The sequence below is a fragment of the Puntigrus tetrazona genome, chromosome 3 (genome assembly GCF_018831695.1).
Source record: "Puntigrus tetrazona isolate hp1 chromosome 3, ASM1883169v1, whole genome shotgun sequence".
Taxonomy (NCBI): Eukaryota; Metazoa; Chordata; class Actinopteri; order Cypriniformes; family Cyprinidae; genus Puntigrus; species Puntigrus tetrazona.
Window position 1 is genome coordinate 16,530,612 of NC_056701.1, and position 144,179 is coordinate 16,674,790.

Genomic DNA, 144,179 nt, shown 5'->3' on the forward strand with positions numbered 1-144,179 from the left:
CAATGAGGATGGAAGACAGCCACGCTCATTATCAGCAGAAACAAAAGTTCCTGGAACAAAAAGTCGTGTGAACTGTGTGGGAAACACTCCTTATTTTCCCGCCTTCTGCTGCGCGAGGCTTCTTTGATACACTCACGCTTTTATATCTTAATGAGCAATATGGTTTAATCCTCTTTCGACCTGTTGCATGCTTAGCAGTACCCTGCGCATTTCCACCTCCTCTTATGTTGCTGACAGACAGCGTGACCTCATTCTCTCCCACGATCATGGGAAGAAGGGTTTGCTTATTGTGCCTGTTTCTGGCTGTGATGGCTTTCTGCTTGCTGTGTCATTTCTTATGAAGAAGGTTGTTCAACTTAAAGAGATAGTTCACCCAAAATTCACCCACAATGCTGTCATTAGTCACTCTCATGTTGTTCCAAACCCATAAAACTTTCAACTTCAGAACAAAACAAAATCAAGATATTTTTGAAGAAACCCAAGAGTTTCACATTCTCTCATTAATGGCGATGGAGAGCGGAGAAAAGAATTACTGAATAAAGTTATTATTTTTGCTTCTTTGCGCACAAAGAAGTCTTCTTATATTCTAATAAAAATGTATACTTTGCTATGATTGATACAAAAAGTTTATTTGTCTACTTTCACCACATCAGGATGTGTGCAATTTTTTGTCTGCCATATGCCTTGCCGATTTATCAGTTTGACACTTCAGTTACTGAGCAGTACATAACCAAGAGACTTGGATGGGGTAGAGACAGCGTGGAAAAGGTCATCGAAGCCTCTTATCTTATGATTTTCAAACATCTTTAGCTTTTCATGAATTTTTGTTGGGGAAAAATATGGTGGTTTTCTATCTAATTTATTTTAAAATGTAATATTTTCAACACCACACTGTCTTCGGAGTCTCATAATCGTTGAGAAATAATTGTAATATGCTGATTTGCTGTTAAGGAAACATTTCTTATTATTATGAATGTCGAAAACAGTTGTGCTGCCTAATACCTTTGTGGAAACCATGATAGATTTTGATGAATTGAAAGTTCAAAAAGTACAGCATTCATTTGCAACCGATTTTTTTTTTTTATTTTTTATTTTTTGCAGAATTATCCCCACTCCCAATTATTACCAACTCAAAGCTTCAAAATTGTATTTTGACATATTGAATACAAAATAATTTTTTATTAATAAAAATCCAGCATGTTTTTAGTGGCAATAGTAGTGAAAGTGTTTTTTTGTATTCAGGGCTTTAAACAATTAATTGAAGTAAAAAGTGTGACATGCTGTTCTTTACCTTTTACTTTTAACTGCACATTATTTGCAAAGTACAGTACGTTTTGAAGTATGTGCATACCGTTTTGCCCTTCAAAACGAGATCAAGAAATCCGAGACTTTTGATGTAGTGCTGAGAATGGAGGACACACAGTGTAATTAATTTATCATTATCACTAGCAGTTTAATGTTTCTCTCTATGTTTAGTCTGGTATTAACAGCAACAAAGGCTATTCGAAGATTTATAATTGGCCTTGCTACCCTGAGAGAATGAGATAAAGTACAACCTTGTCGCATGTCGAACAAAGTCGACTTTGCCGTCCTTTAAATAGCACGTGCTCTAAAATACATATTTTTTCTATTAAGTGGGAGTCAGAAATATCTGCTCTCTTTGCTACCCTGTCTTTACTTGCTTACAGATCTGTCTCATTATCAACTCCCAGAATGAATATTACTGTCATTTGATTTGACCAGCTCCGTCTGAGGCCACAATTGACTGTTTTCCGTCCATCCAATCACCCGTGTCCAATTAAACGATATGTCTCAGGAAAGTTGGAGAACTTCTCAACTCCTTTCTTCTTAGGCGCTTTAAGCCAGTCAGTCTCTCTGAGCTGCAGTCACGCTCTGTAGACACCTGATTAATGCTCTCCATACCATGTCCGAGCAGCAGGGGAAGCTCACCGGACTCCACCTCCAAACACGGCTCCAGGAAGGACACAGGAGCTTAGGGGAGCAGAGCTTTGCAGCGACAGGCGGAAATAGAGCGATTGCATTTACTTTTATCATCGCACCCGATACGTCTGCAGACTACTACAGCAAAATAGCATAAGACCTCCCGTACAAGCGCTGTTCATTTATTCAGCATCCCTGATGTCCAAATGAAATTGGAGTCTATTGATTTTTACTTGCTTGGATCCCCCATTGCACAATTTTTTTTCATTCACTTAGACTGTAGGAGAGTGTTTGTAATACATATATTCCACCCACACTGGGGAGATGGAGATCCAGAGCAGGAGAAGAGGATGGTTTCAAATTAAATCCACAAATACAGTGAGCTGAAAAAAAAAAACGAGGTCGGTTTTATTCAGAAATCCCTTAAATTCAATTGCTCATTACTGCTACTGCAGTAGCTTTTTTCCAGCCCTCCAAGTTTCTTAAGCTTGTGAAAACGTTTGCCAGATGTTCTGTATTTACAATTAATTGAATATAATTTAAATTGGTTTAGCCTGTGCAGGATGATGATGCATCACCCAGTGTGGTGTTATCATATGTTATAGGTGTTATAATGTCATAGGTGTTATAGGAATATAAATGGAAACATTTGCTAATTTAGCTGTTATAAGGATTCTGCTAACAGTAAGTAGCTTTGCAACATGTCATCTGTCTGCTTGATATCTTCTAACACTTTATTTTTTGATGGGTCCCAGAACATACAACATACCGACTATCGGGAGCTTTGCAAGTATATGTCAACTTATTCTACTAATCCTAAACCTACCCTAACGGTGTGTTCTGAGAGTTAGTAGACATTTTAAATGAATGAGAATTAGTTGACATACTTACAAACTTAATTATTGTTAGTGGAATGTCTGGTAACACTTTATTTTACTGTTACACCTGTTGCTTATTGGCATGCGTATTAATGAAATATTAATGCTAATTAAGCACTTATCAATGCCTTATTCTACACGACCTTATTCTGCATCCCTAATCCTACCCAATACCTAAACGTAACTACCTTACGAACTATTAATAAAGAGCAAATTAACAATTTATTGAAGGAAAAGACATAGTTAATAGTTAACAAGTGTTACCTATTCTAAAGTGTTACCGGATGTCTAAAGTGGACTATTAAAATAAAGTTTATTTATCAATAGCTTTTTATGTAGTTTATGTAGTTTTTATTAATATTTATACATACATATCTAAAGTGTCATTCATGTAAAATAATAAATTAACTATTCAGTTTAATCACAAATACTGTTTGACAAGTAGGTTCCATAATTGAATAAGCGACGACAGACAAAGCAGAAACTCTGTGAACGAGATTCATCTGAAATGTAAATTTATATACAGGCACATGAATAATTACATGCAGTATTTAATATTTAATTGCTCATATTTTAATTGAAGGTTCAAATGAACTATGTCATAATAGCAACACTATGAATTCAACTTGCCAAGATATCCGAAATGTAATTCATGAAAATAAAGAGTAATAACCCTGTTAATTACAATGAGCATTACATTTAAAAACAACATGCCACATCTTACAGATCTTGCCCTGGATTTAATATTATCTAAGATTTTTCAGGTTTTTATAAGTGTTCATTGTGAATCCTGTCATCTTTGTTAAAAGCACTGGTATATTTTGTGGGATGTCCCTGCTGTCGCTGTTGCTCTATTGCATCGCTGTAGGTGAAGTGAAGCCTGTAGCCCTTCTGATTGGGGTGCTAATAAAATTCATTTATTCATACATCTGTGTGCATGATTTATTCACCCAGAATAACATTCATCCCTAATTTCATCATAATGCTCATCCAATAATTGCCATTACTATTTTTTTTAAATGCCATCAGTCTTGATTTCATGTCTCGTTTAGCAAAAGCAAGCAAAACACACACATACACCCACCTGGGTTGTGTATATGAGACACCCACATCCTCAAACCTGTTTAATTGGCCTCAGTGGTTAGTGTTAGTTAATTGATATGACTCATAAGTCCTCATGGACCTGTACTCCTCAATACCATTTTAATGACCTTTGAAAGTTTTGCTAGAAACAACTCATTAATTTTCATAGATGGAGATCAGGAAGTGTTAATGTAGTCATGTGTCACTGCATTATTTTAAAAATGCAGTGGTGGTGCTGTTTATTCAACGATGCGTTTAGACGAATAGAATGTGTTCTGCTCAAAACATCCAAAGGCATAGAATGCTAACCGCTTTGGACTCCTTCACCGTGGTCATAATAAGTTATTAATAACCTGCATAACTGCAGGGTGCTGCAGGGTTTATGCAATTTTGTAAAAAAGTATGAAAATCATGTTTATTTCTGAACACGACGAACATGTTTTTGTCAAAAGAACCACAGCGATGCTGACTTTGGTGTTGGTCGACAAAAGTGGTCATGATTGCAGCACTCAAAATCTACATGAGACCTTTGTGTCTCACCCCAACTTCCTGTTTGAATAGGAAACGCATTCACGCTGGAGAGAAAACCGCTCATCAAGCGTTTCATGTGGTCTTTATCCAGAACAACCGAAGAACACATGCATTATGTGAAAAGACAAGGAGGACGTTCCTAAGGACAGTCTGATTACAACATGCTTGATTTTAAGATGTCTGGAGGTCTGGCACTAACAAGCATCCAAGCAGCTGTCACTGTCTTTCTGTAGAGTTATCACAGCTTTTCACTGATCTAGGTCAAGGCTGCTGGCAGAACTACAAGAGAGACTGAGCCAAATTCTGCGTTTAAACAGAAAGAGCCTGATGATGAGTCCTAGTTTGTTTCATATGCCAGACGTTTTCTAGTTTTGCCATTTTGTGAGATGCCAGTGCGTCTGTGCTAATGAAAAGCAAAGCATCAAAGATGCCGTATGTGTAAACCGCTTGGCATTACAACGTTCACATTAAACCTCTTTTGAACAGAGATTAGTTTTATCATTAACTTCTGTTCATTTTAATGAGATTCCTCCGTTCCTTTACATTTCACTTTTTTGCGGTTTAATTCAATTAACTAAATCTTTTCAAATGTTAGCTTTTCATTTCATTTGCCAGCTCGGATGTGTCATTTGCTCCATCAAAAGAGCTCTAAGAGGATATACTGTAAGAAAAAAAGAAGCAGTGCAGCACTAATCAGACATCAGCAGAAATTTTACGTACAGAGGCCGCCCAAGGTCAGTCTCAGTCTCACAAATGTATTTTAGCATTTTTAAAATGTCATTATAGCAGTGCCCATCGCCCTTCAGTCCTTCATTCTGCAGGTTCAGCTCAGTGTTCCAGCATCCTGTCAAGGCTTCTGGAGTGCGAGCCATGTTTCTCCTGCCAAACGTCTGGGCTTGCCCTGGGCTCTTTCTCTTCCACTTTCCCTCAGTTCTTCTATTCCTTCAGAAAGCTCCAGTCTGTCTAGATTAAAGACGGTGTGAAATTGATGCTTGGATGCTTTCAAAGGGCTTCTGCTTTATCTTATTTTCCGTAAAGCCGCAAACCTCACTTTGCACCCTTATCAGTACTTTCCTGAGTAATCTTTGATGGCACTACCATATTTATTTTCTTTGACCTAAAATAGAATATCCAGTGTATCTTGAGATGTTGAGATTATCATCTTTTAAGACTTCAGCCTCATAGTGACGGAAAAAAAAAAAAAAAAAAAAATCAGTGTGCAAATAAACCATTGTCTTTTAAAAACATTAATTATATATATATATATATATATATATATATATATATATATATATATATATATATATATATATATATATATATATTATTTTTGGGCTTTGTTAATCTAAGCAGCAATAGGAGTTGTTAAATATGATGTTACAGTAAACTGAAATCACAATTATTTATTTATTTATTTTCTTTTAAAAAGGAGTAAGGAGTGCTACATTTATTAAATTACAATTTATGTTGTGTATGTATATATATATATATATATATATATATATATATATATATATATATATATATAATCCTTATCTGAGTAAATAGATCAAAATAATTTAAGCAATTATTCAATAATCCTTTTTATTGTTGTATTTTCTTTTAAACTTTTCCTTTATTCATTGACCGAAATTCTCTTGTCTCTTGTCAAATTGAGAAATTTATTTTAAAATGATAATAAATATTATTTCAAGAACGACAACAACAAAAAATCTCATATGAATCATGAAGCTTTACAGCATCATCATAGCACCATGAAGCTTTTATCTGCACTATGTTGTGAATCTAATAATGAGCCACCTTTGCATAATTCCCTCTACAATTTACTTTTAATTTGGTGTTTGCTTGCAATCATTAGACTAAGCTCAAAACACTCCACAGAGCATTCAAAACTGCCTCTTCATTACATGTTATTGACTCACGCTTACTTTTATGAAAAGCATCATGGGGGACTGCTGTACTGTATATCGATGTTATCATTCTATTCTGTACTAAAAAACGTTTACGCCACATTAAGCACAATTCATGTGCAATTCAGAACATTTACCCTATGTTCAACTTACATCATATTTACGAGTCCGTTTAATTAAAAAATTAAAGTCAGCACAATTACTTTGAGTTGTTTTGCTCCTTTTCACATCACTGACCAACCTCTGACAATGGCTCTACGAGTTACACGCTGCGAATTAAAATCATGTCCCAAAAGGTAAACGAAAACATTCCTTAATGCCGCATTCAAATTGCTACACCTCCTGATGTTAACAGCCTTTTCTAATGAAATGATTATTATTCAGATGCGCAGGGCCCTCCGCAATCATCTACTATGCGGAGTCATTAACATGAAAGTAGAAGCTGTGCATGCATGAGGTACATTCAATTAAAGACTTCAGGATGGAAGAATTGTCAGGATGAGCTCAGGTTTCAAAGTCTGTAAGAAGATTATCCAACAAGTGGCAAAGTTACAAAAACCTCTAACTCTGATGGACAGGGCAAATTAGACACCTGGTTATGCAAAGCCAGACTCAGATCTCATCTTTCTTCATGTACTGTATGCATCCGTGGGAAGATTCGACCTTCTGTCTATAATGTTTGTAGAAGAGGAGTGTAAGTATATCCATTCATTTTTACATTTTCAGATATGATTGTCATAGTTTGTTGTTTTATTATATTTTTGCATTTTTTTAACAAATGCTTTTTATCGAAACACAGGTTTTGTTTTTCATTTTTACGTTTAATATTTTTTAAAATATATTTAAAATATTTTATTACTATTTTAAAATGCAAAAAATGGGATACTAGCTCGTTTATCATTAAAATGCCACTTTTTAACTGCATCCTTGTGCAATTACTTCAGTTTATTGCGCATCTTCATTGTAGATTTTTGAAAGGAAAATTACCCAAAAATAAAACATTCTGTGATTAATTCCTTTCCCTCATATTCTTACCAACCCATAAGACTTTTGTTTATCTTCAGCACAAAAAATAACCCATTAACCTTCACCCCTAAAAGGAGGTAATAAAAAACTATTTAACTTAAAATTATCAAATAAATCTAATAACTAATCTAGTAAATAGCCTAAAGCCATTTTTTTCAAATTATGTTTTATATGAAACTGTTATTTTACAATAAAAACGTTGCTTTAACTTTATTAGCATCTGTCTCAGGTCCATTATATATAGTCGTATAATTATATGTATGCTATTTGATGTCTTTTACAGACATATATGGTCAACCATACAGTCAGGCATGATTTTGATAAAAAAAACATTTTGCATTGCTCATATATTTTACTATATTTCTGTTCAGTTTCATCCCTTCTTCCTTGATTGCTTGTCTGATCTGATGAGTAAGTGGCGGTGTTATTTCTTCTGTGTGGCTTACTGAAGTTAGACTGAAAACTGATTCAATAGCAAAGTAAGTTCAACCACGCAGAAGAGATGGGGTTAAGATATTTTTGATGAAATCAGAGAACTTTCTGACTCTCCTCAGACAGCAAGGGTACAACCACCTTCAAGCACCATATTATTAAAATAGTCCATGTGACTTCAGTGGGTCAACCTTAATTTTAATGAAGCTACGAGAATATTTTTTTATGCACAAAGAAAAGAATAATAATTACTTGATTCAACAATTTGCATCAATCTTCGATGCACGTTCACAAGAGTAGCACGCCGCATGTCTGCTTTGCTGCCGACGCAGGAGTGAGGATGACTTGCAAGTTTTTGCTCAGCCTTACTTATTTGAACCAGAATACAGATGATGAACTAAGAGAGATGGATGTTGTATGTCAGGACGGCGGCATGCGTTGACCGAAATATTATGTTTCCAAAAAATAAGAGAGTTTGAAACAACATGAAAAAAATTTATTTTTGGGGGGTTAACTATCTCTTTAACATGTGTTTGAGCATCAGTACTTACATTAGATCTTAACAATATATATAATTTTTATATTTTAAAACATTCAGTAGGCTTAGAATTATAGTAGTGTGATCCCTCTCTCTCTCTCTCTCTCTCTCTCTCTCTCTCTCTCTCTCTCTCTCTCTCTCTCTCTCTCTCTCTCTCTCTCTCTCTCTCTCTCTCTCTCTCTCTCTCTCTCTCTCTCTCTCTCTCTCTCTCTCTCTCTCTCTCTCTCTCTCTCTCTCTGGCTCTCTCTCTCTCTCTCTCTCTCTCTGCTTGGACTGTTGTCTTTTGGATGGCTTTCTTTAAGTAGCAGCCAAATCAGTTTTATCAGGAGGAAACAGAAGACTTTTGTTTTACCCAGGCTTTATCTAGTTCAGTGGATTTAACAGGATAGTTTAATTAAAAACAGTAAATATACTCACCCTTATGTTGTTCCACACTTTCTTTCTTCCGAGGAACACACATGGAAATATTACACAGATTAGTCACACTGCTATTTTCCATACACGTCCATAAGACATTTCTATTTTACAAGTCTAAATTCGCTGTGCCTGTGCGAATGTCGATTTTGCATTTGAAAAGTGCCCTATTTATGCCCCAGCTCTCTTTTAAAATGTACTTAATAAAATCGTTGCAATTCACAAAAGGATCTGCGCTGAAACGCGCACCCGTACAAAAACTTGTAATGATACTGAAATAATCAAGAATCTTACTAAAAATAAACTTCTGCCACTCACTGGATTCCTTCAAAATAGGCAGAGCTTTTCAACACAACCAGAAAGAGCTTTTTTATTTCTACATGCAATGGCATAAAGCAATCAAGCAAAAGATGGGAAAATATGAGTCTGCATGTTACGACCCCTATTATGTCCATTTTCTAGAAACGGTGTATTAGTTTTTCTGCTCACTCAAACTGGCATGTATTGAGCAGTTACAATGCATTGGGCAATCAGTGGTATTTGGCATCAGTGTCAAACATAGTGTTTGTTTTTGTGCCATATTTTAATATATAAGCCCAAATGAATTTCGACAGCTTACCTATCTGTTCTTTATCTTTTTTTTTTTATAGGAGTGCAACCTTCAAAACATCAGAGAGCTTTACTTTTGTTCTAAAGCACAGAGTAAACCTCATCTCATGCCAAATATTCTTGAGGCTTGTAAGAATATGGATAGATGTTTGTTTATCTCTAAAGGTGGCAGGAGGAACACCGTGAATCTGAACACTCACAGGCTCATTTGCATCTTCCAGCAGCTCTCTGGGGTTTTGTAAAGCTGGCTGCATCACCTCTTCACAAGCTTCTCCAGATGAGACAGATGAAGGCAGTACAAAGAACTATGGCTGCAACACAAGTGGTACCTCATATAATTCAGCAATAAAACAGCCATACAACTCGTGAGTCTCTTTTGAGTCCTACTCACCACCGTACATCCGATGATGGGGAGCAGAAGTGCTTGAACTGTCCACCGAACACGACTAGATTAAATACCTTTTGCAGCCTTTAGCCTTTGGTCAATGAAATTAAATCTGGGTTTAGAATTCCACAGAGACCTGCAGCAATAACAAGACCCTCCAGTGGGGAGAAGTTCTTTTGAATTATACGGTTATGACAGCCAGGTGAGGTGTGTGTGTTTTTTTTCCTGTATTGCATTACATACGTGTCAAATAGGATGACATCTGGGGGGAAAAAGAAAAAATATAACATCCTTCTTGCGTGAGCAGTAAAATCATTGATTTTTGAGGGATGTAGTGGTTTTTAAAAATGTTAGAGATGGAAAAGGTATGATTTATTTAATATTTTTGTATATACAGACACCTGTGTACAAAAGTGAACGTTGTTTCTTCTAAATTCCCATTGGTTTGTTTTTAAATTTGATTTTTAAGGAGTAAATTGGCAACGCAATGTTCAAATAGACCCAGGTTTAAATAAAAGTAAAAAATCATTAAATTAAGTTTTCATTATTCTTTTTACAAATTATTTTTTTAACCTTGTTTCTGCAACCTACGTCTGATGTGATTGACAGGCTGCACATTATTCTGGCTTGATGAAAAACATGAGATCTGCTGGGGTCTTTGGTTTAACATGCCATCAACAGCCCACAACTGTTAGCCTGTATTTGATTTTGGTCAAAGTGTAATTTCTTTTCTGAAATATATTTGATGTGGCTATTGAGCGATTCATTTTTGCTGAATGCAAAATAACTCAAACCTTGATGTCATTTTCACTGCTTGCTATCCATTTGCAGATGCCAGGATCTATCTGTCAAAAAGAAATGTGGGTTATTAGTGCAAGTATGAGCATTTGTGGAAGAAACCTCTGACCTTGAGATTAAAATGCCTGGAATCAAAGAAAAACAAAGAAAGAAATGCTAAATGCGCCCTGCTTCAGTCAGTCAGCATTCATTCATACTACAAAAGAATCTAGATATTTCTGTAATACCATACAGCATCTCGTAATACAAAGCTCTTTGGATTGATCTTAAATAAATCTGTCATTAATCAGTTTCTAAGATAGGACCTGTGAAATTTCACACATGATGGATATAATTATCGAATCCTCAATACTGTTTTAACAGCTCGTTTTCATTCAGTAACATTACAACAAATGTTTCCTTCGGTTTGTTATGGTGTCAAGAACCCTTAATTGAGTTAGTCAACTGAATCAAGTGTTCACAAACGCTGCTGTGCACTACTACAAATAGTCAGTGAAAACTAAGCCCATTTCAGGGTCTTTAAAATCAGAGTGAGGGCTCTTAAGCATAATAATTTAGTGTGATTAATTAAGTAAAAACAAATAAATAAATGCAATTAATCATGTCTGGCCTGTATGTAAATTCTTGCCTCACCAAACCTCACTTAGAGCAGGTAACGCTCTAAATATTTATTATACCAATCATGAAGATCTGTAAAGTTTGTTATGTATTATCAATCCTTCTGGTCAGTAAATAAATTAATCATACATGACATAGGTTGCTAAAATATTTGGAACATAACATTCTGTGTGAATGCTCTGGTGTGATGAACTGTGTTGTACTGTGGTCCATGCTTCAGGCTTGTAACATATTTTCAATGTTTTCATCTGCCACGATAATATATAGGGTGCCCATGCATCTTCTTTCTCTAAGACCTTTACATGTATTTGAACTGCTTTGAGTGTCTTTTGGAAATCCCACCTTTGCACATGCTACAATTTTATTATTATCTAACTTATTTTCAGTCAGTACCTTCAGCAAGTGGGAAAACAAAGCCAAATATATCTTTCTAAAATATCTTTAGGCCAATTAGAAAACCCGTCTAAGAAAAGAGGATGTATGGTCACCTTATAATAAAATGTCTTAATAAATAATATATTGAAATATAGTCATTGTATCACATAATTATTCATCTGATAATTTCAAATCAAGTGACACTCCTTGTAAACATTTATTAATTTTGTGAATATTTTGTAAAGCAGAGGACTCCAGAGTACTGTTATCATAAGGATCATGACAATATAGGTGCACCCTTTCCTTTATTTCACAGTACTTTGTCTGAAAGCAGGTAACATATTCTTAAGAAATACAAAATAACACTCATTGTGCTCTTGTTTGTATCTGATGCTCTCCGTTCACAGATTTCCCAACATTTCTAAGTTGAATGAGATACAGGAGTGCTACACTATGCAATATAAAAACATGTAGGTTACTTGCTAGATTACCTATAAACCTGACAGCTGTTGAAATCTACTGAAATGTATTGTCTTTTTAAAAAAATGACAACAGATGAAGACTTTTCAAAAACATCAACACTTAAAGAAAAAAGAAAAATACAGTTATACAGATATTTCCAGAAGATTAAGGCGGTTTAAATTAAAAAAAGAAGAAGAAGAAATTGGACAACCCAGTTACTTCCCGCATTTCTCTAAATAGCTGATGTACAAATCCAGTGGCAACAGTTCAGCTGGGTAATTTAGTTTTCTTACTCATCTCTCACCTTTCAGATCAGCAGTGATCATCATTACAGGGTCCGTGCAGTGGCATTCAACATTTACAAAAGCATTTTTACCCGCCGAACAGTAGAAAAGCCTAAAACAATACCCTTAGATTTATAAACATTTTTTTTCTGATTGATTAAATATTGTTGACAGAAATGCCAAATGCATGAAACTAAAAAGAACTCTGAATATCAAAACTCTGCATACAGCATGGAAAATGGGGATTATGTGTTTGTAAAAAAAAAAAAAACAACAACAACAAAAAATTGCAAAGAAACGGCAGCTGAAAAGGCTGCTTTATGTATGTAATACATTCATCCATAGGGCTGTTGGCTCGAGATGGTGGAAACATCTGCAGAAAAATGTGTGATGAGCTGCCACCCAAGCACTTTGGTTCACGATCAGATAACCCCTCACTACTATTAGGCATCGTAAGGTCAAAGCAGAAGTGTTTTGTGGAGCGCTTTACTGGTAAACAAATTATACATAAATGTGTATCAAAATGCTCTACTTATGTTTCATTTTCTTCCACTGCAATCATATATGCAGATGTTTCATCTACACCATCCCAACCATACCGATTCTCTTTGTGGTTATGATATACAAATGTAACATCATATCAGCCTTTGTGTAATATTGTGCGGTCTGATCAGTGGCATGGATTAAACAGAAAATTGGCAAAGCAGGGTAGCGTAAACTGTGGCCTAAAGGAAAATATGCCATTTCATTGACCAGTGCAATGTTTATCCATCAGGACGGTAAACATTCATTTAAGGACAGATAATATCACAGGAGCTAACTCCGAAATCCATGGTCTAAACCTGAATCATACACATTATAGATTTTTTCTCCATTTTTTTAACAGCAAACGTTGCAAATATAGAAACAGTATCTGTACATAGTTCATTTGTATTTAGAACAAACTCAAATATCGGGAGAAAAATGGTCCATAAATTACAGTGGTCCTGCAGAAGAAATACTAAGATTTCAGAAGATGTCTGTCACTGTTGGATTCTTTTTAGTCTCACAGTACACAACAGCAAATCCACTGTCACAGGACTTGGCCATGCGGTAATCAAATACTAAAAATCCATTTCAACATATATATATTTTATATTTGCAATATATTCTCCTCTTGTTGCTTTAAGTAACATCTTTTAATTTTGGTACACAAACCTTTTTCCCTAAGTTGAAATTCACTGTAGTGTAATATTTATCCATTAGAATGTGATTTTACTAGATTAAGGATTCATTCTGGTCCTGTTCATTGTGGTCCATCAAAAATGAAAAAGACACAGACAAAACACTTGAGTAGATTAAGATTTATGTTGAGCTGACACTCCCTTCCAATAATCTAGAATGTCATGCAGGTCTTCATCCTTAGCAAACTGCACTTTTTTCCTCAGAGCGTGGCCTGCGGCCATGTACTCCTCATCTTTGTGTCGCTTGCGATGGAGTTTAAAGCGCTCCCAGATGCTGTGCGACGGTTTGCAGTAGTACTCAGGACTAGAGGAGTAACTGAGATTGTGGTACTGGGGAGAGAGCTGCGAGTAAGCCAAGTCTCTGGCACGAGGCCGCGTCAGGGGCTCCAAAATGGAGGTTTTACGACTATCCGGCTCTTCCAACTCTTCGATTTGGTGGGCGTCGGGGTAGGAGTGCCGATGCTCACTATACTGTCGAATCTTCTCTGCCTCTGCCCTTAGTATCGCAGCAGCAGGCGTGATGGTCAGGATAGTCTCCCCTGTGGGTGAAGTCTTCTCTATGTACTTCGACTCTGACTTGTAGGATGCCTCTGAACGGTAAGGCCTTGGACTCCGCATTGGACCACCAGTGGCTGTACTTGGACGCTCCGGGGAGGCATCTGATGCATGATGTCTTTGTAAAGAGTGGTGGTAGCTGTCCTTGTACACAGGTGACAGGAATCCAGACTTGCTCTGAGGCTGCTCTGAGATCAATACTAACTGAGGTTCAGCTGTTGACACGGCACCAGATTTCACCCCTTGGAAGGAGGTGGACTCTGATTTCAGAGCATCTATACAATTGTTAATAATCTGGTTGACCTTGTCTACTTCCTTTGCGATTGTCGAGATCTCTGCAACTGAACCTTGGCTGTTGCCAGGCATGGACATCTCACATTCCCTTCGATCTGGGTGCTCCCCTGTTCTCACTTCCATGTAATTCCCTTTGGCCATCTTTGGAGTGTCGCTGATGTCTTGCAGTTTGTATTGCTCCATTTCACTGCCAGAAGGTAGATAGGGCATGCGAGTCATGCTCTCCCCAGCCATCATTTGCTTTTGAGACATCCTGGATATCGTCCCGCCTTCAAGCTCACCACCGTATTTAAGCTCAATTATGTTCTTCTTTAAGCTGCCTGCCTTTTTGTGCTTTTCATCTTGTTGTCTCTTTTTTCGCAAGCAGTAATACACAATCCCTAAAACAATTACCATACTGAATAGACATCCTAAGATAGTCATTATGTAGTGAGTAGCTTTTGCATTACTATTCTCTCGCTCTTTCTCATTCCTTGGCCCAGTGGATAGCGTCAGACAAGTATGATTGAAACGCAATGAGTTTCTTATGGAAGCCACACAGTAAGTGTAATCAGTGTGGGGTTTCAGGTTTTTCAGTTCAATGTCCTCCTTCTGTCGCTTCAGATTCTGTATATCGGTGAAGAAGCTGTTGTTGTACAGAACAAGGATGTACATCTTCTTGAAAGGGTAAGGGATCTGAACCGTGATTACTGCATTCGTGTGAGACACTAGCTTGAGTTTCATGATTGGTTTCACATCTAAGTCTATGTACGTGGGACTGGTGCTGGTCTCCTCCGGTTCAGTCCCTGAAGGACAGTCTTCCAGCCCACACGGCGTTGAGTCTGAAGGATAAGTGGTGGTCTCAGTAGGCACAGCGATGTACGGAGTCACATAGTCCTCCGTGCACACAGTGGACAGCATATGCAGAGCATTCCGGTAAGTGGGATTGTTCGGATTCTGGCTTAGGAGACTATAGCCTGAGACTCCTGTAGGAGAATCGCACACCATCCGTTCACTTGTCCTGTTGGGAAAGACCGAGAGCCACTTCACGAACCCCAAAAGCTCACAGGAGCAGTTGAAAGGGTTGGTGTAGAGTTCACAGGTGGTCAGCTTAGTCAGGCTGGTGAAGGTGGACCCATCCAGCACCTGAATGCGGTTCATGGAAAGATCAATATTTTCTATGTTTGGGCACTCCCAGAAGGCATTGGGTGTCACAGTCTCAATCAGGTTGGCCTGGAGGTAGAGGTACTGCAGCTTCCCCAAACCCCTGAGAATCCCTTCGGTTAAGTTACGCAACTTATTGAAACCCAACTGGAGAACCTGCAAGTTGAACTGGGCTGAAAAAGCCCCATCCTCAATGTAATTAATCTCATTCTTGGTCAGATTCAGGTATGTGAGGTTGGTAAAGCGGCTAAGGGCAGAGTAGTGGATGCTCTTGATCTTGTTCTCATTCAGTCGAAGGTCCACTATGGTGCTGTTGATGTGCTGAGGGATGGCCTCATAGGGTGGCTGGTTTTGGCTGCAAATGGCCAGCCATACAAAGCCCTTTTCACCCTCTATGAGCCAGCAATCCCCCCTCACTCCACCTAAGTGAGTCAGGTAGATTATGGCCAAAGACCAGAAGAAGGCACTCTTCACCATGCCTCCAATACTAGCTCCTGATGTCCTCCTGGAAGCCATGAGCAATGCCAGTTGGTAGCAGCTTGGGGTACCACTTGAGTTTTCAATAGGCTGGATGAAGCCTCACAGTATTTAAGTAGGGTAATAAACCCTATCCCTTTAGCCAAGGGACAAATAAAGTCCAATCTCTGGTCCAGAGAATTATTTCACATGAGTTGAGGGTTTCTGCACTGATATGTCAGCCCCTTATTAAATCCGCTGACCATAGCTTATGCATGTACAAGTTAAGTCTTCAATGGAAAAGTTTTCACACTAGTGGAGTGCTAGAGTTGGGTCTTAGTGTTTCACCAATTCAAAATGGCCTGTGCTTATTTCCCCAGGGTAAAGCATTGTTGATGGCTTTCATCCTCTTGTCTTTTCTTCTCTTCCACCATTTTAGTCTCATTTATAGGACCAGAGGTGCACCCTGAATAAGAAAAGAAAAAAGGAAGCATTGACTGACGCTCACAAAATCTTTAAATTAGAAAAGCAATATTCGAAACACAGTTCAACATGCAATGACAAGGTTCATACCATACAAGATGTATGCAATGTATGTGTGCATGCTCAAAGGAATAATTCAAATCGTTTCATTGTATTTATTTCCCTCATGTCTTACCTGTGGAAGGTAAAAGAATAACTTTGTTAGCTGACCATCAATTTATTTTGAACACAATTTTCCTTTCCTTCAGTTCCTTTGACATATTGCTATTATCGGAAACCATTGGCCAATTTCCACCTGACAGATAAAAGAAAACAAAAGTGTCCCTTTTCTCCCTCCATTAACTCTAAGACCACCAAAATGAGCAGAACCAATACATGGGGGATATACATGAAACAGATAACTTCGTCCTTTAAAATGTTCAAGTAAAAATAACCAGTACCTCTCGAGACCAGTTTATAAAATTCAAATGCATCCATTTTGCATAGTTTGGAAGAATTGCATCAAATCTTTAAGAATATACTCTACTTAGGTCAGGAAAAAATTCACCTGATCATTTACAACCGCAAAGCAATTTCATCATAAACATAATACCACCATTGATTCTATACTGTTCAATCTGTTTTGCCTTCAAAGTTTTATGCAAGCCTTTTCTTGATGCTCATTTATTTTTAAATGAATTACTCAGCTATGAAGCAGAAGTAAATCACATAGGAATAGTATTTCTTTGAAAGACACTGCCCTCACAGAGAGAAGGTATGTTCCCTGGGGTGGTAGAGACAAGAGGGAGCTTCAGTTCACAGTCATCCCTGGCAGGCTCCGAAACCACATTGAGACAGCTCTAAGCAATGTTGGCTGTATCACAAATCATTTTCTGAGTTAAGAGAGGATGGGAACTGGTTTGAAAGCAAAGGCTATTCTTTCCACTCCTTCTTCTAAACATGGACATAAAGGCAATTGCTATGTGTGTGTAAGTTTGTATTTTGCAATAACCAGAGTGCTATGAATTGTCTTTATTTCTCTTTACTACTAAAGTAAAGGAACAATACATTGTCCAGTAACTAAAAAATGCTTTGTCCTCTTTTGGTATCACTGCAATGTCAAGTAATGCACATATTACTGACATTATCCATCTAATATGAATAAAACTAGAAAAGAACACAACAATGCAGCACAAAATGAAAGTCATTCATTTTTGCCCTGTGTCTCCTTGAAGCTAGTGAAAGCTCCTAAAAGCCTCTTCACTAGATAGAGGAATTATGAGTAAAGACTTGCACAATATTGAATTCTTTACAGTCATTTCCGCTACACTAAAAACTCATTCTAATTGCCCTGTCTGAGTAGCCCACTATAAGACGTAACTTAGTAACTACTTGCCCTGTGTAAGCCAAGATGACTGGCAGAGAGGGAACACACAGATTTTACACAAGTGAATTATGCAAGGAGGCTTTCACTCAAGAGGAAAAAAACATTTCTCAAGTGCATAGATGGACATGGTTCATAAAGCTCTCTATGGAAGGCAGTGGATGAAAGATAGGATTTTACTGGGCTTTGCCTGGATTTCTTACAAGTGATGTATTAAATTGTCTAAGTCACTCTATGGTAAAAACCACAAACAACATGGGACGCACCCTATTAAATCTATTTTAATCATTATCCCTCAGCTAAATTCTAACACTATGTCTACGCTGGACACGACAAAGCGACAGTTGCAAACCATTTGCATTTTGTGTCAGTACGTTATAGATTGATAAGTGTACTGTTGGGGTTTTGTCACTTCACGCCACACTGTATTCCATGCTGATAGCATGACTGATTATAATTAAAATTCCATATTGACCTGTTAATAAATAGTTTTAGTAAGCTAAATTAACGTTACATAAAATGACAGAAAGAAGAAGAAATATTTCCAATAATTAGGAGTGTAACTCTGACCATGTAATTTTTTGTACCGATTGCTCTTCTTTCACTAAAGCTCAAGGTGCTATTTGGATCATCTCAAATCATGAAGGAAAACATAACTGTCCGATTTTTACAAATTTGTTGAGCTCACACAGCTTGATTGCTGCCGTCAATAAAGCAATATAATCAGATGCCAAATCAGAAATTCCTATTTATTTTTCAGTTAGATTTTTCACTGAAATAGTTTTGATAATATGTAATATTTATCTTTTATTTATTATTTTGTGTTATTTATTTATTCTCAATTCTAGAAAGCAAAATAAAAGAATCTTAATTTATGATCTCAGGCTTTTTTTATAGCAATCTGAAACAATGAAATGCACCATAAATCATATTTCCCATATACTGTTATTCACAAGTGTCATCACAGTCATCACATAATATCATCACAGTGGCTAGTGAGTGACATGTAAGAGTTGGACAATAAAACAGGCAATGTAGTTATTTATAGACATTCATGTGTACACATGACAAGTATGCCCCCATTTTCCCCTTGAGACTTCAAACTTGCAGGATTCTCTGTGACTGTCACTGAAAAATTACATTCATGTCAAACTACGAAACACTAAAGAGATTTGTTTTGATACATATTACCAGTTTTGTCAAAATGAGAAAGAGAATATTCATAATTGCAGGTACAAATAAAAATGGGAAAAATGCTAAATTGTAACATACAAAGCATAAACTTGTACATAAATTTCATAATAATATTTTATATACCATTGTAACAATTGCTGATATTATCGGTCAAATGACAAATTAATTGCTGTGGAACAATTTTCAATGACATGCAAATACTAATATATTAACTTCTAAAGCCACTATTTATTTAATCAACAGTTTACTTGTCTGCCCCAAAAAATTGCAAATATTGATAGACGGTTAATGAATCAGCAAGCATATGATGCGAGCAATTATGGTCCAGTTTGTTTTGTTTCTTTTTATTGGGAGTCAGCCCTAATTTTAATTTATGCCAGTGAACCGAAGCCAACGTAATCATATCCCATTTCTTTAACTGCCACTTTCCTGCCACACTGCAATCAACTTAGGCTCCTCGTGTGGTTCAAATTCAAAATTCTGGGATTTTCCCATGCAACCCCCATTACAGAGATTTGTGAATATATTTTCCCGGGGTTCGCATTCTTAGGTTTGTGAAAGGCAACCGGGCCACTGTAAAATAGTGTATTAACAGTCAGTAGGGTAACATAATTGGAAATTTAACAAAAAAACATAAGCCTTCCCCTTGAGAGCTCCTATTATTTGCTGAAGCTCAGCACTTCTACTCCGAGGCGGAAAAAAAGTGTGTTTCATAAGTACCATCCACCCGTCTGGCCTGCTCACGGCCCATATTTCTCTCCGGCGACTTATAGGACAGTGACAGGACAGGCAGGTGACGGGCTGATAGACAGCTTCATCATGCCACACTGCTTTCTGGATGGTTTAATCCTCGGGCAGTGCCGCTACCTGCTTTCAGCTGGTCTGTGCAAACAGATATCCTGCTGCCCAGAATGGCAGCTGCTGACACGAGAGCCCTCGGTGTCATGGACAGGTGCAGAGCAGGAACCTCAGCAGGTGGATGTATTCCATGGTGGATGGAGATCAGACTGACAGCTCAAGGTAACAGAAGCTACAGCACCGATCAATCGGATCCATCAACAGCACTTAAAGGTCAGAGGTCATCTTCTTAGTTAAATGACCTTTCTCGGCTTGGTTTGTCTTTTTTTCAGATCTGCGAGCTGGTATCTACGTTAATAAGACTGAAGTCAGACACTTAGGAGATTAATTACAGGAGAAGACAGATGTGCACTGACAAACCTTTAGCATAGGTTGTATGGTTTTGTATTTTTAAAAACAAAAGCGATATTCCACAAGGGTTATCTTTTTATTACTCAGTGAACCTTTGTACTTAGTACCTTTGTATTGCTTTGCAAAATAGCACACTAGGGGTTTAGACAAGCAGCAAAAATCTGTTTTGTTGTGTTAGACGCAAATATTTTTAGTTGTTTGTAGACTGAAGAGCACAAAGACATGAAATTAACAATTCACCAAATGAAACCATTTCTATTTATCTATATCTGTTTTTAAGTTAGTTTGGATTTCAAGATGTTTTTCGTCATTCAGTACAAAACGAAAATCTAAGATTGTAACATTGTCTGGAACTACACTATTTTGTTTTCTTTAAGTGACACTGTATACTAAGCACATATTGTATGAGTGAACAAATGCTTGCCTCTTTGCAATATGCTGACTTAAAGTACCATTTAAATATTTGGGGTATTAAAAGATTTTTTATGCTGACCAAGGCATTAATATAATAAAAATACACAAATAACAGCATAATTTTGACATATCATTACAATTAAAAATATTTGTTTATATACATAGTTTACATGTACTCCCGAGTTCATTGTTCAGATTTTAAAAACTGAAATTATTTATGTGCAGTAGGACCAGTGCCTTTTTTCTGCCACTGAATGTTTTGTTGTCTCCGGGTCAACTAGTTGTGAATCACATGGCTTGGTTATACATGGTAATAGCTGGAGGAAAAATTCTGTTCACAAACTCTTTCAACGCAGCTGCATTGCATTCGTTTTGTATAGTAAACTGTAACGGCTAAATTTATTTTTGGAATTACATAAAAAGTGAAAGTAAAGTGATCCCAGAGGGCACTACATTCGCGAAGCACAAACAAACTGCGGTTATCTGAGATGGTCTAAAGACCATTTAGAGACTCAACCCCCCTAAACTAATGAACAAGCATATAGATACTATGTAAATGTGCCATAGCTGTTTTTGTATTGTCAGTGACAACTCAAGCAACACATGTGGCAATTCCTACACTTGTTCCTCACCCACGTCATCTCGGTTGTGCAGACACTTTCCATCCACACGTTCTCTCTCAATGTAAAGCTTGTATAAACAGCAATGTATGTTGTACAGTATGTTGAATCATTCACACAAGGTAAACAATGACCCACCGACTAGTCATACAAGCCCTGAAGCAAAGTATTAATCTGAGAATTTGAGGGTTTTTTAATATAGGTTCGTGCATTAATGAAATAAACAGTCATAAAAGGTGTAAAAAATCATAACCTGCAAACAATTGTGTTTGAATAAATCCACTTTTGATCCATTTCAGAGAGTCAGTGAGAGTGAAATTTGGACAAGAGGAGAGAGATACAGAGTAGCCAGTGTTAACAGTTGTTTTGTCTGAATCTGAATGAGGCCTGAGGGAGGGATTATATGGAATTGTTATTCAGCGTCGGCTGGGTTTGCATTTGGAATTAACAACGGTTTACCAACAATGCACATTTCTATCCTAAACTCAAATATTATGCCAAGCATTACCGCCTCCCTACCCTGCAAATTTGTGCCCTCTCATCGGTCTGTTCTGCATGTTCATCCACACATATTAATGACTCTCGCTCTGCATATGCCATTAGTGGCTGCTGGCAGGCAGGGTTACAGAAATTCACTTTGTTTTCAGGGGTGCCTGAGGAGGAGCACGGACAGCCATGTGTTGAGAGCGGCTTGGCATGAGCAATTGGATGGATGTGAAATTGGTTGGACTGAAAAACCTGTCTGGATGTGGCCAGGGCCTCTCACATCAGTAATGGTGCTATGCAGTGACATGACCATAGTTTGAGTTGGAACAGTGTTTGATATGGATCCTGAGTCCCTCTGAACAGATGCTTCCCATACAAACAGGAAGAATGAGGCAACTGTGCTACAGGGGCTAGAATGCACTTACGGTCTTAAAGGCATAGTTCACCCAAAAAAAAAAAAAAACCCACCCGTGTGACCCTCACATGCTTTTTGCCATGGGGCAGAAATTATTTTTTAAAGATCTTCACACAAATGCACCATTCTCCCATATGATGTAATAGATTGTAATAAAAATTAAAAAAGTGTGGTCACACTTTATTTTAAGGTCCAGTTCTCACCATTTACAAATAGTTAACTGTGACTTTCACCTCATTAAACTCTGAATTTGCTGCTTATTAATACTTAGTAAGGTAGTTGTTAAATTTAGCTTAGGGATTAGGGATTCAGAATGTGGTGTTGCAGAATATGTGCTTTATAAGTACTAATAAGCAGTCAATATGTTAATAATAGACATGCTAATAAGAACTATTACTAAGATAATACTGAGGTCTCTATTTTAAGGTGGGTTAAACTTTATCTTAAGGTGTCCTTGTTACTTAAGTACTGAGTAATTAACTACATGTACTTACGATATGGTTAGAGGACTAGTGTTTGTCTTGAGATGTAATTATGCATAATTTATTGTTATAATAAGTACATGTGTAAAAGGACATAAAGTGTTACCCTTAAGTGCTGCGAGAAATGCTGAATAACAATAATTGAAATTTCGATTAGACAAAATTTTGATTAGGGAACACTATTCACTCTTTACTATTAACTAGTTGCTTATAAGCATCCATATGACTAGGATATTGTCTGTTTATTAGTACTTATTCTGCATGACCATATTGTGGATCCCTTCTTCCTTCTACCGAAACAGCCATCTTCCTAACTATACACACACACACACACACACACACACACACACACAGAGTATATATAGTGTACAGGTGGCATTACCAAAGATGACAAACTTTCTAACCCTTTTAAAATATTCTACATCACCCATGTAAGATACAGAATTCAGAATACTTTGAAGTAATGCTTATAAAATGCATCAAACTAAAGAAAACCCCATGGGCCGACTCTAGGAAAATGTGTCACATAAAAGGTTTTTGACTACATAAGTGAATCTGAATTCCTACAATTTCCAAATGTCAAAAGCACAATCACCAAAACCATCTAATCTTACCATTGGGAATTTAAAATGAGTGTCAAAAATAAGTTTGTGAACAAAAAAATTCTGCATCGATTACTCAGTATGCAGTCTGACTTTAAATTTAACCCACAATTACAGACAAACAATACCTGCCCAAACAAATAACACAAATTAGTTTTTAATAATGTTTGCATAACCTTTTTCATCCGGTTCTGCCAAAGCCTTTGGAATGAAGGCATTGTTGAAACTATAACAAACCTTCTTCGAAAAGAACAAGTTTGTCAGCAACCAGGATTTGCGTGACTCTGTTTAAAAGGCAGGGCACATGTGCAACCCACACTTCTAATCTCATCTGCCTAATTGACTCCAATTAGCATTTGGAGAAGCACAGAGGTTCACTTACTTTTTATCGTCCTGTCTTGTTAATGATCACACCTCGCCTTAAACAAAACAAAAACAACAACAACAAAAACTCTGTTCATTATTTAATTTAGTTCTGATTCTATTCTAATCCAGATTCTATAATTGTGCATTGATCACTCATTTTATGGAACATTGATATAGCTACATTTTATAAGCATCAATGCAATAATCTAGACATTTTAAGGGGTTCACAAACATTCTTGCCACCTTAAGCCAAACTCACAGTTATCAACATATAGATTTTTTTTTACCATAACCATTTTTCAACTGTAATTTGGGATATCTACAAAAAATAGACCAGTGGAGGGCTTACTCCAGAATATTGGAATGATCTTAAAGCAATGAAGTTCCTCCGTGGCTTGGTCTCCAACTGAGCATGAAAAGAGGACAGAGAGGGAAATTATAGTGGCACTTTCCTCTATCCTTTACAAAAACTTTACCTACCAAACTCAAATGTCCATGAAATGAATATGAGAAATCCATCAGGGCAAAATGTGAAGTGGGATGACTGATGACTTTAACAGGCATAAAAAACCAACTCCATCCTGCGGCCCATTCTCCGAAGTCTGTGACCTTTAAAGCAACAAAATGGCAGAGGCCAAAAGCGTGTATAACCTCAGCCAGCAGGATATGGAGGAAAGACTCCATTTAGGTAAATTCTGGATAAACCAATAGAGACTGGGCTCATTAATATAACATAGACACGTTGTTTGTCTGGCCTGACTCGTACCAGCTAAACTGATTTTACCACAAAGTGCCGGCATACATTACAGATGAGCTGCATAACTTGTTAGAGCAAACATGGAGTATGTTCACAATGGACACAGATGAAAATAAACACAATCTGCATAAGCCATCATTTATATTCACATTTAGTTCCTCATGTTTTTGCTTGCATTTGGCCCCAAGCTCCTTAAAAACATACTGAATCTCTTGCAAATATTAATATAAACGATTCCATTAACAACAAGGGGCATGTGTTGCTGAGGAAGACTACATTCCACACTTAAATGTGCTACATAAACAAATGGTAATAGTGTCTGTAGGGACCCATCCCAGCTCTGCTTTCTCCTCTGTCCATTCCTCATTAATAGCCTGAGTCTCCATGGTCCAGCGGAGGCCATGTGTGCTGTAGGCCAGAACAGTCAGGGTCTTCAAGCCAGACGGAGCCTCCTCTGGGAGTGCACAGCTGCTCTCTGGTCTGGGTGACATTTCGCTTTGGCGAGCATGCAGAGCGGTGATGGCTTTTTCTGTTGTTCTCTATGCACAACCTAATGAGACGGCTGTAGACAAACTCAAAAGGTTTTCACCACGCTTTAAGTAGTAATGAAATGTTCATTGTTCTGGCCATTTAAAATGCAACATTTCAGTAGCAAAGAAAATGACAAATGAGACATTTTTAATATCTCAGTTGTTTCTGCTAGACTGCAGAGAAATTAAAGGCAGGGAGTTTTGAGCCCTGCTTTCTCCTGAAAGACAACAGGAATGTGTCTCGCCCAGAGTTTCAGATGAAATCTTAATTTCACACACTGTCAAAGAAAAAAAAAAATCTGCAATCAAGTAGTATCTCATTAAATAATTCCTAAACTAAATGATCTGAGCTTTTATACTATATTCACATTTACGCTACTTTTCTAACGTTTGAGGGTTGGTAAGATTTTTAATGTTTGTGAAAAAGTCTCTTCTGCTCTGAACAATCTGAATTTGTTGCAGTCTAGAATTAAACTGCTCGTTTCATCTGCCCAGAGGAGAATGGCACACTTTTTCAGCACTATAAGCTGCTTTGACACATTCTGCGTTGTAAAAAGCGCTATGCAAATAATGTTGGCTTGACTTGAATTGACTTTCACCACTTAAAAAATGGTCCACGGTTTTCTGTAGTGTTTCAGTAGGAAATATCAGTTTTTCAGTACAAATGCTATAAAATGAGAACGTTGTCAAAAATAATGTCGTAAATACATGTTCTTCATCAATAAACATCTATTAGCTAAATTAAATCAACATTTGTTGTGACCATCCTTGTTCAAAGCAGCTCTAAGGTGCTGCGTATAGCTTTGCAGGTAGGTATTACACAATACCTACAACAATAAGTCCCACTTTATATTAGGTGGCTTTAGCTACTATATACTTACATTTAAATTAATAATGTTATACCATGCACTGTGTGTACATATACGTTGTTACGGTGTACTTATATTATTAAAATTACCTATATGTAGTTACACCTTTATAATTACACTTTTGACACATCCCTTACAACTTAACCCACCCTTAAACCTATCCATGTCACCAAACCTGTCCTTAATCTTACCCTTAAAAAAACATAGGAGTCTCCTCAGCTTTAAAAAAGCAACCTCTGAGACCATCTAGTCTGTTTGCCAGCATGTGCTCTGACTCTAAAATACTAATAATTGCAAGTGAAAACACCTTGAGAACATTTCCAAATTTTTATATCTGCATCATAAACTGAATTCTGCACATATAATTTAACTATTCAAAGGAGTGCTGGAGAATCCCATGCGAGTAGTGATGGCTGCTGGTGGAAATCCTGTTAGACTGAACAGAGCAGCTCTTCTACAGAGCCTCGGGGGTTCAACACTCTATGATGGGAACATCACTCTGAGCAAAGTGCAGTTGGTTGGACCTTCACGCCTCATAGAGGACACAGATACACTGACTACTATAACTATCTCAACACCCAAGACTCGTCAGCAGAACTGTCAGACTAAACCGCAGCAGCGGTGGGAAACGTTTACAATTTTAAAGGGGTCATGAAATGTCAAAATGTCCTTGATATTTACCAATATAAGAGGTTACACTATAAAACAGAGCAAGTTTGCTTAAAGCTAACTCTCCAGTTTAAAAGAGGAGTTTTCACCTTGTAAACTGTCTAATTTTTGTCATATGTTATATGGTGCAATGAAGGTGTTAATCACAGTGGTGGATATTTCATTACACTTCTGAAAGAGGTAAAGAATTTTAAAATGAAGTGTTTGTAACAGAGAGCCAAAATGAGGATGGAATTTGACAAATTTTACAAATTTGATTTTTTTGGACAGAAAAACCAGAAACATAACGAATTGATCTAAAAATGCATTTTATGAGGCTTTTAAGAGCTTGCTCAACATAATTCATAGTTTAAAATAAAGCAATGAACCCCAATATGTTGTGGTTAATAGGGAATCTATAACCCCCTAAGCTGATAAAATTCACTGTAAACCAACCATGGCTTCACAGGGCTTACTGCTTTTATAAAATAGTTATTCCACATATATGCAGTAAAGTTTCACAAAATAAAACAGAGCAAATTAAGTATAATGGCATTAATAAAAACATTATTGTCCTGCCAAAAAATTATTCTCCTCAGAAAAGGTTGTAGTTTTCAAAGTGAGCAACATACAAATGTAAACAAAGGTGTTTGTAGAGTAACTTACAGCAGCTATGAACTTCAACCAATCAGAATCAAGGACTGGAATTATCCACCTTTTTCTTGGCATGACCATTAGTAAACTCTGTGGGTATAGCTTCCAGTCTCATCCGCATTCAGCTATTTTTGGCATAGCATAACAGTTATATACAGTTTGTATTGTTGCTTGTTATTTAAAATTGGTATGTCTGGTCTCAAAAGTATGTACCTCACCCTCTTCCACACTGAAGAAAAAGGTGGATGATGTGCATGCCATTTTCCATTCTACTAATTTCAAATCCAAATTACAGTTCTATATGCTGTTTGGTAGCTTAAATTAATTAGTTCTTAATTGATTTTTGAATTCCGCACAAACTGAACCCACAGATCCTCCCCGTTGTTGCCCCCCTGCCTCTTTCATCTCTCTCCCGGCCTCTCCAATTACCCAAGTACCCCTTTTCCTCCTTGTCATCTCCCTCAAATTTTCAGCCCCACCCTCGTTTCCTTTCGTCTTCCTTCAGTGGCATTCTGAAGGTGTTTGAACCCCTCTGAGGCCGCCCCGCTATGATGTTCTCCGGCTGCTTATTTGATGTCATTTCGAATTCATACGTGTGTCACAGGAAAACATAAAAGAGTTGCACAGAAGGGGCTCAGAGGTGCTGAAACAATTCAGTTGTAATGAAGCCAGCTCTCGCGGGAGAGGAGGACATTCGACACATCGAACCCTCGAATTACTTTCGAGAGAGAGAGAGAATTATGAGAAGGTAGGAGTCGTGCTTCATTTGTATCAGATCGTATTAGCACTGTACGTTAATTACCGGAGAAGAACTGGCTGGAATTGAGTGTCAGTGGTCCTGCCCTGGCCAGACCTCTCCGTGTGAAGGGAGCTGGACTTTCTCTTATGACTGTGGAGATGCAATTTCAGGTCTGGCTTTCAGGTTCGCCCCAAACGGCTCAGTCAAGAGCACAGACTGCCTTGGGGCTCCGCACACTAATTATCTTTATCTAACGGTTCCTTGCTGATAAGTGAGCGTCATTGTGCCGATTCAGGGTACTTCGAATTCATTTGTTTGTGGGACAAAGCCTATTATTTCCTCATGCCCATTGGCATCGCCTACAAATATAAACTGAAGGTGAAACAGATGACCGGATGGCTCTCCCCATACGCCACACTTAAACGTGACCTTGCGAATTCTGTCAATTTCAGTTTCTTTCACAGGATCTGAATATTTAGATATGCTGTATTTAACAGCGACTTTATGGAAGCACATTAGTGCTAAAGTGCCTCAAGGACAAATCACCAGATATCGTCTGTTAGATGGATTTTAAAATGAGCTTGTTATGCAGAAAAGTAAAAAAAAAAGAATTACTATTTTTTTTTAATATGACTATTTAAGTTAAGTTATTTTACACATCAAATGTATATATTAATGAGAAAGAGATATATTCATTATCATTATTATGTTTCCCACTGTCTTTTCACTTTTCAAACTACACTCTATTACAATATAGGGAGAAAAAAGATACTAACCATACTTTCTATCAAATTTTCTATGCATATAGTGGAAAGATTTTATTTGCAAAAATACAATTATTTGTTAAGTTAGCGTGGTTTAAGTGTCAAAAAGTGTGAAAATTTTGACCAGCTTTTTTTGTGACACCTTTTCATTAAAAGAACAACTGCAATGTTCATGGCATTGGGTGCTGTATAATTGAAATTGTTTATTCAAGACTAAACGTATATTTTAAAACAAAGTCTGCCCTGTACACAACTGGCCTAAGTAAAATAAAGAAAACCTCTAGGGTTTAATTTAGAGCAAAAGAGGAATATTTGAATACTGAATTAATGAAATGCAGAGTTTTACAGTTTACTGCTAGAATGAATAGACAAGCAAGAGAAAAGGGAGGAAAGAATGGGATCAGAAAAATGACAGGGTCCATTTAGCCCTTCATCCTCACACCAGCACCAAGATTCATTAAAGGTGAAGAGTGTCATTTTATTAGCATACGATACTTTCTCCTAATTCGCTTAGTATGCAAAGACAACCGTATGTAAATCAACCGCGTGTAAAACCTGCGGCGCTATCGAAACACTGCTCTGTTTGTCTAACCATCATGATCAGCCCAGCAACAACATCTGCTCGACCAATGGCATGAGTCTGGAGAGACACCATTAGTTTGAGCAACCAATAGCAGATGGATGAATGTTTGCTTGCTTGAAAATATTCATTATTTTTGTAATGACATTTGGTGATGCTAATGGTGCAGAAATTATATACTTTAAGCAACACGGGAAGGTACAAAAATCATTGATGACCAGAATTTATCCAATACACCTTAAAATGCTTAAAATGCTAACACAGCTGAGAGAACAAAACCTTCAATGTCCAATATTTCCATCCCAGCAGGTAATTAAACTTAAGGATATGACAATAATCAGGTTGTAAAGCACCTGTTTCTCCATAGAAATGGTGTCAATCCATAACGGGGCTAATTTGATTCAGCACATGAAATGTGCATGATGGACGGAGGAATAAGACCTGCAGGTTTTAATGCAATTTTCCAGACCATCAACTTGTTCGCTCGGTGCTGTGGCCTTTGCGTGGAGCAGCTGCAGGCAGGAGGATGGGAGCTGACTCTTTTCCCACTGCTGACTCAGGATGTGGAAGCCTACAGCACATCATCAGCCAGCTCCGGTTCAAAAAATGGAGATGGAAAAAAGATGAGACACAGCTTGATGGGTTAATTTGTCCCTGTGTACCATCCGAGTGCTCTTTCATTTTTGTCATCCAATGAAAAAGGCATGGGCCATCGAAAAACATCAAATGGTCACGATTTACTTAAAGGGACGGTTCACTCAAAATTAAACTCATGAAAGCATTTTTTAGAAAAGTACAATGTGCAAAAAAGTATATGATAAGTGCACTGCACCAAATAAATCATTTATATCTATGTACAGAAAGTTATGGCCAACTAGCATAAAGTGGGATCATTTTTTTTATATTTGAGAATTTTATAATTCAGCAAATGATGTATTAAATTAATCAAAAACTGCTTTTCTTCAGCAGCAAATCAGCATATTAGAATGATTTGATGTAAAGGATCATGTGACACTAAAGACTAAAGTAATGAAAATTCAGCTTTACTATCACAGGAATAAATTACATAGAAGTTATTTTAAAGTTGTCTTTTTTCTCATGTTATTCATATATTTTTAAGATATAAAATACTTATGAGAATAACTACATAAAGTTTTAAAATGACATGAGGGTAAGTAATTGAAAGAATTGCATTTGAGAACAATCCCTTTAAAATGTCTGCTTTTTCCTGTCCTTTTCATTTTTTGTTTTTTATATTTATATATATATATATATATATATATATATATATATATATATATATATATATATATATATATATAGTATACATTTGTCTTTCTTTTACTGGTTTCTTGGGCAGTTTAAAAAAGATGAATGTACTCTGTTCTAAAGGATGATATGTGGTGGTTGCCAAACCATTGGATGCGCAGTAAATACGTGCAGTGCACAGTAAAGCGGTACAGCACAGAAATACTGGACACAATCACCATAAATATGGCCCCAAAAAGACTGAGACTGAATAAGCTCCGTAAGGAATCCCTTCTATGTAAACATGACACAGCAAAACAAAGCAAGGGCATTGTGCTGCTGCCATGGAAACCTCTTACAAAGGCTCATTATTACCAAGTGAACTCATAATGGGTTCTGGGCATAACATCTGGTTATTTGAAGCCGAACATATTGCTAGCATGCTCTTCACCCCCACAGAGATTAACCTCAAATCACCATCACGACAAATAACAGCATCAAACAGACATCGTGTTCATGAGAAAACGTGAGAAAATGTCATCGCAGGCTAGATGACAATAGAAATGCTGTATACAAGTGGCAATTTGGCTACTTCATTTGATGAGAATGAAACAAATTGACAGGAGAAAAAAAAGACTTTTGAGAATAAATAAAAGACACCATCATGAGCTATTGCCAAAAACTAGTGAGCTGACCCAATGGTTATTACAGGTTACTACAGATGGCTTCTTCATTTTAATATCATGGAACATCAAAATTGATTCATTTGGAATGCTCTTTTTTTTTTTCAAAAAATAAGTGATTGTTTTGATAGATGAGACCCTTACGCTTTGGCTGGAATCTGCAATTTGGACCTTTGGAACATTTTGCATAAAAACCTTCATTTCTTTTCCACTGTAGAAAGAAAGACATAAACATTCTGGTTGACATGAAGGTGAAAAAATGATCAGGATGTTTTTTTTTTTTTTATTCTGGAAGTGAACAAACCCTTTTCGTATAGAAAGTATATTTTTCCCCTACATCTATTTACTTGTCACTGAGCATGCATTCCAGTGCATTCTGGGATTGTATGCATAATATACATGCAGTGCTGCCTTAGGATCTGGCCAAAATGACTTATCTTATGTTGACTTATCTTATTTTTGGCAAAAGCGCAAATGGTTTATTTTCCTAAGCCAAATATGCAATTACCAGAATGTTCCAGACCAAAAGAAAGCATTTAGAAAAAGCTGACAGTCACTAAATCTGACTGAATTAGTACAGATCTTTTCTTCTCTGTATTCTGTTTTCTTGTGGAAAAGAAAGGGTACTTCATTATAGAAAACTGTTTTCTTTAGAGAACACATCCAATTCCATTAACAATTATTTACTTGTGACATCCAGTAATTCAATGAAAAATGTTCTTTGTCACATTATTCAAGGTGGTGCATCTATTAGAAAAAATACATCCCAAGCAACACCATTTTTTTTTTCATTTAGGCAGTCATGATCCTCTGCAGAGGACTTCCTGTTATCAGTTTGTAAGTGAGCTGTGGGATGTTGTACAACCTCACAGCCCTCTTCCCATCTGTCATGTCAACGTTAAATAGAGTTGACGGTTTCAGAGCTATGACTTGAAGAATCGAGGATGCATTAACATAAGAGCCCACAGGTAAACTAATTCATGACTTTAGATTTGAAATTCTGCAGTGCTCACCTTTTTTCCCCATGAAAGAATTCAAATATCAAATACATGAGCCATTTTTGGCAGCCTGACTTCCATCATGGAAATAGATGCACATTCAAGCAATATCAAGAGCAAGAGTGCTGTTTTGCCGAGCAATAAAATGGTGCCCAATGTTCAGAACAACAGCATGATTGTAAAAGTGAAATTTAGATTTAACTGAGATTTGGGCAACGGAAATAGCTCCAAAATCGAACAACTCTCATGTTCCTCTGGTCTGGAACGTTGCAAATTCAGATAATCAAACTCGAAGACCAGAACTAGCAGCTGGATCTGAGACAATATGGAAAAAAGAGAACGCCATCACTCTTGCTTATTGTTCCATTTAACTTTACTCGGTTCCATTTCCTTTCCGGTGGAAAGTAAAAGGCAGCTAAACAAGAGCTTGAAAATGCCAACACCTTGAGCACAATGTATGATCTATTTCACTTTAATTCAAGAAATAAGCGAAAAGACCGTTTCCCAGAGCACAGGAAATATGAATAGCAAATGACAGCAGCGAGTGGAGGAATGAGGCGAAAGCTTCGGGGAGGGGGTGGGGGGATGTTGGATGGAGAAATGGAATCAATCACGCAGAGAATTCGGCGGCAGCGAGGACATTGGGCCTGTCAGAATATTCCAGCTCCTGCGTGTGTGATCTATCCGCAGCGACGTAGTGACTGTGGAGTGGAGACCGGAATGGGAAATTGGATGGAGGTGGATAGAAACATTGAGAGCTGTCCTGCCAGATGGCTGTTTTGGAAAATAAGGTTGTTTTTTCCCTCTCGCTTTTTGAGATGAAATCATTTGACATGGCATAATTCGGGAGGGCAACGGCCCGAGAGGGAGAAGACATGGTGACTGAACGTCGAGAGATATGGAGCAGGAACAAGAACACTGTCCCACATGCACAGTGTTTGTTATGAAGCTCCTTGTAAAGATGATTTCAGCGTAGGTTAGGATTCAGGACATGTTACTGAACCTTATTGTCCTTAAAGTGCTGAGGAAGAAACAAGCAGTGACTAACACATTTTGATAACTACCGCACAAGAAACTTTTGAATTTGCATTTTTATTGCCGTTGCTTATTGATGTTTTTAAAATCAGACAGGCTGTGAGGAGGGGAAGGTCTTCAAAGCCGAGAGGAGCTGGATGAATACGGAATTTGCCGCGTTCATGCTATTCATTAAGTCCCAAATGTTTTTTGAAAAGTGCCGGCCACCGTCTTCCATCTGTAGGAAATCATCTTAGTAATGAACCATCAGTGGGCCCCTAACAGGGCACCTTGGCCAGCCCACCCCCTCCTCGCCTCCACCGCCCCGCAGCCATCCCCAGGTTCCCTCTTCCTGCAGAGGTGTGAGTCAGCCAGCCCCCCTCACAGACTGCAGCTGTTCCTCTGCCTCCTCGCTTCCCCGGGAGACCTCGGTCGCCGTTCCTGCCCAGCTGAGCTCACGCTATTACCTCCACAGGCACTTTGTCTACTCGCATAACTAACACGCTGCTCTCGCTCTCACGCGCTCTCGCATTACCAAACACCTAATGAAAGAGGCACGGAGAATCAAAGAACTGTTCGAAATGCCTGGTTTCTGAGCACTCGCAAAACAGTTCAGCTGCATTAAGCCACAGTCATGAAATCACTGGAGGCCGTTGAGTCTCGCTGTTGGTTGTTGGTGGGCTGATGGCTGCTAGTAAGTTTCTATTTGCCTGCTGAATCTTAAATATTTCGGAGGATTTTGGTGCCGTAACTTTTTCGGAAACCTGTAACCTTATTTCCTGGGATCTAAAGGGACGTAGTCAAAACTTTAGCTGTTTTACACAATTTTTGCACATTATTTATTCAGAAGTCACAAAAACCCTTAAAATATCACTGGAGGTCAATGGGTATTTTTGTTAGATGTTCCTTCTCAACTACAGAAACTTAAATAATTCAAGTTACAAGTTTCCAGCATGGACTCAGATGTCTGGACCCCACTGTAGTTAATTTTTAATAAAAGGAGATAAGATTGCAAAATTGCACTGGTTTACACAACTGTCACACAATATTCACTTAAAATTTAATTAAGAGCACTGAAATACAAACAAAAATTTGCAGAATCTTAATTAGCTCTTCTTTTTAATATGTATGTTTTCTAATTTAGACATTATTTAACTACTAAACTTTATTTAGACCATTTTAATATTTACTCATGTCACAATACCCCTGGAGAATTATTTCACTGGTCAGTGGTTCTTTTTGTTGTTGTGTGCTATAGGCATTTCTTCTCAAGTACAAAATCATAAATAATTCCACTTCATGCTACAGATTTTCAGGGTGGTCTCAGGCCTTTGCTTTCAAATACAGAATTGTAAACAATTCAATGTCTGGACCCTACTCTAGTTAATGTATATATAAACACTGGTTTTGTGCTACATAACATTTACTTAAAACACTCAGACAAAAGCATTGCATTTTGGAAACTCAAAAACTTTCTTTCTCTTCCATGTTCAAAGGAAAAATATTTTGTGTTCAAACTCCCAGAAAGTGACCTCAGATTCAACTTCAACCCAATTTGAGACTGAAGAGAAGGCAGATCTAAGATGTCTGTTCTAAATAGTTAGGATAAGGGTAATTTTGTGTTAACTTCATGTCAATTACAGTAAACTAATTTAATCTAAATCTAATTTTACTGCTCAGTGAAGAAGTTTAAGTTTCAAATCTTATGAGGGCAAATTATTTTGACATCTCTGTGAAAGATCAAATAAGCTTTTGTGACAAGTTCTTTGAAGTCTGTAAATAATTCTTGTGAGTATTCCTCAAAAGCGCTAGTTTGCGAAACTCTTTTCTTCGGAAACAGCAATTCGACTCAGAGATGACGAGGATTCCATATCAGCTGACAACATCTAATCAATCTTGACACTCTTACACTCCTACAGAAACACAGTTCATTGGGTCCTCACTGTGACTTCCTTTAAATGCTTAGTTGCAATAATTGAAAGTCCTCAGTAGAAATTCTCTAAATAAATGTAGGTTTCAGTTGATTATTTCTCATCTCATATTTATTTTTTTTCACCTTCAGAACATAAATGAAACGTTTTGCAATATGCTATCATTACTCTTGTCATTCAAAAAAGACAATATGAGTAGTAGTAATACGTTTTTGTTTGTTTTTTTTAATGAAATTATAAGATTCAGTGGTTAGGCAAAAATATAACTTCATAACTACTCATGTTTTTATATACTAGAGGTCCACTAATAGTCCATATTTTTAATACCTTATTCCAATATGAAATCTTGGATAAATAAATAAAATTTGACTTTATTACAATAATTATTTTACTAGAGCATCATTCATTCACGTGCAAACAACCATAATCCTGAAAAACAAAATGTGGAGGAAATGAATGCATGCGTAAATGAAGTATTTGTATGAAGCCCCTTTAGAATAAAGTGTAAAATTAAGTCAAAATCAGACTTTGTGCAATTAGACTTGACTGTAGACTTTATATTACTAGCTCTTTAAAAAGTATGATATTTCTGGTCCTGCTGATATATGGGTCTATCGTTTGGATATAGTACAATACAGATAAAATAGTATCAGCACAGAGACAGCAAAAATCTTTCAGGCCGACTTTTTTGTCAAAGTAGATGTTTTACATATTCAGCATTGCTGAGGACGAGCTATCTAATGCCAGTACTCTGTTCTGACAAACGCGAGAGAGAAAGTCCTTTCAAGGTATAAAGACAAGCTATGATGACGTGCCAAACAAGATGAAAGAGCAGGCCTTTAATGCCACTAGATGGCACTTTCCACACTTCACACAAAGCGTCCTTTTTCCTCACACCTCTCTATCTCATGTCATCACTGAGATCACTGTAGGCATTATACAGCCATTACTACTGCATCTCATGCCTGAGAGAGAGAGTACTCGACGGCAGAGACGCCAAAATGCATTCCATCTTCTAATCCACATCCGCAGAACGCAGCCTGCGAATCCATTCAACTAAAAACCTGTAGTGCCGTACCAAACCCTTTCAAGAGCACATAAAAAAGCATGCTACATGAATAAATGATAGTTTGACAAAGCATGTTTCCTCAGAGTGTAACATGAGTTTGATGTGGAGGCTGAGAGCTTGTTCAGTTATAAAGCAATTATGTTTCTAAGGCATTCTGCATAAATACACTTTACCTTTTCAACTATTTAGTCTTACTGGAACATCTTAAAGGGATATTTCACCCCAAAATGAAAATTCTGTCATCATTTATTCACCTTCATATGATTTAAAACCCATTGGACTTTCATTCGCCTTCAGAACACAAATGAAAAGAAAGGGGAAAAAAATTTCTATCATCGCTCTTCTCATTCCTTTGAAAGTCTAATAATAAAAAGTCTAGTAATAAATAATGCATTTCAAGCTCACATCATGTATGGAAGCGGTATCACATGCAACTCGGGCATCAAGCAAGTGCATTTGAGCTTCTGTTTACCACGTCTAAGCTCTGTATTTAAAATGTGCATTCAATAGTCTCTGTCTCTGGCACAATAGCGATAAGATTACCATAAGATTATATATATATATATATATATATATATATATATATATATATATATATATATATATATATATATATATATATATATATATATATATATATATATATATATATTAGTAAAAAAAGACAATGTTTTTTTCCTAAGCCTAAATATGTTGACTACATAGAATTACATAAATTGACTACATAAATTAATACTCTGTCTAGTCCCTCATGCCATAATTTTATGCATTTCTTTAAGATGAGATTCACAAAAGAAGAGGTTGCACTTTATTGTACAGTATGCGTGCTTACACTGCATAGACTTGTTTTTACTCTATATTTTGTAGAGAGTAACATTAGAGTTTAAGGTTAGTACCTAATTATTACCCACTTATTATAATCACTATAATAGGTACAGAGGATGCACATGTGAAGCAGAGCTGAAGAATAAAGTGCTACCGAAGAAGATTAAATGAATTATGAAATATATTGGGTTTTGTATATACAGTGAAAGTTAGTGGAATTCAATACAAAACTGACTGTCAATTCTTGTGCATAAACTAAATATTTTCTTTTTTCGTTCTGCGGATTAAGGTCAAACAGGTTTGGAGTGTCAGCAAACAGCAGATTTTCCATTCTTAGACGAACTGTGCCTTTAAGGCCACTTGACCTTTATAGTAACCTTTTTCACATCAACATGTTCTCCAAGTTTTAGACGGTAAGTTGAGTTGTTAAGTATGTCTGCCAAAGAAGTTACCTGGCCCTTTAAGGATTACATAGGATTATGGTGTGAATGGCTTAAGTCTGTCTACTTTGCCTCTTAGTGTTTGTACTCAAGTCTCAGCATGCAAGCAGTGACCAACAATACTGTCTGTACACAGGTGCAGACCTTATAAAAATCACCAGCTGATGCATTAAATTGAGTTTGTTTATTTTGTGAGTCAAAGCAATGTCTTATATACAACTTCACATCTAAATTACTAATAAAAAGCAATGGCAGATGGTCAGATATCCCTATTTAGAGGTGAGTGGCCTCAGGTTTAAACTGTTGTTGTGCTTACAGGCTAAGACAAGGTGTTCTCTTGAACTTTAAAACACCCCATTGTCAGATTACAGTATGTATCGGCATACTGGCCTCTAAATTTACAGCTATATTCTAGATGAAAGATGAAATTGAAACAGATTTCCTCCTCTCACTAAAACAGCATCTTGTGTGTGTAATACAGTGCTGCTGGCCAAAAAAAAAAAAAAAAAAACTTTTCTAATAAATATTTGATTAATTTTATATATAAAATTACATAATTAGATTTTTAATTTTATATCTTAAAAACTAAATTATTAAATACATAAACTATATTTAAAATATTAACTAAATAATATATGACACTATTTTAATGTGTAAATGGGGGGAAAGAAAGAATATTAAAAAAAATCTAATAATTTTATTGTAAAAGTACAGCACTGAAGGCTGTCCTAATTTCTTCATTTTCAAACTTTAAACCATCAAGCTTCTGTTTTGGTGGAAAACCACAGGGAGACCTTAACGCTTCTTTTTTGTTGACAACAGCCGGTTTATAAGCGCCTCTCATTACAAGTTTGAAAAGACGGTTAGCGTATGTTTCCTTCCCAAATGAACGTTATAATAAATCCAAACTCACAGCACATGCAGAGATGAGTTTGTGTGGATCATCATTTAATGTGAACTGAGCTGGTCTGAAAAAAAGAAAAGAAAAAGGTGCCGCACTTCACTTTGAAACCCGCAGTGCATATATTTATTTCATTAAATTGTATACTGTGTGATTTTACAATTGCAGACTAATTTACTGAGTTGTAAGTAAGCCAACAGAACACTGATCCTCATAAAAAGTATAAACATTGTGTTGCACTTTTAAAACATTGCTCAGTCCAGCACAGCAACAGTGACTCAACCAATGGCATAGTAGTTGGGGCGGGGCTACCTGTTTGATCAACCAATAGCAAGTGGTAGGTGTTTTCCGGAAAACATCCATGCAAAAAATCATTATTTTTGCAAATCTGCTTGCTCTCAAACTTACACATTCCCCTTTAAACACCTCTTTCATCTCGGCTTCCCTAAAAATGTTTGATTACCTCAGCTGTCAGCTCTCTTATTATACGATTATATGACTCTCTCCGAAAGCAGTGGCTGCAATCTGAGCTTATTTCCCTCTCTGAATGCTCTCCGTTCCAATGAAATCACAATATAAATACAGCCAAATATATACCTCAGATGCAGGTATACATCTACTGACAAACAAGATGCAATATTAATGTTATTTACAAAATTTGCTTGACTGAAAATATTCGAATTCATGACCTCTTGCACTTAAGGCAAGAAATATTGCTCAGAGGCACATCAGCTCATGCTCAGGTAGGGGGCTGATCCCCCTAACACTGAAATGCTACAACCGCCCTGTTTCACTCAATCACTTCACTGGCCAAGAAGTCAGAGAGCATTTGACGGTCACGCTGAGATGAATCCTGTTGTATAAGTCTTGATTTTGTCTGGAGTGAAAATGAAAAAGTAGGCCTAAAACAGATTTTTTTTTTTTTTTCATGTTTGATTAAATTGTATTTTTTTAACGACAGAATTCTATGGAGATAATAATTATACCCAACCCGGTCTCATAAAAATACGCACTTCTATACAACATGCCATTCACATACATTATTGCACATTATGCCACAGTTTCAAAGAGAAATGTCCACTGAGTGGCACTAAAGCACAGCTTCAATACATGAATCCTGGCACACGCATTGATATAGTTATATATTGTGGCGGTGCAGAATCCAAATATCTGTGGACTGTTGCTAAAAGTGAATGCTCTATTATATTGGATTTGCTGTACGGCATATTTCCAACTTTACACCTACCCGATAGGGTTAACAAATGCAAAACGGATACAAAAAACATGAGTTTTCAAATCTCTCAGCATCAATTTTATTTTAAAAAGTCATGCAATAACATGATATACTTTGAATAACTTTGTGACAATTATGCTTTATTACTTGACACTCTGTAAATGTGTGCGAAAAAGAATAAAAGACGTCAGAGTTTTACTGCTTCTAGTGTTTTTCTTTCAGAAACTGCAGTGACATGTATTTGTTGGTACGTACTTCATGCCGTTTATGCAAGTAGAATATACAATACCCATATCGAAATACCAAAATATTACATTAAATAAGAGAACATCAAACTTTAGAATGACATTAGATTCTGAGCTTTTTGTAGAATCCGGCAGGCACCGATTTCATACAGGGCTTGACAAGAGGACACAGATGAGAGCTCAGTGTCTATGGAAGAGCTCCATGTGCTCATCAGCATCGGCAGTGAGAGAAGTCACACTCTCTGTAATGAACATGTGACAGCTGCCTCTCAGCCTCGACTCACATTTATTTTCTTCATCATTACCTCTCTCGGCCCGAGTGAGCCCCGATTAACAAGCAAGCTCTAATTACTCTAATTATTAATAGAGCAGTAGAAGCAGCCATTTGACTCTTACATACGAATGATCACCATCTCATAAGATCTTTATTTATCCTGCCATGTAAGGGACAATGCAAAATATAGCTCTCATGTCACAGTGCAAGCTGGCCATTAGTGCTCATTTTGTTGTACATTGCTGTATAGTTGTATATTGGACAGTTATTCTCATAAGTTTAAACATTTTTTTATATAATGTAGTGTACTTTTTTTTATTGCTCTATATAAGCTAGTTAACAGATATTTATAGTACATATATTGTACAAGACAAATTAAAATGCGTTTACACTAATCATTCATTATCCACAAAAAAATTATCTCAGTATTCATTTAAATTGGAAACTTATATAATAACGATTAAATGACTTTTCACTCAATTTGATATTTTTAAATTTAGCCTTGGATGAACTGAATCCTTCAAAACAACTTAAATATGAAACTAGAAATTATTAAAATTACAGAATGAGAGTTATAACATTGAAAAAATTACAAATACATTGAAAAAATATTTAATTAAATGACATTGATTTAATAAAATCTACATATTAATTCCATGAATTCAAAATTATATAAAATGTAAAATAAAATATTATTTTAGGATTTTAGGATTTAGCAATTTGGAAATGCACCTTACGTACAAATGCAATTACTTAAGAAACCACATTGAGGCTTTATTTCTACTATTGTGATTTTGGCCAAATAGGTTAATTGGAAACACAGCAAAGTTCTGAGAAACCCAAAAAAAACAAGCTTATACATACAACAGTTTCCAACTGAAATAAACAGAGGCAGTAAAACTCCCACATATTTTTATTCCTTTTCACACAAAATATGATTTGCAGGTCCACAGTTTTGACTAATGAACCTATTTTTTGCATAATTATATTTTTTTATATATATGTGTATGTGTGTGTACATTATACACATATATACACTTAAGGAATATTATATTTTGAATTAAAAAAAAAAAATTCCATGCTGACTTAAAAAACTTCACCTATCCAGCTTCATATGAATGAGTTTTCAAATTTTGTTTTAAAATGGCATTTACTCGTCTACACCGGCATGCATACTATACGACCAAAAACGCATGTCACATGACTGTTCGTGTCCACTGGGTTTGCGTTCAAAAATGTAAACAGGACATTGTTAGCTAATCACGGGCAGGTGCAACAATGAACATGATGTTACGCCATCGTTTTTTGGTCCATTTTCACCGGAATGCAACTCCAGAGTTTTTAAACAAAAGTGACAGGCGTAACCGTAGCAAAAGTTATGTATTTAAAAATGCAGTCGCACTAGTGTAAATGTAACCTGAATCACCCTGTTTAGGTATGTCAGAGTGAATACTGTATGTTTTCTCTTCAATGACTGTTTGAAGCCTTTACAGCTTGTTGTGCATGAGTCCCCGGTTTGTAACCTAACAAGTAAAAACTTCTTAATATACCTACAGGCAATAATGAAACTCGGCAAAGGGTATTTAAAAGTAAAAGCACAACTGTAGGCAATGTGTTATCATCAGTATGGAGCACAGTTTATGGGGCTGTCTACTCGGCCATGTCATGCCTCCAGCTCATCCGCCGGCGCACTGTTCATTTGGACCATTTGGAAATGGCTGTTGCTGGGGAACCGGCCCACGTGAAAGCTCTGGGCTCTACAATGGATGACTTCCCTCTCCACAAAGTGTGTTATTAATTCCTGAATGCAATGCAGCGCGATATAAATAACAGCTTTGCTTTGTGATTAACTCCAAATTATGGCCATTTTTGAGAGGCCTTTGTTAAACCAAAAAAAGGCTGATCTCAGATCTACTACAGTAATCCATTCAAATAAGTCTGAGGATCAAGTCATTAGACGATTCAACAGTAAAGTGTGATGGAAACTCAGCTACTGGAGCAGTTTAACAGCTATGTCATGGCAGTTTTTCCCACGCAGGGAGAAATATAAGAAATACTTAAAAATCCTTTTAGACAATAATTAAGTTTACACATATGTGGACTTGCATGGTTGTGTTTTTTTTTTGATGGAGAGGTTTTGTTTTTCCTGGCACATGGAATTGTTTCCAGTGTGATTCAAACATTTCCAATAACTCCAGAGCATTAGTTGATCATTGTCGAAATTTCAGAGAAATAAAAAATGATAGACTGCAAGAAATATTAATGGCCAGTACTGCTTGTTGATAAAATGTTTCTCCTTCCTTTCTCTTTGTCAGGTGAAAAGGATTGATGCATCGAGTCACATAGTAAAAGATACATGAGTTTACTTTATAAAAGGCACCTCAAATAAATCAGAAGGTCATGGCCATGCCTCAGTGCCCTGTGTAAATACACATTTATGTGTGGCACACTCTAGCAGCGCTCACAGACAGTCGGTGTCAGAAGCATGTGAAACTGTGCGCTCTCTCACACTATACATTTAATGAAAGGTTCTTTATTGGCATCTTTGGTTCCATTTAGAAACTTTAACACTAGAACTCACTCATTTTGACAATTTTTGAATGTTTGAGAGTTTTGAATCTTTGTTGAGTGAAAATATAGCTATATAGCTATAATACCTTGATTTTCTTAAATGTTCTGTTTGGTTGTAGTTGTTTTGTATTCTATTTCTAAGCTAATTCCGGTTCGAAAAAATAGCCAGATGGACAACTCCAATTCGACAACTGCTGCCATTCAGTCTGACACAGTTCCAGGTATGTTAGGCTGAAGGAAGGAAATGTTCTTTTCTTGGAGATGGTCTTATATATGCTTGTCTATAATTTTCTGGATCTTTTGTTATCATTAATAGCCTACTTCAGTGTTATATCAAAATAACTATTATTATTGTTATTATAATTATTATTATTAGAGTGTAATGTTAAATGCATATAACAGTCCCATGGATCTTATTTTTTTAAATAATTATTCAAGCAACTTTTGGTAACATAGCCTTGACAATGCTTGTTTATTATTACCTATGCTATCATAACAGATTATGATTCCACTGGTGGCGGCATGGAATTGTTTTCGAGTGTGATTCAAACATTTCCAATAACTCCAGAGCATTAAATAAAGAACAATTTATAGAATTTTTAAGCTCAAATTTATTATATATATATATATAAAGATTTATGTGATCATTGTGTATATATAATATATATACATCTATTTTCTAATAAAATATTATATATATATATATATATTTATTATAGAAGGCATTAAAACAGATAAATTCACATCCAAACTTTCATTTTCAATAATCTACTGAGATGAGAAAATTTTGAAGTCCCAACTGAGAAGTTTTTTCGTGTGTTTTCATATGATTCCAGACAGACTGGTAGATTTGTGAATCACTGGGTGCTTTCAGATTCCTTGTGCAAACAAAATGTCTCCAGGTTATAATTATAACTATAGTTCCTTGAGGGAATGAGACACTGCGTCCAGAAACGCTATGAGAAGGCTATGGGAATGCCTCCTGCATGACCCCGCTCTGAATCTGCTGTAGAATCTGTCCAAAGGAAGGGCGTGACATCCTGGTCATGGTGCAGAAGTAGTGGGGACCTTTGCTGTGCTCGAGGGTACAAGAAAGCTTTCACCAGACCGGGCGCAAAGTCTAGATAGGATGGGTCACTGAAAGGGCCTGAAGGTCTCCTACTCTCTTCAGAGAAGTGATTGCTCGTAGGAACGCAGTGCTAATAGTGAGACCGCGATCAGAAATCTCTTCTATGGGCTTGAAAGGGGGTCTTGCCAGGTCCCATGTGGGGACACAAGATCGTACTGGCGGTTTCAACCTTACTAGGGGGTGTTTACCCACAGTCCTGCCATTGGGGGAAAAGCATACAGGCAAAGCCTCAGCCAGGTCTGTACCATAGTGTCCAGTCCCAGGAGAGCTGGAGGAGCTAGAGAGAACTAGAGAGGACATTGCACATTCAGATTCTTTGAAGAGGTCCACCTCAGCCGGATAAGAAGTTCTCTATATCTGCTCCACCACCTCAGGGTGATTCATCCATTCCCTGGGCCTCGTCCCCTGTCTCGACAGGGCGTTTGTTTCCACATTCAGGTGGCCTGAATATGAATTGCACTCAGCGAGAGGAGTTTGTCCTGAATCCACAGGAGGATCTGACATGCCAGTTTGAACAGCAGCCATGAACGCAGACCCCCTGGTGGTTGATATAAGAAATCACCGCTGTGTTGTCGGTGCGTACTAATACATTATGATTTCTCAGGTCTAGGATTAAGTGCTTCAATGCTTGAAACATGGCCAGCATCTCCAGACAATTGATGTGACATGTAAGATGATGACCGGTCCGGGCCACTCATGACCTCTCCCCAACTAATGAGGGACATATCCGTCGCTAGCATTACACAGCGACAAGGAGCCCCCGACACTTGGTACTGATTCAGAAACCAAGTTTTCCTCCACATATCTAAGGCTCACACACATCGTCGGGAGACCTTGATCATGCAAAGAGGATTACCCCTCGGGGAAAACCCCTTGGTTTTGAGTTACCACTGTAGGGGTCTCATGTACAGCTGGCCAGAGGATATCACACTGGACGCAGCTGCCATATCACACTGGACGCAGCTGCCATAAGACCCAGCAACTTCTGAAACTGCTTGACAGTGAGTCTCCGGCTTTCTCTCACTCTTTGGACTGAACTTCAGCTGTCTGACTGAGCGGTTCAATTGCCTGAGATCTAAAATGGGCTTCAGCCCTCCACTCCTCTTGGGAACTATGAAGTACTGGCTGTAGAACCCTGACTTCCTTTCGTGAGGAGGAACCACCTCGATGGCCTCCTTCCTCAAGAGAGTTACTACTTCTTGTTCCATCACCAGAGTCTGCTCGGTGCAATGCCGCTGAAACGCAGTGGAGAAAACTCAAACTGGATTCGATAACCTTTTTTTACAGTCCGCAGGACCCATTGAGACACATTTGGCAGTAGCTTCCACGCTGAAAAAATTTACTAAGGGAACCATCCTCTCGAGGCTGGCTTGTGGTGTTATTAGAGGCGATAGCACACTGCCCTGTGACAGCTCGCTGCCAGGAAGAGCCTGAGTTGACTGCTGATGAGACCCCCTCAGTGGTGGCGCAATCCACAGCTTCAAACCTTTTTTTGGAAGACGGGGTTGGGGGCAGTGTTGAGTGCACTGGGGAGAGACTGGCACTGAAGACTGTGGTGGATGCCGCTCTACCCCAGAGGGGTCTGCCCTCACAAGTCCTGTGCCACAAACTGACAGGACTTCTTAGACTGAGACCTCTTAGCTGCAAGTACGGATCACAAATCTAGCTTCGGCTTTGAGGTCCAGAAAAAGAATGCAGCTTAGAAACGCAGCCCCACTGCAGGGGAGCACAGTAAAAAGGCAATCTTCTTATGAGTCTCCTGATATGAGGAACTGGTACTCGTTGAGGGCTGCTCTGCCCAGCAACCCCCTGAGCTGGAAAGCGGTGGGGAACAAAGGAATTCCACTGCTTGCACACGTGTCCCAATGCGTCTGCCGACAGTCATAGTCTCAGCATTACGTTCCTGAACAGACTGAAGTCACGCAATCCAGCTCTTTGAGCAGGTGTGTCTAGCACACCTGTGACACATCTTGCACTGTGCAGACACATACTAGCATGACCCGCTACCAAGTACTCATGCCCCAAACTGTCAGTATACGACATAACGTCTTGGGATGCAAAGGCGGAGCCACGCTGGTTGACAGAGAGCTCGAGAGGGTTCAACCCGTGGCATTGCCTTACTCCTCATACCGGAGCGGTTGAGGGCTCTTGACAGAATAGAAAGATATAGGGATTATCAAACATCTTAAGCTCATCTATCAAATCCCTCTCCGATCCCCGCGAATGCAGCGACCGCTCCGCCTCGGCGGCAGCAAGACAAGCAACGCGGGGAACGCTGTTGAAGGCTCCTTCTCTCGAGCCTTCTGGGAGCAGAACAAGACACTCGCAGCGCGAACAGCGAGCTCTCTCGAGAACCGCCGCGCGCTCTGCTCCGAGGCAAGCCACGCAGAGCGCGTGTGTCTCTGGCAGTGATGATTAGCGTTTGCACAGAGATCGCACGACGCTTGCAAAGTAACTTGCCCTCGCCCTTTTGCCCTAGTCTTCAGCTTGTCATATCAAACTTAAATCGTGTGGGACAGACAACAATAAATAAGACTCACAATACATGAAATTAGACAGACAAACAAAGAGCGCGATCTGAATGACAGGAAGCTGACGCCGAGTTTGCCGCTCGTGCCTTTATGCTTTCCCGTTTGCTGACGTCACCCGCCCAGGACGTCACGCCCTTCCTTTGGACAGATTCTACAGCCGATTCAGAGCGCGGTCACGCAGGAGGCGTTCCCACAGCGTTCCTGAACGCAGTTCGAGTTCCCGAAAAGGAACTCACTGGATTGTTGCAAGTAATAACAAAATTAATTTTTAGAAATCTAATTTGATATTTCCAACTGACACACTACGACAAAAGGTAAAAATAACCGACATAAAAACCCTTTTTGGTGAAAATACTAGTGGCTAGTGTTTATATACTGAATACTGTTTTTTACAATCTGGTCTCATAAAAAAAATTTACCTCCACGCACTTTTTGTGCAACACTGTTTTAACGTGCCTTACTATACGTTTTGCCACAGTTTTAAAGAGAAATGTCCACGGTTCAATATGTTAATAAAGCATATTTTTGTTATGTTGATATAGTTATATATTGTGGCAGTTCAGAATTAAAATATCCATGGATTGTTGCTAAAAGTGAATGCTCTATCGTGTCGGAAATAGGCCCTACACCAAATCGAACCTTAAATCTACCCGACAGTGTAAAGAAATGCAAAACTGATAAAAATGCTTTCGTTGATGCAACCGTGCCATTTCAACTTCCTTTTACACAAACTGTTTTGTCGAACCATAGTTAGACGGGATTTGAACCGGAGCCTACCGTCTATGAAAACCTATAGACATGAAGCTGGATATGTGTCATGCTAACATTCAGAAGCATCAGTTTTTCAAATCTCCCAGCATATTAATATTGTTTTGAAGTCATAACATGATATTCTTCAAGTAATCAAAACTTTTTATTAAATTTGTGTCAAAAGTAATAAAAGGTGTCAAAGTTTTACTGCCTGTTATATGCACTTGTTGGTATGTATTTTGTTTCTTGCTAAAAAGTGCACCCAGTGGGGAAAACGTATACTGAATTTAATGTAGAAGCTTGGAGAAAAACGTTTGTTTATAGTTTATGGTGAATGCAGGTGTTCATGCATTAACCATGACATTGGATTATACAGTAGATATTTGAATCTTTGTTATACTGTAAAGTTCTGGTAACCACAGTGGTGAGTTAATTATGAAATTAAAAAGCAAACAAACACATTACAGTTCACCTTCTATCACAGGGGTTCTTTGAGAGACTAATTTCAAATGGGCTCTCTTGCAGCAGAGGAAGTTGAAATTGCATGCGAGCTGATAAGCTATCACGTCCGCCGCTAGTTTTGGAGATGCAATTGGCTTTTATTAATCCTCTCTGCTTTCAGCTAGCATTGCAGTGAGTTTTCTAAATGTAAGTCATTAGAGATGAACAATTGCTTTAAGCTGATGCAGCACGTCGTACCTCTTTTTCATGCCCCATATAGATGAAATGATTGTATGGCAGAGCTAATGGCCATGGCTGTGGGAGGGATGCCTCTTCTCAGCTGGAAATAAAAATGATGACATTTAGGAAATGCGACCGACTGATTTGTTGAGAAGAATAACATTAGCGGCGCAGCAGAAATATATTTACCTATTCCGGAGGAGATGTTAGGCTTCAGGGGTTTTGAAAAGTCACAAAACACGCAAACACTGATGAACTCTTTATGTTCCATGTAGCTCCACACCAAAAACAGTGTTGTGCATAGAAAGTAGAATGATCTGATGTGAAACAGTTTGGAGTTTCGCCTACTCGATGAGAAAGCGAGAGTGAGTGAGGCCCCAAGAGGCAAAGAAGAATATTCATGAATACTGGGGTTCAGAATTACTCAGGAGAAATGCATCTAGAGAGTTAGAAAGCTTCTGAGGAGATGTCTATTAAAGCAATAAGCCACAAGAGGCTGTGCGTTAGAATGATTTTACCACTGGGTGTTTTTGGGTATGATGTGAAGCCCCCTAGCCATGGTAAAAATCACTGTAGCATATGGCCTTGAGTGAATTTCTGCAGCAACAGCAATATGAAAAACAGCCATCAATGCTTGCTATGTGCTTAAATAATCCTCAAAATCTAAATAAATGATTTATCCCCCAAGCAATATAGTTCATTACAAGAACTGCAGGGTGTTCCAAGAAATGTAGCATGAGTAGTTTACATTTAGTTGTCTTTAAAAGCGAATGATTTGAATAATTTATTAAACTGATTCGTTCTAAAATGCTGATTTATTTAGGACAAAAAGGGTATTCAAATTATTAATTCAACTAATTTGTTAAAAAACAAAGATAAGTGAGTTATTGAATTATTTATTCAACCGACTCACTCAAAAACAATGAAACATTCAGGAACAAAACACCGCCACTGTGATTTTCTGGATGTTGAGCAAAAACAGACAAAGTGACTGGCTATATTGTGTCTAAAATTTTTATTTACTCAGTATTACCTATTTGTTTATTGAGCTGTTTTATATCACACAACCCTCCTTCTTACTCAAACATGGAAATGTTGTTTCTGTTTTGAAGGTCCATAGACAGACAAATAGATAGATAGATAGATAGATAGATAGATAGATAGATAGATAGATAGATAGATAGATAGATAGATAGATAACATTCTAAACAGTATTTCCTTTGTGCACATGGAATGGCAAGAAATAGATGTGAATACCTTTTGTTTAGGGATAAAAACATTATGCATCACCATATTCATGAAGGAGGAGGAGGCAGCCCAGTCTATGAGACATCAGTACAGCAGCCCACACATCGTTCAGGAGGTTGATGGTCGGCAGAGCTAATGTGTCCCAATGCCAGATAATATTGTTCAGTTTATATTGTTTATGGGTGTAGAATTCATAAATTATTGAATGCATGACCATATCATTAATTTTCACCGCTAGGCAATATTATGTATATTTGGAATCAACCCGGGGCTCTATAAACAAGATTCCAGACAGACAGAACATGTCGAATATCTGCCTCAGAAATTCCCTCTCACAAATGCCTTGCATTATAAGGGAAAACTGTCAGTCAAATCAAGCTGTCTGACTTAACAATGCAACCTCTGAAGGCTTTCTCCCATCAGACAGTCTGGTCCTCTGGGTTCTGAAGTATCCCACAAGTCTCACACAAAAAGCTGTCGATTGCATAGCAGGGTTTAAAATCTGTTCACTGGTGAAATACTCCTTCACCGTTTGATTTCAACTGATTATCACTTCGGAGTTTTTTTCCCTCTAATTTGCTAATGTGTAAAAACACAGAGAGAATTCACTAAATAGTTGCAATACTTAGTAATACTTAGCAATATTTCAGTGGAAAAACATGCACAACTTAACAGTTCAGATGTGCTGAAATAATTCTGATTATGACCTATAGACACTATATATATATATAGTATATGTATAGATATGTATAGTAACTACAAAAAATACATTTTAAAGAAAACTGATTGATGATATTTTAAATAATGTATTCTCCAGTCAGTTTCAAATGTCAGCCTTTAAATTGCAGGAGCAATCGAGCACACCAAAGACAGGCAAAGCAACAAATGGGTATAATTTAAGATTTATACAGAAAATATTCAGATGTAACCCCGTTTGTAATTAAAAAAAAAAATTAAGTATATATTTTCCAGATTTTGTCATCAAATGATCTAGCTGTGTTATGTTTTACTTATTAATTAAAAAAAAAAAAAAAAACACAGGCTGAGTCAAAATGACTTTTTGTGATAATCAGCATTACGCCACAAATGCTGTTGACTGAGCTAACTTGTACTGAACACAGAATATCCCTTCAAGTATTTGCATTGCTCTCATTCATTTACATGCTTAATGAATTGTCTCGCAGCCTAAGAAAGGATAAGCAGTATAGAGAAAGGATGGGTGTTAATGAATTGGTGCATATTTGGAGGATTGTCTGCTCTCAGTTCTTTCCCCTGTGAAGACAAGCACAGTAAAGCAGCATCTAATCTCTTTGGCATTGCCCCACTGACAGTCTGGGTTGCATCAGCCCGTGTGAACTAGAATGAATGCACCAAGACTCAACGGACAGATTCACGCAAGAAGTCAACACACGTGGCTGCTGCTGTCAGTGAATAGCCTCGGAGGCAAAACGGTGCAAGTGCATGGTGTCTAGAGGAATATCCATGAGAACTAAGCAAATTAAACTGCCTGGGCCATTCACTATGATCAAATATTAAAGCTCTTTCATATTTGCCACTTAATGTGATTTATAAGGACACATCAAAGGATCAGCCCGTTCTTACTAAAATTAAGTTGTCATAACGGTTTCTGAAGACGTCCACGTCATCAATCTCTAGACGAGGGCAGAGGCTGTCAGCTGTAGATCCAGACTGAAATGATAATTAAAGTGTAACTGACAATGACGATTAAAACATGAATGAAAATAGATCTGAGACTTTCAGCGTCCTCTATGTGGCTTTGGAACAGCATATCATTGCACTCGCTTATTTATTTATTTTTTTGGCCCTGAAAGGTCCGATGATCAAGCCTTTATCTTTTGGAAGAATCATTCATTTTTAAACAGCATGACACATTATATCCAGGTGTGTGAAATTAATTTTTCTTTTTGAAGCTTTTGACCAATCTTATTTGAAGTCATTATCATCGATTCTTCTACCTACATTTTTTTAGATAATTGTGCGCGTGTCAGTCTTAACGCGCTAATTTGGAATGATTAGCGTTATTAATTTCCATTTAGTTCCTTCCCTGTTTATTTTGCAATAATGAAGTTTCCAATTCCAGAGCAACTGAAGCATGAAGTACCACCAAAATATAAAGCAGTCAACACGATAAAACAGAACCGTTAGTCTCCAGACAGTCTTTCCAAAGCTGAACTAATTTTAACTTGACACAGCTTCTTAAAAACATGGAGCCGGTGGTCCTAGGCACTGAAAAACAGCATGATGTGCCCCAACGGCCATGTATGCATATAGGCAAACAATTAAAAATAGTCCAAGTACATATCCTATGTGAACAACCTTGAAATAAACAACAAACTCGGTTGCAAAGTTGATTGCTATGCACATACGTTGACTGAGAGGCTGATGTTTAGTGATACAGAAATAAAACAAACAGCAGACAGCCTCCAAATCACACTCACTTGAAGGTTTGTCAAGGCAAACACTGATTTATGCAATTAATTAGCTTGTTTACTCAGTACATTGTGCAGCTGATAGAACTAGAAGTGAAGCAGAAACTAACTAAAACCGTCTGTTATCACACTTCAAAAGTGGGTATACGTTCATTCAGCGTCTGAACGCTTCTTCAGATATGGGAGCGATAACTGAATGTGAAGTCTTAACGCTCACAGTGGTGATTTAAAAAGGGGCAGATCCAATCAGAGACGAGGACACTGGGGCTTTAGAGCAGCCTCTCTCCGTGCCACTATTCAGGTCATGGAGCCTTTCCAAAGAGGACTTACCCTGGTTAAACTGTCTAGTGATCGCATGCATGTCTGAGATCCACCGTCAGTAGCTGGCCTGTCCCTGTGGGAGAAAAGGAGAAACTAATTAGAAGCTCATTTTCCCATTCACATTTATACAAGAGAGACGTCACTTTGCACAACAGAATGTGTAAGAGCAATGACTTCGCCTTAGACATCAAAACAAAAACGCAAAAAAAGTGAGACGGACTTTCATTATGCGAAGCCATTTACTAACCTTTTTAAACTGACACGAAATAAATTAATAATAATAATCAAGCAGCCCTGAAAGTCCTAGCCTATTTATTAGAGCTACATCTTCTGACTCGCCTAAAAAGAAGCACTCGGAACAAATAATATTACATAGTGGCTCTTTTCAACGCTTTGACTTTTTTCATAATGAGTGGTTTACCCATGGATAATTCCTCTATTTATATCTTTCAATACTTCATGCCTTTGGAAATTAATATTCACTGCTCAAAAGATGCAATGATATGCTATGCAAATAAGATGACACTAATGAGTTAGCGATTATTAACACTCCATTAATTCAGTACGTCTTTTTCTGTGAGCTCCATGCACATCCACACAGAGTGCTAATGAATGTTCGACGCGGCAATGTAAAAATTCCAACAAAAAGACGAAAAGAAAAAACAGTCTACAGGGTTAAGGTTTGAGTTTTAGATTTCGGTTATTGCATTTGAACAGAACGATAAAGTAGCCTGAGCACAGTTTGAGTACAGCTTCAAGAAAGACAAGAGACGTTTTGCTAATATGCAAGTATGTAGCGTTAACTAAAACTGAAATTATTCAAAATCATTTTCAATAACCCGTCACAGAATGAAATATAAATATTGGATAAAAAAAATTACAAATCCTGAAACTGAATTAAATAAGTACTAAACAAAACATAAATAATGGAAATAAAAATAAACTGACAAAATCACTTAATGAAATTGTTATAAATAAATATTATAATTAAATGTATTTTTGTAAGTCTGAATACACAAGTTTGATAAAAAATATTTTAATTAAATATTTAGTATAAAATAAATATATAATAGCATTATAAATGCTACTAAAATTACTCTGGCACTCTTTTAATATGCAAAACAGCTTTGGACCGTACGGACTAATACTGTACATAACTTTATGAATGTTAACTGAGCAGTCTGACAGTCTTGTTTTTTTTAATGGGAATGCTTGCCTGATGGGGGTCTCAGGCGTCTGCTTGAGAGGAGCAGCTGAAACCAGTTGCGTTCTGGGTGAGCGGAGTACTTTTCAGCAGTGGCGGGCTTTTCAGCAGTGGTGGGCTGTCAGTGATCTATTGCGAAGTCAGTGCTCTGTGTGTATTAACTGCCACTCCGTTTAAAAAACACGAGATTAAGAATGACCTCTATTCAAAAAAAGCTTTACTCACGAGATTCGCATGAATGTATTGTGCGATGTATTGTCCATCCATAAAATAATAATCACCATTATAATCACTTAAATACCGAAAACAATTAAAGTGCTCCTGATTCAGATTAAATAATAAATTAGCTTTTTGTTTGCTAATATCAAGCCTGCAGGCATTCTTACAGTTAGCATTTTTTTTCTAGGACTAAAAGAGATCTCAGGATACTAATAACTTTTTTCAATATACAAATAAATGAGTAAATAGGTTTCCCACGGTAATCTCCAGCACTACAACTGTCAATAAAGCAGGGAATTGTTGATGTGGTATAATTAGCTGGTCAGGGCATCATTTGCATTCCCCTGAAAGAGGTCTCAGGCAGCTGCCATACAGCAAAAGCCTGTGAAACCCCAAAAGCAGCGGAACCCAGAGCTCCGCAGAGACAAGGTTCATGGATTTGGGTGCTATTCTTTTAGTTACTCATCATAATGACTCCATTTAGCTGGTCAATGACCCATTTAATGGCACAGAGCAGGCTTTGGAAGCACTGCGTCCTTGGCAGGGCAGATTTTGCAGCTGCCCTGGCGTATGCTACCTTTAACCCAAACTGTGGACCCTCTCAACAACCCCAGCATCCCAGCCATTTCCTTTATGCGGGAACCAAGAGGAGCTCCGAAGGCGACTTCTAAACATGTCAACGGCCTTGTGCACAAACATCATGTAAAAAATAAATAAATACATTATGGAATTCAAAACATAATTTAATTGAATATATTTTTTTATATAATTTAGAATTTTTTAAAAATGTAGTTTTTACCTGCAGTGTCATTCACAAGCTGCACGCAGAATACTTATCTGTTTCAATGCTGAAAAACAATATAACTTTCTAAAATTTACTATATTAACATCATCTGGCGCTGTTTTCACTTCACGTGAGAAACCACTGTCTTAAAGAATTAAAGTATATCATGAACAATTTCAGAGCTTTTTGGAGACAATAGCACATTTTAAGTCACATGTTCTCATTTTAGACTAGAAAATACATATAAATTAAAGTTATAAAAAATATAACTGTACAACCAAATGTGTTTTCTAATGTTTTTTTTTCATTATTAATGCACTTTTCATAAGTCAGAGACCAGAAAATCTGAGCGTCATGCAGAACTGACACAGTCCTATTACGGGATGCATATTTTGTGTAGCTGGCGCTATTGACCAGCATTGGCAGGCTGTATATACAAGGTTCATTTTTCTAAGATGACAAATCTGTACTTATTTCAGCCTGCGAAAGTGGAATAATAATAAATCTGAGGCAGGTTCATTTCGCAATGCAACTACAATTCGGTGCTGATGAGAGTCATCTCAGAGATTTGACATACCAGAAGGTCTTTGGTCACTAGGTTAAGAAATCTGCGTTCTCTTGCACATGCAGGTCAATTCAGAACCATCGCTAATTCCCACTTAGATTGGATACTAGCCGCATTGACAAACAAGAATTAAGCACTAAGACTTGCAGTGTGAACATAGCCGTTACTACGAGACCCTGACCTACATGTGATGTAAGCATGGATGTGCCGGTGCCCACAGGAGATCAGACCCCATATGGTCCTGAGGAGCATATCACCGGCACACTAACCATGAGCTCCACAGTGGCCCGGGCATCCTACTGCCGCTCAGCTCTGATTGATAGCCTCAGCTCAGCTGCTGACAAGTGAAGGAGGCTACACATGGGTATGTGGGCAAAAATAGCCTCGCCACGGTCCTCTTTAGCTTTGCCGCAGCTGCTTCAAATAAAAAAAGCGGAAAAACAACAACAACACGTTCAGTGCACGTCTTCGGAGACCTGGTCTTTTCAAATGCAAAATTGGAGCACCCTCGGGTTAAATATTTGAACCGATCGCCTTCATTAAAAGAGTACGAATGTGTTTACTGCACACAACAGCCATTGATTTGATTCATCGATATTGCTAATGGAAATGTTCATTAATGGCCTGTTCTCGAATGCGCGAACTCCAGAGAGCTAAGAAACATTTATGACATTTATAACATGTATCACTGACGCCAACTGCGATAAAGCACAGAAACCTGTTAAAGGGATTTTCCCTGGTGCAGAAGCATTACTCACAGACTTTTGGATCATTTCAATATAATCTCATTATCCTCGGCATCCTGGTGCTCCTGACCTTTGGAACGGTTCCTACGGCCTGGAACTCCCTGGGTAGATGCAAAATGATGTGTTTTATGTTAAGAAACTGCACTGGTCTAATGCCCTCTTTAGAGCTTGCTTTCTGCATCAGAGCAGTTTTGGGTATAAAGTGACTTTTTTTCCTCTATTCATCCACACAGGTACAAACAGGGCCTTGTTCCAAGGTAAAAAGAGCAAGGGACTGAAGAAGAATGAAACGGTGTACGAACCAAAAGGAAAAAAAGAGAGAGAAAAAATATGAAGGACATATTTGTTTGGAGCAAACTGACAAGGCCTTTTTATTGTCAGTGTGTGTCAGTCTATTTGTTCCCAAAAGGAGTCAAGCAAACCCAAACAACAGAGAGGAAATATACTGTCAGCTGGGCTTTATTGACTTCACTGCTCGTTCCAGTCATGCTGAACTCTGCATGTGGTTATTATGAAATATACAGAACGTCTGTTTGCATGTGCAATACCAAAACAACTGAAAAAAGAGGAGATATATTAATTATCTTGCTCTCCCAGTATAAAATAACATTTTCCTGTACAAACAAAAGCATCTATGTGCAGGGAAGTAGAAATTTTAGGCATGGTTCATCTGAGTATTGTTTTGAAGATCACTGTATCTACAGAACTTATACATGTTATACCTCTGAACTTTACATAGCGACACAGAATGACTGGTTTAGAGCTGTGGATTATTCACACGAAGCATGTTTTTGCAATTCAGCTGCACTCATTTCCATTGCTTTTACAGAAACAAAATTCCACATACACTTTCTATGCATTCTAGTCTTTTCGATATCTCACACATGAGATCTTGCATTCTTTCTTCTTTTTATTTTCATCCCGCCGCTTTATCTTTGAACGAAAAAACACTTTGTGTGAATGACAGCCCCTTAATACTAAATAACTAAATAAATCAGCCAGAGAGAGAAAGAAGTGGATTACACAGAATAATATTAAATTGATATACTTGATAGTTTAATTAAAACGTGTTATAGTCTAGCTAAATATATTTGCTAACCGGTTTATCCACCTCATTTTTTATGTGCAAGTAAGCTATTTCTTGTGAATGTGTAAGATGTCCGATTCATTAGCTGCTATAGTTAAAGTGCCCCTGTTATGCCATTTTTGGTCATTTTTTAAGTCACGTTTACATGCGGACTCGTTTAGGCTGTATAGAATCGATTCTTTATTTTGGAAGACATAAACATTGTTTTTTGTGTAGTTCTGCATTTACAAATTTGCAGATCGTGTACATTCACATACATCTACATACACACTGCATTGTACAAATAACCAGAAGAAATTTTTAATACCATTTGCCCCACAAATCAGTGTGTTTATGATTATGGTAATAAATTATATTAAACTAATATCATACCAAATACCAGTTTTCAGTAATAAGTGCAACTTTGTGGAAGCCTTGGCACATTCACCTTACAAATGATCACTTCTTAAAAAATATGCTAGAAATACATCAGCTTGGTTTGCAGATTAATAATAATTTCTAAATTGATTTTCGCCACTTTTTTGTACAGTGTTTGCAATTACAAACAGATTGCTTTTCTTCATTAAAACACTAAGCTAACCCTAAAATGATTCCTCATTCCATCACCAATCACCAAATATTTCACTTGATATATATTTTGAATAAAAGTATAATAAATTAAATAGAATACAAATAAAAGAACCAGCAACAATGCTGGCTTAATAAGGGTGAGTGAATCCATGGCCACGAGGGCAAAAGCAGAGAGAATAATCAGAGAAGGGATGTGACTTTGAAGCCTCGCAGCGTGTGTAAGCGTCAGAGGATGATGGGAGGGGGTTTGAATGAAAGGAGACCGCTGGCGAGGACTGATGGGGCTTCCTCCAGCAGCTGCCCCTAATGCTGATTTTCAGGTTATTTTAAGACGGAAAAGTCACGCGGCTCATCTCTTGAGCATTTCTGAGAATCCCTTTAATGCTCCGGGGTGGTACCTACCGATCCACGAGCCCGCTTTTGAGCAGGGCTTCTTGAGCGACGTATGGCTTAAGACAACCTCCACGCTGCAGATCTGCAGGGAGGACGCCACCGAGAGAGAGGCTAAAAGAAGCAATTTGTACATGACAGTGATCGAGTAACACAGGAAATATTTTGACCACATAATAAATGTGACTTTAATTGGAAAGGAGAAAAAGGCATTGTGATATTGTGTTGTCACTCAGAGAGATATCAATCCCACACTCGTGGGATCACACGCACAAAAGCCATCAAGAGAATTATAATAAAAGGCGGTCTGATTACACCGCACGCTTCCTCGTGTTGTGGACTGGCAGCAGCAGGAGCCGGAGACGAAGAAAAACACCGAAGAGACCTCTGTAAACGTGATTTCACATCTGAGCGACTTTGTCTCTGTTAGGCCCGGAGGAAGAAAAGCAAAAGCCACACTGTTGGTTTCCCCCTAGTGAAATGAGGAGAGAGTAAAGCTTGAACCGCTCGACCTCCAAATAGCCAGAAAACACTCAGACCAAAAATAAAAGCATAAAATCTGCCATTTGCTACAGAACTGCCTTTCTGAATTGATTTTTACCAGGGAGGGCCGATGGGATGCCTTTGCATACCCTCAGTGTTGGCACAAATTCAACACAAGTTCAGTCAGGGCAACATCTGCTGGGGCGTTTTCACATAGAGAAATCTTACGCTACTCACACCAACATTATACTTGAGATTTTTATTACAGCATTGAGAATATCAAGTTCAAATTTCTCCTAACAGAGACAATAAAAGAAAAAGATGAAACTTTGAAAGAAGAAGAATTCAACTTCAGAGTTTGTTGTTTGTTCGGTAAATAATCAGCATTTTTTTGTTGTTGTTATCATATATATAATGTTTTTTTTTTTATTAAAATGTTTCATTGTCATATTTTATTTTAAATTGTGAGAGTTTTATCAGTACATTTTTTAGGCATTATTTTTGAATGATTCCATACAAACCTTCAATTAAACAACACATAGAGTAAAACTAAAACTATGACAATTTTCTCATTTCATCTTCCTGTGCTGCAATGTGGACCGGACATCTTGCTGGGGTCTGGTTCCGCGAGAGTAAGATCATTACATCATGCATTGGTCCAGAGTCATAATCATCCATCTGTATGAGTTTAGGAATTACTGTTGAAAATGAAACCTGACTACACACAGCAGTGCTCATATGTTCTAATAAGAGAGAGGAGGAATGTTTTAGCACAGTGCAATCTGTCTCAAAATACCAATGATGTCTGACATCATGCTCTGGATATTCTAATTGGCCTCTGAGAGCCGGACGGAGCAGCAGCGTAATTGTGATGTATCATGCAGGATATACGGCCATATGCTGCAATGGATTTCCTCTCTTGTTATTTGTAGTTCATCAGACACAAAATACGGAGACCAACCTACTGAGGCCGAGTATTACTCACAGCAGATGTACACATTTGATTATTGAAAATGGCATCTTATAGTGGAGGGGGGGCTATTTCCAGGCTGACTCACCAGGTTTTCCAAATCCACAATGCTAATTGATTCATCGCCGGCCTATAAAGAATACAGATGGCATTTGATCCATTTCTGGCATTTCAATCTATCACCGAAAACCTGGGAAAACGCCTGGAATCGCATTAAAATGCAGACATTCTAAAAGAAAACTGAAAAACTAAAGTCGCGGAGCAAAAATAAATAAATGAATCAAATAAAAATACGTCTGCTCTGGCAGTTTTCCTAAATGTAATATATACAACATAATTTAAAAGAGAAACAAGAAAGTCTGGAGATCATTTCTGCTGTAAGAGACAAAATAGCCCCGGAGTACACATGAGAATAAATGAAAAGAATGATTATATCAACACCTGCACTAACTGCTTCTTTAAGTCAGCTTTTATTGTTACACTTTGTTACCCAAAGCAATTTTCAAATAGGTTTTCCTTTTGTATCCCTTTCCGGCCTCTTTCAGATTTTCAGGTGTCATTAATCTGCGCTGCGAATTACTTTTTAGCTGCACTCCACAGTTTTATTTAAGTTTCCAACCGCATTAACTTCCGATCCGGAACCGAAACCTAATATACAGACACGTGAATCACCCATAAGTTTGTCATTCGGTGAGCTTCTCTGTTATGTAAAGTTAACTCCTCCGCCTGTCAATATTACAAATGTCAAACACGACGCAACACCACTTAAAAGATGTACACTTAGCATCTGCCCTATAAAAGCACATTACAGTTTCGCAACGGCAGACATCGCGTTCTTTTGTCAAAGCCACTTTAATGGAGTGCAAGACGTGAACGTCTGTGTAAAGAAAGAGCAAGCGTTGTGTTTTGGAATGCATTATCACGGCTCGTCTCGGCGGTTTTGTGGTGCACCTTGCTCGAGGGAAATCATTCATTTATCAGGCCGCTTTTATGGGGAAGATTTGCGTCGGAATTGTAATATATTCCAAAGGATGGCCCGAATTACAGCTTTGTGGAAATGAGATTAATGTACGACCCTCCTATTCTTGCTCTCGCGGATTATGCAACGACGGAGCTCTTATAGAGCTAACTAAAGCGCTGTAATGACTTTTGTGCTTAATCTATAGAAGATATCTTGACTGACACAGACAGTAATTAGTTATTATACGGAGTATGTAGGGTGGAAGGATGAACAGGCCCATTCATCATAAGCGTTTCTTGGCTTCGGCTTCGATTATGGCTGTGAGCATCGTCTTTTTAGAGCATATAGAGCTACGAAATGTATTGAGTTCACGATAAATAAGTAATCTGGGATTGTTTTCTGGAGCATGGCAAAGCAAGACTCAGAGTTAGTATATAAAAAGATTCTTTCAGAAACGGAGGATGGTTCACTTGACATGGCCACAAGGATGTGAATTCAGCCAGCTCTGTAAGCACGCTTTAATTCAATAGTAATGCATTCACTGCTGATAAGACGGTGTGTGTGCTAAAAACAGACCTTCATGAAAACAGGACTTGAAAGATCAACAGTTTTCCTAATAAATGTGCGCGCGCGCATGTTTGCCGATATATCTATTTTTGGATCAAAACAACTCTTGATGTTCAGCTATAGCTATTAATTAAACATGGACTCGTATCATATTTTTGTGTTTATTGTGCTACGTAGAAGATTAATTTCCTCCGTAGTCGCCCTTACAGTGCCGAAAGAGAGAAGTGCGGCACTTTGGAGTCTAATCAGGAAATAAGAGACAAAAGTGGAACTAATTATCCCGAGTCCTCAAGGAACCCGCTTTGCTCAGGGAGTTTAGGTTTCTCACAGCTCAAGTAGCCAAGAACAGCGAACTTACTACTGTAGTAGACAAAAATAGACGCCCTTGTTTAAACTTGTTTGTATACATGAACTACAGCTGCTGTTAAATTTAGCTGCTGTTATCAGAATTCGATTCTCTTTATCCAAGATCTGAAGTCAAACCTTTGTAATGGATACAATTTTTAAAATGCATCACATGTATCACATAAATACATTACAGCATAATTTCATTCAGTATAAATACAGACATATTTTAAAATGTAATGTATTTGTGTGACAGCAAAGCTCAGTTTACAGCATCAGTACTACAGTCTTCACTGTCACACAGTCACATCAAAAAATACTTCTTTTTCGAAAACAGTGACACATTTATATTCTTTGTCAAAAAGAAAGTTTAAAAGAACAGCATGACTAATGATGCTCCAGAAGGCAACACGATGCATTAAGAGCTTGGGGGTAAAATTTGGAATTAAAAAAAAATAATACAAATTTTAATTTGATGATCGGAGTTATTTGTGCTGCTTATATCGCCAAGGAAGCATGTATCTTCTGTTTTGTTGCTACGGCGAAGTACCAAATGAAATTAACATTTTGCAAATTCTGCCATGTGTATGTAAACCTTTGACATGTAACATTGACTTATTTACAGTTAAAGTTACTCATATCTGGTGGTCTGTAAATGTTCATTTTGGAGTCTACACTTATTTCAATGCATTGTTTGTAAGCATTTCTCAGCTAAGGCAGCACTTATAATATCAGAGAAACTTTCCACCCTTCTTCCAACATAAAGTTATCAGTCAATAGAGGCACCGTGCCTCAGCCTTTGACTGAGGATGGAGGGTTTGGAATCCTTAATGCGTCTGTTCGTGTTGCACGGCTCTGGATCAATCGCTGTGATAATCTCTGGCTGGGAATGAAATGAAGGCCTGCGGCGTGTCCAATCAGTCGGCGAGTCCTGCCAGGAATAGATGTGGGATAAGTATTGTCATCAGGGCCATTAGTGAGGCTGGACTCTAATTCGGCTGAGGTAATTCCACAGACAATGAGGAAGACCACTGGAGCTCTATTGAATAACACTGTGCTGCTGAGTCCATCTTTTTCCATGATAAGATCTGAACATCCCTACTCTATCTGCTTCTAGTGCACAATGCTCAACTTCGGGGAACAATAAAAGCGTCTTTTAGCCAACCAGAATGAATTAGCGCTGACATTTCATAATATCAACTTCCGCACAAAATGATACTGAGTGGGGCAAACGCATATTTCAAACATTTTTCTTCGCTCAGCTGACAAACGGAGCATACCGTCACCAACAAAAGACTACTTTGTCACGCCATTGATGAATTTATGATTAACACCGCAGTTTATCTTGTCAATCAATTTATGAGGGTGTTTTCTGAAAGGGAGGACTGTGAAACATGTACGGTTCTAGAAAGAGACTGTAAAGAGACTGAACAGAAATGTGATAGAAGACAGACTTCACCTGTTTTTTTAATTAAAGTGATCATTTACCCCCAAAAATGCATATTCTTATGACTTTTTCTTCCATCTAAAATAAATGAATATAATTTGACAAATGTTTTAGTATTCTTTATTTGCACTTTTATTTATTTATTTATTTTTAAATGCAAAAATTGTATTTTATTTTATTCTATTTTATTTTATACAATGGTAACTAAACCACTTTGGTTACCAAAATTCTTCAAATTAAAAAGTCATATAGGTTTGGAGTTTTGGATAATCTAAGATAAGATTAACAATTAACAATATAGGAATATTAAATAACATGAAAAAAAAAAAAAAATATATATATATATATATATATATATATATATATATATACAAACACACACACTTTCCAACTGACTTTAATTTTATAGGCAAAACAGCTTAAACAGTTTTCAAAATATATTATGTATTCTGCAGGATAAAAACTTAGAACAACATGATAAAGGAGGAAAAATTATTTTCATCTTTATGTGAGTGTCGGCAGCCACAGGACGGGGATAGGATGCCTACAAATCACATTTCTCGTACAGATGCCCTCTAATGTTTATCATGCTTGTCAGCGAGGAGCAAACGATGGGAAGCAGTCCAAATCTGTAAACAAACAAGTGTAGACTGCAAATTAAAAGCATTTATTGGAGGCATCCTGCATGACAGGAAGTTTAAACAGGTTGAACAGTCCTACCGAGCAGCCGCTTCCATGAAAACCTATAATCATCAGGCTTTGACATGTGCGGGGTCATCCTCAGTAGCTCGCCTAAGACTTGTTCATGGGGAGAAGACACGGCCCTGGCCGGGTTTACAGCCACGGCCCATCATCAGACTCGTGTTCAGCAAGGAGCCAGCTTTCGCTCTGCCCTGCAGGAGGCATGATGGGAGAGAAACTGCCGAGCAAGTCATTTCGGCGTGTGCTTAACAAGCTTGCTCTCACCTTCAGTAATGTGTGCCGTACATGCTGTTGCCCCGTAAGAGCACCAGGCAGCTCTCTCGCATGCTCCATCGCTAAGGTTACGGGTCTGAGAGCCGAGCGTGAGAGAGCACTATCTCTCAGCTCTTTCATGCTTAAATTTCTGCCCATTTAAAACATTCCCCATTGATAAATGTGGAAAATCAATTTGCCGGTGTTGAATCTCATCCGCTGGGTGCTCATTAAGCCCCTTGTGAGGCAGTTTCCGTCAGAGCACATTGTGCCTGAGCAGCTAAACGACTGATGGAAGCCCCAGTAATCACACATGGCCACATATCACGCTTTTACATGGGCCACTATCTGCTTTTAGCGGTTACGACAGCGTAAACGTTCATATTCATGATGGCAAAGTTTAAAACAACAACAACAAAAAAAACAACAACTTTTTTAGTCAGGAGAAATAAAGTTTCAGAGAGAGTCGTTAAACAAAGATCTTGAGTGAAAGACAGTCAACAATTAAAACGAAAGCAAATACAGTTCCTTAAAGGTGAAGTGTGTCATTTCTAACTAAAACAAACAAAGAAACTGTAGTTTGTGAGTTGTGGACTTTGACAGTCAGTGATAATACAAAGCTGCAAATATAATAGCCACCTTAAAGAAGATTGTTCCTGGATAGACAAACTTTCTTTTGCCAGTTATATATGAACAGATTTATTTTCAGTGATGTTGCAGCTACTATAAGTTTTAAGTATCTGTTAAGTTAATTTTGTCAATATTTTGTACTAGATCAGTGGTTCAGTGGCATTTGAGGACCCTCAGCAAACTTCAAGAAAGACCGATCATGAGTTTAAGTTTAATTATTATTATAGTATTGAAATAAATCAAATTCTACACTCTGTGTTAATATGGAGGACATATCTGTTGTTTATGCTCAAAATTAATAACAAATTAATGAATTATTTTAATGTGTAAATACTACAACTTTTTTGTAAAAAAAACAAGTAGCTATGTCATAATTGTAGCAGAAATACTGGAAATACCAAAAAGGGTCAAATCCATTGATATAGATGGTCTCAAAACTAATAGACTAACAGCCAAAATGAATTTCATGAGCTCTTTAATACTGTCCTATAAAGACAAAACAAAGTAACTCCACCAACAATGAAAGTAGGGGGATTCAAAAGTTTTTAGATTGAATTTTGATTGATTTGATTTCAATTTTCACACTCTATTTTCTCTGAATCTCAGCACAGCTGAGCCAAGAGTGCCTGTCACAGGTCACGTCACAGTTGAAGACGCTCAGCTTCGACCATAACTCAAGACAAAATGTGAAGTTAGTCTATTTAGCTTTTGTAAAGGAGAATAAGCTGAATCATATTGAAAACCTTGGTCATCCAGGCAGAATCGCATTTCCTTGATCAAACATAACGATCGCTTTAGCTTTGCATCTTGTCCTTTGGAGGGCATGCAATCTGGCACCTAAATAAAATATGTTACTTAAAAAGCAGAAAACACCAAAGTCCGATGGAATTCCTCAATCGATATTGAGATAATTGCATGCAGGTCTCATGCAGTCTGTTTTGGCAGTTTACTTGGAGAACACTCAATAATGGAAAGATTCACTTGCGGAGTGTTTGCACTCAGGGCATTAGTCAACGTCTGGGTATTGATGGGTCTTGCCACAGTTGATTCATTAAAGGGACTTAGAGGAACTAGTAATGCACTTGTGGATCAGATAAAGCCACAATGCTGACACACAGCCAAGCATTCAGCAACAGAGAGCTCAGCAAGGCGGTCTGCCATCAGACATGCATACCGCACATACAGCAGTGTTAATAACAGCAGAGCTGCAGACCTCACGCACTGCTTCTGAGCTTATAAAACAGACCCGAAATCAACTTGAAGTCTGAAACCTATTTCAATGTAAATTGAAGTTCAGCTCTGTTTAAATTAATCATCCAAAACCTGTTGATTTATATACCGTGGAAGACACTGTTTACTTAGAATTTGTCATAAGATTTTATGCCCTTCACTTTAATGTGGGCACATTTTAAAGACAAATAGCAATGTGCATGTTAAAAAGAATTAAAGCAATACTTCATAAATTATATATATATATATATATATATATATATATATATATATATATATATATATATATATATATATATATATACACACACAATATATATGTATATACATTGTTTCAAATCTAAAAGAAAATCAAAATAAATTAAATAAAAGAATTAAAGCAATATTATAAATATATATATATATATATATATATATATATATATATATATATATATATATATATATATATATATATATATATACACACAATATGTATGTATATACATTGTTTCAAATCTATGACCTAATATTCAAAACACACTGTAAAAAGTGCTACACCCACAAAGTAGGTTTTAAATACTTTAAATAGTTTTAATCTAGTTTATTTTATTTGTTTTATACTAAAACGTATTAATATATATTTCCTCTTTACTTAAAATATATCAGTTTTTATATAACAATATATTTTAAGTAAAGCTATTGCAATTTATTTGGGTAGTTATTTGTATATGGTTGTTGTGTACAAGAAATGTTATAAAAGTGAGTTGACATACACAATTTATTAGAGCAGTTGTCGGTGTGACAGGTTTGTTCATCAAACGTAAATATTTTAAAATTTTTAGTAGTTGGCATTATCCATTTTTCACTGGCGGGACTTGCCCAGGCAGATGCAGCATCTTCGACACTTCAACTGTTTGAACGCTGCAGCGGATCTTTTCAGGGACTGATTAACACGGTAAGTTGAGCAAATTTAACCGAGTGATTGACGTAGAATCACGCGAAATCGCTTACTCTACTAGGGAGCTGAGGTTAGGTTTGCAAATTGCACTGTATAGCCAGCTATCCTGCACACACTGCCGACAACGGCCGCTCTGATAATGAAAATATTGGACATTAAACGCTTTAAGGTAAAAGTTAACCTAAGTTAACATTAGTACTAGGCTAGTTTAAGTTAACGCTTAACTAACGGTTAAAAATGATATTATTGGTAAAATTAAAGCCAAAGTAGCTTATGTGATCGAAACGGTCGCAGTTTAGAGCCTTCAGGCAATAGTTTTGCGGGCAAATCAGAGATCATGTTATTATACTTTTGCATTACTAAAGTAGATGCACAGAACTGACTGTAGAGATGTATGTTTAGACTTCTCTGTCTGATTTTAGAGATTTGATCCACGTTTTTTTTTATTCTGCAAAGAATTATTCTGCAAAACTATGTCTAACCTATTACTTAAATCAATTACATTTACAACTGATTTTTAACTTTATTCTAACATGTATTTTCCTGGTCTTTAGATACCCAAGCACTTTTGTTACCTGAGGGTCTTCAAGCTTCATATTCAGGTAAGAAAAAATTAAGAAAAGATACAATTGCAGCTATTCCCAGGTAAGTAAAACATAGGTAAAATTGCAAAGTATCTAATATTCACCACCTTTAGCAACAAAAGTAAAATTTTGACTTTGTGTCTTTTCTGTCTTTTACCTGTCTGCTCTCATTGCCTGTTCATCTGACCTAACTCTTGATTATTTTTTGTTTGTTTGTTTCACCAATAGAGTCATGATGAAAGCGAGGTGCAGGCTTTGGCAGTTGCCCACTGAAAATTTACATGTGCCATCATCCCGACACAATTGGAATTATCATAGAAGGAAAGCCCGTGGTCAGAGGTGTGCCAAACCTGTCGAAAGCATGCTGCCTCTTGTTTGGACTTACATATGCCCTCGACCTCAAGTATCCCCCAAAGTTGGTGTACACATTCGAGATATATCAGAGGCTGTTTGTGGATTGGACCCCATGCGTCCTAAGCCATCATCCAAGTATACCAATCTCCTCATTAAGTTATCTTAGATGTTTTCTCAATGACATCTGACATTGTTTGCCATCATTTTACAAGTCTCTGAATTTTACAAGTATTTTGATTTAAAATACAAAAATCTTACAGATTTTCTTTTTTCGTTTGTTTTTGACAATACAATTTGATGTTATGGCTCACAGTTACATTTATCTAAACATTGCAGATTGGGCAGTTTGGCTATTTCACTTAACTGTTCAGAACAGGTTGAAATTACACTTACACAATGTTTGTTTTATATTATTGTGTACATGTGCAGCCACATTAATGGCCTGTTTTGTAGTCACTGTTAAATGTGACACTGGTTGACACTGAATAAATGTTGTCTTCAGTCTATCCTATCTTTTTCTTCTTCAATTGATTTTGTAATTGTTAATGACAGTCTGTTAATCACTGTAGGGTTTAGAATATAAACATTTAAATTTCTTTTGTGAGGGTATAGTCAGGACTCAATTAAAATGTTTATTCAAATATGATTAGATTAATTTTACTAAAAACATAAAGTTCATAAAACCTAATTAAATGAGTACAGGTTGCTTATAGCAACCCATAAATAAATAAGTTACCTGTACCAAGAAAAGTAGGTTTATCTAAGTAATACTAGTACTATTAGTTACCTCAACTTGATTTTGTTGCATTTGTATTAAGTAATGTTACTGTGTTTATTATACTTAAAAAAGACTGCAAGTTGACTCAACTTAAAACATCCAATGCAGCCACTTGCCTCACTTTTTATAAGTTAGATCTAGGTATTACTTTTTACAGTGCATAGGCTATATTTTTGAAGAATATCCTAGACAAATGAATAACTACTGATGCTGTCAAGCTCAAAAAAATAAAAAAAAAGGACCATTAAAAATATATTCTATTTTGAACTGAGACTATAAAAGACTAAAGACTATATTATTGGGTGAAATATCTTACTTTATTCACTGAATCTTGATATCTCTTTAATGATAGTTGGAATTAATCATTTTGAATGAATCTGTTCATCTAGTTCACAAAACTGGACTTAATGATACTTTTAAAGTATTTTGAAGCCTAAAAACCCAACACGAATAACTGATCAACAAATGCATTTCTCATTTTGCATTCCACAGAGTCACGCATGTTTGAAACAAACTGCATAAAGGTTAGTATATTATGCTAATGTACCATCCCTTTAAACCTTTACATTTCCTGCAGGTTTTTTTAAACGTATAATTCATTACAGGATGATGATTTCTAGATAATAATTTGTGTATTCTTGGCACACTGAATCTCACCAGTGCATTTTCTGTTTGACTTAATAAACCGTAATTGCTGGCAGCAATCAGTCTATTACGCTACTTCCTCTCATTCGAATCATTTAAATCACTTGAAATGGATTGTGGCACAATGAATATAATTTTTCAGACTTTCAAAAGGAGGATGAGCAATTAACACTTGTCGATTAAGCCTATGTCAGGCAGAATGCATTTCAAGAGTGACTGAAGAAAAATGGAAACACTCCCTCCGAGGTGATATCTTTAAACGAATAACCTGACATGATTAAACTTGATCAATTAAATATTTCTGAGTAGAAAATTGAACCCCTTTTCAAACGCATTACCATCAAAGCGAAGGCTGTAAATAGCATAAACAATAGCGAAAGCGCTGCTAGCAAACCATAATGCCATTCTGAAGTACGATAAAACAGGTAGGTGATTAAAATCGTATGATATTCACTTTTCAAACTCGTCGAAAAGAATAAAAAACATAATTAGAGCGAGAGGAAATGAGCCTAGAAACATCAGCCGAGCAAGCGCATTATTTCTCAGCAGCATAGCTTGTCCCCCAACAAATAGCAGTAGTCTGTATTTTGCTTGTTGACAGCACATTCGCTGCTGCCCTCCCGCTTTGCGCTCTTCTCTCGCCGTATTGTTTACGTGTGTCTACTCTGGGTCCTCCTCATTAGAAAAGGGCGACTATGCCAAGAGAGGCGGCACCCAAGCAGGGACTCCCGCCGTGTCAATCACATCCACTGCTCCAACTGTCTTACGGCAATGACGTGCCAATCAATGCTTCATGACAGATTGATGAGCCGAGGCTCTCGGCTAGCAATACCGTTTGGAGGAGACCAAGGTCCAATCCATTCGCCAGATGAGATTTAGCCTAGTATTATCAACGTGATTCATTACATGAATCTAAACAGCGAGAATTGCTCTGACTGAATGAACAGCCATCAGCCAAAGTCACATAAAATGGCTTATTCATTTACCATGTTGGTTATGTGATGTGGTGAGGAGCGCTGAAACACGCTGCATCTGTTAGTGTGAATGAAAGGGGCTTATTTCACAGCAAATGTGCTTTTCTTCAAAGCTGGAAAGACAGCGCTTGCACAGAGTCACATGTGTAACATTCATCCATCCATCCATCCAAAAAAAAAAACCCTGCTTATCAGAAAGACATTAGACAGTTTTATCTTTTCAGTTCTCAATGACATTTATCAAACACTGGCAGGTATGGAATGATTTTTTTAAAGCATTGCATCAATAGTACAACTGCAGCTGAAACTCAGAATTATTTTATATATGCACATCATGTACAACTATTGGGTTAAAAATATTTTATTTTATTTTATTTTAATACAATATATATATATATATATTTGAAACAAAATGCATATATAAATATATATATATATATATATATATATATATATATATATATATATATATATATATATATTAAAACTGAAATGTGAAATATTACTCAATACTACAAATTCTACAATATTTTGTCTACATAACATAACATAAAAAAAAACATTTAATATTAAAAATCCATAAGTTAAAAGCTAAAATTGCCAAAATACAGTTAAAAAAAGGGAAATGAGCACAATTAAATACTAAATGTAAGCCAATATATGCCCACACACAAAAAAATAATAATAACCACTATATTACCAATATATTGTGTATTCCTGTTTTATTATTACATTTTTTTTTCTTGTTCCATTCTCTCGCACGCATGCAATTTTTTGGTCTGTGTGTGCAAATATAATATGTTCTCTGAAACGGTATAACAAGACTAATGACACAATAAAAGCATGATTTTTGCTCCCTCGCAGGCATCCTGTGCCGAGCCCCGCATGTAAAAGTTGTTTACAACACTATTTAGCAATTTCTACACTACGAAGCTCATCTGTTAAATTACTGTTAAATGCACAAAAACACCCCGGTCTTGCAGGCTGGAGTAAACATCTATCCAAAACCTAAAGCATTTCAGAGATACTTACAGCAGCACAGAAGTGCACAGGCCTACCTCAGACGTGTATAGTTTGAACGCAACATTTGTGGGATTCGTCACGAAGCCTCCCCCTCAAAGAATGAATAATTTACTTGAGCAAGTCATATCAAATGGAACTTAAAAGGCATTTGTCTTTGCTCTTGAGTAATCCAAATGTTTTCCTTCGCACAGGATGTATTATTCATCGAGCTCTTGCACGCTGTGGCAGAGATTGTGTGCACCTGAATGCGACTCGGAGTACGGCACTCAATGCTCTGCGCCGGTCGACATCACACTTGCGCTCAGGGTGACAGATACCTCGTCTCTCCAACACTTCATAAAACCACCACAGACTTGGAGCTGTTTCAGACGCATGCATTGGAGTTACTGTGTGTGGTTGCTGTGAAATATGGCGCTAAGTCTCCGGCACTATGGCTTTAGATAAGGCTTGAGTGCCGGCCAGACTGCTTGTGATGCAAGATCACAGTGAAGGATCTGTCTCTCTCTCACTCTGTTTCATTCCCTCTTGGTCCAGCTCTAAGGATTTAATACCACTATTGATTTCTCCACTTTAAGAGAGAGCCTTTCAAATGGCATCAGCAAATGAACTTAGAAACTTTGTCCTCCAGTGTGCCTTTGAACTCCGGGGTTCGATGTAGAGGTGCCGCTCATTGTGCATGGAATTACCAGAACTGTCAATCGATGCAAAATTTTACCTAATTAACTACAGAATATGCTGATTAATTCATCAAATTAATTACATAGCGTTGTAGTCGAGACCAGCTGATTCAAGTTCATTAAGTGAGGACCGCGAGAAGAAAAAAAAAAGCTGAGTCTGAATGAAGACTGAAACCATAAGACCAAGACCCTGAAAATATGCTATTAGATTTGACTTTGACGCAAATAGTATTACAATTACAAAAAGATATTCTACCATTTAAAAGTTAAAGGTTAAAAAAAGTTAAAAAAAGACTTGATACATTTATTCTGCAAAGGATGCATTAAACTGATCAAAAGTGACAGTGAAGACATTTTACAAAGTTACAAACAGTGATTTTCAAAAAAAACAATCAGCAAAAACAACACTAATCAACACTTATAAGGAGAATCATTGTTAATAATTAAGTACAAATCTATATGCATCTCCATGGCGATACATTTATCTCAGTTAATGTTCATACAAGTATTTAAAACAAAGTGTTTTCTGTTTATTATGTAACAGTCTGCATGTTCAATTTCTCCACAACATGTGAACTCTTCAGGCCAGACCGAACTCAGTAGAACTGCCACTGGGATAGAGGTGGTGGTTTCACCTATGAGTGACCTCTCTCTGGGCATCCCCAAGCTGACACACATTTACACACAAATACAGGCATACATCTTGTTTGGACTGACTCCCAGATCAATTTGCATCACGCAGGGACAGATCTTCTATTGCAGACAGACACCCTGGCTAGTGTTATCCCCTAGACAAAATACAGTACTTGTGTAATATTTTACTTCCCGGGACTCTTAGTCATATCATTATCTCCAGTCAGCTGTCAGTTGTTACGGCGAGAAGAAATAATGTTTATTTTATGTATTTATTAGTTTAAACACTGTTAATATTTTTTAAAAATCACTGCAGTAATGAAACAGCAATAGTTCTTATCTAAAGATTTTGTGATAGGACCGTGGTAAAGTACATAACCTAACTCTGTTCAAAAAGAAATTCATACTTTTATTTAACAAGGATGCTAGAAACGTATTAGAAGTGACAGTTAAAACGTATGATGTTGGAAAAATCTTTGCATCTCAGAAATAAAGTACACTAAAATACATTATATTGTCAAAAGTATTTCACCTGCCTTGACTAGCATATGAACTTAAGTGACATCCCATTCCTAATCCATAGAGTTCAATATGATGTCAGTTCACCCTTTGCAGCTATAACAGCTTCAACTCTTCTGGGAAGGCTGTCCACAAGGTTTAGTAATGTGTTTATGGGAATTTTTGACCAGAAGCACATTTGTGAGGTCACACACTCATGTTGGACGAGAAGGCCCGGCTCTCAGTCTCCGTTTTAATTCATCCCAAAGGTGTTCTATCTGGTTGAGGTCAGGACTCTGTGCAGGCCAGTCAATTTCATCCACACCACACTCTGTCATCCATGTCTTTATGGACTTTGCTTTATGCACCGGTGCACAGTCATGTTGGAAGAGAAAGTGGCCAGTTCCAAACTGTTCCCACAAAGCTGGAAGCATGGAATTTTCCAAAATGGTATGTTGAAGCATTCAGAGTTCCTTTCACAGGGGCCAAGCCCAGCTCCTGAAAAACAACCCCCACCATAATCCCCTCTCCACCAAAGTTTACACTTGGCACAATGCAGTCAGACAAGTACAGTTTTGCTGGCAACCACCAAACCCAGGCTGCATTGCACTTGGTGATGTATGGATGCAGCTGCTCAGCCATGGAAACCCATTCCATGAAACTCTCTGCGCACTGTTCTTAAGATAATCTGAAGGCCACATGAAGTTTGGAGGTCTGTAGTGATTGACTCTGCAGAAAGTAGGCGACCTCTTCACACTATGGCTTCGTGGCTGGAGTTGCTGTCGTTCCCAAATGCATCCACTTTCTTGTAATACAGCTGACAGTTAACTGTGGAATATTTCGGAGCGAGAAAATTTCACGACTGGATTTGTTGCACAGGTGGCATCCTATCACAGTTCTACACTGGAGTTCCTGAGAGCGACCTATTCTTTAACAAATGTTTGTAAAAACAGTCTGCATGACTAGGTGCTTGATTTTATAAACCTGTGGCCATGGAATGGATTGGAACACCTGATTCCAATTATTTGGATGGTTGAGCGAATACTTTTGGCAATATAATATTTATCCAAATACAAAATAGTTGTCTGAAATTGTAATTATAGATTATAGTTTAGATTATTACAGTTTGTACTGTATTCTTTTATTAAATATGAGACTTTTCTCAAGAATATTTAAAAAAAAAATATACTAACCCATTTGAACAATAGTGTATATGGACATTGTCAGACACTCAAGTTTCAATGTCTGCATATGATTATATTACATAAACAACATCAAGTGAGATGATCTGTTATATTATATTTCTTACTTGCCACTTTGGTATTCTGACATTCATTTTAAAATGTGGCTAAAGCGCCACATTCTTACTTCTCGTGTATTTTGTCTTCTAAAACCATCAAATCTCATCATCTAATTGACACATTCTGTCACATAGCTCTATTCAGTAATGAATATGCTTGACTTTTTACTGTTTGCCTTGAAAATGTCTCACTTGGTGGGAGCTCGACAGTGATTTGTCACTATACTGGCACCGGGTGGCTTTTGCCAACTTCATTAGAACAATGAATCCGCAAGCGGCCTATTCCAGTAGGAGCCAGCAGGATGCTTGCGCGCACAAATGGATCGCTTGCCTAATGAGTGCCCGTTCAGTGTCTTTCACTTAATTAGTTTCCCATGCCTTCAGTCAGTAAATAAGTCTGAAATGTACACACCAGACTAATGACGCTCGAAATCTCCCCTTGAAGTGATCTTTGTTGATGCTTGGTTGAAAAGGAAAGGACTGCTACTGTTAACTTGTAAAAATGAATGCATCACGCAATTAAAATGATGCCACTTTCCCAATAGATTTGGCAATTTGATGGCTTTGCCATGGAGTGTGGATGCAGTGTGGTTGTCCTCCCCTGCCTCTCTGTGTGTTGTGGGTCGCTTTCTTTTTATTAGGCTCAGTAGTATGTATATGATGTAACCCAGGGGAGCCTTCGGAGAACAACAAAGGACATCTCTCTTTTCAACTGATAAGTCCTACGGCAACATCACTGTATGAATGAAAAAAAAGATTTGTCAGCTCAGCCATTTCTTCCAAAACAAAGACGTTCGAACTCTCAAAGTCACAGTGGTTTCTTCTTGCTTTAGTCACACCTGTCAGGCATCACAAGTAACACTCTAATCATGCTGTTGATTTGAAATGTAATTAGTTGCACAGTACACAAGATCTTAAGAGAAAATAGCTAATTGTCTATTTGTTTGGATGTTCGTTTAAAGAGGCTCGGATAATTGGCTATGTTCACACAGACAAAGCGTTTGGGAGTGACATCTGTATTTACTAACAGGTGTGACTCTCAAATGATCCTGTTCATACAACACTTTCGTTAGACATGAACAATGTCTGTAACCGCCGCCAAAGAAAACTCCACTTAAATGCATCTATGAATCTATTCGTTATAAAAATACATCAAGTACAAAATAGTTAAAGTGCCCTTAACAGCTCTATGTGTGTAACAGCTCTAAGTGAATGAAAACGTTTTTAAAACGAGCTGACCCAAGCTGTTTCACGTTTACGTCAAAATGAAACAGCAGCTTCTTGCCCGCCTACTTGTTCACTGTGTTTATTCACAAATAATGAATTATGTATGTATCTTTTTCAAAAGATAGAAAACACATATTATATTATAAAATGATATCAGATAATTTGACGTTCTATTATACAATTTTTTCGCTATATCATTATAGATTTTATGTTATCACAATTTTAAATATGTAGTTATGTATACATATAATTGTTTTCCATAATTCGCACCTACATATTGAAAGAAAATCTCTGCCATAGCCGTAACCATAACAACAGTTGACTGAAGTAAATATCTAAGATGGCGACGTCCGTAACACTGGTACGTCTTATCACAATTGACAGGATGTTATTTAATAAATGAGTCCAATCATAAGTTCATCCATCAAATCTTAATTAACCGCCAGCAGTTTTGAATTGCAAAGCGCATCATTTGGAGCGTGCCCAGACCGAAAAACTGACAGCAGCAGCTCTGGTGGAAAACACAGGCTGCTTCTAAAAGCTTCATTCGTGACACAATCTGGTCTCTCCCTTAAAATGCGAGTCCTGAAAATTTAAGGTAGTCAGTTCGGTTACATAAAGGCCACGTCGCTCTGAGTTAGAACCAAACTATGTGCGAAAGTATCTGTATTTAGCCCTGTTCATTGTATTCAATGCAGAGCCACGTCCAGGCTTGGTTTGACAGGTAAAAAGCAGATGGTGCCAATGAGACAAGACTCTTTCTCTCTCTTTCTCTCTGTTCTGTCTGTTAGATCTCCTGCCTTTCGAATCTATTAAGCGGCTGGGATGTAAGACAGCGAATTATCCCCGTATGTCACACCACTGATACGCGCCTGACATGCGTCCATCAGCGTAATGCCCTCAAAGAACGATCGCGACTACCCCGAGATCTTCTGCTCCAAATGTGATTGACTGTAGCCCCGCTACGACTCCAGCCTTGATGGGGGACGTGCATCCAGCAGTTGTTGAATCATGCATGGATGGAAGGTGCCCAGACTGCGAGGCGACTGAGTTATGGTCTTATTTGTGTACTGCGTTCAGCCTCCCCCCTCCTCTTCATCTCTTCTCTCTCGGTGTAAACAGCATAGGGCACAAACCCTACTGTGACAACTGTGCCACACAGTCAGACAGGAAGTCCTTTACAAGCGTGCTGACATGAGTCTGTGCCAGCAGGGATGAGCGCGGGGTGTTTGCTAACAGCACAGAGCTCATCTCCCAGCAGCCGTCGCTACTTTACGCTATACTGGTGTAAATCACACAAACCTCACACATCATCAGCTCATGCCCTCATATTATCATCTGTAACACAGAGGAAACCATCCCAGTGATGCACTCTAGATATACGAATCAATATCTAATTTAAAAGAACTGATGCCGGTACATGACTGTAATTTCCTCGTAGCTCACTTTTTCAAGATGCCTCTCAGTGTATTGGAATGTCAGTCAAATTCTGATATTTCATATTAAAAACGTATTTAAAATAAATAAATAAAATTCTAAATAAATAGTTCAAAAGAATTATACATAAATAATAGTAATTAAAATGTTTAAATAATTTAAATGACAGTATTATTAATATACAACCATTTATATGAATTATATTACACAAATAAAGAATTATTATATTATTTTATCAAGATTACTATTGTAGAAATTCAATCTTGCTGTTTTAACAAGCGGAAAGCATCACGCAGGGTGCGTTCTCCAGTTCATAAAAAGGATGGAAGAATAACTATACAATCGAAAATAGCTGTCACTTAACACAGCACTGTAAAACATACTGCATTCATAGCAAGAGACAATATAAGAACAGAACACAGCCAAAGACATAAATGGCCAAATAGATAGATAGATAGATAGATAGATAGATAGATAGATAGATAGATAGATAGATAGATAGATAGATAGATAGATAGATAGATAGACTATCATATGACAAAATCTCAAAAAATGCATTAATATATGGTAATATGGCAGAATGGGTTTGCTTTTAAATAAAAAAGTCAATTGCCTGTAAGTAAAGTCATCTGGTTTCAGTGTTGAGAAATGCTCATTTGGGACTGCTCATGCACTCTGGCTGGACCAGCCTGAAATAAAAAACATTTATGAGACAGTTTATGTCAGATTTTATTGCTGATATTAAACATGTTATTTAAATGTAAATTTCGCCAGTGGTTTTCGAGATTTCAGTAGCTGTCCACTGAAGTAGACAGGACTTAAAATAAGTAAGAATAAGCAGTGAGTAAAATTACTAAAAAGTAATTTGATTGTATTTTGTGTGAACGTCAACTTCGGACAGTATGCTTCTGCCAAGACTATTTTAACAATGTCCTTGAACATTGTGGTTCCTTTGCTGTCTATATGCAGGGTCAGAAAGCTCTTGGATTTCATAAAAAAATATCTTAATTTGTGTTTTGAAGATGAACAAAGATTTTATAGGTTTGGAAAATAAAACAAAAATATGTACGCATTTATTTAAAAAAAATGTTGTTAACAATAGTTTTGGCTTCAATCGATTTCTATTATATAAACATAAATACAATTAAAGTTGACGGCCAACATTCCAACATACAAACATTCTTCAAAATATTTTTATGCTCCACAGATCAAAGAGACTCATACTGGTTTGGAACTACATGAGGGTAAATAAGTGATGATTAAAAATTACATTTTAATTACATTTTAATTACATTTTAAGTATTTTAAAGTATTGTTCAGTAATAATGAATGTTCATTCATAATATATAAACTAGTGCTTAATTATAAACCTTAAAATGGTAAAAATGTAGGTAAATGAAAAATGTAGATACGAGAAATTACCGTTAACTAATAAATGCTGTTAGCTTATGTTAGCAAATACTAATGACTTGAACTAACAAATTGAACCATACTGTAAAGTCTTGCAGATATAACTTCAATTAATTACATTTAATAAATGACATATCACAAATAAATTAGAGCACGCTTGACAGCCCTAATGCAACTACACAGGAGAAATGACATTTCCCCCATCACATGTGCATTTATAAAGAGTCATGACTGACACAGAGGAGTCACGGTTCATGACAGCTTTTAATAGAACAGCACAAGTACATCACAGCGAGAGCCGGCAGATGTATGTCACGCATGAAGAGAGGAGCAGCGGCAGCCTCAGGGATGCGGTTCAAGCCTCGTAGGTACGTGCAAAAGGTTCTGTCGCCTCTGATCAGATAACGGCAGCTGCTGAGGCCTCTGGCTCTGTTCTCAGACCTGCGCTGATCCTCTTTTCCTCCTGAACTTCCAATACGAACCCTGCACTTCAAGCATGACAAATAATGGATTACGGGGATTAGAGGTAGACGAACATGAGAAGAGCCATATGTTTTGAACCTCCTCCTGACCTAGATGTATGTGCATGCGGAGGACAGATAAAGCCTCACGTCGCAATGATACGGCAAACCAAAAAAGGGTGGGGCCGGCGACAGGCCGAGCTCCGGCGTGAGGCTAGAATTCATTTACGAAAGATAATTGTACATTTCCGGAGGGAAAGGAAGAGGCAGTGAAAGGCAATAAAAGAATGAGTCGACATCGCCATGCACAAATGGCACTAATGAGGACGGTGATCAGGACTAAATGAATCCAATTAAGAAGTTGTTATTCTCAGACCTCATGAATCTCTGTGTATTCCTCGGGGATTTACGTTCACCCCGCGGAAGAAACGTGGACAATCTGACCAGCCCTCTTGGTTCTAATAGAAACATGCGGCCGTGCTTCTCTAGGACGGTCTGGAGCACTGAAGGAGCCAACAAAGCGAAGTGTCTAAGGCCGCCAGGCCCCTGGGGTTGGCGGTAGGAAAACGATGGGATTACCCAGGGATTAAGCAACGATAAGTACGGAAACAAAACCACTTTAAGAAGACACTTTAATTTTACTGTGCCAAGTTTGAAAGCAGACAATAAAGCTCTTCAGCGCAACCCCTGAGGGAATGAATGGCTTATAAATAGAGAATAATAGCAGAAGAAGTGGCCGCTGCAGGACTCTGATGAGCAGGAAGACGAGAGGAGGAAGAACAATAGCACTTGTGACTCCTCACCTCCTGACTGAATGTGAATTACAACGACAAGGCACTTCCTGCCATCGGCCTCCAGTGTCACATGCATGTTCATTCTCTTCCAGAGCCGATTCATTGTTATGAAATCGGAAATGTGGCGCTGGCCACTAAGGGATTGTCTTGAATGAGAAAACCACGACACATCTGAAAGAAATATGCTAGCAGCTAAATCTTAAAGAACTGTAGAATACGATTAGCTGTTTTAATCGGAAGGGCATTTTATGTTCCAGTAGCTTGAGGACACAAAATGACACTTTTCAAACAGGTTTTTAATATTGCAAAACGGACATTCTAGTCCAAACGGATATTTGAGGCGATGTTGGGCTGGTCAGGGTGCTCATATGCCAATGCTATATTAGTGGCACAAATGTAAAGCATTTACATTTTTTCTTAGAAATCCTCTGAAGTCTTTTCCCAACATTGACACAATTTTCTGTCATTTATGAAAGAACGCTTACCCGCCATTGACAGTTTTCCATTGTACTATGTTTTGACTGGTGTACAGTAGGAGCTGCCATCTTTTGAGAGAGTATTGAACTTCTGAATCAAAACACAGCAGGAATAAGTGTTTACAGATGCATATATAAAATAATGGGATTATCCAACATTAATCATTATATAAATCAAAACTGCCTAATGTTACTGGATGAAATGTCAATCCAAGAAGCGGATGCGCAATTTGATGAAAATGGAAGAGCAATTTTTTTTTCAATTGATGATCTATTTAATCTATTTGATTTGATTTCCAGGTTTAACTCTTTGACAAAAACATGACTGACTTTAGTTGTTGTTTAAAAGCAGATGCTGTTCTTTCTTTTGACATCCTGATATTTAACCAACAATGTTTGGGGGGGGGCATGGATATTTTGTTAAAATCATCAAAAATACTTTTTAAAAAGAAAATGCTTGTTGCATATGTATATGGAGAAAGTATTTTAAAGAAATATTTTACTTGCTCCCAAGCCATTCCAGGTGTATTTGACTTTCTTCTTTCAGACAAACACAGAGTTTCAAAAAAATGTATCCTGGTTCTTCCAAGCTTGGTAATGCTGGTGGTTAGCGGCCATTATTTTGAAGCTCCGTAAATCAGCTATATCTGCAATGTTAAACTAACCTATACACTTTTGGGGGGTTGTCACATGTCTTGTGAAGCAGATCAATGGGTTTTGTAACAAATATATTTCTAGTTTTCAAATTATAACCAAAATAACTGACTTCCGGCATCAGGTCAGGTCAACCAAGACGCACTTTCGTGGACGCTCATACGGCTGTTGCCAGAATTCAGTTATTTAGATACTTACGGATATATCCGATTTACGGATCTTCAAAATATTGGCTGCTATCCTCCAGCATTAGGAAGCTTGGAAGAGCCAGGATACATTTTTTGAAAACTCTGTGTTCATCTGAAGGAAAGTCATATACACCTAGGATGGCTTGGGGGTGAGTAAAATATGGTGTAATTTTTCTTTTTGGGTGAAATACTCCTTTAACATCAAAGAGATTGCACACTTCAGCTTTAATGGCAAATCAGCTGAATTTAAATAGTAATTTAGCTCTGAAAGTCTTTTCCACTGCCTGTTCACTGGATGATCCTTTGATAGAGCTCCAGATGGTGGGAGTGTGAACATACAATGGTACAAGGGAAACAAATCCTTCCTGATGCCACTAGGCTTCCTTTTACACCTCTCAGTGTAGGTGTCCATAAAAGCCAGACAATAGTAATGGACTCAGTCATTTTTACAACTGGCTGTAGGGCCCTTCTGTTTGAGGTGGAGCGGTTCACAGCAGACAGGAATAAAGCAGGTCAGGATACAAGGTCAGCAAACATCAGTTTGGGGTTGGAATGATCTTTTTATGGTTTATAATATGTCTAATTTTACATTTAATAAATATAAATACAATAAAACAGTAATATTGCAAATTATTATTCCATTTCAAAATGCTTGTTGTCTATTTTTATATGTTTTAAAAATAGTATTTATTCCTATGATGGCAAAGCTGAATTTTTATCATTAGTCTTCAGGGTCACATGATCCTTCAGAAATCATATTAATATTCTGATTTGCTTCTCAAGTAATGTTTGCTCTACTTAATGTTTTGAGGAAACCATAAAAGTTGTTTTTTGTTTTTTTTTTTTGTTTGTTTTTTGTTATTGTACATCTTTTATTTGAATTGTAAAAAAAATGTAACCGAAAAATATTCACTGTCACTTTTTGCTCAGTTTAATTTGTCCTTGACGAATACAAGTATTTATTTATAACACCCCCACAATTTTGGAGGCACAAATGTTTGTTTTAAGCATAACTTTTTCTAAAGTTTTTGTTAAAGAAAACAAATTGGCAGTAAGATAAGAAAATGTATTATCGTATATTTTCTCATGGTTATTTAGTTAGTTTTAAGGATATTTCTACTGTGAAACAAGACAAAAAAAAAAATTCTCCCAGCGCAGGGATGCTGGTAATGAGGGATTCTGTGAAGCAGATGAGGATTTGGGGAAGCAGTGGTTGGAAAGAGACAGCCGAGTGCGCGAGGTGGAGAGAAACGGGGAAAACAACAGGCATGGAGCAATAGTTAGTCGAACGGTTCAAGACCCTTGGTGATTTGTGAGTCTAAAGGCCCCACGGCTGCAGGTGTGTCACTCGAGAGAAGGGTCAACCGGTTGTAACTCACACAGCTACAGAGAGGCTTATCTTAATTCTGAAGGCTAGAAAATCTAAGATCCCATTCACTCGTAGTCCCTCTAATCAATGTGGACAGGTAATTCAGATGAGAGCAGAAGAGAGCTTACTCCTTTCAGCTCAGCGCTGCTGCATGGCAACTGCAAGGCACACAAACCCACACGCGCGCACACCTATACCCGCAGCAATTTAATCAAACGCACTTAGAGCAGGCAATAACAACAGGTATTATGTAACATAATCATCCACATGAGCCAGGGCTGAGATTACTAATAACATGAAGTGATGAGCAGAACTGTGTTTAAATACCCCTATATTCACTCCCTAATTGTTCTAACCTGCCAGAGATCTTCGCAGAGAAACCCCTGAGAAAACATACCCACAGCTCTTTGGCATGTAGAGCGGGAAAAGCGAGAATGACTCAAATGAACTGAAAGCATTTGGGGAGGATTCGTAAATGAATCCCTCCAAAAGAAAAGACAACAAGCGTATTTGTTTCTGGCTTTGGGCGCACGCAGTCGAATGCCATTAGATGAGTCATGCGCGTACAGTATCTCTCCGTTACGGTCATCATTTGTGGACCGAGCAGGTGGTTTACTGTAGCGCGTAACGCAGCATGCACGCCAGTGTCTGGGGTTTTTCACCTGCTGCTGGCCGCTCTCCAACCTCTGCTGAGTCTCTATGCTCTAGTTCCCAGATCTGCTGCTGCCCATCCTGATGGGGATAGTTCTCAACTCCAGCATCTTTATTATATCGCAGTGATTTGAAAGTCAGCTTCTTTATTTGCACACACTTTAAGTCTTAGCTAAAACAAAAAGCTTCTATTGAACACTTTCGTTATTATGGTCCAGGAAAAGAGTTCAATGAACACAGGTTTCTTCTTATGTGAGGCATTTTTGGCCATGCCGTCACACTAAATGGGCTAAGTGCTAAAAATGTTTTAATAATTGGAAAAACAAGACAGTTTAAGGGAAAACATTAACAGTAAACTAAATAAGCCAAAAAGGGAGAAAAACAGGCACTTGAGCTTGAAAAAAACAAACAAGCAAAAATACACACACAAACTATTAAAAGAAAATCTATTTAAATAAATACATAACACTTAAAACAAAAGTGCAATGCCAGTATTTCAAAAAGTATTAGCACAGAACCATCCAAGTTTACAAAAGTGACACGTTACTATATAAAAATAAATGCTGTTCTGTTGAACTTTCTAATTATCAAATATTTTTTATTTAAAATGTATAACAGTACAATTGTTTCAACATTAATAATAATCATTTCTGAAGGATCATTTGACACTGAAGACTGGAAAAATGATGCTGAAAATTCAGCTTCATCGATAAAATAATAAATTCTATTTTAAAATCTATACCAATAGATTTAATTGTTATAATATTTGACAATATCACTTTTTATTCAGTTTTTATTATATTTTTGGTGAAATAAGTGTAGCCTTGGTAAACATAAAAGACTTCTTTAGTTCAATGCAATGTTCAACTAGATGTTTTAAATAGAAAACAAGCATTTGTGTAGCAGTTACTGAGATACAGTGGTGGTGACAGCTTACATTCCTGGGTGTCATCTAGCCTCAGTCTCCCGTACAACATGCTACAGAGGCAGCTGCAAAAGAAAGCGATGGTGTGAGAAGATCAGCAACAGTTGCTTCCACATCTTGCTACAAAACATGCCGCTGAGAAATATAACAGGCACAAATGTCTTAAATTCTTAAGCAGCTCTCAAAAATGCTTCTGTTCCTCTTTGCACCAAAACTTCAAATTACAGCATGTAAAAATTGTAAAATCCAATGAGCCGTGGCACTGTTAAATATCCCCAGGCTCACTAAAGCAGAAATAAAGCAGAGAGAAAGCATTTTACTGATTTCCACAGACACTCTTCTGACTTTCCTTTTGATATTCCATGCTTTCCAAAATTCCTAGCATAGGTCATAGGACATCTGTCTGCACGCTGTCATGTAAAGCAACGTGTAGACTTGATTTCATTATTCAGTATCAGCAAAGGCAGCTGGTTCTCCAGGCAATTGAGCTTCCATTCATGCCTGTTTTTTTCCCCCCATGTTCCAAACAGACCGAGCAAGAAGAGATCAACTCCAGAGGTCATAGCAATCTGCATTTTATTGTCTTACACACTAACCGTTAATGTTACCTCTGAGCACAGCGGAGATCTGCTACAGTGTGAGCTGTTCAGAGCCTGAGAGGAGTGAACGCAGACGCAATCCAGCGCGAACATGGGCATGACAGTGCAGCAGTAACCTCAGGGCCCACTGCCAGCGTCTTACACTAGAACTATGCACCTGCTGCCAAAATGTGTTGTCCACACACACATATACAAGCAGAAGATACACCGACAAGCACGTGGTACCACAGAAAAATCAGTCAAAAACACAAACAGATGTGCTTTGCAGAATGAAGACATTGTAATACGACAGACATTTTTTTTTTTTAAATGCACCTAAAGGTCTGCACCGAATCCAATTTTTGGGCACAACAAAACTGCTGAAAAAAGTGCCCGTTATGTAACATGTTTGAAGTAGCAAAGGCAGCATTGTCTGTTTCTAAGACAGCATGTGTGTGATATTTCCGTTGTGCAACAGTTCATGAAATAAGTTTATATTATCTTTGTTGTTGGTATGACAATGAAAACAAACAAAGCTTTTGATGTAACACCGAGCAACGCATAAACTGAACATTTAATTTAATTTAATTTAATAAAGCAAAGTCTATTGGAGTGGATTTCTCAATAAAATACTATTTCAGAATTTTGTTAGTATACTTGTGACATTAAATAGCAATTTATTAGTGGAAGCTGTTTCAAAGTAAATCCTGCACCTTGTTTTTCAGTACAATAGTGCTGTTTTGTTGGGTAAATGATTACAATCATTACAAGTCCAATTGAAGGAGTAAGGGAACAATATCAGGAAACAACCACAAGCCAGAAACTCGGGTCGCCCTAGGTGCTTCTGCACCATATGTCAGGTCCGTCTACAAAAGGGTATGGCTCAGACATGATTAAGCTCTTTTGAACAAAATGAATTTCAAATTACTTAAAAATTTTACAAAAATAAATAAATGAATACAGTCAGCTACTGACATAAAATTTTAACTGTATTGAAGCCACTTAAAAAAGTACTACACAGCAAATTGGTTTGAAACTGCGTGTTTCTTATATTCTACACTTTCATATTTCGCAGTTGCACTGAGTTGTTTTCTCTCCCACTGGGAGTAGGCACCCTTGTCAATATGAGACGTAATGTTATGAATTAACATTTCCATTAAGTGTATTAATGATGCCCTGGTGAGAGCAGTGTGCTGAATCGATTTCCATTTCAAAACTAAACAAAAAAAATGTTCTAAATAAAAGCGAGCAGTAAAATCAAAAAAACTAAATCTGTAAATACCTCAATTTTTATATACAGAAGTTGTTCGTGAAAGATTTTTTCACATCCTTCAGCCTGACTCTGTCCGTCATCACACAGGCCATATTTCAATCCAGAGAGAATAACGTTTCTCAGATGAATTTATGATTAAATGGTGACAGTCCGATGGGAGAGCGAACAAGAAAGCATGGTGGAAAACTTCAAGCAGTGAGTATGTGATAAAAGTTTTATACGTCACTCAGCGCAGCTTAATTTTCTGCCCAGCTGATTTGGTGTAAACAGAGGTGATATGGGAGAGAGCACATCCTTCAGAAAGCACCCTTAACAGGTTAGAGGGAGGAGCTTCTGGCCCATCTCCTCAGGGAACGTCTGACAGAAAGGTTCCTGCATATTTAACCAAGCCTGCGTTCCGCTGATGAGATGAGTCCTGCTTTCACCATGCTCTTTTCAGCACTTTCCCTCCCTGGGACGCACCGCTTCATGTTGGGAAACAGAAAGGCCAAGTCAAGAAAGCATGTTTGTGTTTTTTATATATATTTAATGTGATGAAACCAGCAATGTCTCTACCAAGGCTCGTAATGTTGGAGGTTTCTGGAGCAATGTGAGTAATGAGAGGTGAAAGACACAACCGCTCTAATTAAAAGTACACAGGAAAAAAGCACAAACCACCAGAGATAAGCATTTAAGCGTGAAAATACCATCAGACACTTAGGGATACAGTTGTTAGGATAAAATAATAAAATAAACAAAAAAAGCCCTTTTCCACTCAGGGAGATATTCCCCACTGTTTCCGGTGTGGGTAATGTAGATTTCTATGGTGGTCAGAAGAGATTAGAGTTTTTAATCAGACCCAGATCTTATTGGAATATCAAATAGAATAATTGGATTTTCTGCCTTTTATAACATGATTAATATGCCCAGCCCTCGTGGTTTCAAGCAACCGGGTGCCTTAAGAGGCTAGGAGCTTTACTGTATTTTCTCCAGCATGCTTCACTTTCACGGGTGGAGAGGAGCAATAAAAGTCAGACTCATAACAAATAAGGTTGACAGCGTATGAACTGAGCGGGTTGATTAATTCAAAGGTCATAAGTCATAGCTAATCTGGTGAATTGTGTAATGTTAATCAAATAAGATTGGGTTTGGTTTGCCTCGGGAAGGAGAGCACTTCTGTTATTGCCTTGCCGATTACCTGAGCGCATCCTTGGAGGGATTCATAGATTCGGTTATTACATTTAGGAAATTCGAATGAATGAAGGAAGAGGGGATGTTGGGGGAGGGGAGGATAGACAAGGAAATGAATTTTTTACTGAGAACGTAAGAGTAAGCAAAATAAAATAGAGTAAAATCATGTTTTTATGTAATATATGATATTCTAATGCTGATTTGTAGTTACTCATAAACATTAAATATTCAATATTTCAATTCAACAGATTGTTAAAATGACCTTATTGAATGATATTCATCACTAGATTTGGTGAAAAAGGCAAAGACCTCTAAGGTAGGAGAGGTACTTAAAAAATGGCATACCAATTTGTACCCTCTTGTAGAAAATGGCAAAAAATGCTATTTGCAAAAACTCAAAATTGCTCTAGAATTACTTTTTAGCACAAGCACAAAATGTTGAGGCTAACATACAGCAGTAGGCATTTATGAGAAAAATATAAACAAACAAGGAGAAATGATTCACAAAATTACATGCGATGAAAGCCTTTTAAGAAAGACTACACTTTTGGCCAAGACATAGCCTTTCCATTTCAGACCAACAGTAACACCCATACTCGCTCCTTTTCCATCTAGTCCTTTGTTTACTTATTCCTTCTTTAAAAAATACAAATGGAAAGTTAGAGCATCGGAGCGCCTCTGACTTTTCATCGTTTGCACATTTCATTAATTGGCCTTTATAAGCATGCATGTTAAATATTGCATCACTAATCAATCCAAAGCCTCGTTTGAGAATGGCTCGATCATTTAGTATTCATAAAAAATACTTTTCATTTTATTTCACAGAACACAAATAGCCTTTTTCAAACAATGGACTCTCACCAAAAAAGACATAAAATTAGCCAGGAACATCCTGCTTTACCTCCATCTGATTTATCTATAATACTAGAGCGTGCCTCTCTGCACAGCTTTAAATCTACAGGATGTTGTAACAGCATGTACACTTCCTCCACGGCTCTGTAAAAGCGATAGGGATCAGGTGGAAGTAAATACCCACAGCACGGCCTGATCACGTCCTACTTTTCCCTGCTTTTCTACTCAAGCAGAGCCCAGAGGAGATGTTTTCACGTCTTTAACTCTCTTACTGCTTTCTGGCTCAGGTGGTCCAGCACTGAAGTGAGAAGCTGTAATTGGCACGCAGTGCTTCCGTGAATATCCATATTTATCTTCAGGATAACACCTCACGCGCATTGCAATCTCCAATCCCATGGTGAGAAAGTGCTTTTCCCACTCTCTCTCTTTCTCTGTGTATCTACAGCATCTCTCTCTCCCTTCTAATCTTTTCCCGCCTTCACAATAGGTAATCAGCGGGTCATTCTGATTGGCTCAGAAAGCCGGCGCTGTTTAATGAGAAGCAGAGGGCATGTGGGTAAGGAGACAACAGGTGGAGCATCAGTCTCATGCGCTGCAGCTGGGGAGGCACCTCTGTTTCTACCAGCTGTCGGGCCTGGATGATAATCATTAAAACCGCAGGCCTGCAAATCATCTTCATACAACATGAGCAATGCTGCCGTGAAGGACTCGCGTATTATCGCCTCATTTGGCGAGAACGTTTTGACACGAAAACGAGGGATGGGTTTTGATCATTTTGCGGCATGCCAACGTAATTACTGAAATCCACCTGGACTTTGGCTAAGCATGTGAACAGACGGGGGAAGAAAAGACGGTTGAATGAATGTCACAGTGTAATCTGAATTGGGATGCCGTAAAAAGGCTTTCTTTAAGCTTGGCATGCAGTGAGGTCGAATTTATTGCTAAGGGCACACAAATATACTGAGACTAAATTGATTTAATTCAGTAGGTGGTGCTGTGTGAAGTTGTTGCCCTGAAAGCCCAATGCTACGTCCACCTTCATTAGGCTGCAATCCATCATCGTCGGATTGGCCGCTTTTACGGAAATGACTAGGCAGAGGTCTACATGGCTGGGACCACTCAAGGCAAAACAACAAGTGACAAACACAAACACTTTTTAAAAGGCTGCAAAATAATCTGTAGCTTTCTGCTGTTCTTTTTCACCTTTTCCCCCTAAACGGGTCTAAGAAAAGACCACAGGAAAGAAAAATCACCAGCGAGACCTCTTTAATACCCCAATTGTTTCTGCTAGACAACAATGAGATTAAATCGAGAAGAAATGCTCAAGCCTTCCTCTTGTAAGATTTTTCTCCTGATTTTTCTCACGTAGGTCTCCTCTGGAGTTTCAAAAGAGATAGCAACAATGTCACCGTGATTAGATTTGCCGAGATATAAACTACAGCATCTTTTATCAAATTCTTCCAAGATCAAATTATCTGAGCTGTGTTATCTGCTTCATTTTGTAGTGCTATACTCTTACTCTATCAAATGCGCCTCATTTGTTTCTCAGAGCTTAACAACAAAGATGGCCTGGGGATAATATGAGACAATTGTGATGACCAAAATTGCAATACATGTGTATATTTTAAATCAGGAGGATAGATAGATAGATAGATAGATAGATAGATAGATAGATAGATAGATAGATAGATAGATAGATAGATAGATAGATAGATTCCTTAATTCACAATCAAAAAGAATTAAGGTCATTCACCAACTTCCATATATAATGTTGAGAAAAGATGGAATCCAGAGGAATCACAGTACATAAAGCAAGGCAGAGAAACCTGATTGTGCATGACCTTTGAGCCCTCATATGGCACTGCATAAGAAACCATCATGCTGTGGTGTTAAATATAGCCACATGTGCTCAAGAGTACTTCAGAAAACCAGTCATTTAACAGTCTGTTACTGCATTAACAAATACAACCTGAATCTAAAATAGTCAAAAAGCTGGTGGAAATGTGCGCTTCGATCAGATGAGTTAACATTTTACGTAGTTTTGGGGGAAAACGAACATCAACAAACAGACCAAAGATCACTTTCGCCAGGAACAGATGCAAAAGCAAACGTCTGTCATGATATATGGGTGCATCAGAGCAAACGCCATGGATGACTGGCATATGTGCGAAAGTACCATTGACATGGAGGCATATATTGGGATTGTATAGAGACACATATTGCCATCAAGATGACATCTGTCATAGGAAGTCCACGGTTATTAGATGGAAGACAATGACAGGTCTCATTCTGCATGTGCTACAGCAGCGTGGTTTCATAGACACATATGGATTTGACTGCCTGGGCCTGGACACATGTCTCCTATTGAAAATGCATGGCCCATCATGAAAAGAAGAATCAGATAATAATGACTACAGACTGATGGGAAACTGAAGTATTGTATCAAGCTCACACTCATGTTGATCCAAAGCCTTAAGACCTCTGTTCATCCTCTAAAGTCAAATAAAGGTATATATATCGAAATCCGAACTTTAAGTCTCTTGAGTTATGACGGAGCAGCCAGTGAGCAATTACATCTTCCTCTGGGACGTCTTTGGATGGACTCTCCAATAAAGTCTGTGCTTACTAAATGACCCAATCATTAATGCAATTAAGATGTCTGCCTCCAATTCAAGAGTCCCTGAGTGTCTGTAAAAATCTGGATGTGATACTGAAGCAGATTGTCACACCAGCAGGCTTACATCAAGCCACCAGCTCATTACTGACCCAATATGGAGCTTAAATCTTTCAAGAATAATGTAGTCATATCCAGGTGCACGTGAACCTTGAATGAATAAAATTAACGTTAATGGAGGTCTGAGCAAACAGAGGTCCTATCCACTATGTGGTGAGAGAGTCTAATTGGAACATTAGCATACAGCGTAGCCAACAAACTGTGTGAATATTGGCACATTTTTAATAAGTAGATGCTAGTACTGTATGTTTTCCGGCAACTTCAGAGACAGTTTCTATGGTAACTGTGCTCTTTTTCTCTGCACTCTGAGAGAATATCAGTTGATTTCCCAAAGATTTCTAATGAAAGTAATGGTCTTTAATCATATGACCTCTTAAGTAGGCATCAGATAAATGATAGAAAACAATCCCCAGCCCCTAATTATGGACAGATGCTTGCTGTGAGGTAAGTACAATGTCTGTGCCAGCCAAAAGTGAAATTTATGGTCCATCATGGCAAAAAAGCTTAGAGGCCCTTAAAATCTGATGCATTAAAACCCATCTTGGCAGCTGGTGCAATCTGCAGTCAATAGAATTTAAAAGACATTTTAATTAATTATCTTCTGAACTTTGAACAACCATATTAGTCCTTAAAAAAAAAAAAAACACAGAGTTGGTGTTGCACATTATAGTCGTAGAAATCGTGTCCTGGTGCTTTCAGTTGACATAAGCTGTATTAACAGGTCCTTATTGATCACCTAGTCATATGCAGCTTAAAAATACTCCAGATGTCTGCTAGATAACTCTACAGTCTCCATTGAAATTGTTCCTCTCTGTTGAATATCAAAGCTATTTCACTGAACCAGGAAATGGACAGATGGTTGAAGCGTCTAATTGAAAATGTTTCCTCAAATTCTAAGCATTCCAACAGTGCTGATGCTGTTCTTAATGTTTCTTCTTCTTCTTCTTCTTTTTTATGAAGTACCATTGACAAGTTACATGAGGAACGTGGGTCTGTCATTTAAAAAATGAGGGTGATTTTTTTGAGATTTCTCATTTTTGATTGCACTATCCCTTTCGATTTCATATGCTGGAACAAGTAATGTAATCATTATTTCATTTTTGGAAAAAAAAGATACAGATATCATTTTTTAATATAGAAAAAGTGGTACTTTTATGAACAGAACAACAACAAAAATACTAGTCGGTAAAGAGGTGAATTTATTTTGTCGCATATAAGACTTGTATTCAAATGTATCTGTGAATAAGACCCACATATTCATCCAGCTGAACAACATTACACATTTATTCATCTGCCACCATCTTAGTAATTGCAGTTCAAGTTTTGTGTAAATGCCCCGATGTCAGCTGACAAAAGAACACAACATGATGTCTCAAAGGGATGGAAAATATTTGATATCTGCTGTTAAATGTCGCTGTTTGGAAAGTGCACAGTTCACACTACCGGCGTGCTTGAATAAGGACTGGCGACCTGCCCGACTCTATTCTTTGTGATGTTGTCAGAGAAAAATATTCTACCGTACACTTCTCACCACGAACAAGATAAGTCTGTCAGAAATAAAAGAAGGTGCTCTCTCAGTATGTGATACGGCTCTACACGTGGATAAATTGCACGGCAGATTCAATTGGGGGACTGATGTGGGGCCAATGGAAACTGGAAGAGTGGACTGTTTGAATTGTCATGTGGGCATGAAGTATTATTTACTGTGATGAACAAGCCACACAGTCAGATTATAAATGAGCTTTTCCCCAGGAGAGGGTAAACAGTGACACACTTGACACAAAGACAGACGTGGTGTTTGCTTTCGCAGCTTTTTCCTCCTCTACAGCCATATGTAAAGCGCCACGCGATGAATGATATCACCTTTGTTTCCCATTTCATTTCCTCAGAGACATCCTCTGATTTTTGTCAGTTTTTCAGAATATCCCAATCTGTTTGAATTGTCTTCGGTGAGCAGATGAAGACATTAATCAGTTCTGCAAGTATGAGACAGTTTAAGGTTTGGTTTTTTTTTTTTTTCTTCCAGAGGCCAGAAGCAGTCTCTACCAGATGGTAGTTTGGCTGTTTCCATGTACCCGCACCTGTTTCTCAATTTATTTCTACAGTTTCCTTCACGACACGTTTCTAATATCACATCCTATTCTGTCCCACTAGGCAATAAGTCAAATCTTGATACGTGACATACAAACCGTTTCCAGCGCAACAGCCGTCTTGGTTCTAGAAGTATCTGACGCATTTGTTTTCTCCACAGAGATTTAAAACTATTGCTTAATACACAGCTCTAGTCATGAACTAAACCAACCAGCTGTGTGATGAGTCATGACATTATAAACTTTCATTTGAAAAAAAACTATTTGAAAGAAGGTACGTGGTGTAAATAGCGTTTTTACAGGGCAATGACATATGCAGCTAATAAACAATCTGCTTTACTAAACTGGATGCCCACTGCTAAGCTGTTTGGTAGCAACGGCTTCCCTGATTGGTGAATCAAAGGAGGTTCTCTGCTTAGGATTATGGGTCGTGTAGTTTTTCACAATAGGGAATTTGATTACTAAAAACTTTGTAGCAATCACTCTGATATGTACAATTCTCTGTTATTCAAAATTAATTACTTTGATAAAAAAAAATTGGATTGGAGCTTCCTATCAACATCAAAGCTGTTATAATTATTGCCATTATTATAATTAGAAATTATGGTAAAACTTAATCTTAACTTTATCTGTCTCTTAACTAGTTGCTTAACTAGTTAGCATGCATTTTACTAGAATATTAGTAATTTATTAGTAGTAATTAGGCACACATTAATACCTTTTTCTACATGACCATATTCTACAGTACATCCCTAATCCTACTTAACAACTGCCTTAATATTAATAAGCAGCAAATTAGAAATGTATCGAGGGAAAAGTCATTCATTCGTAGCTCATAGTGAATAAGTGTTACCATGTTTAAAATACGCACCTTATTTGTACTGTATATATTTACACTTTATTTTTAAATACATATTTGACCACTATATTCTCTCACAGAACCAGCATGCAGTTGAGTTATGGAAAGATTTGATAAAATGTGGAAACAGAAAGAGTATTAGTGCTCTTGTATTTCACAGCAAGGGACCAGCTTTCTTCCAGCCGAAAGCCTTATTAAGCATTGCACATGGAACTACTGGTCTCAGTCTTTATATTGAGAATCCACCCTGAAAGACACTTACGCAGTGTATGTGGATTGCTGCCCAACAAGTATTATTTTGGCTTTGGAACAGAATCATTGCACAGGCCTTGTATTTCCCATGTGAACTAATTACAGTGATTGCAATATGGACATTTCATTCAATAGGAAGCAATTTTACAGTGTGTGCGTGTGTGTGTGAAGTATATGCAAGAGTCAGCTCTCGCTTGACATGCAGAGTGATCAAGAATATTGATCCTGTTAAATACAATGACACTATGATGTCACCCTGACGAAAATCTTGCCGCCGTGCTAATAGGATTTAAGAATCATTGCTTAATAGTTTCGTTAAAAAATTTTTTAAACATTTGACCAGCACACGACAAGCTTCGCTCAAATCGTTTTCCTTTCATTTGAATCGGTTCTCAAAAGCACAACTTGTCCTAGTCTTTGTTTTACGTCACATGAGCCTCACATTTTATCACGGTTTATGATTATGCTGACCTCGTAACCCCTAAAAGCACTGCATTCTGATTGATATCTGCACTAAATGCACACATGAGAGGATGAGAGAGAGAGAGAGAGAGAGAGAGAGAGAAAGAGAGAGAGAGAGAGAGAACTCTTTGAGGAGAGTGGCTGCCTGCTCAAAAACTCAATCAATAAAAGAACCTCTGAAGTGAGCATTGACAAACCTGTTATGTATCACCAGCTTTAATGGATTCTCATGCATAGGATATTCATCAAGTCAGGGTGCAGGCCTGCAGGTATACAGCCATGCTACTCTGTATCCCGATCTCTAATTACTTCGTAGGAGGGATGACGAAGACGAAAGAGGGGTAATGTTCAATATCCCTTATGCTCTCGAATGTGGAACCTGATCACTGAAGGATTTGCCCATAAGAGTGCCGGTACCAAACTACACAGTCATTTCATATGGATATTTATATAACATTTAAACGTTTCAATATGTACTACTTATGTTTTATTGGCCAATTATTTTACATATAGGTTGCCCCACATGAAATAATAAATAAATAAATAAATACTGTATCGTATTGCAATGCATAACAATAAATGACAAAATAACACAAAAAATATTTACAAAAAATAAATAAAACAGCAAAATGAATTTTAAGTGAATTTTTTATTTAAAACATGCTCTTCACAGAAGAAAATGTAATTATGTCTATGTCTATATGATTTAGTTCTATTAAAGTTACTTAATGGATTTATTTATATTAAAGTCAAGATGAAAAGGAACTTACGATTGCCTTTTCTTGTAACATATATTTGCATGAAATGGCTTCTCGCGTGGGGAAAAAAATTAGAGAGGGCTCTGTTTTGATTTTGTCCACCAGGAGCTGACTGGATTAAAAGAAAAAAGTCTATTTTGAGTTTTTTATTACTTCAAATAGTGCGTTGACTTAAAAGCAACCGGGTCATGCTGTGAAGATTATGGACATTAAAAAACAGAATCTGCACATACTGTCCAGAACACTTAATCAATGTTATCTTACTCTTTTAGATGCGAGGGCATTATTTGTGCTCAATACAGCTGCGACTGACAGTGACATCTGCAGCGGTGTAGTTCCAATCTCCAAAGCAAACTCCGCCACGGCGCTTGTGGGGTTAGAATGGGCCATACCGCTAGGTAATCGCTAGCCACGCGGTTAATGACTCACACAAGCTGCTGATTCAAGGTGAAGCTGTTAATGCCATTTGTGTGCTTTCCAAGAGATACAATCGCAACAACTGTGCAATCTTTGCTTTGCTAAATTGAAATAAAACAGCACTCAAGGGCAAAGGCTGTAAGGACATCGGTTTTCTAATTTCAGCCTTATCTGCAAGTTCCAGTCACTTATTTAACACACTGTTGAGGCCCCTGGATGCTCACTGAAACCTCCATTTTCCCCTTTCTGAACATTTGCTTCAGATTTTAATTGCTTGTCAATTTCAAGCTGTCCCAAGGCTTAACACATGCTGTCAGCTTCCAGTCAGTCCCTCCCAACACGCCAATGCGTTCCTGCCAAAAGGTTTTGTGTTCGGGATAAGAAGAGTAAAAGAGAACCTCAAAAACCGGCCGAGTCCTTGAATCTCCATGTCACTTTATCGAAGGCCCTCGAGCATTCAGGTATAGTAAAAACCTTTGTTTGCTACAAGACATATCTAGCTGCTAATGTGCATTGAAGCGCAAAGGGACATTGCCACAGGCTTACAACATCTCCATCAATTTAAAATCAAAAGGCTGCCGTCTCAATGTGTAAACAAGAAACATCTTTCAAAAGTACATACTTCATATCACAACGAATCAAAGCCCAATATGCCACTTCAGTCCAACAGCCTCTCAAGGGTGTTCAGGACCACGGACAACCCCTCCTTCTCTATTCAACCTCTGCCGCTTCACTTCTAGGATACTGGCATATGAATAAAAATAGGGTCCTTCCAGTCTCATCTAGTCATATCACATCCCTGCATCATACCAATACATCAGTTTGCTTTTTTGGTATTGTAGAAATGCATTTTTATGTATTATATCAGCTAGGAGTAAGCGCTTACCTGTACATTTCCTAAAACACAGCCACAGAACTGGTATCCTATGAAATGTGGCATGTCTACAACTATTTTGACGCATACCTTTAAGAATATATATATACAAAGCGTATATGTGTATATATATATATATATATATATATATATATATATATATATATATATATATATATATATAGTGTTGTCAAATGATTGTGATTAACCACATTCAAAGTAAATGTTTTGTTTACTGTGTTTATTTACACACACACACACACACACACACACACACATATATATATATATATATATAAATACAAACACATTCAGTATATATTCTGAATGTATATATTTATGTTATTAGATTACACACACAACATATAACATATATATATATATATATATATATATATATATATATATATATATATATATATATATGTAGATAGATAGATTATTAACAACAATGTTCATGTAATCACTATTGTACGTGTGTGTACACACATGCATATTTATATATGTGCGAGTACACATAGCAATAGCAAAAAATAATAATAATTTTCAATAATAATTACACAAAAATAACAAAGCTATAACATCTGCTTCTGCTTCACCTATGTAAGTCTTTTCTTTCCTTTTCCTCTGTGGTTTACTGGATCACAGTGCTCGTTTTCCAATGATCGGTTCTGAACTGTTCTTATTCATTATCAACACACTCAGTGGTGCCGTAAAAGCCTGCTACCTCACATATCAGCAACAATTGCACTTGTGTTTATGAGTCTATGTATTAAGTGAGCACATTGGGTGGCTACATAATTTATCATTCATTATGCCTTATGAGTGCTGCAGGCATAAAGGATGCTTTTTATAAAGCTAGATAATATGATATTAATATGAGCGTTGCTTTTCCAACACTGCACATACAGACGTGCCGTCTTTTCACCCTCATCTTGCCATCTTCCTCTACGTCTGTCTATCTGTATGTCTATCCATCTCTCTCCCTCTCTTTCTCTGTATCCGCAGCACGATTGCTCTCTCCTCCACAAAGAGCCTGGCTCAGACACCTTGCATACAAAACAGCTGACTCAATCTTCAAGCTGCATAATCAAGATAAGAGAGACGGAGAGAGAGAGAGAGAGAGAGGGGACAGATGTACGCATCTAACAAATGATGTTTTAGTTTTTGAACCAGTATAACTCGTTGTTGAATTTTAGGTTATGCTTAAGCACAGCTCTTGAGTAAATCCTCCTGATGAAAGTCAAGAATGATTTGCCTTGTTTTTTTTGGTTTTTTAAATGATTAAAGCGAGGAGATTCTCATACTGTGTGTAGCTTATAGTAGATTTCAGTCACTCATTCAACTATATACAGGTTGTACAGCTACTGTATATCTTCTACTGAATGAACTTTCAGAAATGACACGTACTGCACAGGCACTAAAACCTGAATTAACAATATAATAATGATCAAGTTTATTCTGATTCAAGGTTTTTAATCAGGGTTCCCTGAAAGTTATTGAATATTGTTTCCAAAATATAGCTTTTTTTAATGCCCTGGGGATGGCTAAAAGTCTGTGTAGATGAATAGCATTCATTATTAAGGCTTTAACAACATTTTTCAACTTGTTATTAAGTCCAAAATGATTTAGTTCCTTTAGACTTGTTTACTTGCAGTGTAAGACACCGTCCCTCCGTTGCTGATCCAGTTCTTACTGGAATACAATGTTCTGACAGCAGCATGATGGACGAAGCTCTTTTCCTACAATGTGAACTGTGTTACTCAGATGACCTAATACGATTAGTGTCTTTCGGTGGGTGAGTCCCAAAGTTAAACTGTACAGTTATGTCAGTCGAGGTGAGGAAAATCAATTGCATATCCATTTGGATGCTCGGATTTCACAGTTTAAAGCATGCAGCACTTACATTTCACAGATAACTGGGCATTTGCACTGAATCCAAGTCCCGTTAAAAGGAGCCGGTTTATTCATTTTTCATCTCTCCTCTTTTAAAGCTCTTTAACTTGCTCAAGCTGGTCCAGGTATTCATGAAATAAAGACATTGTCCACTGTATGTCTACGTCACGCGTTCAATCTTAACTCAATTATTATGTCCCTGAATAATTTATCAGACTTCCAGAGATAATGTAATAATTTAATTTGGCAATTCTAATGTGCAGCTCACACGTGAGAGAGACACTCTTCTGCACTGATCTCCTTCAACACTGCACACCACCGGTAATAAACGACCTGCGTTTTATATACAGTAAGCAGCGCCCGTTCGTTGTTGAAATAGACTGGAAAACTTTAAGAGCTCCGTCGGCATAAACGGACACCGTAAGATACTATAAGCGTATTTGCCACGTACAGCTCGCGCTCACGCGATTCACTGAAATCTACCGCCCGAGGTCCGAAAGGGGCGATCGGTTGTTATTTTTACGGCTTAAGGCGAACTCTAGCGGCAAACCAAACCTGTCTGCTGTCCGCGGTCCTGAAACGTTTGGCGACGTTCTGGAGATGTTAGAGCCTGTAACATCTCTAAGTGAGACGCTTTGGAGTTCAACAAGCCCTAAACTAACAGGCATGAAGTGTTCCCTCGCTGAATGTAGCTTAGAATCCCATACATTACCGCACAAACGCGTCACGCCAGTATTCGTCAAATAATTCCACGCAGAATATCAATCGCTTCCAAAAGAAACGCGCTCACAACTCGCGTGTACGCCGACGTACGCTCACGCCTCAGTGCGAAACAAAGCGAATTAATGCTCGTTTAGGTTTCGCTGTCAAACTCAGCGCATCAGACGACGCATTTATAAGTTAGACAAGTCACGCCGAAGCATTTGTTGCAAATACGCGGACGTACAAAAGCCACATGGATAACTTACATGTCTCGGACTACACTTGCGCTCCTTTCATTTCTGCTCCGACAAAACCGACGTTAGAAGCGACGTGGATGCGACATTCCAAAGCATTTCTCACTTACCTCTTTCGCAGAGCGAAGAAAGAGTCTCTCCGTAACCAAACCGGGGTCCCTATGTCACCATGTACCCCCTTGACATTTTCTAAGAGGCAGTAGATATCGGACGGAGGGTAAAAAAAAAATCACGCACACACACACACACACACACGCACGCACGCACGGTTCCTCTTGGCCTCGGAATACAAAGAGCTGCAGCTCCTCACTGCGTCAAGCGCGATCCTCAAAGATCCATTAAAGAGCGAGTGATTAATTCAAGGCAGAGCCTTTATGTATTCCGCACAGACAGAGACATGGCAGAGTAGTTTTGTCTGTCATAACGCGAGCGACGGCGCCTTATAACTATTTCCAGTCATTTATTAGTTGAGTTGAGGAGCGGGACTAGAGCACTGCTCATCCACAAGTCCAGTTGGGGCAAAGTTAAATCTCATAATAAGATTGTGGGTTACTGCGAGGCTATAAATGGTGCTGGGTTCGACGCTGAAGAGGGCTGTGTGCCACGTGAGAGAACTGTTTAGCTCGAAATGTGAGATGTTAACACACCATACGCGGCAAGCGTGCGAACTTACGAGTTATTTTAGAATTTGTAAATCTACTTTAAGCAGCGCGGGAGGAGCATACCTTTGGTAAACAATACCAATTGTGTTCAAGCTGCCGATCGAGGGATGAATAATTAACCTGTTTTATTCTTTTGCAAAGTTAAAGCTGCAACAACGTATGTTGTGCATGCTACTGGGAACGCGCTGAAAATTCAGGTACCGGGTTATTTTTACAGACAGCCGGTTCACGATTGCAATGTATTAAGCACCTTACTAAAATACGCACCGTGTTTCAGCGGCGGTAACTCTAAAGAGATACAGCGCGACAAGCATCGCTCGATTTCGCAACGAATAAGGGCTGTTTCTTAGTTAGTTCATCAAAAACAGCGCAGCGCAATCGCCAAGCGAACGACTCTTGGGAAACGGTCTTGTTCAATTATCGACTAAACGATTCGTGTGAGCTGGTTCTTTTGGTGATTCAAAAATGCCCGTGACTCAATCAGGGCGGTTATTGAATTAATCTGACTCGGTTACCGAATCTAAAATGAATTACTTCCGTCGTGAATTGTTAGGCTATGTCGTACTCAATGCTCGTGACGCTTGTGATACAGTGCACCTGACTGGTTAATGTCACGACGTTCAGTTAAAAATAGATCAATTGTATGAATGAATGAATTAGCAGATTTTGCTGTTATGTTGATCTGCACAAAACGTCTTTAAAATGGTTCAAACGCACATATTTCCATTTAATGTGTTTCTATTATATCATGTTGTTCTATTAAATCTTGACTGATCACTGAAGGCAGTGAATGCGAATAAGAATTGCCATTTGAAGCGCTATACTGGAATATAAGTAAATAAATGGAGCCAATGTTGAAATAGAACCATTAAGAGGAATCGCAAATAAACTCCTTAAACTCCCATCCAGTGTCCACACGTATTGGCAGAAACCTCCCAATACAATATCGCAGTTGGAATGGGGTAAAACAAAATGTATAAAAAAAAAAGAAATAAGGCTGGCATCGTTGCATATTGACTTCCTGCACTCTCGGGAGCAGCACATATCCACCAGTCCTCCAAACGCACTCGGTTACAATTTAAGGTTGGTAAACCTTTTGAGGTACGATTGACAGCCATTCTTCATACGTTGCAACCTCGACTCTCTGGAGGTAGTACTTGAAGAAGGGGGCAGGAGGGAGCTGTGGGCTGCTGCCTAAGTGTCTGGCACAGGATGGATGCATTGTGGAGGCTGAAGTTCCCCAGCTCTCTGCAGCACTCACAAAGAAGCGCGCAGGCACTGAGTGGGCATCCATCTGTAGAGAGGTGCTGGTGATCTGGTGCATTACCCACAGAGTGGCCGGGCTTTTGTGTGTGTGTTTGTGCCTGCTGAGGATCGCCGGTCCGCACAGCTGCAGGGCTGGGGCTGTCAGCGCTGACTGCTCATTAGAGTGGGCAGGCTGATGTGACGTGGTGAGGTTAAATGCTCGCTATTCCTGTTGTAGGTAGCAGTCAATCGGGGGTAAGACAAGGGGTGCGGATTGATCCCTCGGTAAAGTTTTATGCAAAACTGCAAATGTCGCAAAGCCTATGTTTACCATAAATTAAGAAGCGTCTTGAGTCAAGCCCGTTTTCGCCTTATTTAAATGTATATTTGCTTTCACAAATCAACAGATGAAGCTATGTTTCTGTTACGAGGGTTATCAGACCTGTAATTTGTATCTGTGCTAATGATTTCCAGCTGATTAATAATGAAAGGGAGAGCTTTATTTGCTAGATGCCTTCTGGTCCCCGTGCTAGTAAGTGTAAACTAATTGGATATTGTTAAATGCTAGTAAATCTTGCCAATGAGCAAGACTGGATTACCATATACTGGTGCGATAGGAATCATTTTTAATGATTCTGGTCTTAAGGGACACATCAAGGTCAAAGGTCGGCAGGCGACAGTCGGGAGCGGTCCATTCATCAGGCTCATGTCGGCCTGATTCAGTTTGTTCAATCGGCATTAGGGGACGTGAGAAATCTGATTGGATGCAAATGAGTCAGTGCCGGAAAATTGAAACGAAAGTGATGAAAAAGAATAATAAAAGAAGACTTTTTAATGTTACATGATTTTTCTTACCTAAGCGTTCCAATATGTGAATATTATCGTAACATCGTGAGTCGCATGAAATTAAGAAAGTTATAAACTTTATAAAGTGCTTTGTTTAGGTTTTTCTCATATATGTTTCTTCCGGTTTCTCTATTTGATTGTTAAATATATACTATTGATAGCTGGTGATATAGACAGCTAACCAGGAGCAGAACGCACGTGTTTAGTTTGCCGTCGACTGTAGTCTTTGTGGTGTGTTCAAGTGCAGTTTTTTTGGCTTGATGCTGGCAACACCATCAGCTTTGGTTGGCGCTAGTTGATTGGCGTCGGCTTGGCGTGTCCTGGCCTATAGCCCTGCTTCCTTTTAATGATTCCAGTATCTAAACAGTACCATAAACGAACCTTACCGGAACAGGAAGGAAAGCGTTTTTTCAGTAAATTAAAGTACGTTTTAAGTATCTGTTCAGACAATCTTAATTATTCACACTCAGGCCAAGATGAAGATGAGTTTGATTCTTTGTTAAAACAGAACTGTAGCTTCTTGCCAAAAAGTCCATAATCCAATAGTATGTCCTCCAGTGAGAAAAAAAAACTAAACAAACAAAAACAAACATATGTTGTTCTCTTACATCCAAATAAACAGAATGTTTGTAAGAAGTGTTTTCATTGGTAAACAGTGCTTGCTTTCTGAATATTTTCCCCCTGATCCATACGAACAAAGTGTTATTGTAGATAACTGACTTGGCCAAAAGCTATAACTTTAAAGTTTAAGGAAGCAGCAATTTAAAGTTTTAATTAAATTCAAGTCTTAGAAATGTACAAAAAGTAATCTTAAGATTACCCTTTGATATTTTTATGTTTGGACTCCCTTTCTTACAGCACCCATTCACTCCAGTGAAGAAAGTGATGACAAACTTCTACAAATCTGTTCCAATGAAGAAACAAATTCATCTACATCTTGGACAATATGTTCTGAATTCGTAAATCTATGCCAGAATAGCTTGTGTAGTGTTTTTGTTTGGTAAAAGAATGCATAAGCAAGATACATTAACGGAACTGATATTTGTTTCATCACTGAAATATCAATTCAGTTAATATATGCCTATTAACCGAAGATGCTCTTAGTAAAGTAAGTAAAAAAGTTCATTTATTTCATACTATGTAAAGTTAAAAAATGTATATTACATGTTTACTAACATAAAAATGATAATTAAACTTTGCACAATGCACATTTCTTTTTATTAATCCTAAAATGTACCTAATTGTCACTACTGATGTGGATTGTGCGATTCTTCAATAATATATTTAAATGCAAGATATTAAAAGGTGCACTAAGCAATTTGAAAAATTGACATTTGAAAGCGACAACACAAACATTTTGAAATTTCCGGCCCGCGTCAGTACACAACCATGGCAACGAAGATCACGGAAACAAAAGAAGATGACACAAAAGAACATTCAACCAAAAAATTTAAACAAAGCAAAATCAACATACTATCAAAAAGAAAAAAAACAATACAACGTCCGATTCCCGGCCTTCCTGCTCCTTGAGTTCTCCATGTCTAGCACTAGAAAGCTGCTCTGATATTTACTCGAGTCCTTCCTGATTGTAACCTTTCTTTTAACGTTAAAGGTTTTGTTTCTCTGGTATTTTCCCATTTTTATTTTATCTGCCATCTCTATATCTATAGTCGTTCTGCTAATATCCGTCCTGTCCACTTCAATGGACCTTAATCACAGCAGAACCAATCGCCGGAAGTGCCCGTCAAAGCAATGTATCGTTTCTTCCGGTTATTGGGTTATGCATATGTTCAATACGCCCTGATCACCTAGTTGAATAAAAGCCTGTTAAAATGAGCATCTGCATGATGATTATTGTGCACAGCATCTTCTAAACTCTACGAAATTTGTAGTCCACCGTTACAGAGTTCAGCACACTGCGTCAGTGCTGCATTGTGTGGGAGACCTGAAAAATAAGGTCAGAATGAATATGCTTTCATTCTTTTGTATTACATTTTAGTCACTATTCAATTGCACTGTAGATGATGTTTATGCCAAAATTCTCGAACTTAATTTTTACAGCCACACGGTTAATTAGCCAAAATGTTCAACATTGTTAAATTCTTTAAGGCAAGGTCCCAGCGTTCATTTATCTATTTTTAATACTGCTCTTATGAAAATTAACCATGGCATGTGTAGTAAAACTGTGGCAATAAAACTGGAAATCAATTTAAAAAAAAGGCATATTTACTATAGCAAAACCAAGGTAAATGTTTGTAAGGGTGTTTATCTATTAAATGCATTTAAAATAAGTAAGCATGAAATAAGTCAGTAACAGAAAAATGTTAATAAATAGATGAACTTGACTGCGGCAGGTAAGTGGGAAATAGCTTTATTTATTTAGATGACACACTTGGAAGGGAAATATATTAATAGGAACATGTCAGCAGGTGATATGAGACGTAGGCCTAAACACCCTCAGTTTCGACATGCATGCTCCAAGTAAACATGTTCCCATGTAATGTTTTAGCATGTTGTAATAAATAATAATAATAATAAAATCAGCCAGGTAGGCTGCAGTAACACCAGCGAAAAAAAAGGAAAGAGTGGATTCTTCCATTAGTTCCATTAGTGTTGCAACGGGACCAAAGTGGTTATACATTGCTTCACTTGCCAGATATAGGAAGTGAGATAAAGGTCTATTCTGTATCATTACAACATACACCTCTCACTGCCAATTGGCTACAAGAGTGTTTTGGGACTCGGCCCCACCATGCTGTGATCAAATATGTGCATTCGTGTACCTGCAGTATATTTGCAATAATTCCACTTTAGCACAATCAAATACCCTTCATTAATATGAGTTGGACTTCCACGTATATGATGCTAATTTAACAGTTCAGTATACCAAAAGTACAACTTTTGCGCATATACTTGTACTTAACATTGAATAAATGCATTTCAAAAACATTTGAATATATTTTCACTAGGGGCTTCTCGCTGGTTTTATTCAAAATTCTCAATATGTATTAAACATGTATTTTACAATCAAGTGATAGGAGGAGGCATTTTAGGGTATGGGCATTTTACACAGTAGCTGTTCGGCCTGAATCAGAGTCGCACTGATTGGAAATCTCGGTGAGCCTGTATTTCAAAGCAGAATGGCAAAACGGATGAATCTGACTGATTAAACGTGATGCCAATCCGGAGAGAGGAAGATGCACATAGACACCCTGCAAATTGCCCATTCACCTACAATCAGTCTACGAAGCATGAATATGGGATTTTATTATGTTTGCGCTGAGCTGTCTAAACTGAGGCTAAATATTTTAAGTAGCTGTCAATATTATAGAGAGCAGACTCTAATGTCCATAAATGGGTTTTGGGGAGAGTAGAAGGTGAGTTATTGGTTGTGATTTATTCAAATCCTTCATTTATTTGCTAAGCCTATTAGATGGCGAGGAGAAAGAGGAGGCTAGTTATAATTCTGAAGAGGAAATGTTTAGTGGCAGTCGATATAATGGAGCATCTGCCACCCCTGAATATGGCAGATCCATCTTAACATCTGGACTATGGACAGATGCCTGCAGCAGTTCTCCTTTTGTTTGGGCAATGTCAGAAAGATGAGACACTATTAGGTCCAGGTTTTTACAATGCATGATTTAAGTGCCGTAGTAGCAATGGCAGGCCATTTGTTTAAGTGGTTCAGCATTTTTCCTTCACAGCAGATGTGGATGACTGCCGTTAGTGGTGTGAAGTGCTCATTGATTACAGATTTTCATGCCATATGGGCCCTCCATGATGTTTTTTTTTTTGGAAGGCAATTGCTAATATTTCCATACGTCACCACTGGAAAACGAGACTTTCGATATGAATGGCAAAGCAAAATATAATTGTTATTATTCTATTTCTTTTTGTTAATTCTCTGGTATTATTGTCAAAATTGGATTATGCAAATCCATGTTTAGAGGATTACCATGTTTAAAATACGAGACCCAAAATTACATTCCATGAATGAATGGTACATTTCTTAGCCTGTGGTCTAAGTCTGTTTATGTGAGTGTTTCATGTGCAAATAAAAAATGTAAAAAGTAAATTGCATTATTTCACAATTCCAACTTTTGGATAAAATAACTACTGGAATCTTCATCTAAACTTGCATTTCTGAGAAGAAAAGTCAGATACTGTATACTGAAGTTTCAAAGTTTATAATTCGCAACTGCAATTCTACAATTCTAATCCTATCTATTTTCAAATTTGTGCTTTTTCAGCCTTATGTGGAATATCAGTTACCTTTTCTTCTCAGAATTGTGAGTTAACATCTTGGAATCGAGAGCTTATATCTCACAATTCTAAATTTAGATTTATGAGAATTATATTTTACAATGTCACAACTTCGAGTTGAAATAAAAAGCTTGAAGTAAAGCTTTAAAAAGTAAAAAGTCTCCGAACTAAATTCATTTCTCTAAATTTTGAGTTTAACTCTCGTAATGCAATTTTGTGGAAATGTTTTTTTTTTTTTTTTGTATAATCATAGAAACTCAATCATAGAATTCCCCCAAAAAATCGAAACTAATTTGAATTGCAAGCTACACACTCACTGACTCATTACATTTCACAAATCAGTTTTTTTTTTCAGAATTGCAAAAAGAAGTCAGAATTGTGAGATATAAATGCATGTGCACATGTGCTTACTGCACGAAGACACGGCAGCAGTGTGTTACGCCCCTGCTTAAGAGTGTGAAGGTGGATTATCTTTGATAAGTGTTTTGTCTTGCTCCTCCTTCTAAATTTCAGTGTCTCGTGAATAATGCATCAGTGTGACAGCCTGCATAAATGTTACAAAGCAATGCAAGTTGGTGAATATGTAACGTTCCCCGTGAGTTTTAGCGGTGCAGCATTCCTGGAAATCAGCGGAATTGTGAAAGCACAGCAAGAACAAGGTAACAGCATTAAAAATCGGGGCTTTTGCTAACAAGACCATACAGCACGAGCCAGTGGAAGGCACTGGCATCGGGTAATCATGACTACAGAGCCTTGAATTTTTTTCAGAATTGCATTTTAGTCTAAGAGAAACCTTACAGTCTTTTGAGGTGTGTGTGATGCGCCATGATTTACATAAACATGCTGAGTTCACTGTCTGAGGTAACAGCAGTTCATTACGTAGGAGTTGCATTTGCATAGATCTGAATATGCAGTGACTCTGGACGAGGTTGGCACAGACTGTGCTTCCTTTGAGACGGTTAAGTACACATCTCTTTGGTAAATTGGTAAAGCTTATGCTTGCAGTCATTTCACAGTTGAGACATTGTTTAATAAAAAATGAACAAGTAAACTCCTGAGACCAAAAAAAAACGCAGTTTCTAGAAACTGGTTACTAGAAAGCATAGTTGGTAGAGCTTCCAAACCTTCAAGCACTTAACTTAAGCCGCATTCACAAGCAAACACACTTTCTATAAATACATTCTATTTAAAAATCACCTCCTCTCTGTCATCTTTTTCCCTTTTCTGCATTTATACTTCTGAACTATTCTTGAAACTTGCCATTGTGGGACCTATAAGAGTTGCTTGCACTTGTATGATAGATTGCTTGTGCTGTTCCCCATTTGTGAGTTGCTTTGGATAAAAGCATCTGCTAAATGACTAAATGTAAATGAAATGTAAATGTAATGAGTTCAAATCCCTAGCCCTAAGTATGAGCAATTGTAATAATGCCTTTGCAAGCACCACTCATTTTTTGCTAACACTGACTATATGACACAGAAGCTGCACCTGAAGCTACCCTCCGTTGCATATTTAAGTCCCACTTGAATGCACCTAGACAAGTGGTGGTCCTTCTCTGTCCAAAATATAACAAAATAAATAAATACATTATTATCGTTGTTGTTGTAAATACAAATCAGAAAGTTATACATTTTGAAAGTAGTATTTTTTATTATTTAATATATTATTATTTTTAATAACAATATACCATAATATGAATAGGGTTATCCGAAACCCTGACGACAATAATATGAATTATTATTATTATTCTTTGTTTGTTTACTAACTCAAAATTTGCATGCATTTCAGAAATGAGACGCCCCTAAAGGAACAAATTCATCATCCCAACGCCAGCGAGTGGGACATCTGCGAGCAGAGAAAACATCTTCAGATTTTATTTCTAGCGGCAGTCTTGTCCAGAAGGCCAAGGAACTTTAAATGTAGCACTTGCATGACTCAACCAGATGCCAGCAAAGTTCCAATACAGCTTTATTCAGGAGAAAACCGACTCCAAAGTAGACCGGCCACAGTACTGCATTCGCTTACACTCAAGTATGTATAAACACGTACACATGCACAAGTCTCGAAAACATACATAGACTCACACAACATGCACCGTGACCTCACAGTGGCAGCTTTCGTCCCGACTGCTGAGATAAACACACCACCTACTCTAAAAGCCCAACAAAAGAGCTACATCTCTTCTGCCAGCGGTGACATGCCTCTTTTCTCCCCAGACTCCTGAATGGAGGGCTCTTATTTGCAGCAGTATGGAGGCAGAGTGCGATGCCTGACTTGTGTACTTTGAGGTTACTCCAGCCATCCACAGCCCATTCCCTAAGGGCCGCCCTACTCCACGGCTGTAAATAGTGCTTGATACACTTACAAGGAACAAGCGCACAGGGTTATTTGGACAGTGGACGCACGGCATGCATAATTAAAATTGGCTAAGTGCCTATGCACGAGGCTCGGGTCATTTCTAGCGGCTTGCTCCCTGTCCGTCAGCTAAAGATGAAATTTCCGGCCTCCCTTTATATCCGGCTCACAAATATAGCGTGCACTTGTTTTACCCATCTATATTCAGAGCCGGATGAAAGGCGGCCGCTTTTTTTATCTTCTCCTGATTGTGTACGAGTCTCCAGTCTCCGCATTGTCACTTTTGTGTCCATTGACTCCCCTGGGAACGATTTGACGACCGGCTACTCTTAGCTGAATGGCTTATCAGGGTGTGATAGCATTTTCTGGAATCACTCTCGCTGTCTGGTCAGCGGTCGGTGGCATTATGCTCGGCACAATGGCGCATTAGAGGGTTTGAGAAGACAGGAAGCACTATGAAAGAAGGGGCTGGATTGTGTTCAGGGTATATGCGAGGCTCAAATGCATTTGAATGCGGTGCATGCATGGGAATAAGGCATTCATTTGCCAGGCTGGCAGCAGGCCCGCTAAACCACAGACGCCTTTGACTTCTTGCCAGAGAGCTCGCTTATGCAGTCAACAATCCTTTCACCTCTGCGCTGGCACGCTGCTGCTATGCATCTACCTGCGGCGGAGAGAAGCGGATCTATTGCTGCGCCTGTGGCACACTGTGATTTACTATCTCTGCTGCCCTAGGACAAATTTAGAAATCGATATCGATAATATAAACATACAGCAGAATATGGCCTCCTCTATATCATGGCCATATTGTAACGGCCTGATTTCATTGTTCATTAAACATCCTCCATGCTGTTGTGCTGTTCAATTAGGCCTAAGGAATCAAGCTGGAATTGGCAAACAAACACACGCTTGGTTGCCAGTGTATACAGGATGTGCTTATCAAAAAGAGCAATTCTGTATATCAGTGATGTTCATTATTTTCTTGTTCATTGTACGTGTTTTTTATGCAAGTACATAATAGTTAGGACCACCTGCGACCAAAAGTTTTTTTTAACGCATCTTGAATTTCATATAGCTCACTGTTGGCAAATATGATCGAGGGCTATAACTCCATAATGCAGTTAAGCCCTATAATTCAACATATGGCCCAAACATGCCACTGTATGTGCTTTTGTCTCATATTTATATCACACGATATCACATGAGAGAGACGTGAGTTATTACAAGTCTGCTGTTTGTGTCCCTAATATCACAAGTTTAAATGTGATTTTATACAACAGTTAAGCAAATAAGAAGTTGATATTGTGTTATATTTTAAACATCATGTGTTTTTGCTAAATTTTGCAAAGAGTATATTCATTTTGAATTTTCCGAATAAATCTGCGTTTTGAACAAATCATGTGAACCAATGATTCAAAGCCCCATTCATAAAGACAGCCTTTTCAATGAAATAAATGAATACATTTACCACCACCTGCTGGCAGATTTAGTTTCATATCTAGAGTATTATTTAATAATAATAATAGTAATAATAATAAACATTAAAGGAAACGTTTACGCCTTTATGTTTATGTGTAATATATTGTAATTCAAATAAAAATTTCAATAGCTACAATTTGCATTGTCTACTTGATAGTTTCTCACTTAACACAACAATATATTTAAATATAATTATGTAAATAATTAGATTAAACATTTTTTCCAGCCTGCAACAGTAGCCATGCCCCAAATTTTTGCTATTGGCTGCATGCAGTAAGTATAATGCATAAATTGACAGGCAGGCAGGACATCCTATCATTACATTCGGACCAAATGCAATGATTTGACAAGCCAATGTGTGTGTGTTTGTGCCTAAAAACTTAAAATATCTTCCGTTTTACCAGTTCAGACAGTTGGTTTTTTTTTTCGTATTTCACAATTTTTTTTAGTAACCTGCTAATTTTTAATTAACCTAAATGAGCCAACTGTGCGGAGAGGGAACAGAAACACTTTGTCACAGTTAATGTTAACACAAACAACTGATTAATCAATCAGTCAATTCAGTGTTAGTGCTTTTGTCAATTATGTGTACCGCAGCCTGAGAATCACTGCTACGTAAATCAAGGTTCTTTTATGTTCACGTTTGTGTTATTTTAATGCCATGTGTGTTACATCGATGGGGTTTTGTGTTTTGAGCACCATCTGTGTCTATCTCTAATTGATTAATGGCCACGGGCGCTGAAAAAAAAAACACTTTTAATGAATATTAATGCTAATTATTACGGTGGTTATCAGAACATTTAAAGGTATCAAGCAGGCTACTTTGCTTAAAATATCAAAATATTGCACAAGCTATATAAAACACGATCTCTATATATACACAAATGTCATTATTTGTACCCTAAATGTAACGATGTGTTTTACAGTGTAAAAAGCAGAATTAATATGACGTGAAGCCTTAAAGGAAGTGAAGTGTGCATCTGTGCATAGATCAGTTTTACTCTGTTTCACCATCCTGTTTTTTTTTTTTTTCTCCCTTCCGTTGGCACAGGTTTAGGACACTCTCACCGGGTCGCCCACTAGTCTGCAGCTGTCTGTGAAGAGCCTGCCAGCATGTTTTCCTCTCTCTCTCTCTCTCCATCTCTTCCAGCCCTCCCCAGCGCTGAGGCGGATTCCAAAACCTCCGTGACACCACGCAGGCTCTGTGAGCGCAAACACAGACACATCCACCCACATCTCACCGTCGAAGTGATCCCCTGCTCACGATGCTGAGGGGAAAACAGATTGAAAAGTGAGTGTGTGTGGAGGGAGGAGCAAAAAGAGTGAAAAATACCTGACTCATTCCCTCCTCTGCCTTTTTCCTTTCAATTAAATATGCCTTGCAGCAAGAGATGGAGCAGATAATGGACTCCTCTGATGATACTAACTTGGCTACTTTTTAAAGTCAAGGCAGGATGTTGGCCTCTCCGTGTTTGACTGCTGGGGTGTTTTTGAAATGTTGCATAACGTCACAATTTACTTTGCATTGAGTACGGGATTTCACATCTCTCGTAATGCTCCAATGACACCTATATAACTATATTTGAACAGTGAAAGCATTTTCAAAGGAATAGTTCATGCATTTACTCACCTGAAACCTGGACATTTTCTTTCTTCCGTGCAGGACAAATTGAGATGTTAGGCTGGATGTTCTTTTCGATACAAGCCAACAGACACTCAACTCCAAAAAGATGGGAAAATGGGGGAAAAAACTGCATAAGAGTATCATGCAAGACGCATGAGACATATTCAGTCTTTTGAAGTTGGATGATAGCTTTGTGTGAAAAACAGACTGAAAATCGTTACTTTTGCCGTAGAGCACATTCAATATGTGCATACCCTAATTTGGCAAAAAGACGATTTGCATTATTTATGTCCAACCTGGTGCGACATGTTTTGACATAGCATATTTAAAAATGCATGGCCATGAATGAGTTCTGAGAGCCACAAGGACTCATTCATTATCGTAAAAAAAAAAAAAAAATTTTTTTTTTTTTTTATGAAGATCTGAACATTTCTGTTCATTAGTCAGCTTTATATTATGCAACAGCAGCATGAACATTTTGCTAAATATCTGTTCTACAGGAGAAAGAAAATCGGTAACACTTTATTTTATACCTATTAGTTGCTTATTAGCATGCATATTACTAGAATATTAGCCATTTATTAATGCACATATTAATGTCTTATTCCACGACCTTATTCTGCATCCCTAGTCCCACCCAATAACTAAACTTAACAACTGCCTTACTAACTATTAATAAGCAGCAAACAAATAAGCTTTTTGAATAAAAATAGATATAGGATAAAATATAATAAGGATTTGATAAGTTGTTTTGCTGTTGTTTTTGATGAATTGTTCTTTTGATTTTCAGCCACAAAATTAAAGAACTATATTCAAGCAACTTTAGCAAATCCCTGAAGATTAAAGTGAATTTTAGGTTCGGAAACCAGGTACCTACTAAGCAGACGAATAATGCTAAGGTGTGATCATCAGTTCCTCTTGACTACACCTACGGAGGCAATTGCCTGACCACTAGCACTATAATTATACTGTATGTTCCCCTCCGTGCACGCTGCACTACCTCCGTTTCCTCAGCACAGCCATTAAGCAAGCTGTACATACACCTACGCACACATAGACGAGCGCGAAGACACATCTCATACAATGCTCTTGAAACACACCGAATTAGAGCGCAATACTTTTGTTTTAGACCATTAATTATCTGAGAGAGCCACCACCAGCTGCGGCAAGAGTTTAATCAAAACGGAACCCGTGTCCATAAATTTCAATCTGCAAATTCCTCTTAAATCGATTAGCCTGATGTGCTAACCACTCTACAATAAAGAACCAATTAATTCACAAGATCTTTTTGAGTGGTATGTTTAACTGTTGAAAAAAAATGGAAAAAAGTAAACTGAATAGAAAGCTAACAAAAAGTGAATAAATTAAAGGACAGACTATTCATTATTTTAACAGTTCTGAAGTGTGTGAGTTTTTGCTTTTTATAATTTTCTATTTTTTATTTTATTGCTTGATATATTTATAAAGTGTGGAAATATCCAACAACAGCAGAAGTGGCTCAACCAAAGTTCATGTTTGCAAAAACTTAATATTTATGAATTCCATTACAAAAATGAAACTACACATTACATTTTTTTTCATTAGAAACTACATGAGCAAATCCCATTTAATTTATATATAATTAATAGTCCATTTTTTAAGCAATTTATGTATATTTCTACCACAGTTACTTGTGCTTCTTGAATCTGATTGTCTTGGAAGTCTTTCCAGTCACCCAGTTTTCACCGGTGTCGTCAAAGAAGCTACAATTGAGAAAGAAAAATGTAAAACTTGCAGAATTGTTTATTTTATTATAATTAATTGCATACTTGCTTTCCTCTCATAGATTTCTACAGATAGGCCTGTATTATGATTTCTATATCATAGATAAGTCTTTCTGCAGTGTTTGAAATCAAGACCCCTTGACTAATAACTAATGCCAGCCCAGAAAAGTAATAGATTTAAAATAATTTATTTCATACTGAAATCAAATCTAAAGCATATGTATAACTTTAGACCGATATAAACATAAAATGATATATATCTATTGTATAACATCTGTCTTTTAAATGCTAAATATTTAAAGTGTACCCAAGTATATGTTTATTTGTACTTCCTCACAATTAAAGTCCATTAAGTACAAAAATAGTTGACCCAATTTAGCAGACTTATACCCGTTTAGTAAACTGAAGGTACAATTGCAGGGTTTTTTATTAATGTGCAAAAATATGAAAATGTAATTGTAGTACAACATTAAATAGATGTATTTCAAATACATTTAAGTATAATGTTTTTCACTATAGTATGACTTGAGGCATCATCTTGTGAGTGTGTGTGATCTTAAAAATTATTCAGAAGATACAGATAAATATGGGCTATATTAAATGCATGCTTAGATACCAGTTTTAAAAATCATCTTTACACAATAGAAAATAAATCTTGTGTTTCCCAAACAAAGATAAAGTAAAACCTGACTGACCGGCCAAGAGAGAATTGGAAGCTTTTTAGAATTTCGAAATTTTTGAGAAGTCTTCAGATATGGATTGCCAAAAAACCAAGAGAATCAGCTCATGGTCGTGTTAACCTCCCACCCATCCTCCTCAATCTCCCTCTATCTCCGTCTCTCTCTGCCTCCGTTTTTCTCAAGATTCTATGAAAGGCCTATCCCTTGGCCAGAACCTCATCAGCTCAGAAGCTTACTTATGGACGCGGTACTTGGCACGTCTTTCACAGCCGCACAGGCAGAGTACCAGCGAATTTGCCCCTTTCGAATCTCGGACTCCTTTCAGAAGGAATTGAGCCCCTGCTTGACGTCTTTGAGAGATGTGAAGTCGCATAAATGCTTCAGTAGTCACAGCCAAGTGCTCTCAAGAATGCATGAGTAATTTCCAGCCCAGCCAGTCTCGCACATCTTAATGCATTTAAGGACCCTATACATGCATATGTTTCATTTAAGAAAAGGCACTTTGGTGCGATTCTTCGATTCTCACAACCCAACGGTTGTACTATATTCATGTCGCTCACGGACGAATCTCATGATCGCAAGGCATGCTGGGCAAAAACCCCATGATACACTCTTATGTCTCTTTGACAAGAGGCCTCTTTTAGGTGCTGGGAGACTTACAGTGTATACAGATGAGCTTGGCTTCACATTTCCTCTCCGTATCTGCATCGCTTGACATTTTCATGTTTACCCACCTGGAATTTAAGCCATCGGCGGTATAAAATTATTTGTGGACACTGTGTTGAATAGGGGAGACGAGATCTGTCAAGAGGGTGAAGATGTTTCATGATAAGCCTCTCGATGTCAAAAGACTGCTATTTTCTGAATGAGTTTCTGAATCCAGGTTCCTTTAACATATACGCATACTGCCTATTTCATTGCCCACGTCATTTTTTGTATTAATTTCTGTGAGGCAGTTTTTGAAGAGACTTTGCACAGCTGTTTTTCATAGATGGACGGGTCATTGTGGTCACATCTATTTCGTAGTAGTGTGCTATGACTAGCGTACAATATTCCAATTAAAACATATCCTATAGCTTCATGTGAAAGATAAACTAAAATAAAATCATTATAAGGATTTGAACAACAGTTGAATGATTTGAGATCTATAGTTTATTGAAAGATTTCAGCAATAACTCCCTTTTTTTCAAGCTTGATCAACTGTTAGGAAAGAGTAACATGAAGATTCTCTAAATATTCTTCATTTGTGATACGCAAATGAAAGAGAGACAGGTTTGAAACGACATGAGTGGGAGTAAGTGATGATTCATTTACAGTCTGGAGAAAAATAATTAAACTAATATTTGCAAATTGGGACAAAGGGATCATTGATGACATGACATGTTGTCAAGGATGTACTGGAAAATCGGATGGTATATTTAACTCAACATCTGTTCATGCCATTACTCCAGGAAACATGTGACAGTGCGTTGCACACTTTTGTGACACTTTTCACGAATTTCTGTGTGCATAAATTTGGCTGAGCATACAAAGTTAAATATCACAATATTGAACTGTACTGAATGATAATCATTTTTGTGTGCCATTTAACTTCTCTTTTTAAGGTACTTCATTACAATGCTAATTTTTTGGTGTGTTTTTGTTGTTGCTAATACTTAGCCTAAAGCACTACAAGTAGCTGGAAAATCACAATTTCTGTTTTTAACATTAAGTGTAAGCACATCCACCTCTAGTGATTAACTTATATTTTGTCCTTAACAGCATACAAAAACGCTTGACCGTTCAGTTTTGTTAATTCTTGCGGCAAACCACAGTAAATAACATAACCGAAGGTACTGTACATACACTGCAAAACATATGTCAACATAAAGTGTCTAATGTCTTAATTCAAGAGAAATGCAAGTCCCATTTGATATTCTGTTTTTTACCTCACAAAAACATTTTACTGCATCTTGACCCAGATAAAAAATGTTTGCTGTACTTGAAATATTACTTAGCTTGAAATGCAATATTTACAGCGTGGCTTTTAAAGAGCTGAGTGATTGAATTGCAGAGTCATTGTGAAAACTAAAGAGGCCCGCAGCAAAAACAAGTAAACAACGCTTGGAAATCTCAGCAAAAGTTGGTGGCTGGCATGTTTGCTGCACATTTGTAAATTTCTGTGATGTACCGGTTATGCTAGCTGTTAGAATAGATTTCATGCGGCGTATTTAATACAGTAGGATGCACAAATCAAAGGTAAAGTAGTTTATTTGTCTCCTGCGTGGAGAAGAAACAGTATATCGCTTTCATGAAAAATGACTCCTGCGTCAGGGACAAAAAATACAAACAATTAACAATAAATACTGACAAAGCTGCAATGATGGGCTGTGTACAGATAATGAGGTATCTTGCCGTGAAAAATGACTAAGAGTCATTCTCTTTATGTGGTGCTTTTTCTACCCCCTACGCAAACTCATTTTATATCATACTACATCTAAAAAATTGACTGAAGAACTTTCTCCCAAAATGATTTACTGGTCCAACTTTATGTTAAGTGTCCCTAATACTTATATGGTAACTAGATGTATACGTAGCATGTAACCGCAGTGTAAGTACACATCGGTACATATAGTACCTACAACTCTAATGTTTGTGTAACTACAAATATGTAACAACCCACAAATGTGTAACAGGACATTGGTTACAACACTTTTTTGACTTTGTTAAATACTTGTGTAACATGAATTATATAACTATATTTTAGTTTACACTATTTTGACAGTCCACTTTAGCCGTTCTACTAATAATAAGTAATTCTTAGTAATTCTCATTAATCTGAAATACATGTCTATTAACTCTCAGAGCAGAGTGTTAGGGTGGTTTTAGGATTAGTAGAATAAATTGACATATACTTGCAAAGCTTCTGATAGTCAGTATGCTGTATGTTGTGGACCCGTCAAAAATAAGTGTTAGAAGATGTCCAGCAAACAGTCTACTGATATCTAATGACTGCTAGTTGACATGTAGTTGCAAAGTGGACTATATTAATAAAGTGTTGCCAGAACAGAAACAGGGGGTGGAGATTGGAACGAAAAGTGGGAGGAGTTGGATCTGGAGTTGGTGCTCCACTGCAATACCAGTGTATTTATGGTAACTCATCAGGAAGTGTCCACTTAATATAACTGTTTGTGCATGTGTGTAACATTGGTTAGTGAGTTCGTGACTATTCTGTTATTAACTATTCTGTCCTACTATTCTACAGAGAGCTCTGAAAATCAAGTGAGCCTGCACTGCTACCTGTGCCCAGTGTATTAGATGATACAACCCAGAGCTCTGTGACTCAACCAGGTTTGTTTTCTTGACAATAAACACATCGTTCTCATGATGCAATGTTAAAAAATCTTATCCAAACAACTTTTTTCTACATGTCATGAAGTTGAAAAGGTACCGCATTGAGAAATTGACCCAGGTGATAGTCTAGCCTCAAACTACATTAGACATTGCTGTAGGAGTTTTTTTGTGGAGTTTAGTGGTTTTAGTGGATTTGAATTACTAAGAATTACGTATTAGTAGCTCAAAGACTATAGTGTAAACCAAAATATAGTTATATAATTCAGACTATTTAACAAAGACCACATGCCATTGTTTCTTACTCACAAGCAAAGCAGCCATGATAAAGTGCAGTTATCCTTCAGAGCTTTTCATGATTTCTGCCAAAAGAATGTTACCTAAATGATACGATGAGTCACTTTCTGAGATCAGCCCGTCAATCAGAAAATCTTGGAATGCAAAAAATTCTTATTAGCCAACTATATATTATCTACTGAAATTATGTGGCCAACATCATTGAAGAATATATGTAACATATCAAAATACAGACACAGAATATATGCTCTAATGCGCTTCATAACCATGTTGTTTAGACATGTATCAATGGCGTTTAATGTAATTGACATTCATCCCCTTTAACATTTTACAGAAAATACACTACCATTAAAAAAATTGGAGTTTTCATTTTCATTCAGCAAAGATGCCTTAAATTGATCAAAAGTGATGGTAAAGACATATACATTGTTGCATTGTTAATAGAAGAATATGTCAGTTTCCATAAAAATATTAATCCACAACTGTTTTAACATTGATTAAATTGTTTCTTGAGCATCAACAATTTCTGAAGGATCATGTGACACTGAAGGCTAAAGTATATATATTTACTGCATTTTTTAAAACAAAAATACAGTAATATTGCGAAATATCCGTATTTGTGTCACGTTCGTGGTTTCGCAGGAGAGAGCACTCGAGAAGCAAAATAAACTTAAACAGATTTAATCCAAAATGGGCAAAATAAATATACAAAGGCAGGCAGACAGGTAGGCAGAACAAAAACCATGTATAAACCTCGAGAACATAAATCAAGTATGGACATCGAGTAAGGACACTGACGATCGAACAAACTCAAGACAAACACACAGGACTTAAATATACAACGTAATTGACTTAACTAACAAGACACAGCTGAAGACAATTATACTCTAAACACGAAGGGAAGGTAGGGCACAGATAGCATGTGGCACGAGACAAAAAACAATAACAAAGAGTCCAGAGATGTGACAACTTGAATATATATATATATATATATATATATATATATATATATATATATATATATATATATATATATATATATAAAATGACCTCTCATTTATCTTATGGGTAAAGTACTCTTTTAAAGATAACAGGTGGATTCCATAAGACAAATTAATTGCAAAATGAACACATAAAATAAAAAAGCTTCTACAATCCCAAATTAGAAACATAAATGGCATATAACACGGGCACGATATAGTTTATGTTGCATTCAACTAACAAGCTGACCAGTTGTGAAGCTATAGGCTTCTTGTTCAGCAAGATCTGGAGCAATTACACATAAGTATACTGCAGAATTTTCCATTTACTGTAAACAATATAGTCTACATAATGACAACTTAATGGCCTGGTCGTTCTTATCGATCTTCTCTTGGATGAAATTCAAAAGGCTACAACCTCCTGGGTGGAAAGCAGGCCAAGCTGTGAGGGAAATCTGGAAAGGTATAAATATAGTTTGATCCAAAGCCAAATAAACAGCACAGATCGGTTTATCTTCACCAGGTGGTGAGCATAAGAGGGTTTTGTTAATTCATATGAACGGTCATCTGACTCCACAGACCTTTGGTTCCCCTAAACATCTCAGCCTACATCTGACGTAAGCGCTCCAACAATTAAAAGCAGACCTTGAACGGATAACTCAAGGGAGTGGATGACAAAAGTGTGTCATCCTCAGTGAATAAAAGGTGACGAAACATGGCTGTGTGGAGCGTTTTTCATGTGAATGACTCAGCAGCAGCATGGAGAAACAGTTAATTAAAGCTCCTCAAGAACAGGATGCTTTTATACTTCTTGCCTGATCACATGAGATCTAGATGGAGAACGGTCTGTTTGCCAAATTACATGACCTTTAGGGAGAACAACTGACAAGGCGTCTTGGATGAAAGCCACTTCAGATCAGATTGATGAGCTACATGGCTGATATTTTAAGATCTATAGAATCAATAGATTAACAGCACGGCGAGAGCTCTCATTATCCAGGGTTGTCAGCACTGTTTGCTGAACATCGGGGCACTTGTGAAAAGCAAATATGAATATGAAGTCTAATGTTAGTTTAGCTATACACTCCTAGACCACTTTTTATAATGCATAATGCATGTTTAAGTTAACTTTTTCTTTTCGTTTTTAAGTATGAAGTATAGTACAAATAGGCCTAAACTCTATACTTAAGTATAATTTTGCTAAAGTATATCTCTGATAAGTATGTAAAAAGAATACTCTTATTTTTTCTTTAAAATAAGTATCCCTTTTTCTGAATGTAGAAGTCTTGCCACACAACTTATTTACATTTTCAATCTTATTATTCTAGATGGTCATTTAAACATATGAAAATAGCTAATTAAAGAGTGAGCATATGGCTCAATAGCAACAACACTTTACAGTGTCATAATGACCATCTTTTGACATAGCCTGACCCGTTAAAGTTTAAAGAGTGTGTAGATGACATGAAGCAGCCTGATTTCACTTTACTATAACACGGGGACATTCATATACCAAAGCTTTGAACTGTGGTGAAGCTTGGATGACTTTATGCCCAAAACATGAAAACACTGAAATAGCTCATTTGTGGGGTCATGACATGAAGATCAAGGAATCTTTTAATATAAGTGGTCTTTGTAACATTAAAATATCTCATAGCTTTAAACTTATTGCAAATAGAGCATTTAATGAAGCTTTTAAAATGGCTTGAATATTGTGGGATCTGTGACATCACAGGCAAATATATATATGATAGCATATGAGTGGCATTAGAATAAGACATTGAGGTGGGAGCAGCCATTTGTTGCAATTTAATGCATCTGGTTTCCGGTCTCATTTGCTTCCAACTATTTTTAGCCATGCAAAGCACCTAATTTTGCTGCTTGATGTTACTTATATTATTTTAATGCATCTTAATTATAAACACACTGGTTTGTAGAGCAAACAGTTTTACAGTTTACCACACTTTGTTATTCTTTGCACAGTGACACAGCAGCTAATGAACCGGACGTCTTGCACATTCAAGGAAAACAGCTTACTTCTCCATTGAAAAATAAAGTGGAGAGGTCACTTTGAAAACGTAAAACTCAACTGTTCAACTCTAGCCATTGACACTATTTCCTATGCGATAATATTAGCCAATCATAAACATGGCTGTTTTCTGACAAGCCTTAAAGGAAGGGTCAGAATGAGGATTGTAAATAATCATTCTCTCTTTTTTTAAAATGATTGAACATCAAGGAACATTTTAAAATAATAAAACCCCCACAAATGTGTTTTCTCTCATCAGTCCTGAGGTGCAGACCGACAGCGATGAAGACATTCTGTTTGGGTATCCTGAGCAATTTCCACAACTTCCTTCAGTTTCTTGCTTTTGTTGTGGCAGTCAACAGCACAGCTTGACCCAGGGCTCATTTTTATTCCCGGTAGTACTCAAAAGTTTCTGCTTTGATAATTAAATTGCTTGTTTTTACCAAGTGCTAACAAAATAGGACAACAGTTCAAAATAAATGCTGGTGCTCATTGGTTGATACTGAGAACACGCTTGAGTAAACTTTCGTTGTCGTTAGGACTGTTATAAAAACCGATTGCTTTTTTTCCCCTCACCTTTTTAGTTTAAACAGAAGCAAAGCTGAACATTACAGATCTTAAGCAAAATGTTAATCACCCAATTAAGAAAACAGCATGAATGTCATTTAGAGCTCTTTTGTATTTACCTATTCAGCTTTAGACATTTAATGAATGATTACGGCACATACTGCCCAAGCTAAAGGATGCAGACGCCCATAGGCTGCCAATGAATTAGTGAAAATATAGACGTGCACTAATTAAATGTGTATCAGTTGGACCCAGTGTCACTTGGCAAACTGATCCGACCTTTAGAAGAGCACTTCAGATCTACATTCCCGCTCTGAGATGCGTACATTTTAATTGACAGCGACAAACTCCACTGCTGGGCATGGCTGTATAATGTCATGCTGCGAAGGCTTTCTTCTCACCCATTGGCATGATTGTATCTTTGATTTCTCGGTGTATGATTTGCTCTGCGATGTGCCGTCGCGACGTGACACGGATCACCTCCTGTGTGCTTTTGGGGAGGTGCTCTTTCACTCTGGCCTTCAGCAAACATTTGCGTTACCAGACAAGGCAAGCGATTAACATAAAACAGGGAATGTGGGCTGCATGAACTGGTGTTTACGTTCAAAAAGTAACTTAATGTATTTCCATATAATCCGAATGTTTAGAACATCAGGGACCTGCTGAACAAACTATGCTATGAAAAGCATGCACACAGTATGTCGTTAGAGACTTTTACTGAAAGATGTCTCCTATTTACCCACTGTAGTAGCATTAAATACAGTAAAACATGTCTGGATGTCCATATGTGTAAAATTTATGCTGGATAGGTTGTACGTAACCCTTATGAAAAATCATTTATTCAAGTTTACTTATATATGAAAAGTATACATTTGGTCTATTTTTATGTATTTCTTGGAAATATATTTAGAAAAAGTCTAAATATATTTGAGCCATTCTAGCATAGGTTTTATTGTTATACAGACTAGACACATCTACTGTACAAAATTTCCCCCCACCCAAAAAAAAAAAAAAAACACAAGTGAAGAAGAAACTAAATCCACACGTTTCCACAAAATCTAATCATCAGATATGAAACAGCATCAAAACTGTGTAACGTTATGGAATAAATTGTCGACCAATGAAGAGCTAATAATGAATGTGCTTTGGTGTTTTGATTACATCATTCTGAATCCAATTCATAGTCTTTAGTTTACTTTAAAGCGTATTAAACATGCTACTACAAGTATTTAATTCATGAGCTATCCATACACCTATAAGTTCACTTTTAGTATAGTTGCAGTACATGCTAAAAATATTGATGTAATGGGATAAGTATTCGACTAACAAGAATTTGTAAAGTGAACTTTTTCACGGGTTGTGGTATAACTTTGAAAACTTGCAAACACTTGTTTAGTTCAAGTTGTCAAGGGTGCCGGCCTTTTTTGTGGTTTGAAATGTTTCTTCTCGGCTGTTTACAGCAGAAGTAGTGAGTTTTTTGCAGCAGAGACCACGCAGATGGACTGATTGAAGAGTATAATGTGAAGTGCGCTTAAGATTGTACAGTATTTATCAGAATAGACTGGTGAGGGCACAGGTTCAGACACTGCACTCTACTGCTTCACCACACACTTTAATACAAAGCTCTGGAGCGAAAAGCATTTATGGAAAAGTTTTCAGCAATGATTTTCTCAACAAAAAAACTGATATCTAAATCAATTATACATTATATATACATGCATATATATATATATATATGCAGTGTTGCTTCTCAGGATGGTTTAGCTTATTGCTTATATTATACGAGATGAGAAGTTTACAAGATTTTTTGAAGCATATTAATATTTATAAATATTTTTAATTAACTTTTATCATTTCAGTTTTCCGTTTTACTTTTATTTTAAGGTTTTTTTTACATGCTTTTATCATTTTTATTTGCATTTTACGTTATTGTTTAGATTTATTTCGTTATTTCATCTAATATTTTTTTCATTTATTCAGTCATTCATTCTTTCCAGTTTTGCTTGAATTATCAAAATCTTGCTATGAATATGGTAAACCAATTTATACCAAGTAATGTATTAATAGTTTATTGTCCCTACTGACTTCCAAAGTATTTTATTTATTTATTTCAGTGCTGTCAAAATAAGGTTTTTGTTTAGATATTAAATATGTGTACTGTGTACGTTCATTATGTATATATAAATACACACATAAGCATGCATATGAATATAAATGTAAAAAAATATGTAAAAGTATTTTCAAAATATATACTGTATATGTGTGTATTTTTCTAATCAGCATGCACAGTGCACACAGATATATTATGTAAATTGAAAAATATATTTTGAATGTGATTAAGCAAACTAACCTGATTTTCCATCACTAGTTTGGTTACCCACATTATTCAAAATATCTTCTTTCATTTTCAGCAAAAGAGCCTAACCTATAGGTTTGGGACAACATGAGCCTGACTACATGATGAGAGAACTGTCATTTTGTGGTGATCTACCCCTTCAAATATTTTTAGTACAGGACTTTAAAGGGAATAAAATAAGAGACACAGCTAACAATGTCCAATTTCGAATTCGAATTTGTTTCCGCTCATTTTACATAACAGTCGATTTGCTCATAAATGGCTATAACTGAGACATGACCACTCGATTTTGGAAATACCCATCTGTTCATTGTTAGTTTCTTGTTTTAGCGCCACCTTTTACACATGATGTGCTGTGTTATATCACAATGTCTGTCGCGCATGACTCATGCGGCCCGGCAGAATCTATCACAAATAAAACCACACGTAAAAGCACTCTTCTCGAACAACGCTTGTCATCCACGGTCTGTTCTTTTCCAGGTGTGTGTCATTTCAGAGACAGATTACAGACCGTATGTAGAAGATAGGTTCAGAGCCCCGTGTGGATAAAGTCTCACACATGTACCCGCCGGAAGCCCTGGAGACAGAGTGAGCGTGCAGGGGACATGTCTACCGAGAGCGGCTCCTGTCCTGTCTCAGGGCCCCGTGGCTCTCATGTGTGAAGAATGCAGCATATGGAAGCAGTGGAGTGAAAAGCCTACCGGGCACCTGAGCAAAAATGACACATTGAGTACAACTCTGTTTGCACCATGGTAACATGGCGCTCATCATTCTTTTATAGCCACATCAGCCCACCCTGTTCTAACGGACGTCATTTTGTTTCATGCGTATACGAGCGTGTTCGGAAAGTGACGACATCTGGGCTGTAATTTATGACGTTAAAGCACGTTTTTATAATCAAAACAAGGCAAGCGTGAACTCTTTTAGGGCAGTTCAGAAAGCCTTGATCTTCCGTGTTTAGCTACGATTGGAAAGTTCAGGGTGACTCACGGCGATGTGCTGGTTTGCGGTTGCTCCCGAGGAGATGATTTTTTTAACAGTCAGCCTCATCTAGTCAGTAAATGGCTGCTGCTCAACCTACAAGAGGAGAGAAATGCAGAGGCTGAGAAACACACGGTCAGCTGAGATCACAGACCAGATGGGAGGAGGCAGTTAGTTAAAGGAATAGATCACCTAAAAAATGTATGTCACCATTTACTCATCCTCATGTCATTCCGAACCTGTATGACCTTATATTCTTCTTATTGACTTTTACTGGACATTCTTTCAACGCCATCGCAGTGAAGGGGGATTTCGATTTCAAGTTTTAAAAAATGGCAAATATTAAAGCTGGAAAAATGGAAAATGTTGGCTGAACGTTTGATCCGTGAAATAATCATTTTTGCGTCAGATCTATTCAACGAATGGTTAATTCGTATCACAAAAGTAAGTGATTTGTACATGGACTCAACTGATCTGGTTCCTTTCACAAGAGCCCCCATTTTATCCATTTTCTGATCAAAGTTTCATGTGATTTTTTTCTTCATAGTATTTTTTTATCACCTTTCTCTGTATTACATTAAAAAGGTAGAGCAAATATCGAGTCGTTAAAAGTCTGCTTGCAAGATGCTGTGGATTTGTGTAGCCTGTGGCCCTTTGGCTTGCGATGATACAAGTGTGGAAATGGCAGGTTTTACCTTTTTGAGTCCATTAAAAAAAACAATAAGAGGAGGTAGTTCACTTGGCAGACACATTGATCAGTGTCAGGGGATGTTTCGGTCAAGCCTTGTGGTGTCTGAGAGGCCAAGAGGTGGTCAATCCTGTTGAGATATGCCCATCAGTTCAGACCAATACCGATCCCACGACCTGCTGATGAGAGACATAGGTTTGATCACAGAAAGCCTGAAGCTATTTCCCAATCTACCTGCTCCGACCCTCAATGCTGCCAGGTAGCTGGAAGTGTGTTTGCTTCTTGCTAAATATTGCAAATGTTCAAGGCTGAACAGTTCCTGCATGTGCTGAAATTGGTCTGTCCCTTGATCATCAACCAAAAGGGTGTTTGTGGAGGCCAAGGAGTTCTATAAAATCTGGAGAACGCTAGCGTTAGCATTCCCATTAATCTCAACCACACACTCATTCATCTTCTGATGCAGAAGTACACAATTTAAAATCTGCCATCTTTGCTCACAGACACTGAGTTCTGCAGTCAGGTCGTTTTGAGTCAGTCATCTAATGCATAAATACTGAAATATATAAATAAATATGTATATGTATAATTTGCATATATATATGCATAAAATAAATTAAGTTTTTATGTAAAATATATAACGTTATTCTTAAATATAAACATGCATGTGTTTGTATTTATATATACATAATCAATAAATGCACAAACATGCACAGTATTCTCATAGATTCATAGAATTAAGTTTCAACCACTGATGTCAAATGGACATTTTAATATTGTTTTTACTACCTTTCTGGGCCTTGAATGTTTCAGGTTGCATTGCTGTCTATGAAAAGTCAAAAAGCTCTTGGACATCATCAAAAATATTATTTTACATTCCCGAAGATGAATGGATGTCTTACAGGTTTGACATGAGAGTGAGTGATTAATGGCAAAATAATTACACTTTTAATGTTGTAACTGGTCCCTGAACCGTAAATCCTATGTTATTAAAACACTGTTACCATCAGTCAATCCCTCTATCCAATTATGAGCCTGTTTCACACTTTTAAGATCTGTGCATATACAAACTGTACTTGTGATTTATATTATAAAAAAATAATAATTTTATCAAAATATTTGAGTGTCAACGGAGAATGAAACTTTTTGCAGCCAGATGGTGTAGTTAAAACATCTACCAACAGGGACTAATGGGGCAATGCTAATCAGACAAATCTTGACCTCTTGATGGAGGCAGTGTCACTGTGAAGTGCCCACAGGAAGTCACCAGATTTAGGCATCCCGTCTTATGCTTTATTCATTCTCTGAATGGGAAAGTGACCTTCACTTTCTCATCCATTTCATATGTATATGCTCTGTGTATAAAAGCATGCATATTCAAATGACAACAATGGCGTGGTCATTATTCTGTGCTGTCGGTTTTCTTACTATTAAAATGCAATGCATTAACTATGAGACTTCATGTTTAGTTTGTTACAAGCCGTTACACCGCACACTATAGCTACAATCCTTAATGACAGTGTGAAGTAGCTTGTTCAAATAAATTAAAACAGGGTCATGCACAGGAAGGCTGGCTTTCATTATGTCCCTGACATCCTGGTCAATACAAAGTCATTCTCTATGATTAAAACGCATATGGTGAAGGTAACAAAGCACAAGTGCTACTTCACATAGGCATTAATCTTAGAATATTGTGCACAAGTCCTTGAAACATTAGCATTCATTAATATGCAAATGTACATCACATGTGCTGTCTGTGGTGAATGTGCATATGTAATGACAGTGATTTAGTATCTCCACCCACCCCAAATACCAAACGACCGTTCAAACTCTTTATCATTGTTTCAACATGCCTCAGTCAACACTTCTCTGTCAATACAGTAATTGTTGGTGCTCTGACAGCCTCAAGCATCATTGTCATTCTGCAGCGGGCATCGGAGCTGTTACACCCAAGGTTTTGCAGATATTGAGATTTGTGTAAACAGCTCCGTGTACATTTAAATCCAATAATCCAAATAAATGTGAGTTAAAACTCTTTCCAAAGAAATCCGATATTAAGCTGCTGCGAAGAAATATACAAATATATTATTTTCTCTCTTGTTTTCATCTACGTGGCAGGTGAAGAATATTAATAAAATCAAAAAAGGATGATGTATCATTTTTTGAAACTGGATTGAATTGACTAAACAGTTGTGTGTGCATAAATTTGTTCTGAACGAATGAATCCCTTTACAAAGACCTATAATTCTATTAGTCTGTTAGTGAAGGGTACATGTGATGGTCAGTTTAGAACAAATTGTCACGTGACCCAGTGTGACGAGTCCTTATATCGATTATATTAAAAACAGGCATGGCCATGGTCATTTTGTTGCATCCAGCGAAGACAGCCTCAGCACAATGTTGTTGCAACAATTGCATTCAGTGTAGACATGGAGCCATCTTGCATCATTTGCAATATCACTTGCATTGAGGCTAGATTTTCCACCAGTTTGCTTTCTGGAGAAGTTAGTTGCAGAAAGCCAGAGCCAGTCTGCAGATTTGAGAAAACCCTGTAGAGTATGAGGGTCACAGATTTTTCAGCACTTTGATTCTATCCTGTCAGGGGATGTCAGTCATATTTGATGTAATGAGCCGATTTTAGAACACATTGTTTTCATTAGTATTAAGTGTCCTAGTAACAAGGGACATGTTTCTGTGAGTTTTTTGTGATTGGAACAACTTTAAAGTCTCAAAGGCGTTTGATCCTCAGTCGTTTAGTGTATGAAGGTCAGTTTTTCCACTGTGACTATTACAAAGATGGTAAGTGTGTGATCCCCAGTGTTTTAAAATCTGTTAAGGGGGGGGCAGGATTTATGACTTGTACTGCAGCTGCAGCTACCAAGGGGACGATCAAGATATTTCAGCATCATGTTTTATATGTCACACAACAAGAGTTTCAAAACCGGGTGTGTTTTCACCGGCCGCGAGCGTACATATATGTAGGCCTAGCTGGTTTAAAATTTGAGAAGCGTTTGCACGGTTAGTGAATGAAGCCTATTCTTTTCAGCGCAAACACACCTCTGCTCTACGCTGTAGCCTACATTTTCTATAGCAGTATTTATTTATCAATTGGTGATCAAATAATGGAGAAGAGCGTATCCAGAAACGCTGTGAAGAGAAGTGCACTTTCTGCATGTTAAAGAAGAGTCGATTTAGATCGCAGCGGTGGAGTGGTGCTGTAAAGTCCCAGTGAAGTATGTCAGATCGATAGTTTGCATCCTCCACAACCTACTCAGAACCAGCCCACAAGATTGGGCATCATGCAAATTGCAACCAGAACAGATTTTGTGGATGTGTTTGCATTGTTAACTTATTTACATAATTCCTTCAGTGAACGAAGAGCTAAAACAACTCAGACAGCACATGCACATAGACGGCGCCATCAGTAGGCACAGTTCACTCTTATTATTGAATTCCCTCCTTCGTCTCGCACTTTCTGCTCTCACACAGATCATTAATAAGTGAGACTCAAGCGGCAGAAGGCCAGCAGTTATGCGTATGCCCATAATGACTTTATCAGGTTCCTTCATCTGCATACAATCATACGGTGCAGCCAGCCATTAAGAGGAGCAGGGATTAGGACAACCTGCAAGACTGATGAGGAGTCGGCACCCATCCGAACATCCAGACGGGAAATTATCAGTCAATCAGTAGCGCTGAGAATGTGACACCACTGTCTACTTATCAAAGACAACCTCTCAAAGCAGATGAAATCAACTCACTGCCATAATGGTTCTGTGATTTATTACAGCCAATATTTTGGCGTTCTGCATAACTTGAGCACACTCTGCTGGGATTGAATGAATGAATATATATCAGCCTCTGAACGTTTTGCACGAAAATGCCAACACAATAGTTCTCATTATTCAATCTAGAAACAGATGGTGTGGGGCCAATTAGTTAGTGAATTTACATTATTAGTTTTTGGGATTTTGCTGCTGGCCTCAGTGCAGTTCCTACTTATGCTTCTTGTTTTGCTACTTGGCAAATGGTGTTCTTACCAAGCAGGATGTCCGTACAGGCATCATAAGCCCTCATCTGGGAGAGGATGATATTCTCCCTGCAGCTTGTTTTTCAAAAGCCTTCATACCTCAATTTAAAAAAAACAAAACAGTAATGTTACTTGTTTTTGTGGTAGGAGGTGAATCCTGTGAAATTCTTGTAATTTGTGACAGCTGCTATTGGTCATTTGTGCTTGTGGTCAAGAATATTTTTTTTCAGTTTGTTTGTTTGTTTTTCAAATTTAATACAGATGGCTTAGTGGCAGTGTTATTATCATTAACATTATATTGTCATTAAAAATCTCAATATATATATTAAGTAAAATTTTAAAAAAGTACATTAAAAAAGGTATTGTGTGGTTACTGTGTGGTTGTTAACTGGCCAAAGTAAAAAAAGAGCCCATTCCAAAGCATCTATGTGATCCCTGTATGCCCCATATCCCAAAGCGCCACTCTATCCTGGATTTTTTTTCTTTGTCTATTTTATCATTCATCAGGTCAAAATTGCAAGTCAGATTGCTTAGAAATGTAATAGGCACTTGATTTGAGGTATCATTCATGTCTGCAGCGTAAATGGTGCAAGAAAGTGACATAGCAGTTTAATACTAAATGCTAGGAGATATAGTTCAAATCTCTACCTTATGAGCAATACTTACAATGATTCATGCTTTAGCCACTAGATCCAAAACACCTATTCTTCTTCTGAGATCCCTGGGTCACAGTAATTTGTAATATATCAGGTAGGAACTGATGTCCGTGTCTATCACATTTTACTGTTCAAGCTAATCTAGTGACTGAGGATTCAGAGGTAAAACCCTGCTCCTTCCTGTCCATTAAACCAGATGAGTAGACTGGACAGAAAGCTTAGATTTAATGAAAAATGACACACCCAGCAACCTGGAACATGCTCTTCCTCTGCTGCTGCACATTTGTTGCGAGACAGACAATATCCCTTCAAGAATAGCTAAATAATTAGATAGTCCCCAGCTCTCTTGGTATAATTGCAAAATTAAAATTCTCTGCGTGTTGGCACCTGACCTGTAAAACTGACTTCTGGCTGCTGCTTGTCAGCTTGTCTGTCCTTGAATAAAGCCACACCGAGTTGTGAAAGAAAGTTAGTGATAAAAGATTCAACTGGTTTATTGTAGTCACTAAACAGAAGTTTGTGTTTCAGCAGGATTAGAGGGAAACTTGGAAAGATTTTCTCCTATAGGTCTACCAAAGCAAACATTACAACTGTCAACAGATGAAAGCATATCTGGCAACATTTGGATTCAAAGAAGGCGTACTAGAGGCTTTTAGTTTGACTCACAGTTTTAAACACAATAACATAAAAATATTTAAACTAGCTCTATTCAGATATTAAAGGAGTAGTTCACTTTTAGAATGACAATTTACCAACCCCCATGTCATCAAAGATGTTCATGTTTTTCTTTTACTTCAATCAAGAAAAAACTAAATGTTCCGAGGGAAAAATTCCAGGAATTGCATCACATAACCAGCTATATATCTATGGCGTTTCTGACTTGCTCTGCAGTTCACCTGGTACACACTGCATTTGTGTAGCGCTCAGTTACACGTCACAATAAAAGATCCTAAAAAATTATAAAATCAAGCTAAGCACCGATTTTCAATACGTGCCTTCAATATGCCTGTTAAAGTACTTCATCTGACAGCTTTTTTTTTAAAAGACATTTCATCACAGTGTCTATACTTCAAACACGCTAAGAAAACAGTCCAGGTGAAAAAGTACACATTAAATGTTTTCATGTTGTACATCTGCTATCGGGGAACTGGATCTGCTTTAAAATATAAAACAAACAGGCTACCATCTTGAAGTATAGTCACTATGACAAGTTTGAAAAGTGAATAATGAATTGTTGTTACTCAAAACTTACAAAACAATATTTTAGGATTGCACCAACAAATTTTAAAAGGACAATGTGTTTCAATGTGAAATGTCACGCATCAAAACAATGTTTCAAAAATGAAAGTTGCAAACAAAAAAAGTTAATTAATCAGAATTGAGGCAAGTTAAGAGTGAGGAATTCATGCAAAGCTAGCATGAAAAATATCAGCCATTGATGTTTACCAGTCAGTACATCAGAAGTTCAAAACGTTTTCCTACAAAGATAGCGAGCTGAAGATCAATTTGATATACAAGTCTCATTCTCGTGTCATTTTAGCTGAATCATCTCTTTTATCTATAACTTTGGGGCTAATAAAGTTTCATGGTTGTGGGTGAACATGTCTAGATTCTTCATCTAAGATTCATACTCGAGAGCTTCAATGAATTTTCCTCTGTATTCATTCAGCAACTCGCTGACATCACCACAGACGCAGATCTATGAAACCTCCGGAAGTAAATAAACTGTGTCTGTCATAATGACGTTGGCTATTTTTAAAGCTGTGTTATGTGAAAGTCTAAAATGTGTTACACAACTGGACCACAAAAGGAGAAAAGAAAATATCAAAGATAAGAAGTAGTTTGCTTCCTCCCATTGCTGAGGATGAAAACGAAACAGATTCTCCAGGTACTGTCACTCATTTTCAAACAATGAACGAGCCTTTCTGGAAATACAAAAGATAAGAAATTATTCAAAAATCGTTCGCAAATGTTCATGTGTCGCAAGATATTTCTCATGTGCGTTTATATAATCAATATTATATAAATGTATTATTATATATATATATATATATATATATATATATATATATATATATATATATATATATATATATATATTATATAATCAATATCATATAAATATCATCAAAATAAATTTTTAATAGATTCCTGAGATGAATGATTCAGAAGTCATGAACAGGATTATACATCTTTCATTACAAATTAATTTTATATCTAAATAATGGCTCATGGCAGAAAACCTTGTCAATCTTGGAAGTTGACTCATGGTTTTGGGCACATTTCTCATATAAATCCTATTTGTACTTTGATTATATGTCACCATAAAGTGAGATAGCTGTATCATGACAGACCAGCAATTGATTGCTGCCATAATGGTTAAATTAAGAAAAGGACCTTCTAACCTCACCACAAAAAGATTTTATTATTGCCACTTTAAAATTCCATGGACATTTACGCTCTTTGAGAGGGTCATAAGGTGAATGTGTCGGTGAATATGAAGCATTCTGAATGGTAATTTTATGAGCAAAATATGGACTTGAATAAATGAAGACGATAAGCTTGTGTGGCTTTCGCATAACCAGGAAAAGTACTCAGAGTAAGTAAATTTTCCCTCCAGAAAATCATTAAAATTACCCTCAAACAGCATATCATGAATCACCAAACAGCAAACGGCGGATTTATAGTCATATTTATACAGTATGTCCCACAAGTCAATTCCTTGACCGCGTTGTGGCACGGCCTCAGAAAATGAGCACGTAAACGGTTTGACCAATATATACTTCTGAACAAGTAATGCATTTGACAAGCCCTTTTCAATGCTCCCGTCTGAAGCGACCATAAAAGGGATGGACTTAAATGAAACGCGCAAAGACTTAGTTAGTATTTCTCTGACACACATGAAACACATCACGGACATAACAGTCTACATTTGAAAAATTAAAGACATGCAAGAGCCATTTTGGGGCTTTGATTTGGGCCTGTACACGAGCTAATTTAATTTCAACCGGTAAACATTAAATCATCACTTTGAACCATATGCTGCTTTGAGATTAGAGCCCTGCTTTCGTTTTTCATGAGCAAGAGGCTGCCATAAAATAAGCTTTGAACTTTCACCTCAGATTATGTTCAATGGCCATCCGTTGAAGAGTTCAGCTCGTAGCGTAGCCATTCTGAAAATTGGATTTGTGACACAACATTGTTAACACTCATGGTTCACAAACAGCCAATAAGGACAGGCACTGCAAAAAAAAAAAAAGCTAAATGCTTGAAACTTCCAGTGCTGTTGCTTTGCATGTTCTCGCTTTCCGCCGCACGGTTCGGGGAACCGCTCATCTGGGCAAAAGAAACCTACTGAGGAAATGCAAGATTGCCTCTCAGTAAATCTTGTCATCTCTAGTTCTTTGGCAGATCTATAATGTTCCCCTTGATTTGGTGGAGCATCAATCCCAATTAAGGGGAGACTGAGAAACACAGCGCGGTGTGTAAACCGTATACATCAGCGGCAGCATCAACTGCTACGGGATCCTTCGGCGGTCTTAAGATGCATTAAGCTTTCACTTCTGTTCTTGAGAGTGTCCCACATAATGAATTCAGACTGTTCAAACTGTCAATATTTACTCAGTCGTAATGAATGAAATGTTTGTTTGAGATGTAATGCATTTTCTTACAGATGCTAATTGGCAGTAATGTACAATCCTCTAGTCAAGAGGGATGTTTTACTGTTTCGGCTGTTTTTGATCATTTAAAACTTAGAAGATCTGATGTTACATTTCAGCGGAGTTACTATCGGGCCAGTTTGTGTGCTAAAACAAACAAAAGCTCAAAAACATCTTGTAGATCATTATTTAAAAGCTCACTCGATCATGGCACAATAGTCTGTGCTGTAATCGAAAAGTTGGACATAGACAAAATGGCAAATTTTTACACATAACTCTCTCTGATTTTTTGAGGGGCATTTTTAAGATTAATGTTCACTGTCTTGTAAAGGCAACTGCTTTAGGGCTCTGTGAACTAAACTACTCATTGGCAGATGAAAAGAGCAGTGAAATGGTGGAATGACGCTGTGTACAATTAGATTCTGTTCCAGTGTAGCACAGAGAAAACAAAATGTCATCATTGCCCAGATCTGTAATTATTTGCTTACAGGCCTGTGATTAAGATCTGACTGCAAGCAATGATTATAGAATTTACAGAAGATATAAGTTGATGTCCAAGTTATAAATCCTATTATACAACAGTAAGTTCCGGTCCTTGATCCTGCCTTGCTGAGTAACGCTCTAAAGAGTGCATATGAAGTATAACAGCATTGGGATGTTTTCTTGTTTGTTATCTTCCAGGCCAGAACGGAGTGTGTGAGATACGAGTGTGCAGGAAAGACATCCACGTAAGTATCTGTTGCAATTGTAAAAATGATGTCTTAATATATTTGGAAAAGACTGGATGGGATTTTAAAAGGTTTTATTACACTAAGGTTTTAAAACCGCCATTCTAAAGTATATCTTTTTTTCAGAAAGGATGCATCAAATGATAAAAAAAACAGTTAAGATATTTAACTTTTGACAAAAGATTTGGATTTCGTGTAAATGCTGTTTATTTATTTTTTGCACTTTCTATTCATTCATTCTGAAGAAAATAATCATGTTTTTCAACATAATGATAAACAAATGTTGGCAATGTATTAAAATCGTGAAAAAGTTGTATAAAAACCTTATTTTAAACTAAAGTGTATTTCACAATTACATATTAACCTGTATGACAATGTTTCTGACCAATCATAACACCAAATCTTAAATTTTTACTTTTATTAAATAAACATGAATGAAAAGAAGGTATATTATTTCAACCATGGAAAGATATCAGTACACACCATGTATCAACTTCAAGTATACTGTCGTTAATCTATTTGTCTGGTTTGTTTGTCAAACAAAAGATTTTTAATTATGATTGAACATATCACCTGTCAATCAAACTGCCTATGAATGGTCAATTGCCTTTCATTGTTTGGACAAACAACAATACACACAAAATGTATTTAAAAAAAAAAAAAAAACTAGAGAAATACAAACTACAGGTTTGAAATAACATGAATGATGATAGACTTTTCATTTTTGACTTTCAACGCTCCATTATTTTCACTAATCTTGCCAGTCACATAAGGTTAGAGTAGTAGAGAATGGTTTGTGAGAATGATCAAGAGCTTGGAGGATAAGTTGTTTGGTTGGCACTCTACTGAAGATGTCCAGCTCTGACATGTCCAGTTCCTCTGGGAATACTTTCATGTTTTTTAAGTAGCCATTCTGCCCGGGGTCTCCCTCATGAGTACGGCCAGCTCATCTCATTCTCTCAGCTAAACCAAAGAGCTGCACTCGTGACACTTTGAGTTTAGATCAGCTTGTCCTACAAGGACAATTTTCCTTAGCGTCCCTCACTACCAGCGGCTGGATCACCAGGGGAACCGCCAGCCGCTTCCTCAGTCACTTCAAAGGCAGAGATGCCTCAATCCAACACTGATTTGTTGAAAAGAATGTGCAGTGCATTTGCATAGATGCTGCGTTACTAGCAGGTGCGTGGGAGAAAATAATAATCATGAGGGGGGTGGGGGAGGGGGATCTATTAAAGGAAACCTTCACCACATTCCTCCTTTCAACATGAGTTTTCAACTTTTCAGACCAGCATTTTGATAGAAACTTTGAGAAAGCCTGGATCATGAACGGCAAATAACCGAAAAGCAGCTCCAGACTTATTCTCGGGTGATGAGCGAGTTATTGTCAATGATTTAATATGTTTTTTGTGTTTCACAAAAAGCAATAAAAGATATTGAAAAGAATGAAAGGTAAACCAAACATAAAAATGTGGCCTACGGGCTTCAAGGGACAAGGTCAGTTTTATTTTGGCTAAACGCAGAAGCAAACACCGAAAAGGCATCCCACAATGCAATTCACTCATGCATATTAACATACAAAATTACAGTATAATAATATATATATGATTTCATGATTTTAAAAAAATCTGGCTTTAATGGCCAATACAATATGGAACAAAAATATATAGGCCAAGATTGAACAATTACTAATCAATCACTTTTATTTATATAGCGCTTTTAAAAATACAGATTGCGTCAAAGCAGTATCCAACTGGAGGATAGAGTGATAGTAATGACAAGATTAAGCACTTTATTTTTATTTAATGCAGAGATGGTCTGTGTAAACGACGATAATCGTTAGAAATTAAGTGTCCCCAACTAAGCAAGCCAGAGGCAACAGCGGCAAGGAACCAAAACCCCATCCATCACAGAATGGAGGGAAAAAATCCTTGGGAGAAACCAGGCTCGGTCGGGGGCCACTTCTCCTGATGTTTCACATTCGATACTTGCATAGTACCTTTTTTATTGGAAAAGCATTTAATTAAATATTACATTAAATAATACATGAATTATCTGGAGAACAAAATGACGAATGCCACAACCTGAATGAGACAGAAGGATAATGTCGATACTGTACATTGGTACGGCATGCTTTATAATTAATATTACTAAAGAATAAATACTACTAAAAATATAGTAATATATTAAATATACTAAAATAGCAATACTACCCCCAGTGTCCATGACTCTATTGGAACAGACCAACAACCCACTTAATTTTAATATATACTGTGTAGTAAACATTATTTGTATGCTAATTTTCCATTACAAAAAAAGTGTATACGTTATGTGTCCTTGTATTGTTTCTCAGGACTCCTTTTACATTTTTAACATTATGCATTTTATGAATATCTCGTCCTCCGGGCCTCGTGAGCACTCAACGTTTGAGTACCATATACTATATGCAGTTTATTTTATACACGAAATAAAATAAGCTGAAAAAGATTGATCTAACGCTATAAATGTTTTATCGTATATTCAAAGCACGCACGTACAGGGTTTCATTTCTTCAGCACTGATGTTTGGTATGTGCTCTCATGTCTCAATGCGTTTTGTGTCGCTCATTACCCTGAGTACAGGAATGGGATCATTACCAAGATGCAACAGAATGATGCTGTGAATGTTAATTTGGAATCTCTTTTTATTGTTGTCAGCCATGAGGTTCAATACTACTATTCCTAGAGCATTTGTTTCACGTTAAAGCAGGTTTAGGTAGCTCACTCGTCATTTCATAACGTGAGGGTGTCAGCACAATGAATCTATATGTCACCAACATTTTTAAAACCATCAGAGCGGAGCAAAAAACGAACACAATGAAAAGATCTCCTCAAGCTCACATAAGAAATGGACACCAATAGAAAAGGTGATGACAGTTCTTTTGTGTCTTATCGCTTCATGCTACACACAGGTGAAGCCCTGATTTTATGCTCATTTTAATAACACGTTGCTTCAGCTTTTCACAGAGTGAACAGTGATGTTGACAACTTAATGTGCTTCCCATAATTCTCCTAAATTGTTCTTTTGGATTACAGCCCAAGAAACCCGCCGAGGCTCATTAATGTACGTATTACATTAAAACTGGGCTTTAACCCTTTGGCACTGTTAAAGGTTATGCAACAGCTAATCATTCTAAGTGCTGGGGGTGGAGGTTATGTTGGATGTTTTCTTTCCTGAAATAACCAAAGAACAAAGAACTGTCCACTGAGAGTCATGAGACAATATAAGGGGTCTGGGATGTTTCATCTGGTTAGTTTAAAGGAAAAAGCCAGCCAAAAATGAAACTTTGCTGAAAATAGTCCCCTTATGGAATTTTTCTTTCACTTCTTTTGACTGTAATAGCTATTTTATCATTTCTCCATCATTTTGATGCTTTCAAGTTTACAATGAGGGAAATTCCTTCAAACATACTCAATATAGCATGTAGGTTATACGAGTTAATAAATGTACACAATATCAGATTAAATGACGTAAAATTGCATAAAAATTGCCGTCTATCTTGTTTGGTCTTGTAAGAGCATTCACATGTCGTGTCTTTTGCACGCTCGAGTTCTTGATTTCAAATGTAGATGTGCGGCAAGCGAGAAGATTTTTCATACGCACACATTTTTTATGGTTGGGTGAGGAGGGGGGATCCACCAAAATCCAGCAAAATCCGGCTTGTTCCAGCACAAATGAAGCCCTGTATGTACTTGTTGGTACGTATTTCGCGTCTCGCTAAAAAGTGCACCCAGGTACGTTTATTCTCCGATATCTCCAAATCTGAACAAACAAACTCCTCTGCATCTTGAACGATCCAAGGGTGAGTAAATTACATTTTCATTTTAGGCAAACTGTTTGTTAATTAGACTCACCATATGGGAATATATGTCACTCATCGACGGCCCCGGTTATTCATGTTATCTGAAATACAAATGTCACCGAGCAAGACTGCAAAAGCATCTTAACAACATCCACAGACACAATAACAATTCCATTCAATCTGTCAAACCCGGCACCCAGAAACTGACACCTCCTGTCAAAACGCACATTGATTAATGTTGCATAAAGATTATAGCCCTGAATAATGCATGTTGTCTTTAGATATGTTACAAGTGCCATAGAGAGTGTTAAACAGCAGGCCTCCATTTGTGTGGGCTGATAAATCTCTGTACATATCAGAAATCTCCCTATGTCGCATGATCCTCTGTTTTCGACTCCTTCCACATGGTTTGTGAATAAATATGCGGCTATTATAAAATAATAATAATAATAAAGCACAGGATAAATCATAAAGAGATCCTTTAGACAGATGTCTGAAACAAACCAAAAAAAAACACCCCACATGAGTCAGCTGTTGAGCAAAACTCTTTTTCGACACTGTATGAAATTTATTCATGAAACGGTATCTGGCGAATGCTTCTGTGGTCATAACTATCATCTTTTTGACATACAGATTAATCAAGTGATTAATAAAGCATCAAGGTACATTCAACCTGATGCATAATTCCCATAAAGAATCGTAAATAATGCAATAAATATTTCAGACGTTTGATACCAGTTTTGGCTGAGCTGCACGACTGAAGCTTCAGATGATTATTGCATAACCAAAGCTTATCAGGGGAATAATTCATTCAGAAATACAGCAGTTGAAGGTGAAACGTCTGGTTCAACGCTGACTCTGAGACAGGTTCCGTGTTTGTTCGCGCAGAGAAACCATCTTTGTTTGATTAGTAAATGGAGCTCGAGGCGCTTCAATACAGCCCAATGATCATATCATGAGAGGAATTGCAATCCCTGAAAGATGTTTACATGCCTAGGCTTTTAGTGCCACAGCAATAAGCAATTGGCTAATGGAAATGCGTTAAGTCAATCCTGACAAGTTATAAATGCAACTATTAATTTGCCTTGCTCCTTTCATCCTGGCATTACATTTTGCATCTCATCTGATTTTGGTTTATAGGATTTTGACTGTAACATGAAATCCTCTCCACAAACGAATGAAAACACTGATTTATACGATGCTTTCAGATTTGTACCCTCATGTCCCAGCATTTGGAATCTGGCATTCAGAACACAAACAGAAAAACTGAAAGATTATGGCATGCCATGATTTCTAAAAAGGAAGCGAGGAAGGGAGAGAGATGCTTCAATGCACAGGCTCCAACTTGTCTCCCTTATTTGTAGTGACAAGTTACCTCATGCTAACACATCAGTCTCCTGAGCCCTCAGAAAGAAAGGAAGAAAGAAAAAAAAATTCATCTATTACCATTGGGCAAGTTTTATTAGAAGGTGGAGAGCAGTAGGTGATGTGCAGACATTGCGAAATATAATAAACATACTGATGGATTCCTCTCGGCTATGTTGTCTTTTCGGTTTCAGATGAGGACTGCAGCTGAAGAATTATTCATGACGGTAGCATGCTTGCTCACTAGCAAGTGGCCATCGAAAAAGTTTATACATATACGATATTAGATATTTTAAGAGAACGCAAATTCTTAAATCATTGAAGGTACGTGTGTGGTTTTTTCCTTCTTTTTCTTCTTCTTCGTGTGTATGAAAGCCTGTTTCTGCCACAGTTCAGAAAAATAGATTTCTTTAGTTTTAATTAGGTCTCAATAATGAGAAAGTTTCTTGTAATAATGACTTATTTGCTCAAAATAACAAGAAACTTTTTTTCTGAAAAAATGTCTCTAAATAAAGGCTTATTTTCTCTAAATAATGAGAACAAATAATAATAAGGTTAAGGTCATGTAGAATAAGGCATTAATATATACTTAATTAGCGCTAATATATGGCTAGTATTCTAGTAATATGTATGCTAATAAGCAACTAATGGGTGTAACCATAAAATAAAGTGTAACCAATTTTTTTTTTCCTCAACAGTGGCTGAAATGGGCCTCGTAATTGGTCATGATGCTCCTAGCTACAGGTTTGGAAAACTGAAATTTGCAGTGAACAATCCCTTTAACTCAAAACAATAAAAAAAATTGAGGATTTAAAAAAAGATAACTATTAGCTAGCTGATAACATGCTAATAATAATAATAATAGATAGATACTTATTGAAACATTTTATTATTATATGCATTCTATCTGATATGTCGGGCTGGTAGGCTACTTAACTGCTCATATTAATGTACTGGATTGCACTAAATGTCCTGATATTCAAATGCATAAACACTGTAAAGTATTTGCTCTGAGCAGTGGCGGATCCTGGCATAGGCTGTATGTGTTCTGCCTCCGCACACATCAGAAACAAGCTCCATAATCGGGACAGTTTCAGGAAACAAGCTCCATACTCGGGACAGTTTCATCAGGATTCTCCGAGCAGCTCCCTGTGCTTTACTTTCCGCCCCCTCTCACTTCGGCTGCTATCTGTCTGCACCATAGAAATAGGATAAACGGTCTGCTCGTGAAAAACAGTCTCTTTACCTGCTAGAAGCCAAAAAAGTGGGAGGGATGATATTAGTGCTGTGCAGATCAAATCAAATTTTTCAAATCCCAAAATAAAATTCTAATATACATCCACTAGCATGCAGTGCTCTGGTATTTTGCTAGACCTTTAATCACTGTGACATTCAGATTCATGTTGACAACATTTGGTGAACATATAAAAAGGTATAAAAAAATTATTATTAAAAAAATTTGTTTCCTAGATATTTAAACACATGTTCTATCTACTGTATAGATCTGTACATAAAATCTTATATTAATAGTCAGGATGTTAATGGACACAATGCTGATAATGGCAGGATTTGGAGATGTTACAAAACAGTTGTCTGTGTTTACCTGAGCAGAAGCAAAAAGTTATTTGGCTCTGAGTTTGAGGGGAGGGATGATACGAAACAGTGCTGATGCAAGATGCAATGTCATTCAAATTTTTACACACACACACACACAAATCCCAGAAAAATAAAATGAACATCAGGAATTTGCATTTGAGGTTTACTAGATGAATGCAGAGTTAGTCTTACAACAATATGTAGGAGTTTCTTCAACTGCAGGCACTTTAATGTCCCAGGGGTTGATTTTTTATTCAAACTAACAGATTTTCACTTTCAGATTCATGTTGACAACATTTGGTGAACATATAACTTTTTTTTCATGAAAATGTTTTATGAATAAAATAGATTATCACACCACTAGAAAATTTGTTTCCTATATATATTAAACACATGACAAAATTGTTGGTATCTTTACTCAATATAGAAAAGTCACAATGGTACAGAAATAACTGTTATCTGACAAAATAATAATAAATCAAAATTGTATAATGTTAACAACAATGACATTGTTTTTACCATGGCAAGGATAAAAAAATAAATCATGAAACAGGCATGGACAAAAATGATGGTCAGACTGAAAGTTGACCAAAGGGACTGTTAATTCAATTCCTACCACTAATTAGCATCACAGGTGTCTACAACCTTGTAATCAGCCATTGGGTTATATTGGCTCAGGAATCACTGTGTTGTTTGGTGATATGGTGTGTAAAACAGACATGACCAGAGGAAGCAAAGGAAAACATGTCTCAAGAGATCAGAAAGAAAATTATGACAAGCATGTTGTAAAGGCTATGTCATCTCTATAGATGTTCCTGTGATACAGTTACACATATTATTCAGAACAGATCCACACACACTCCTGGACACAGAGGAAAATTGATGACAAACTAAAGACGGATAATCCAATGGTAACAAAAGAGCCTAGAAAGAATTTAAAGAGATTCAAGGTGAACTTTGCTCAAGGAACATAGATGATCGCACCATCCGTCGAGTTTGAGCCAAAGTGGACTAACATGGGAGATGACCAAGGAGGACACCATTTTGAAAACGAATCATAAAAAGCAAGACTGGAATATGCCAAAACATGTTGACAAGCCACAAAGCTTTAATGTCCTGTGGACAGATGAGGAAGTTTTTGCCAAGGCACATCAGCTGTATGTTCACAGACGAAAAATGAAGCATATCAAGAAAAGAACACTGTCCCTACTGTGAAACATGGAGGAGGCTCTGTTATGTTCTGGGGCTGCTTTGCTGCGTCTGGCACAGGGTGTCTTGAATCTGTGCAGGGTACAATGAAATCTCAAGACTATCAAGGAATTCTAGAGAGAAATGTACTAGCCAGTGTCAGAAAGCTTGGTCTCAGTCGCAGGTCATGGGTCTTGCAACAGGACAATTTTTCGCTAAAAACACCCAAGAATGGCTGTTGGACTATTGTAAAGTGGCCTTCTATGAGCCCTGACCTCAATCCTATTGAGCATCTTTGGAAGGAGCTGAAACATGCAGTCTGGAAAAGGCACCCTTCAAACCGGACACAACTGGAGCAGTTTGCTCATGAGGAGTGGGCCAAAATACCTGCTGAGAGGTGCAGAAGTCTCATTGACAGTTACAGGAAGCGTTTGATTGCAGTGATTGCCTCAAAAGGTTGCGCAACAAAATATTAAGTTAGGGGTACCATCATTTTTGTCCAGGTCTGTTTCATGAGTTTATTTTTTAAAATAATTCTGTTGAAGCATGGTTGAAAAACAATGTCTGACTTTCATTGGTTAACATTTATAGAATTTTTATTTATTATTACTTTTGTCAGATAACAGTTATTTCTGTGACCATTGTGACTTTTTCTTTCATTGACCAAAGGGTACCAACAATTTTGTCCACGTCTATATATATATATATACACGATTAATCAAGTTCATGTGTGTGTGTGTAAATAATATACTGCATGTATAGGAATATAACAAATAAATGGTACATAAATAAATAATGTATTATTAATTTTAAAAAGCCTAATAAATAAATAAATAAATATCAATACATATTTTTTTTTATGTTTCAGCACAAATTTTGACTACCCTGCAGTGCAACATCACCAATGGTCAACACTTTTTACACAATTTGTAGAACTTCTACCAAAAGTTAGCATGCGTCCGTACAAGATGTGTTAATAAAATTTTCTGTTTTTCTGTATTTTCCAGCTAAGCTTTAATTTTTTCAAATTGTGCAAAATGCATGTAACGTGTTTAACAGCTTAGTATGGGAATCACCCATGTACATGTCCACAGCGTGGGAATTATAATGCATATTATTATTTTCTGAGAAAAAAAGGTAAATGCTGCTAGTTCTTGATAAAGATATGGACATACTTGTCCACAGGCAAACGCATTAAAGACAGAGACAGCGATTCATACAACAGCAACGCACTGACAGAATTTCAAGCTGGAAAACAACAGCCGTGCTTTTCAGTGGGCGTTGTCTGGAGCCAAACTTGATTCTTTAGCCAGAGGCCACAGGGGTTCCCAGCAGGGAGAGAATCCAGTAAACAGAAATAATGGAAGACTGATAGTGGAGGTGGAACATTTATAGTGAAACCTCTATGGCCCCGCTGAAAGGATTTATTGCATTTTAAAAAACGGCATAAAAGACGCATTTGAAATTCATTCACTTTTTTTGTGGCCGTCTAAAGCGGCACGTAAGCAACGCGACTGCATTCGAGCCACCTTTGAGAGGAAGTAAATTAGAGCCTGAAAAATCGTGATGGCTCTGCGGGCCAGATAAGAACAGGTGAAGTCAAACATAATGTTCCTGCTCAGTGGGCACATTAAATTGACAGATTTATCCTCCTTCTGTCAGACATGCCTTGGACACTAAGTACACTTGAGAAAACCACAGCTCGATGAGTTTAGCTTAGCAGAGAATCTTTCCAAAACAGACCCCTGACTAAAGCAAACACGGCACAGGTCTGCAGCAAGGACCCCGGAGGCCCATCAAACAAGCTGGCTCTCAGATGTCCCGATCCTTTTGTGCAAGTCTTTTCACTCCCGCTCTGAACTGATGTTGTGTTGTTAATTTACTCCAGCTGCCGGATGGAGAGGGGCTGATTTGCTGAGTAACACACATTTACACCGTCCCAATGGAAAAGATTGTGCTCTTTCAACGAGTTCATATATGGAAATGATGCACTACATCTGGAATATGGGATTTTAGGGCACTGGGCTGTAAATAATTTGCAGCCGAGCAAATCCAAAACACTGTTTAACATCCAAAAAACCCGTCTCGTACATCTTCATAGATGTCGTCTGAACATGTGTGATTAGACTGTGGCGCTCAACCAGGCTTTCGTTAGAGCGTGACATCTGTGAAATGTCTTTATGGAGGATGATAAATAGCGAGCCTTTATTTCGACGCTCGCTTTTCAGATTTCACGGATATATGTGCATGCATGGAAGTTACCGAATCAGCAGTTGACGGAGTCGATTTGGATGAAAGGAATAAATGAGAACGGAGTCGAGGCGTTCCATTAGCAGGTTCATCAACGGCGTGGTCGGTGAAATTAATTTCTGTCAAGTCATTAAGGCTCACGCGGAGTCGGATTTAAAGTTAGTCACAGTCTTTTGTGAGACGGAGCCCGGGGTGAAATCCCACAGTTTTCGACATCTCCAATGTTTCCGAATATTTCTCTGTAATGGTCACTAAGAACTTAGATGCGCTATGGATCTTGATCTCGGGGAGCAAATGAGGACGGGTCATTCATCTCCGAAATTACATGTCCTGGGAAAACATTCCCTGCACTTTATTTCAATCAGGACCCAAGGATTGTAAACAATGGACATAAAAGCCAGCGGTGATAAATCGCTCTGTTGGGTTACATATGACTCCGGGCCCTTTTAGGGACTTACTCGATCAAATTTTCAATTGATTCTGTCATCTCGCTGCATTCTCTAATATGAGAGTATTTCAGGTGATGTAATTCGGGAATGTATCCAGATGGGTTTTAATTAGGGCTGTTAATTGATACAAAATGATAAATCAAACGATATGCGGATTCATTAACAGAATTAATTACACATATCGATCTTTACTAACAAAAGCCACATAAAGATAACAAGAGACACTATATGTTATTGTTATATTCTATAAATAAAATATTCAACATATTTCATTTTAGATATAT

The 144,179-nt window shown here is 37.4% G+C and overlaps 1 protein-coding gene and 1 long non-coding RNA gene across 5 annotated transcripts; one reads left to right on the forward strand and one right to left on the reverse strand.

Moving 5' to 3' along the window:
• Positions 1 to 11,736: 11,736 nt before the first annotated feature.
• Positions 11,737 to 98,545, reverse strand: elfn1a (extracellular leucine-rich repeat and fibronectin type III domain containing 1a). 4 transcript variants are annotated; one of them, XM_043235919.1, is made up of 3 exons: positions 98,105 to 98,545; positions 51,683 to 51,746; positions 11,737 to 16,421 (listed from the first exon to the last, which is right to left on the reverse strand). In XM_043235919.1, exon 3 carries the CDS (start codon positions 16,013 to 16,015, stop codon positions 13,622 to 13,624), a length of 2,394 nt encoding a protein of 797 aa, XP_043091854.1. In that variant the 5' UTR covers positions 16,016 to 16,421; positions 51,683 to 51,746; positions 98,105 to 98,545; the 3' UTR covers positions 11,737 to 13,621. The 4 variants fall into 4 exon arrangements, with proteins under 4 accessions (XP_043091854.1, XP_043091855.1, XP_043091856.1 ...); XM_043235920.1 differs by having other exon boundaries at positions 98,007 to 98,107; XM_043235921.1 differs by lacking the exons at positions 51,683 to 51,746; positions 98,105 to 98,545 and adding exons at positions 47,673 to 47,754; positions 47,844 to 48,321.
• Positions 65,681 to 66,604, forward strand: LOC122342129. The gene is made up of 3 exons (XR_006250530.1): positions 65,681 to 65,762; positions 66,320 to 66,367; positions 66,578 to 66,604. It is a non-coding gene; the product is annotated as an uncharacterized LOC122342129 (long non-coding RNA).
• Positions 98,546 to 144,179: the final 45,634 nt, after the last annotated feature.

Coding starts and splice junctions, on each gene's coding strand:
- elfn1a (XM_043235922.1), bottom strand. CDS start 16,015: ATGGCTTCCAGGAGGACATCAGGAGCTAGTATTGGAGGCATGGTGAAG.